We start from the raw sequence: 144,179 nt of genomic DNA, 5'->3' as shown, positions 1-144,179 counted from the left end.
ATGTTAAAATGGTAAGGATGGCTTTATTCAGGTGTTAAGACTGTTGCAGTAGGGGAGAGAAACGGAGTTCAGCTCCAGATACAGGGGGGATTTATAGACAAGCTGAGTGGGGTGGCGGCGGCGGGGGGGGGGGGGGCGGATTGGTAGATGGAAAATCACCAAGAGGAGACCTCAAGGGTAGTGAGAGTCTTCCTAAACCAAATTAACAGGATTCTTGCCCGTGCAGATACAGGACTTATGCATCAAAGGTGGGGGTGAAGAACTTGGTCAGATGTCAAGGCTGATCATCTGTCAAGGGTAGAGGATTCTTACTAAGCTAACTTGTCAGCAGGATTCTTTGCTACAATGGGCTGAGCTCACCGCAGAACGGGAACAGACCATGTCACGAAGAGGGCTCAGAGGAGCCCATACAGAGTTGGGTCAAGGAGAGAGTCTTTGTCACATCTGACAGAGGACAATCACTGGCCTAAAGAACAAGGAGGCAAACCTGATTTAAGTGGCCCGCCCAGCAGGGAGAGACCTGAAACTGGCTTGTTTCTCTTTACCGTAATTCAGGTCTGATTTTGCCGTGAATGGATTACAATATGATTTTATCCTGTGGGCTCCAAGAGCCTTACTGTCAGGACTAAATGTAGTTGGTGAATTTCAAACCGTCCCTCTGACCTTGAACAAGACATCTCTTGAGCTCAGTTTCTGTGTTTATAATATGAGGCAGTGGTTGTGTGTGTCTCTGAACAGAAATTCTGTTATACCATTTTGGTTTTGATTTGCTAATGATTTTAGGAAGCACTTGGGTAGTGCTTGCTATGTATCATAATTCTAAGCACCTTACATTTAGAAAATTCGTAAATTAGTTTAAGTAGTAACCTTAGGTAGGTACTATTACCAGACCTATCTTGTGAAGGGGCACATTGAGGCACAGAGAGGTTAAGTAGTTTGCCCAAAATCACACAGTAATTAGCAGAGCTGGGATATGAATCAAGCAGGTTGGCCCCAGAGTTCACATTCTTTTTTCTTTTTTTCTTTTTTCTTTTCTTTTTTTTTTTAATGTTTTTGATAGAGAGAGAGTGAGAGAGCACACAATCAGGGGAGGGGCAGAGAGAGAGGGAGACACAGAATCTGAGGCAGGCTCCAGGCTCCAAGCTGTCAGCACAGAGCCCGACGTGGAGCTTGAACTCATGAACAGTGAGATCATGACCTTAGCCAAAGTCAGACACTTAACTGACTGAACCACCAGGGGCCCCCAGAGTTCACTTCTTAACCACTATGTGCTACTGCCTCCCTGATGGGGAAAGAAAGATGCAATTATAACAGATTCCCCATTATGCATTTAATATCTTTGCTGGGTGTATCAGTTTTCTATTGCTGTGTAAAAAAGTACCACTCACTAAGTGGCTTAGAACAATACACATTTCTTATCTCACTGTTCCCAAGGCTCAGGAGTCCAGACATGGGTTGGCTGGGTCCTCTGATCAGGGTCTCACCAGGCTGCCATAGAGATGCGAGCCATGGTATGGTTCTCATCTGGAACTCAGGGTCCTCTTCCAAGTTCAGTGTTTGTTGGGAGAATTCAGTTCCTTGTGGTTGTACGACTGAGGGTGCCACTGTCTTTTTTTTTATTTATTAACTTTTTAAATGGTTTTTTTTTTTTGAGAGAGAGAGAGAGAGCATGACTAGGGGAGAGGCAGAGAGAGAGAGGGAGACACAGAATCCGAAGCAGGCTCCAGGCTCTGAGCTGTCAGCACAGAGCCTGATGTGGGGCTCAAACTCACAAACCATGAGATCATGACCTGAGCAGAAGTCAGATGCTTAACCGACTAAGAAACCCAGTCTTAGGTGCCCCTATGCTTTTATGTTTTTAATTAAAGTATACAGTATTATATTAGTTTTGGGTGCACAATATGATTCAACATTCCTGTACAGTACTCAGTGCTCAGCACAATTGTACTTTTTTTTTTTAAATGTTTACTTATTTGTTTTGTGAGAGAGAGAGAGCAGGGGGAGGAGCAAAGAGAGAGAGGGAGAGAGAGAGAATACCAAGCAGGCTTCATGCTGCCAGCACAGAACCTGACACAGGTTCAAACTCACAAACTGTGAGATCATAACCTGAGCTGAAATCAAGAGTTGGCCACTTAACCAACTGAGCCACCCAGATGCCCCTAACTATACTAATCCCCTTTGTCTATTTCACCCAGCCCCTGCCTCTCCCCCCCCCCCGCCACCCTTCACATGCCCTCTGGCAACCATGAGTTTGCTCTCTGTACTTATGAGTCTGTTTCTTGGTTTGTTTGCTTGTTTGTTTTGTTTTATAAGTTCTACATGTAAGTGAAATCATGTGGTATTTGTCGTTCTCTGTCCAACTTACTTCACTTAGCATAATACCCTGTAGATCCATCCATGTCGTTGCAAATGGCAAGATCTCATTCTTTCCTATGACTAGTATTCCATTGTGTATATAGACCACATCTTCTTTATCTAGTCATCCATCGATGGACACGGGTTGCTTCCATATCTTGACTATTATAAATGATGCTGCAAGATCCCAGCTTTCTTGCTGGCTGTTGGCCACGGCCACTCTCAGCAACTACAGGACACCCATCATTCCCTGCCAAGTGGTCCCCTGCACAACATGCCTGTTTCCTTCTTTGAAGCCCTCGAGAGGTAACCTCTCCCTGCAGCTTGCTAAGACAGAGTCTATTATAAGGTAATATAATCATGGGAGTGATACCTCATCGCATCCCCAAGCCCTGCCCACACCCGGGGCAGAGTAGAGTTCTACAGGGCGAGCACACAAGGGTATGAAAAACTTCAGGGCTTCCTTAGAATCCTGCTGCCACAGAGTGGGAGGGAGTGGGGGATTCCGATGTGAATTTGTGGTCAGAAGGATTTCTGCGGAGCAAGTCCACTGCCTTTGAGGGAAAAGGAATTAATCAGTTATCAGCCCAGCTGAAAGGCACAACATTCTGTGGGAGCATGGAGGGGCACCCACCCCAGGCTGAGCATCAGTTCCGGCTTCCTAAGGAGGTTACCTGTGAGCTTCACACTGAGAGGTGGGTAGGACCCTAGGCCTTCATGCAGAAGAACCAGGCTGTGGGAGAGACGGGATGGCCTGTGTCTCCCCACTGCAGAAGAACCAGAGGTGACACCAGCAAGGATGGACTGTAGGCCTTTAATAGAGAAGAATGTGACTCTCCTGTCTACCCCCTGTGCCCCAGAAGTGGTTTGGCCAAAAGCAAAGGAGGAGGGAGAATTTTCCAGAAGTTCTTTTAGAATGGCCTGGTCATAAGAGCTCTGTACTTGAGATCAGACCCGCATGAGCTCCTGTGTCTCCCAGACCGCTTCACAGCCAGGTGATGGTGAAGCCAGTTAGCATCTCTGCCCTGGGTTCACTCAGCTGTGAAGAAAACACTGAAAAATCCTGCCTGTCTCTTAAGATTTTTGTCAAGATTGAAGGCATCAGCGTGAGTGGATATGTTTTACCCTCAAAGCACTCCATCCATACAAAGTATTGTTTGCGAGAAAACTCTTCACGCATTTTTTTTTTCCTGTTCAGTATCTGTGCTTTTTTGAGTGGGAAAAGGGAGCCAAGAGGTTAGTTATCATGAATATCCCTGAAATAGAGATTCTTCTGGGGCATTTGTCTGAAGAGCTGGGAGGAGCTGCCATAGCCATGGTGGATGTTGGTGGCCACACAGTTTGAGTCTCTGCTCTAGAGGGCAAATAAATCATTTCAGGGATGAGAAGACAGAAGCAAAAACACAATGAATTCTCAAACCCGTGACAGAGAAGACACAGTCCTTTATTCAGGATTCATTTCCTTCACACTTCAACACACTGACAGGACGTTGGGTGTAGAAGCATGTCGCCGAAATTTTAGAATCAACAACAGGTTTGAGTGTTTGGGTTTGATTTTGGCTCAGGGTTTGTTGGTTTTGTTTGGTCTTGTATTGCATCTTAGCCTTGGTTCATTTTTTTCCTTTTTCACACTTTTTATAAAATAACCAACCTTTTCACACATTCTCCTTCAGAGAGCCACTTTTGAATCACAATTTGAATTTGGGACCCAGAAAAACGGTCCCAGTGCCTTTAGTCAACAGTAGCCCCTAAGGCCGTCTAATGAGTGAGCAGAGGTAAATTAGAGCCAAGAGCCTGAAACAGAACCGCAGAATCCCAATTCTCATCGCTCTCTGGCCGTTTAAACATTGCAAAACTTGTGAGAGAAGATAAATCCAAAGAAAAAGTCTGAGTATCAATTACAATGTCGTGTGGAGAAACCTCTTGTTGGCACAAGCAAGGAGTCACGTGACCCACCTCTATCCGGGCTCGACCACACACTCCTTGAGAGAGAGGGCTGCCACTGGGTCCCATGACTGGTACTTTGTCCCCATAGCGGCACTCAGTCCTTGCTCAGTGTAAATCACCCGATGCCACAGAGACCGTCCTGCTCGTACTCTGTTGATGCCAGGCTTGGGCAATGCCAGGCGTGGTACCAACATGCACCAGGCACTAGCCTTTCATTCTGAAAACACGGACATCCGAAGGGAGAAACCCCTCCATTCCATGACAGGTATCGTCACTCCCCGTTCGCTGCTTCATGATCGTTTTTCTCTCGTTCTCATGTGTGCATTCTCTTCCCAGGGTGGGACAGGATGTTCTTTTAATTAAATTAAATGCAGCATTCAGTGAGAATGTGTGTGTGCTGGCTTCAGCCCCACAGGCTCTGAAAGAGACAGACGAGGCTCACTGCTTAGTGCAGGAGATGAGCACACAAAAACCATCAGTCAAGTAGGAGAACACAGGTGAATCAGGAACAGCAGCGACCCCAAGGGGGGGGGGGGGGGGGCAGTTTCCTTCCTGGGATTGGCTGCATGGGAGCATTTTTATGATGTGACTGCAGAGCAAGACGTCATAGGAGTCGAGAGCTCAGGCTCAAAAAAGTCCTCGCTTCCCAGCTAGTTATTGCACATCTGTGTCTCCTGTCCTCACTTGTAAGGTGATGACACTAGGATCCCCATTTTCCAGGCCTAAGAGGTTTGCATGGGACAGCACCTGGGACGTAGTGAGTCTGCACATGTGCCCACACCTGCACACACACAGTTGATCCTTCTCCCTTTTTCTTCCCTGTGGTTTTCTCTGCCCCCTTCACAGAGGTTCCCTCTATGAATCCTCGAGATAAGGGAGAAAGGAAGGTCTTTCAGGCTGGACTCAGAGCCACAAGGCAGGAATGGGAGAGGGAAGGGAAGGGCTGGGCGGTAGGAGGCCTGGATGGTAGGGGACGGGATATACCTCCAATACCAGGAAGGAGGTCAAGAGACACAGAAGAGGAAAAACAGAGGGTCAACCCTGACTGCCTCTCGTGTTGTTCATGATGGTTTTTGCTAGTGTCCTATCATTTCATAGGGCTTCACGAAACAGTACTAAGAGGCAACACAAGCATTTTTATCCTGACTTTACAAAGGAGGAAGTGAAGTCTCCGAGGGGTGAACTATTGTGCCCCCAGGCATGCATGAGAAGTAGAGTCAGAGCTGGAACCCAGGCCTGTGTCCCTGGGAGCCCTCTTTTGACATGCTTGGCAAGAGAGCGGCTGGGCCCAAGCAGTTCATGAAAAACACCCTCTCAGAACCTGTCAGTCTGCAGGGGGCTTAGGGAGGGGAAAATAAAAGGCTCTGGTTGGCTGGAGGTTAGCAAATAAAGGAAGCAAAGGTTGAAAAGCTTACAATAAATCATCCACGGATTTTCTTCAAGGTTCCTGGTTGACTGAACAATAAAACCGGCACGCAGAAAACAGACAGCAAAGGAGGCTCTCAGATTACTGAAGGGAGCGGGGTGAGGGGGGGTCTATCACGTTAGGCAGACACCAGGTACTGGATTCTGTGCTAGATGCATGGTCTGTATTATCTCATCCAAGCCTCAAGCAACCTCTTGAGATGACTGTGTGATCCTGGTTTCTGTAGGGGGTGGGCAGGGCGGGGGTAGGGTCAAGGGGGTGAACCAGCTGGTCCCTGGCTCCCCAGGGCTATTGACTCTGGTCTGCCAGGCTCTGAAATCTGTGTCTTTCCACTAACACATACCCCAGGGAGGCAGAGGGATCTCCCATGGGATTCCTCAGAAGGGAATGAAAAAGAGTCTGAGGAAGATGCTTGAAAATGTAGGTTTTATTTGTATTCAGACATGATGAGGCCAACAGATCAGGGGATTTTTTTTTTTAATTTTATTTTTTTATTTTAAGCAATCTCTATGCCCAACATGGGCTCGAACTCATAACCAAGAGTTATGAGAGGAGAAAGGAAGGGGGAGAGGAGAGCACATCCCTCCGCCCCTCTGACTGAGCCCGCCAGGCACCTCAGGAGAGGACTGTTATTGAAAAGACAGTTTGTTACTCACAGTTGCCAAGAGAAGGGGCGGGGCACATCATGCAGGGCCACATGGGGAGATACCAGGGTCAGTCAGAGGCAGACGTGATGGAGAAAAACACTGGTAAGAGCCTTTATTACGGTTTCCAGGGAAGGGACTCGTGAGGCAGGGTAAGTGGGCTTAGGAGTGGCTAGTTTGAATAACTTCAGTGGGCTCTGGGGTTAGGGCCCAGAGTTGTCTAGTACCCAGCCCTCCGGTGACTGGAGCAGGGGAGTGGCCCACAGTGTAACAGCCAGATACAGAAGGTGGTGGGGGGTAAGACCTTTGCATTGGTTGATTTGCATACGGAAGGCCGGCCCTGGGAGGGACAAGCCTCTCCAGGGTCAGCAAGGTCCCAGATGTCAGAAACTCATGGTTCTTGCAGAAAAGCAACATTCAACCAGGCAAACAGACATCACAAACCTTTCAAAGTGGCTAATAATGATGCTCCTGGGTGCTTCTCTGTGTTCTGGAACCAGAGAGTGGGACTCCCTAACAACAGGAGAGACCTCTCAATTGAATTACCATCATTTGGAGAAGTCAGGATGGGCATTATTCTCAGTGCCCTGACAGCAAGTAATTGCAGATCAAATGACCCAAGTGGATAAACTAATTGGAATTAAATGAGATTAACCAGAATAAGCCCTGTTATTCCTGTATCGGGAATGTCAAGACATTGTTTGCTAAAATGAAGAGGTATATGTAAAGCGCGCGCGTGTGTGTGTGTGTGTGCGCGTGTGTGTGTGCGTGCAGTGCACACACAAATCAGGCTTGCAGAGAAACAGAAGGCATCTGACTGTCCAGGTGGCCAGGAAAGTATGATGTGGCAAGGGATGGAAGGAATATTTTTCCAAGTGTATTTTTCACTCTCTGGATGGTTCATGGATATAAATAGAAATTGAATCTGCCTCCCCTATTACTTATCTTTAACATTATTTGTCAGTGTGCTTAAAGGTAAGGAATGGAAATAGGAATCAGATAAACCTTTCAGTGTTTCTTAGGATGAGGATAAAATTTCTTATCGTGGCTTATAGGGAGCCACAGACTCTAACCTCCACCTCCATTTCTGTCTTCATCTCACACCGCACTCTGCCCGGCTGCCTGAAATGCCCTTTGCTCTCATCCAGCCACCTGTCAGTCATTCGTCCATCGCCAGCGCTAAGAAGCGTGCATTGATCTCTCCGTCCAAGTCAACCCTCAAACTGTGCTGTCATAGCACCGAGGACTTCTTCAAAACACCTGCCACTGCTGAATTTCACAGTTGTGTATGTAGTGATTTGTTCAGTGACTCTCTGATGAGGCTGAAGGCTCTAGAGAGAGGTAGGGAAGAACTGAAACGGTTTTATTCACCAGGGTAGCTCAAGACCCTACCCTGTAGTAGATGTTTGGTAAATGAATGAATGTGTAGTTGAACTTGGCTTCTATTCCCAGACCCATCTCTACACAGCTTCTTATTCTCACTTTCCCTCTCTGAGCCTTCTTGTCTCCATCTGTGAAATGGAAGAACTGATTGCAAGGATTTCTAAGGCGTCTCCTGTTTCTATGTTGTAATGGGCTGTTCAAAGGCTTTCTGTGTCCTGCGGGGGGGGGGGGGGGGGGGTGTTTCCTTGGGGGGTGTTTTTTCCCCTCTTTAAAATAAAAAAAAAACTTTTTTAAGATATGGGAGGGCGGGGGGGGGGGGGGGGGGGGGGGGGGGGGGGTGTTACTTCCTAGCGAGGTCTATTTCCTCCTCATTACAAGCAGAAAAGAACTTCTTTAAGATATGGGAAGGCTGTAGGGGAAGAGGGGCTTACAATGTCAATGGGTGGCCAGGGAAAGCCTCACTGATAAGATCAGAGACTTAGAAGAAGAGTGAGACATGTGGAAATCTGGGAAAGAGTAATCAGATAGAACAAAACAGCCAATGCAAACGCCCTGAGGCAGGAGAATCCTTGGCAGGCTAGATGATTAGTAAGAAGGCAAAGATGGCTGAAGCAGAGTGAGTTGGGGAAGAATGAGGAACAGTGAGGAATCCAGAAGGAAGGACAGGAAGCATAGAACACACAGGACAATGGTGGGCCATTGTAAGACTCTGGCTTTTACTCGGAGTGAGATGAGAAACCATTGGCGGGCTTTGAGCAGAAAAGTGACGTGAATTTAGGACCTGACTGGGTTCCTGGATGACAGTGAACAGATTGGCTATTACAAATGCACCTCAGATGCTCTAAAGGTATAAATTCCCTGGAGTTCTATTTCCATAAATCTGTGTCAGGTCATAAAGATACTTCTATTGCTGAAGAAAACAAACACAAATAAATGCCTTAGAAAAAGATAGCCTTAGAGTTCCAACCTCTCCTTCCCTACTCCCTTTCCTCTTTGTGTACAGTATATACAAACACACACTGGCTTTGGAGTAAACCTAGAACTTGAATTTTGTCTCTAAAAGTTACCAACTATGAGACTCTGAGTAAGTAATCGCTTCAATTCCCAGAACCTGGCAGGGAAGTCTGCAAAGTGAACACAAAAATGCATGTTAATATACGCCTCATTGGGCTGGTGGGAAAGTTAAATTAAAATGCACATGTAATTGGAGTGCATGGTAGCTCAGTCGGTTAATTGTCTGATTCTTGGTTTCAGCTCAGGTCATGATCTCACAGTTTGTGAGATCGAGCCCCGCATCAGGCTCTGCGGAGCTTGCTTGGGATTCTGTCTCGCTCTCTGACCCTTCCCCCACCCCTCTCTCTCAAAAATAAATAAACATTAAAAAAATGGGGCACTTGGGTGGCTCGGTGGATTAAGCTTCCAACTTCGGCCCAGGTCATGATCTCGTGGGTTCATGACCTCGAGCCCCACATCAGGCTCTGTGCTGACAGCTCAGAGCCTGGAGCCTGCTTCAGATTCTGTGTCTTCCTCTCTCTCTGGCCCTCCCCTGCTCTCTTTCTCTCTCTCTGTCTCAAAAATGAATACGTGTTTAAAAAAATAAAAGAAGAAAATAAAATGCACATGTAATTAATATGGGGATGGAAGCTGGGATTGAGAGCACGGTCAGATCATAACAATACCACACATTTAAACAGAACTAATCATGTTTCCAAACCCTGTACCAGACAATTTTGTGAGGTATCGAGAAGAGAGATAATTATCCCCATTTTATAGATGGAAAGAGTAAGCCCCGGTGAGTTCGAGTGGCTTGTACTGGATCACAGAGTGAATCAGTGGCAAAGCTGAGGGGCTTTGCATTTCATGCAGGAGTTCTGCTCTTGCCCATTTCCCCTGTGTGCTCTTTCCAGTTGCTTCTCTCCAGTGTTTGGCTTCAGTTTGTTTCAACAGCCAACCAGCATCAAAGAATGTGGGGCATCTGTGAATGGCTTAAATAACAAAGGCCTTCCTCAGAGGTGTTATCCAAGCTCTGCCTAAGAATCTCTTCTGTAGTCCTCTGCACTTGTAAAAACCACATTTGAAAGATTCAAGGAGCCTGCCATCCTTAGGTAGGTTAATTCCTCCAGAAGAATTACCGCTGATAAGCGGATAAATTCTTGCCTTGCCTCGCTGACAGCTCCCTGCCCAGCTGGTAGAGGAACCGGCAAGAACTGCCATCCTGGACTTGATTTAGATCAATAAGGAACAGCTGACTGTCTGGACATGACCAGGAAGAGAACCAGGTTGGCACAGGGTGAAGGGAGGGAGCCCCCCCTCCCCAGGCCCGAAACTTTGACAATGCAGATGTCAAATGTGAGGCAAAAAACGAACATGATGCCAGGAACTGACACTTCACCAAAGCAAACCGCTTTAGAAGGAGCCTAAAAATGAAATCTGACAGTATAATTTAAAGTATCCCTAGCCAGAGATGAAAGAAACACCTTAAGAAATTAATGCGTTTGCACAGGTAGGTCCTGTGTCTTAGGTAGGGTCCTTTTGGGTGCGAGGAAAAAATCACTTTGAATTAAGTTTAAGAAGTCAAAGAGGAATCTATTTAAAGGGTCCTAGGGTAAAGCACAAAATCCCAGGGTGGCTGTTAAACCTCTTTAATCTCAAACAATAAACTCAGATAACGTGAGGAATACTACATCAACTTCCACCTGGTTTGGATTCTCCCATCTTGCCTTGTTGGAGGGATATAAAATCTTGGTTATCTGGGGGACCTCCTTGCCCACTTTGTCCAAGCGGGCTCCAAAGAACAGAAGAGCCTCTCCAGGTTTTGGACAGCAGTCCTGGGCTTACTTACACCCATTCTCCTAATTGGTAGTTCAGGTCAGGAAGCCCCGTCACTTTCGTGTAGAAGCAGACAGGATTAGCTTTGGCTGCATACGAAAATGAAAAACAAAATAGCAAGGCTTGATTAAGATGGAAGTCTCTTTGCCTCTCACTCATAAAAAATCTAGCCACTTTGACCTGGGAGGCCAGCTAAAATTTAGCAGGGAGAAGGAAAGAATAGCATTTGGGAAGCAGCTAGCAGTGTGTCATCGACGCCAGCTTCTGGGTCCTGGGAGCAGGGTTCTGCTTTCTCAGACTCGCGAGGCAGCCCTCCTGTCTGAGGTCCAGCGCATCCTCCCCAGACACTGTGTCAGAATGTCCAGAATGTCGTAGGAACCACTGCTCTTCCAGGCCATTCTAATCTCTACCCCACCTGGCCGGCTTGCCCCCGACCACTCCGTGTCCTCAGAGGTGCTCCTCTCTCTGTTTTACCCTCTGGGACACAGAGCTCTGCCCTTCAACTAGTTTCGGGCTTTGGAGGGAAAAAAAACAAAAACAAAAACAAAACTAAGCTAATAAAAATACCTTGCACTTATTAGTTTCTTTGTGACATGATGGTAATTGTTCTAAGAATGTTACATGTTTAGTTAATTGTCATGATAACCCTACAAGGGATGCAGCATTACCCTTATTTTACAGATGGGACAGCAGGGTGATTAAGCCACTTGCCTAGGTTCTCACAGCCAGGAATTGACACAAGACTCTTCAAAACCAGATGGCCTGGCCCGAGACTCTTGCTCTCACCCCTGCAGCTCTACACTGCTTCTCTGTGTTGCCTTTAAGCAGTGTTTGCTTTCTGCCCTGTCATGTGGACAGTCAAGGAAATAGCAGTGGTCTAGTTCCTGCCTCATAATGGGAGCAGGAAGGAGCAAGAATACAAATTGAAATCTCCAGAGATTATCCTGCCATGATTTGCTAGGACCTGGGAAGTCGTCAGGAGCTCATCTCCTTGGCTCACTGCCTCCAGTTCATTCTACACACCTGTCCATTCTCCTCTTACCAATTCATTGTGTACAGTCTGCCTATGCTACATTTAATAACTTCTGAGGTCCTAATCTCTCCACTCAAGTGGCCAACCTAGACTCAAATAGCAATCCCGTCTCAGCTCTGAATTCCTGGGAGAGAGAGTCTGGTTTCCCAGATGTTCATTCTTTGCCTAATCAACTGTGGTCAAGGAAGATGATGGCTTTGCATGAAACTTAAGTCTGGCAGTGGGCTCTCAGAGAAAGACAGTGACCTCAAGAAGGGTCCTCTAGACTGTCTTTTAAATGAAAGCATGTGTACAAAATACAGAAGAAAAGGAGCACCTGTGTGGCTCAGTCAGTTAAGCATCCGACCCTTGGTTTTGGCTCAGGTCATAATCTCATGGTTCATGAGTCTAAGCCCCGCGTCGGGCTCTGAGCTGGCAGCACAGAGCCTGCTTGGGATTCTCTCCTCTCTCTCTCTCTCTCTCTCTCTCTCTCTCTCTCTCTCTCTCTGCCTCTCCCCTACTCATGCTGTCTCTCTTAAACACACTCAATTTTTTTAATTTAAAAAAAATACAGAAGAAGGGAACCATAGCCAAACAACAACAAATTATGGAACCCATAAGAATATTGCCAGAAAAGCAGAGGCTGGCAAAGTTGTAAATAATACTACAAAGGAGACAAGGGTATAGACTCAGTTCTTAGGGCCGATATTAGAATGTTAACGCATGAGAGAGAGAAAAGCAAATGGCTCAGTTCCTACTTGCCTTTACCACCAAGGGGAATAATTAATAAACGCTAGAAACGCTATCTCCAACCAGATACTTCCCAGAAGATAAAAGATAATAAAGAGAGGATTTAATATGCTTTAAATGAATTCAAATTCTCACAACCAGAATAATTCTACCTCAGGGCACAGGATGTATTAATAAAACGTGTCTCTGTTGATGGATCGACATTTCTGCTCTTTAAGAAATGATCCAGAAAGAGAGCTAGGCTGGAAGGCCAGGGGAAGGTAAATACTGTTCTGTGTTACCACGAGGTAAAAAGGAGACCCCCTCCTTTTATATATGCAGTTTGAAATTAGAACAAGAAAGCACTGAAAGAATGATCATTAAAAAGATGGTCTGTGAACACTCACAAGTTAAAAAGATAATTATTAGGAGTCAGCAATAGTTTATGGAACTGATTAATTTATTCATTTGTCAAAACATTTATTGAGTATGTAGTACGTGTGAGACACAGAGGTTATAAAAATATAGAAGGCTTTGCTTTACCACCAAGCTAGTAGCATTTACTAACAAAAATTCAGAACTAGCTTCACTTTCTTTCCTGAAACTACCTGCCAGTCTGGGGGAACAGGAAGATGCATTCAGATTTCAGCAAGCTCTCTGAAATGGACTCCAATAGCTTACAGACAAGATGGGGAGATTTGGACTGGCTGGTACTGGCTAAATATTTCCATCACTGGTTAAATCACCAGAGACTGTTGACTACCTGTCGGTCTTAACCATAGTTTGAGCTTCTCTGAGACCCAGGCATGCTGTTTCCCAGCAGGTGGGGAGGAGAAGTGAGCTGAAACACTGTGCACCTTCTTTCTGTCCCCAAGGCAGGACAGCAGTGGAGAAAATTGATCCAGCAATAGAGGCTGGTATTAGAATTTGAACAAAGCTAAGTAATAGCACCTCCTTTTCTAACCCTTTGAGTTGGGGGAGACATGTGAAAATAATAGGCAAAGAGAGCCGAAGTGCCACTTGTACTACCAAGAGAAGAAGCTGATATTTGTAAATGTCACACATCTGCAGGCCAGCTGCTGATACTGATACTGAACCCTAGAATAGACAGATTCATCCACCCTGTCACAGGTTTTATATCCTGTCATCATCCATCATTGGCCAGACTGCCAAGTGACAGCAACCCCTGTTCCATGTTTGGCACAGTCCCAAGGGGAAACAGGAGGAAGGCGCTGGGTTACCAAAGCTATTTCTCCTTCAAAACTCATAAATCTGATAAGCGAGGATAGTTAAGGCCAGGGGCATTTCACTAGCTGAGACACTGCCACATGGAGGGATTCATCAGGAGTAAAAGAGAAAAGAAGCGTGTCTTTTTTAATGAGCTACAGAGGGAGCACACAGGTGAATTCTATTCAAAGGAACACAGTAGTCTATCTTACTACCAAAGCTCGAGCAATTGGCTCTAGGATATTCAACATGGTAGGGCACATAGGGAATCAAGGGTCCAGGTAGTGAGCAAAAGATACAGTCAGATAGAGTCATGGGTCAACAATAAATGACGAGGTTCCAATCTTGGGAAAAAAGAAATGGCAAAAATGAGGACTGATGTTAGCTTAGTCAACACTCTGCGATTCAGGGTAATTCCCTGCTCTGGGGGTAGGTGCTTTCTGAACCTGGTCAGAATTTCTGGCACAGTCTTTCAATGCCTGAGCATTTGCGGACCACTTCACGTGTTGCAAGCTGACCACCAATTTTAGTTTAGATCCAGCTTGACAATGAGTAGCTCAAGACACGTCCAGGTGCTACAATCTTCATTCCTTCTAAATTGAAAGATACCAATTTACAATTATAAAGATAGTTAGATAATCCTGGATATTCAAATAAAGCATTGCCTCAGAAAGAATAGATTTATCACTGAAGATTGCTTTCCATGTTTCATTAGACATAAATACATCATAGGCAAAGTTTTAACTTTCAGAGAACCCTTCAACTTGAAAGATGAAAATACCAATTCATTCTTTGGATGAATGTGTCTTTGGAATATATTTCTAAATGCTTTGTGGCAGTATTGGGTGTGATTTTTCAGACATTATCAATAATAAATCATCAGTTTCTCTCTCTGACACTGGAAGAAAATTATTAGCCATAATGATTGAAGGATTTCTTCACAGTTTGCTCTTCTTAAGAAATCCTAATATTGTGTCCGGAACACTAGAAATTATAATCGTTTAGCTCTGAAATGACAGATTCCCTTTATTCAAGATACTGACTCCAACTTTGAAATATATATTAGTACATTCTAAGTAATTGAAGTGATCAAGTCACAAAGAAATGTTTTCTTTTTATTCCTAACTTTAAAACATCCATTTTTGTTTTTTATCAACCACTATGTGTCAGTCTATTTCTCAACACGTCGCAGTGAAAAGATGCACATATACTGGCTATGATTCAGTCACAGTAAAAATTTCCACAGGTTTTTCAACCTTGGATCAAAATCGAGAGGCATATTGTTGGCTACTAATGAGTCTCTGTGAATAAAATATTCAAGAAAATATGTGTGCACTATTGGTATGGGTCCCAGTGTATTTGTACTGTCCTCCTCTTGGCTCACAAAATCGTTTTAACTTAAATGAAAAAGTCTGCTGATGGCACAGGCTTTCAGTGATAATGAGCTGTTGAACATATCTCTGTCATATATGCCCTACACACATTCAAGGGGTTGATTTACACTCTGCATATGAGTGGTTTGATCTACATGTAAAGCAAAATATGTGCTAGAAATTCTCATCTAGCAATTTCTCTTCACATTTTTTTTTAGGATTAATACTATGTAATACCCAAAAGCATTAATTGGATTAAAGAATTTTGCAAAGTTTTCACTAACTTTTCGGCTAGTTTATCAGGTTTTCCAGCAATGGACGCCTCTGGAGTGTTGGACTCTCTTCTACATCTGGCTATACAATTCACTTAAATCATACTAGCAAATACTATTTGGTGCAAGGACTGGGGGAAAAAGTGACTGGATTACCAAAGAAGTTCCTACTTTATTTGAAAATGCATAGCATTTCTTTGGCTACCTGTCAGTATTTGCAAAGATTTAAAACTGACAGTTCCTGGGGCAGCAGAAGCAAATGGATTACAAGCCCAATAAAATACATTTTTAGATACTTATTATTAAATTTTATATTTATATTTTTTTTGGCTGGAGATTTATTCCTTACTCTATGTTATATGAAGACCTTTCCATAATTTGTAATATTACTTTACATTTCTCTTTCACCCTGCATTGTATGGAGATCTGTCCACAGTTTACATTTATAATATTATTACTATTTTTATCACTTTTATGTTTCAAAAAAAACTCCTTGGAGGCAATGACACATTTTTTAAAGAACATTTTGGAACATAAGGTAACACCGTAGAGTAACATTGAAAAGTGAAAATTTTATAAATGAAAACAAGCACATTGATAATGTAAATGATGTACAGTATTATACCACGGCCATGTGTGGCATGCATAAAACTTTTAGTGAATGCAATGATTTTAAGAAACTGAGATTTCTATAAAAAGCAGAAGTAATTATAATTCATATAAAATATATGAACAAAATTATTTCCTTGCTTTTATCTACCACCACCAAACCACTTGCAAAGCACTGACTATTTGGGGTGGGGGGTGTACTCTTAGCACACAGATAGGGATGTGATAGGGTAAGGGAATAGTCCAGTCAGGATATGGAATGTGATGTGCCACGAAAGGGGCATGTCCACATGTCATCTTAAGGACACCTTCATAAACAGGGGAAGAAAGAAGGACGCAAAAGGCATGACTAGGCCGTGAAATCCCAGAACGTGAGAGCAAGATCTAGTAACCAACCCCACCAATGAGACGTGATGGGAGAAGCCTCGTGAATCTTGCTCCAGCCTCTATCTTCTTAGGAGCTTGAGACAGGTTAAAGCTGGCATTGGCTCAGTTTTCTCCACCTGGAGCCAGCAGAATCAAAGGAAACAAAGTAAGGGTATTACCTTGGTCGCTGAATCTCAGATCTCAGAAGAGATGCTTATCAAATCTAATGAAAAAGAGCTAACGCGAATGACAAAAGCAGAACTCAAGGTTATCTTGACAGACTAGAATGAAGCATCCAAATCAGTTAAGTAAAAAATGTGTAGGGTAACACGAAATGTGTCCATTTAATTTCCAAAATTCAGCTGTGTAAGTGCAGACTGGAAGGAGACCTAAATGGACAGAATTCTTATAAGAACAAAAGAGAAAATATTTGTAGGACCACATATGCAAGTAAACCAATTCAGCATCAGAATATTAATGAAACTGCAGGCTATGCTAATCATTGTGTCCAGACATAAATATGTAAGAAAGTAATGGTAATAATGATGGCTTATCATTTCACAATATACTATTAGCAAAAGCATTTCATTCTCTTTGTGTTTTCCCACTGCACTCTGCATAATTTCATCCAAAATGGAATAGTTCTTGTCACTTTTTAAAAAAGATGGCAGCACTCTGAGTTGTCTTCATGAGGTTGTCCTAAATAAATTAGATAGGATATGGGAAGCTAGCACAGAGCCTGGCATACAGTAGCTCCATAAATGATAATAGAGTCTAAAAGATTTGAATCCATAGGGGTAAATGAGAGCACAAGGATAAAATTTTTCTAAATTATTTTATCCAGTTTAATCTTCCTGATAACCCCTAAGGTTCTAGGTGCTACTCACCTGGCAAACTGTTATATATTCTTAAGGGCTTACATGAAATGTTACTTCTCAGGGGAAGTCTACCCCAGTCCCCAAACAAGTTTTGATGATTCCGTTCCATGCTCACATTTAATTCTGTAATTTCCACCTCCTGGCACCTGTCTCAATTTCTTGTTAACACTTGCTTAATTATCTTTACTCCTCACTGGATTACCTGCTTTATGAATATAGTGACTATGTCTTTGTTGTTCAACGTTATATTCCTAGTATCTTGGACAGTGCTTGGTTAAAAAAAAAAAACAGAGCTTAATAAAGACTGGTTAAATGAATGAATGAATGAATAAAATTGAGGTTCAGAGTGTTTGAGATGCTAAAAATCTCATAGTTTACAGGTGGTGGGCACCCAAATTATCTTCCTCCAAATGGTTTGAGCACTATGTCCTATGTATTTACTTTAGGGAAGATCTAAATTTTTTCAAATCCTTGAAAGTGTGTTTTATACAAGGAGTCAAGTTATTCTGTTACATCAGTGGACAAATCTGTATCTAGTAACCTATAGGGCAGGTAATTTCAGCTCCAAATAGGAAAACTTTTTTTAATCAAGTAGAATCATCCAATAATGGCATTTAGTAACTCTGGCATTTCTTGTTGCTGGATATTTTAGAGTATAAGAGAATAATCACCTATCAGAGACACTGGAAAAGAATTGATGTTGGTGGGAGTAGGGATCCAATCACTTAAAAACATTTTTTTAAATTGTGGTAAAATACACATAACATAAAGTTTAGCATCTTAACCATTTTAACTGTATAGTGCAGTAGTGTTATGTATACTCACATAGCAATGCAACAGATCTCCAGAACTTTCTCATCTTACACAACTTAAACTCTATATTCATTAAACAACTCCCCATTTCCCCCCACCCAGCCACTGGCAACCACCACTCTACTTCTCGTTTCTAGGAGTCTGGCTACTCTAGGGGCCTCATATAAATGGAATCACACAGTATTTGCCTTTTTTGTGGCTGGTTTATTTCATGTAGCATACTGTCCTCAAGGTTCATCAATGTTGTAGTGTGTGTGTCAGAATTCCCCTCCTTTTTAAGGCTGAATGATATTCCAAGGTATGTGTGTACCACATTCTGTACATCCACTCACCCACAAATGGAGAGTTGGGTTGCTTCTACCTTTTGGCTATTGTAAACAATGTTGCTGTGAGTATAGGTGGATAAATATCTCTTTGAGGCCCTGTTTTCAATTCTTTTGAGTATATCCCCAGAAGTGGAATTACTGGATCATATGGTAATTCTATTTTGAGTTATTTCCATGGCAGCTTTACCATTTTACCTTCCCACCAGCAGTGCACAAGTGTTCCAATTTCCCTACAACCATATCAACACTTGTTATTTTTTTCTTTGATAATAGCCATCATAATGGCTACCCATAATGGGTATGGGATGATACTTCATTATAGTTTTGATTTGCGCTTCTCTACCAAGGTTGAGGGGGATCCAGTTACTTTTATTGTCCTTTCCAACTCTAAGTCTATGATAGCAGATTCTTTGATACCCATGTTATATGTTAGGGGTACCCAAACTTTCTCTAATTGAATTTCAAGTGCATAAATATAATAGGAAGTGAGGGTTGAATTTGTAAGTCACTATCAAGAATAGGGAGTTTTCATTTATTTGTTCATTCGTTTCTTCACTTACGCATGGAGAAAATGTACCGACCCTAGTACGGCAGATCATAGGAAAGCCCTAGGAAAACAAAGACAAATAAAACATAGTTCCAGACTAGTTGATGTCAGTCAAGAGTTTTCTTGAGATGAACCAACAGATCAGAGAGTTTACCATAGGCTAGGTACTGTGCCTTAAATATAACTTATTTAATCCTTAGAACCTAGTTAAGAGGCAAGATATTTGTGATAGGCAGAATGGCCCCCTAGAGACATCCACAACCCAATCCCTGGGACCTGTGATTATGTTATGTTACACGGCAAAGGGAGATTGAGACTGCAGAAGGAATGAAGATTGCTAATCAGCTGAGTTTGAGATGAGGGATTACCCTGGAATATCTGAGTGGACCCAATACAAACACAAGCAACCTTATAAGTGAAACAGGGAGGCAGAAGAGAGAGTTTCAGAGTGATAGGATGTGAGAAAGGCTAGCTGGGCCATTACTGGCTTTGAAGATGGAAAGGCTGCAAGTCAAGAAATGCAGGCAGCCTCTAAACACTGGGCAAGGCAAGAAAATGGTGTAACTTCTAGAACTTCCAGAAAGGAAGGCCCTTTGCTGATTTTAGTCCAGTGAGATCCATTTTGGACTTCTGACCTCCAAAACTGAAAATTAATTGTTGGTTTGAAAATTGGCCCCCATACAGAGGGCAAGGGGTGACCAAATAGAGGAAGACCACTCTAGATTGACAGGTGGCTATTCTAATAAGCAAGGAAATTTACACACAAGGCTTGTCCTGGGCAGCTGCAAGAGGGGTCATATATGTAACCACCTGCCAGAATCTTAAAAGTTTATATACAGGCCTTAATTAGGCTCAGTAATGTATTCAGTCCAGATGATCTCAATAACACCTTACTCTCTCCAGACTATGTCTTTGAAAATGGCTCCTATTGTGGGGAGGTGGGCAGAATGTACAGTCCAAGGACAGGGGAAGGACTGAGAAGACTCTGTTGGGGTTGCAGGTCAACCAAGGGTCACATCCTCTTGATGACCTCCTTCAACAGTAATAAATCTGTGTTGTTTTAAGCCACAAAATTGGTAGCAATAGGAAACTAATACAGCATAATTATATATTTTAGATACAGGTAAACTAAAGCTTTGGGAGGTTAAGGAAAGTCACGAGAGACCACAGCTCTGAGAGATGGAGTTCTGGTCAACGTCAGTGGCCTCCCTCTTTCTTCAGTCTCTCCCTGCCCTCTGAATGCAGGGACCAGTTTCAGATTACACCAGGGAAGCCCCTGGGAGGGCTACAAACCAACATAAAAGGAACAAACTGCTGATGAACACAGATATTACAAATGTTAAAACAGATGAATCTCACAGATAGTATGCTGGGAGAAAAAAAGCCGACACTAAAGACTACACGCTATTACGGGGCTCCTGGGTGGCTCAGTGGTTAAGTGTCCAACTTTGGCTCAGGTTTGATCTCACGGCTCATGAGTTCAAGCCCCATGTCAGGCTCTGTGCTAACAGCTCAGAGCCTGGACCCTGCTTCGGTTTCTGCCTCTCTCTCTCTCACTCTCTCTCCCTCTCTCTCTCTGCCCCTCCTCCCCTCCTTTCTCTCTTTCTCTCTCAAAAATAAACATTAAAAAATTGTTTAAAGGGGCGCCTGGGTGGCGCAGTCGGTTAAGCGTCCGACTTCAGCCAGGTCACGATCTCGCGGTCCGTGAGTTCGAGCCCTGCGTCAGGCTCTGGGCTAATGGCTCGGAGCCTGGAGCCTGTTTCCGATTCTGTGTCTCCCTCTCTCTCTGCCCCTCCTCCGTTCATGCTCTGTCTCTCTCTGTCCCAAAAATAAATAAAAAACGTTGAAAAAAAAATTAAAAAAAAATTGTTTAAAGACTACACACTATTAATATTCCATTTATATGAAGTTCTAGAATAGGCAAAACTAATCATTGGTGACAGAAATGAAATCAGTTGTTGCCAGAGCAGTAGTTGGGGTGGGGGATATTGACTAAAAAGAGGACCAAGAGAAATTTCTGGGGTGATGTAATTGTCTTATATCTTCTTGATAGTGGTAGTAGTTACATAGATTTATACATTTATCAAAACTCACTGAACTGTATACTTAAATGTATATTATACCTAAGTGAAGTCTATTTAAGGTTATATTTTGATATAAAGCCTTTCTGAGGTTTTCAATGGCTAGGGTTAATTGTCTTGTTGAGGTGAATTGTATGTCCCACCCCCCACTCCCAAATTCATATCTTGAAGCCCTAACTTCTGATACCTAGGAATGTGGTGATTTGGAAGTAGGGTCATTGCAGGTTTAATTAGGTAAGTTTAGATGAGGTCATACTGGAATAGGCCAGTCCCCTCATCCAATACCACTGGTGTCTTATAAAAAGGGGTAATCTGGACACAGAGGTAGGCACAGGAGAACGCTGTGTGAAGGTGGAGGCAGAGAGATCAGCGTGATGCTTGTATAAGCCAAGGAACGCCAAAGATTGCCCGCAAACCACCATAGGCTAAAACAAAGGCATGAAACAGATTCTTCCTCACAGCCCTCAGAACTAACCAACTCTGCCAATATCTCAGACTTCTAGCCTCCAGAAATGGGAAACAATATATTTTTGTTGATATGCTGCCCAGTTTCTGGTACTTTGTTAGGACAGCCCTAGCAAACTAATACATGTCCCTAGAGTTTAGTTTTCAGCCTTGCTAATTGTTAAATCCAACTTATGTTTATTGAATGCCATCAAGGTGTTTCTACACTATGTTAGGTAGGCCCTGTGGGGAAAACACAAGTAAGAACAGCCCTCCATGGGGAACGTATATATGGGGGGGGGGGGGGGAAAGGAAAGAAAAACAGTTCTTTCAGTTCCCAGCAGGAGTTCTAAGATTGTATCCATGTCAACCAAAATAACATAAGATTGCTTTAAAAAACAGAAAAACAAAAACTCATTTACAATGTGCACTCTACCAATAGGCTAAGAATGTATCCACCAGCAAATACATTTCCGCCCTAGTTTATGAAATCTACTTGGAAAGTGCATTAAGATTAGAAGACTGATCGGTGCATAAAAATTGAATATGGATAAGGGATATTTTTAACAAGTGCTGGGAGCAGAATGAGTCATCTGTCTCTACCACAGGTACATAACTGCCATGATGTCTTTAGTGAGTCAGGGTTCCCATCCCCTAGGAATATATAATGGATATACTGACAGCGTCTACTTATTATTAATTCTTCCATTTATTCATACATTTAACACATATTGATGGAGAGCTATGTGCCAGGCAATGTGGTAAATGTTGGAGGGGCGCCTGGATGGCTCAGTGAGTTAAGTGTCCAACTTCGGCTCAAGTCATGATCTCAGGGTTTGTGAGTTCAAACCCAGCAGCGGGCTCTCTGCTGTCAGCACGGAGGCTGCTTCAGATCCTCTGTCTCCCTCTCTCTCTGCCTCTCCCCAACTCACACTCCCTATGTCTCTCAAATAAATATTTAAAAAAATTAAAAAAAATAGATGTTGGAAATTCAACAGTGAGAAAGACCCAGTCCCTGCCTTCAAAGGGCACAGCGTAATAGGGCTGTTATGATGAATTGCAGGCTGTTGTTATGAGAGCTCAGAGAAGGGCATCTAAACCAGCCTTGAAGAATCAGGGAAGGTTTCTAAGCTAACAGGATGGGGATGGGTGTGTCTGGGGAGGGAAACATGCTTCAGGAGATAGTAATAGGATATGCAAAGGTCCAGATGAGAGAGAGAGTGTGTGTGTTCAAGGAACTCCTAGTGGCTTATTATGGCTGAAGGAAGAGCACAAGATAGTAATTTAAGTGATAAGGCTAGAGAGGTATGAAAGAGCTTGACCATGTGAGAGGGCTTGTATGCCACGTTAAGCTATTCAGAGACTTGGTGTCCATTCTCAGGAGTACAAGGCATCCCATGGAAGCTGGAAATGAGAATGCCTTGAGCACATAATCTGAGCAGCACTCACCCAGGAAGAAGGAGACAAGCCATGAACTTGGATAAGTTATGGGTTGGTAATTAGAGGAGAATAAAGGCATCAAAGGAAGAGATAGTACTAATACAAACTGAGTTTAACTGGAGGTTCAAACACAGAAGAAGGAAATAAGTAGTGTCACCTAGACCTAGGGCTAGCAATGGACAAGACAGAGTTCATCAAAGTAGATGGCTTTATGACCAATATATAAGAATGTCCATTCTCCTCAAATTGATTCATAAGTTCAATGCAATACCAATCAATACCCCATTGACAAAGCTCATTCTAAAATTTATTTGGAAATACGAGGAATTTTGAAAACAATGTTGAAATCTAAGGAAAAAGTTGGAGGGCTTACATGACCTGATTTCAAGACTTACATGATTGAGACAGAGTGTTATTGACAGGAGAGACAAGCAGATCATTGGAAGAAAATAGTCCAGAGATATACTCACTCATATAAGGTCAACTGACTACTGGCCAAGGCAAAGTCAATCAAATAAGGATGGGAGGTCTTTTTAACAAATGGTACAAACTGAATATTCTTTTGGAAAGAAAAAATGGCAAAGGATTCATAGCCAAAATATAAGCATGTAAAGAAGTCCTTCAAATCAATAATAAAAAGGCAAACACCCAATAAAAATGGGCAAAGACTTGAAGTGATATTTAAAAAGTGATTTATGAGGGGGGCTTAGATGGATCAGTTGTGTAAGCATCTGACTTCGGCTCAGGTCATGACCTTGCGGTTCGTGGGTTCCAGTCCCTCATCAAGCTCTGTGCTGACAGCTCAGAGCCTGGAGCCTGCTTTGGATTCTGTCTCCCTTTCTCTCTCTCTGCCCCTCCCCCCCCCTTAAAAATAAATAAACATAAAATTTTTTTTAATGATTTATGAATGGCAGTATGCAAATAACTAGTCTTCAGGAAAATTTAAATTAAAACCACAAGAGATATTTCACGCTCTCTATAATGACTAAAGTAAAAATGACAGACAAAAATCAGGGGCGCCTGGGTGGCTCAGTCTGTTGGGTATCTGACTCTTGGTTTCAGCTTAGGTCATGACCTTGTGGTTCGTTGGATCCAGCCCCAGCTCAAGCCCCACATCAAGCCCCATGTTGGGCTCCATGCTGTCAGCATGGAGACTGCTTGGGATTCTCTCTTCCTCTCTCTGCCCCTCCCCCACTCACTCTCTCACACGTGCATGCTCTCTCTCTCAAAATAAGTAAACTTGAAAAAAGAAAGGACAGACAGAATCAAATGTTGATGAGAATGTGGAGCAATAGGAACTCTCATACATTGCTGGCGGAGTGTAAAATGGTACTACCATTTTGGAGAATGGTTTGGCAGTTTCTCATAATGTTGAATGCATTTCTGAATTGTGATACAGCCTTTTCACTCCCGGGCATCTATTTTTTAGAAATGAAAACATATGTTCACAAAATGGCTTGCAAATATATTTTCTCCCATATCAGGAAAAATTTGCTTTGCATTTAATTGCCATAAGATTGGTGTCTAGAGTTTACAATGAGCTCCGACAAATCTAAAAGAGAAATGTAAACAATATTCTAGTAAAATGTGCAAAAGATATGAAAGGGCAATTCACAGAAAAGAATATATGGAAATATTGCCAACTTACTAATAGCCAGGAAAATGCAAATTGAAACCATTGATAGACCATCTCATGCTTATCCAGCTGCAAAAAAAACCCCAAAACAATAAATAACAACCTGTTGATACTACATGTTGGCAAGCCTATAAATAAGTGAGTACTACAACCCCCTTTTGGAAAGCCAGGTGGCAATATGTATTTAAGTAGAAGGTATATACATTCTTCAACCCAGAAATTTTACTAGGTATATACCCCTTCCCCCAAATTCTGATATGAATAAACTACCAAGAATGTTCAGTACAGCATGGTGTTCTCTTATAGTTTAAAATATATGCAGATCTGTCCACTGTTTTTCATTTCTATTAGAATTAATTTTTGTCTTGTTAATTTTTTGTTAATCTTTTGTTAATTTTTGTCTTGTCTTTTTTTATCAATCTTTTGTATAATTTATTAGTCTTTTGGAGATAATTTTGATTTGGTTCGTCTTATTGTTTCCCATTTCATTCACTTGTACTCTCATTCTTACTATTTATTCCATCCTTTTTCCTTTTGTGATTATTCTGTTGTTTCTATCTTTATTGTAACAGCTTGCTAAATATTTTCAAATTCCTTGTTTTTCAATATACAAATTTAGTTATAAATTTCCCACAAAGTACTATATTAGCAATGTCACAAAGTCTTCTGGATATGCTGATTTTGTTACACAGTTCTAAATATTTTCTTTTTTTATATTAAATATAATTTATTGTCAAATTGGTTTCCATACAAAGTTCTAAATATTTTCTAATTCCCATTATAATTTTGTCTTTGAACCATTAATTATGAAGATATGTATTTTCAGTTACCAAGTGTGGCTTTAGCAGACTGTATTTTTGTTATTGATTTCTAATTTTACGGCACTGCAAAATGTTTATTCTTTGGTATTTTCCAAGATTTTACTTAAGGGCTATTTTGTGGTCAGATTTTGCACTGGTTTTACATGAGCCAGAAAACAAATGTATTCTCTGTGGTGGTGGATTTCTCTATTTGTCCATTAGCTCAAGGTTGCTTATTAAATTTTTCAAATGTTCTAAATACTACTCATATTTGGTCTTTCAATATATCAGTTTCTAAGAGAGATGTCTTAAAACATTTTTTTGTGACTATGGATTTGTCATATTTTCTTTGTAATTATGTCAATTTTTGCCTTATGTTTTGAAGTTCTTTGGTTAGCCACTAATAGGTTGAAGATATATTTTGGACCCTCTCATTCTATCTTCAATGTCTAACTCTTATTTCACATTTTTTCTCCATATCCTTTTGTTGCATTCTAGATAATTTTCCCAGTTTACTTGTTCTGTCTTTAGCTGTATCTAATTTAATTTTAAGCTAACCACTGGGTTTTTCATTTCAATAGTTCGGTTTTAACTTCTTGAAGGTTTACCTGTTATTTTTAAAAACACTAAATAGCTTTTTTTCAGTCCCCCATCTTTCAGTATTTTTATTTATTTATTCATTTTAAATATACTTATTCATTTCAAATATACTTACAGCTTTTAGAATATTTTTTTTAACATTTATTCGTTTTTGAGAGACAGAGCGTGAGCAGGAGAGGGGCAGAGAGAGACCCACACACAGAATCCAAAGCAGGTTCCAGGCTCCGAGCTGTCGGTACAGAGCCAGATGTGGGGCTTGACCCCCTGTACCATGATATCATGACCTGAGCCAAAGTTGGATGCTTAACCAACTGAGCCACCCAGGCTCACTTACACCTTTTTTAGATTTGCTATATTAGTTCCAGTTTAATGGAGTAGGGGGCAGATAATTTTCCTATTATCACATGTTTTCATGAAGATTCATTTGCTCATGTATTTTGTAATCTTTTTCCCTAGTAAACTCAACCTTTGGCAGAATGTTTTTTACATTTCCTTTTTGTTTGGGAATGGGAAGAGCAAATTATTACCTTGTATTGTGAAAATGTTCCCTCGGGGTAGTTTTACATTTAATCCTGCTTGAAACCTGTCCTATGGTTTCAATCATCTTGGGCTAATTTTATTTTTGGATTCTCAACTTGGGCCTCTCGTCACGCAGGTTTAATTCTTACATCCATGCATAGTAATGGAACTTTGCTATCTCACAGGTGACTTTCTCCCCACCTCCTCTGCCTACCACCAATTTATCTGGACAGAGAGCAAACTTCCTCACCACTGAGGGCTGGGCCTGTAACATGTTTATATGGTAGTGAGTTTCCTGTTAGTGGAGGCATATGGTAGAAGGATTTGACACTAAGCATCCGTAATAATCTCTGCTTTTATTTGTTACATCTTTCAAAGCGTGTCCATATCCACTGTCTCAGTTCCCAATGAGATGCCAGTGATTCCATGGTCTTTAAGCTTCAAGCCTTAAATCTCAAATTCCTAGGTAACGGCTGAAGAACAGCTTCCTGAGGCATGTTCAGAAGGCACAGGAGACTTGCAGAAGCCTCTTCAGTGCTTGGGACACACTCCATCTTTTCAGACCCATGAGTAGCTGTCAATATGCCCAGGTCCTGTGGTCTTCTAGCTTTGGGCTGGGTTGGCCTTGGTGCTTTGTGTGGAGAAGTGGCAGCAGCATCCACCAACCCCTTGGTGATTAACTATGGTTCCTTGATCTCAGCCACAGCAAGAGCTCAGAAATTGTCAAAGCTGTAGCTCAATCTTTACATCCTGCTGAGAAAAAGTTTGAAATTCAGTCCGGCAAAAATAACAGTGACACTCACGGGTTGAGGTGTAAGCTGTAGCCCTAACCCAGGGAAAAGAATGTTGTTGGTTTGTTCACACCCCAACACTTTCCCAAGAAGATACTGGAAGATACTGGGAGCCCTACAGCAAGACACACACACACACACACACACACACACACATACTCACAAAAACATAGAACATACAAATTATTAAAGGAAGAAGAAACCAACCTGATAGCTCCTGAGACTATTACCCTGTTTGGGGTATGAACACTAGTAGCAGGTGGTATTTTTCCCAGGATGGCCCTGATAATATCCGCCATCATTGTTTTTCTCTTCTGCAATGTGACCGTCACATTCTTCAGAAGGAGGAGTTATTTCTCTGCCTGTTTCTTAGTTTTCTAAGGCTGCTGTAACAAATTACCACAAATTGAAAGTCTTAAAACAACAGAAGTTTATTTTCTCACAGTTCTGGAGGTCAGAATTCCTAAATCAGGGTGTCTGTAGGGTGGGTTCCTTCAGAGAACTCAGGATGTTCCCTGCCTCTCCCAGCTTCTGGAGGCTGCTGGCAATCCTTGCTGTTCCTTGGCTCCCAGTGCATTGCTTCCATCTCTGCATCTCTGTCTCTGTGTCTCTCCTCTAATATGGATGCCAGTCACTGGATTTAGGGCTCATCCCACAGTCACTGGATTTAGGACCCACCCAATCTGGTATGACCTCATTTGAACTTACCTAAGCACATCAGCAAAGACCCTACAAGATATGGTTACATTCCTGAGATTCTGCACGGACCTGAATTTGGGGGAACACTGTTTAACCCAGTTTAACCCTCTTGAGTTGGGCCAGGCCTTGTCATTTCTTTGACTATTAGAATACTGTGGATGTGATTCTGTGCTAACTCCAAGCTAGTTTCTGTTTTCTGCCTCTTGGAATGTTTAGTCTGGGACATTCCCTTTTGAAACCCCACTGTCATGCTGTGAGAAGTTCATGCTACTCGGAGAGGCCATGTGTGATATGGAGAGGGCATAGGTGAAGCCCCAGTTCAGCTGCCAGCCATATATATTGAGTGAACCATCTTGCACATCCAGTCCAGTGGATCCTTCATTGGACTGTAGCCTCAGCTGACATCTGACTGTAACTACATAAGAGGTCCTTTCATTTCCAAGCTTATCTTGACCTTGAGGCCTTGGAACTAACTGTTCTTTTTGGGCCAAATGCCTTTTCCTTCAAACATTCACATTGGTGGCTCCTTCTTGTCATTTGTGTCTGAGCTCAAATATCACCTCCTTAAAGTAGCCCCTTTATCATATAACTCTCCATTTTCTTTTCATCATAGTATTATTATTACTCGATATCTTCTTGTTTACATAGTTGTTTCCTTGCTTTTTATTCTGGGTCTTCTTCCCTTATCCTAATTTAAGCTCCATGCAGGAGAGACCTTGCTGTATTCTCAACTTCATTATAGTGCCTAACACATAGTTGGCTCTCAGTAGGTAACTGTAAAATGAATGAATAAATGACAGCATGTGTTTTAAAACTGGAAAGTGTTGGAGCCAGGCAGACAAGGGTTCAAATCTTAGCTGTAGTATTTGGTAATGTCCTCACGCAAGTTACTTACCGTAGCTCAGTGTCCTTGTCTATAAAACAGGAATAAAATATCATCTTAAAGTGTTTTATATAATTATTTGATGAAATAATTTAAGTGTTGTATATATAAATATCATTTGAGGAACTCAGGTATTTTTTAAATACAATTACTTAATGTTATTAGAACTTGATTTTTTTATTATAAGTCCCCCATGTCAGAAGCATCATCTCAGAGGGTGCTTGGGTGTCTCAGGGTCAGTTAAGTGTGCTACTTCAGCTCAAGTCATGATCTCATGGTTTGTGGGTTTGAGCCCCATGTTGGGCTCTGTGCTGACATCTCAGAGCCTGGAGCCTGCTTCAGATTCTGTGTCTGCCTCTCCCTCTCTGCCCCTCCCCTGCTTGTGTTTTCTCTCTCTCTCTCTTTCTCTCTCTCAAAAATAAACATTAAAAAATAGGAAAAAAAAGGGAGCATCATCTCAGAACATGTAGGATTCTCAGCTTCCATGTGTTGTCACTAAGTGCTGGCCATGTGGGTTGGTCACCAGTGCTCTGTGCCAAACATTTCTACTTTCTTTCTTTTAGACACATGTAGGATTGGCCCCTTTGAAGATAGGCATGACCCCGTGATTCACATTGTCCACTGAAATGTATGTGGACATGACATATGTCACTTCCTGGTAGGAGAATTAAGAGTCAGCATTTGATATGCCACAGTCTGGTTCTCCCTTGGTATCTGTGTAAGCACACCTTAGGGTGGAGGCTTAATCAGCTGGGCCCCTGAGTGACTATGATGAGCAGAGACTCTTTGCTGACACATGCTGGACACGTAGCATGAGCAAGACTTTTTAGATGAAACCACTGGCTGTGGGGGCTGTGGCTACAGCTGATCCTGAATGATGTAATGTTTCCAAAGTATTGGTGGGGACATTCTGGCCCACAAGAGGCAATATGATACAGGGGTATAAGGCAGGACTAATGTTCAAGATATTTAAAAACCACTATGTGGTTTGTATATACAATGGAGTACTACTTGGCAATGAGAAAGAATGAAATCATGCCATTTGCAGCAATGTGGATGGAACTGGAAGGCATTATGCTGAGTGAAATAAGTCAGAGAAGGACAGATATCATATGTTTTCACTCATATGTGGATCTTGAGAAACTTAATATAAGACCATGGGGGAAGGGAAGGGAAAAAAATAGTTACAGAGAGGGAGGGAGGCAAACCACAAGAGACTCTTAAATACAGAGAACAAACTGAAGATGGATGGGGGAGGTGGGAGAGCGGGGAAAATGCGTGTTGGGCATTGAGGAGGGGAACTTGTTGGGATGAGCACTGGGTGTTGTATGTAAGCGATGAACCATGGGAATCTACCCCCAAAACCAAGAGCACACTTTACATACTGTATGTTAGCCAATTTCACAATAAATTATATTAAAAAAAAGAAGCACCACTATGGCACTGGGTCTCATCAGTCTGAATGGGACATGCAGAGCTGGAACAGGAGTCTGGCAGACCCTGGAATTAATTGTTAATGTAGGGATTCTGTTCTTGGGGTCCCAGGGGAGGGGTCTTGGTGGACAGGGCAGCAAGAAAGCATTAAGGAGTATTGGACTACCAGTTGTACGCCAACATATATAGAAGCATTTGATATTTTTATAATCAGTGTGGATATATTGCTGGGTAGTGATTAATCTTTGTTCTGGTCAAGAGCTTGGCCTATGGCTTGAATTCTGGTTCTTCACTTCCTTGTCTGTAACCTAGGGCAAGTTCTCTCTATGACTCAATTTTCTCATCTGTAAAGTGTGAGTAATAATAATAGCTATTTTGTAGGATTGATGATAGAATGAAATGATCTGATTCAAATGAAGCTATAACCTATAACAGAACCTGGCATATAGTAAGTGTTACACAAATGGCAAGATTGGCTATCAACATCTATACATGCTGATATTCTCTGAGATGTCCTTGTTCGTATCTTAGGTAGAATGCTATTGTTTCATTTTCCCTTTTTTCTGATGACAGAGTTTTTTAGAGCCTCCACCTATCTGTGCTTTGTCTGACCTGCTCTTCGGGACAAAGGGCTTGGCCACTCTGGATTTGACAAACTTTGTGAGGTGAGCTCATGCTTTCCTGCATAAATACAACACACAGACATTTTTACTATTGGGTCTTATTGCTTTGCTATACTATTTGGGAAGAGAATCTAGCGAATCCTCCATACTTTCCCCTCTTTCCCCAAACTACCTATGGTTTTGTTGTGCTCCTTGTCCCTGAGACCATTGTTATGGGCTGAATGATTGCCCCCCAAAGTTCGTACGTAAAAGCACTAACCCCCAGTATATTAGAATGTGACTGTATTTGGAGATAGAGTTTTTAAAGAGGAACTCAAGTTCAAATGAGGTCATTAGGGTAGACACTAATCCAAAATGGCTGGTATCCTTACTAGAAGAGGAAATTAGGACACAGACACACACAAGAGGAAGAAGACACAGGAAGAAGACAGCCATCTATAAGCCAAGAAGAAACTAACCTCTCTTCTGGGAGGCCTCAGAAGAAACCAACCCTACCAACACCTTATCTTGGACTTCTAGCCTCTAGAGTCATGAGAAAATAAATTTCTGTTGCTTAAGTCCCCCACTGGTATTTCATTATGACTGCCAAAAACTTAGTGAAAAAACTAAGATAGCCAGCTCTCAGGGTGTCCAGCTAGAAGACTCTTTTCTTAGAGACCCTCATCAATACCAAAGCTTTGTGTCCCTTCTGAAACTCTCCCTCCACTCTAGTCTGAGAACTCTGTTTTCATCTGCAACCATACCTCTATCTCAGAAAACCTGATCATGTATTCTCCATGGTCTGACCCTCCCACAAACCAGACTTTTCAATCCTGAAGCCTAAAATAAAAAACAGGTAGGGGACTGAAAACAAAGTATGTAAGATGCCAGAGGCAGGAGAAAACATATGACACCTGTTGACATATCACACCTGTTGCCTATGAAGGCTCTTGGCATGGACTTGGCATAGAGTAAATGCTCTGCAAGTAGGAGGGGCTATTACTGTCATCGTTGTCATTGTCATCACCATCATCACCACCACCACCATGTAGGCTTCTAACAGCCTGCCGTAGGCAACTCCCTTTACCTGGAAGTTTACCACTCCTACACCCTCATTATGCTCTCTCTCCCTAGAGCCTCTCAGAATTCCTCCTTGTCCCCTTTGTCTGCTAAGATGCTGGACCTACCTTAGAAAAGCAGCTCCCGATAAGATTTAGCAACCCTGTGGAAAATGAGAATTTGAATGAGTTGTAATAACTCAGAATTCAAAGCACATCCTACCTTTGAGGCTCTGCAGAGGTTTCCGAGGCCTGTGAATTCCCCAGCCCAGATGATGGATCGTGCACAGAAATGCCACATGAGGCATGAGCATGGGCTCCTGCTTCCTGCTCTCAGAAAGGTGGGTTATATTTGGTGTGCAGTCACTTGCTCATTTTTCTCCATCATTTTGAAGCACAATTGCCAAGTTCTAAAAGACTTATGAGTCCATAAGTCCCGCACCTTGCAAAATGGCTACCATCACTCTCCCGTTTTTCACACTGCCTTGTGAATAGGCCCCATTTATCTGTGGCTTCCAAGCTGCACACACAGCTTTCTTCTCCCCTTTACTGCTCTGAGTTCTTGTCAAATAGACGTCAGTGAGGCTCTCATCTCGGGATGCACTTTATCAAAATAATTACGCCAAGAGCTGGAACAGAAGAGCCAAAGTAAGAAAGCTGAAGTTTCAAGGCTTTCCAAATACCAAGAGGAAGACAGGACTTATCTAATCTAAAACTAATCTTCAGGCCATCCTCTGCCAGATTTCCAGCCCCATGGTGGTTTTATCTTGGTTGTTTTTTTTGCTCCCCTTTTCCCGGCAGATGAGCCTGACAGAGCTCATCCTTGCCCTTGGTCCCCAGATGACGTCCACAGACTTGTCATTTGCAGGAAACATTGCAAGTCAGGGGGTGCGCTCCACTTTGATGCTGTTAGAGTTCTTGGAACAGAGGCATCTGCTGGGTGTAGAAAAAGCCATCAGCCTGTGCTTTTTTCTAAATCATTAAAACTCCACTGGCATTTTGACAAATTGGCACCAATCATCAGGCTCAGCAACTGGGAGCAATCTGTTTTGCAGGCTGAGAGAAACAGCTGTAAAACTGGTAAAAATCTGTTCTATTGTGCTCCAGTACATTTTAGGTAGAGAGGCAGGTTGGCAAAGTGGAAAAGGTATGGCCTTGAGAGCTAGCAGGATCTAGGTGTGAATCCTGACCCTTCTGCCCACTGGCTGTGAATGTTGAACAAGCTATTTAGCAATTTCCTCATCTGTAAAATGGGGAGAGAAATATAATTCTTGCAGAGTTGTTATAATGACTAGAGACAATCCTTTTTTTTTTTTTTTTTTTTTGAGAAAATACTTTCTTAGAGTGTTTGGCACAAGGCTGGTGCATCATAAATGATTTCTAGTGGGGAGGAAGCAATGATAACACAACAGTGGCATTAGTTATGGTTGTGATAATAGCAATGGTTGTCAGGTAAGTACTATCAGTGAAATTGTTGTAAAAATAATAATGAAATGATGAAAGTGCTGATTATAAGCCAGGAGACCTGTATTATACCAGTGATAGAGTTGATAGAATGAATGGTAGATTGAGGACCTGGTATCTAGTCTCAGTAGTTACTCTATATTTTGAGAATTGGTGTAGAATTATAGGAAATTGGAAGATTGCATGGTCCTCTCCAAATCTTCATTTAGATGCCCTTCTCTTACCTGCAATAATATATAAATCAAATAGCAGATGTTTCTTCCTTGTTCTGCATTTAAGCATTAATAAAAATAATGGCAATGCATGCTAACTTATATTAAGTATGTGCCAGTTATCAGGCACATTTTAATTTTACATATATTGCTTCATTAAATTCTTGCAAGTACTTTATGAGTAACGCCTTAATTTTATTCCTATGGTTTGCTATCAAGACACAAAGAAATTAAATATCTTACCCAAGGTCACAGAGCTAATAGTAGAATGAGAATTAGATCTCAGGAAATCGGTCTCCAAAGCTGGCATCTAAACTTCTGTACTATACTACATGCTTTAACGAAAAGTTGTTGCAACCTGGAGGTTAGGTCACATGCTTTATAACAGAGATTTCTCTTTCTATGTACAACCTGATTTATAATCTGTCCACAGCGGTTTAGCACAACTGAAATGTCAAGACATAAGGCGATCTGAATTGCTTTTGTTACTCAACCAGTCAACTAATCAACCAACAAACAGCCCATATTTATTTAACATGGGACTTTAATTAAAATGGGACTTGTTTTCAAGGGTTAGTGAAGAGTCCAATCATTTGGAGGGGAGTGTTAGCTTGGGGAGTAGTGAAAGATTATTTTGGAGAAGTTATGACAGGACATTATGGTGAAAGACATAGACTGTCAAGCTAAGTCTGAACTACAGACAATGAGGAGTCGGCGTCTTCTCTCTGAGTGGCCATGGCACCCCACTTCCCACCTTTAGAGCACACCCACTTTTTATAACAATTATAAACTTATCTACTTCATTCAGTATCCAATAAGCTCTTGGAAACTGTGACAATTTCAGAGTTTTCCTGACCAATGCAGACAACTATGTGTGTTTTCCATCAGGAATTCTCAGGCCAGTTCAATCACCTGCCTGTAATATGAACCCAGCTTGTCTTGGGAGATTTGTGTTCAGAGGCTGGAGTAGGTTAAGAACCTAAAATCAGTCCTAATGGATTTCCCTTCTTTTTCTAGAAAGAAAAAGATGATTCTGTTTTCTTTTGGGAAATTCTAAGTCCACGAATATTGGTTTACAGGGATTCCCAGCATCCTTTTAATCTGCTGCTCCATGGGACCAAGGCTTGGACTTAATCATTCTAGAATGCTCACCAATGTAGTGTTTCACCACTGCTCTTGAATATGAGAGCTGGCACTGAATTTCAGGATGGCAGTTATTTTACTAAGAACTTTGAAGACATAATTTTACAGTTCTTTGGTCTCTTTTGCTGTTTATAGGAACTCTGCAGTCAATCTAATTCTAATTCTTTTGTAGGGTCATAGGGTCTTTTTTTTCTCTCCCATTGCTTTTAAGGTTCAGAAGTTTTACCATGGCATGTAAAGGTATAGGATGGTTTTTATTTTCTCTTCTCAGGACTCAGTGTGCCTTTCAAATCGTCTTTGAAAAATTCTCAGCCATTATCTCTTTATATATTGCTTTCTTCTCATCCTTTCTATTCTTTCCTTCTGAAATCTTTATATTCACTCTTTCTGAAATTTCTATTACATGTACACTTAAACTTTCTTCTTATGTCCTCATTTAAAAATGGCTTATAATTTTATTTCTCTATGACATAATCTACTTTATTTCCTGAGGTTTCTCTTCTGGTTTATTGATTCTCTTTGCAGCTGTATCTAATCTTCTATTTAAATTCAGCTTGCTGTTTTCAATTTTAATGTTATCTTTTATTCTTCAAAGTTTTATTTGCTTTTTTTCAAATATGCATATTATTTTGTTCATACTCCTTATTTTTAATATGATTTCTGATTCATCATTTTGTCTCTATTTTACATATTATCTTTTTTTAAGCTTGTTTTCTTTTTTTTTCCATGTTGTGTATTAATTCTTCTTTTTATTACCTGCTGGATTTCCCTGTGATAACTTTGTTTTTTAATTTATAATTTAATTGGGAACTTATGTTCAGATATATATATATATATATATATATATTTTTTTTTCCCCCCTGTGGGAGACCCATGTGTCCTGGAAGTATCCTTGCAGAGTGGTTTTGAATTTTTAGCTGCTAAGATCCTTGTGGTCACACTAATTCCAAAACAAATTTTGCCTCTATTTACTATTTGGGGTTTTTCTGAATTACGATAATAACGTGAATTCTGGTCATCTACTACACGTGCTTCAAGCTTAACATTTTTCTATTTCTTATGGTGACTTTGTTTTCTCACTCACGGTTATATAGAAACTTACATGAGATGGAGAATGAAGTTTTATCTCCTTTTTGTGGATTCTTTTTATGTTCCTTTTTATAGAATAGCATCCAAAGATCCCAGCCTTATGCATGGGGCTTAGTTACAGCTCAATCTCTCTCTCTCTCTCTCTCTCTCTCTCTCTTTTTCTCTCTCTCTCCAAAGCCAAGTCTCTTGCCCTTGTGTGGTTGTAAAAATCTCAATCACTAGCTCATGTGACCTATATATAAGACCAGTAACCCTGCGGATGAGTACAGCATTATCTCTTAATGCTTTTGCCTCAATTTCTTATTTTTTTTCTAGCACCGAGGTATTTCTTTTTATACCGTTAGCACTCAACATAAAGCCAAGCACATGGCTGATGTGAGAAAGTGTATATATTTAAAAGACTATGTATTAGTTTTTTTCTAGTTTTAATTTAGCTAGGATTTGTCACACTAAGGAAGTCCTGCAACATGAGCTCGTCTGACATATTGTCAGAAGTTGCCCTCTCCCAACATCATGGACTCTAAATTTTCACCTAGAGCCAAGATTGAAAAAATATGCAGATAACTTCAGCATTGCTTCCACAGGATCCCTCTGATTTTGAGGCACTGGTCAAGAGACAGAAAACCGTGCTGGGTAAAGTTTTACTCCCACATAACATTTGCTTAACCAAGTAGCAGTCATAGTTAAGGATGCATGTTCATCTCAGTTATGGTTTAACTTGAGTTGCGGTCACACTACATTTATTTTTTATTTGTGTCACCAGTACCTACTGTTATGGTTGGCAAATTCTAACTGTAACAACTAACATTTATTGAGCTCCTACCTATATGCCAGGCACTGCTATTAACACTTTACATATGTAATTCCGTTTTATCTTTACAACAAAGAATTGAGGCACAAAGAGGTTAAATAGCTTGCCGATGGTCACATAGCTAAGACATGGTGGGCTCAGTATTCAAATCCAGACATCCTGATAGATGAGCACTTCCAATGAGCACCTAAATAAATATCCACTGGATGAACAGGGCTGTTGAAGGTATTATTATTACTATTGTCATCACCATATTTGGAGGAGATGAATGCCTTTGAGAGAGATCCTCACTGGCTGTGAGTGAATGGGAGGTTGATGGGCAAGAGAACCTGGAGGCAGAAAGCATGTTAAGGAAGGTGTGTAGGAATGTGCCTGGCCCAAAGACTTACACTCTAACTAGAACTATGGCAAGTTTCTTTTTTCCTTCACACAGAACTCAAACACATTACTTATGCAGTTGATCATTGCGTAAGCTTTTCTTTGAAATCTAGTTTTTCTCCTTCTGAACTCTTCAAGTCTTAGCATTGTACGTAAAAGATTTAAAATGAGGCAGGTTAAAAAAAATACTATCTTTAGTAGCATCATATAGACACAGTGCTCTGTATGGTGGAGAGAACATATTTTTTTATTTTTATTTTTTATTTAATTTTTAAATTAAAAAAATTTTTAATGTGTATTCATCTTTGAGAGAGAAAGAGCGTAAGTAGGGGAGGGGCAGAGAGAGAGGGAGACACAGAATCTGAAGCAGGCTCCAGGCTCTGAACTGTCAGCACAGAGCCCGATGTGGGGCTTGAACCCTCAAAGCGTGAGATCATGACCTGAGCAGAAGTCAGAGGCTTAACTGACTGAGCCAGCCAGGTTCCCCTTTAAATTTTTTTTAATGTTTATTTATTTTTGAGAGAGAGAGACAGACAGAATGTGAGTGGGAGGGGGGCAGAGAGAGAGGGAAACACAAAATCCAAAGCAGGCTCCAGGGTCTGAGCTGTCAGCACAGAGTCCAACGTGGGGCATGAACTCACCAACCGCAAGATCATGACCTGAGCCGAAGTCAGATGCTTAACCAACTGAGCCACTCAGGCACCCTGAGAACATACTTTTTTTAAAGTCAGCCAGGTTTGGGGTCAAATCCAAGCTCTACTGCCTACTGTGCCTCAGTTTTCCCAATTGTAAAATCAAGAGAACATACAACGAATAGGGTTGTTATGTAAACCAATTTGGATAATGTAACTGGGGGAGGGGCTTTAAGACAACAATATTTCTGAACCCTTGATGGTGGGAAGAGGGGACACACCGGACAGCAATTCTTTTCTTATGCCCCACTGTATAAGCTTGGGCTTGTCTTTGGGACTAGGTCTCCCTCAGTGTGGATGGGGACCACTGCAGAGAAGTATGGTCAAGTAGTTAAGAACCAACTACAGAGCCAACTGACCTGGTTAAATCCTGCTCTGCTCCTTGCTGGCTGTGTGATGTCAGACAAGTTATTCAGTCTCTCTGTGCCTCAGAGCCCTCATCTGTCAAATAGAAGTGAAAGTAGACACTATCTTGTATGACTGTTATACAGATTAAAGGAGCTAATCTTTGCACAGTACAGTGCCTGGCACTCAGCAGGTGTGATGCAGGTCTACTAAATAAATGAATACATACATAAATACAGAAATAATTTAGTCATTCAGAGGTAAAGGCAAATGGCAAGATTCAAATGCATATACTTTAGACAGGATGGTCAAACTTCCTGTTTAATAATTACAGGGCTGTCTTCATCACAGGTGATCTGTCTCTAGAGAGTTGTTTTTACCTTTTAAAAATTTTTTCTACTTCCTCTTGTGGGGTCCTGAGGATGGGGAAAAACAGAAGGGGGCTGGAATTATAAATATAGGAATTTTGAAGGAGGATTTTTGTCTGGGTAGATAAGTGAGCCCCTATGTCATGCCCTGAGGTCAGCAGCTATGGGTGACAGTGACAGGAATGAGTACCTGGGAAGGGGCAGGGCTGATGTGTCCTAGAAGCAGTGACAACAGATGTCCAGCTACAGTGTAGTGTCCTCATGTCATTCTTACACTCTGATCAAACACATCTGGCATGGCAACCTTGTGTTTGCTGTGCTTTGGGGCTTCAAGGAGGACCCTGCATCTACTCTGGTGGTGAGGTGTGTGTGTGGCAATGTGCAAAGTGATCTGAGAGACTGGACTGTGGAGACATGATTTCGACACAGCCAACATGAATGAACTTAAATTCAGAAGGCACCCCAGAGGAAAGCAAATGGGTTTTGGGAACATAAAGCTGTCTTTGGGAACTCTCAGAAATGCCTGGGAAATTCCCTGGCCTTCCAGTAAGTTCAGGATGAGTGCTTTATTATTTGGTTATTTACAAATAAAGGCTTGCTCTAACATTTTGTAAAAGATGGATATACAATGTCTATCCTTACAGCAGCCAGCACAATGCCTAGCACATTTTCTTCCCCTTATTTTTCTGATATTTTTGGTGGACTAAGGTATGTCCAAGGCACCCCACAGTTAGAACCAAGAGGGCGGCTTCTCCTCTAGCCCTGTTCCTGGGCCCAGAGTGGCCTCCATAGCTTTGCTAGGCAAGTCAGCCTCACCTGCCTCTCCTGACTGGTGTTTATCACACCCAGGGCAGTACCACCCAGAGACACCTGTTCCCTGACAAGCAAGCAGATGTAGGAACGCAGTGTCTTCTGTCAGGATGCTGAGCAGAAGCTTTCTCACTGAGCCATCGGACAGCCCTGACAACTGATGCCAAGGGGACTTCATCGGGAAGTGCAGAGTCTGGAATTATCTGGGTTTCCAGACAGTGACTTGGCAGGTGCTAGCCTGCCCAGCAGGGTTCGTGCTTACCTAAGCATTTCCTGCAAACTAAGAAAAAAGTCTCTTCCCCCTTCCAGACAAATGACTCTGAATAATTGTTCTGATTCATTTCCTCTGGCTGGAAGGCATGGCTCTGGGTTTTTTGTTTGGTTTTGTTTTGTTTTGTTTTGTTTTTGACAGGGTTGACAGCTTGCAAGCCTGTGAGCCTATGGCCAACCTCTCCTGGTGCTACCAGCTCTCCCTATCCTATTGCTAACAAGTGTCACAATGTGTACTGCCTTTGACAAGGCCTGCAGGTTGCATTATTCAGCTGGCATCTGGGAGTTTGTTGGATCTTGATTCAGCTCCTGGTGGACCCCAGGACCTAGGGCAATGCTTCCTGAGTTGTGATATTTGCACAATAGTCACTACATAACATGTTTTTCAGTGGTGTGAGGTTTGAACATTTTACCATAGCACAAAGATACCGAGATACTGTTTTTCACTCGATGAGGATTTTTACTCAAAAGATTTAAGGGAAAAAGTGAGCCAATTTAAAGAACACTAACAATATAATAGTTCTGGGAAAAGGCACAAAGGCGATATACGAATGAATACATTCTAGACAAACATGACTCAGAGAGGATGCTGTACTATGTATACAAATGAGGAATTTATCCATTCATTTATTCATTCACCAGCTTTTTGAGTACCCACTATGCTAGGCTGTTGTGGAGATGGGGAAGACTGAGTGGTGATTGCACAGGAATCCTGGCCCGTGGCTGGCCTGCATAAGCATTAGTGAATTGTTTGGGGATTGGGTGACTGGTATTTAACAATAACAAGCTGTAGGGTCAGGTGCTTCTAAAAAAGATCTGGTATCCAAGACCTAAAATAAGATAATGTTAGAGGCTGGTTCGTACAGAACTCAGATATCTTCAGATAGCTATAAAAGCATGGTTCCTTGAGCCCAAACTGAGTCACAGACAGGGCAAGACCAATCCAGTAAGGAGCTTTGAGGGCCCTATTTACTCGAGGGCTTCTTGCACTGAGTGAGGAAAGAAGGAACTTGGTGTATGGGTGTCCCCATTTTCCCAATACGGTGTAGGACACCAGCATTTACTGGTGCTGCCTGCAGGACAGGTAGCGCACCGCACAACTCTGGAGGGCACCAGTCTCATCTTAGACATCCATCTGCACCCAAAATGTGGCAATTTCCAGAAGAATGATAGTAAACTGTCTCGTTCTATGCAAATCAGCATCTTATGACCATTTTCTGGTAGATGGAAGTACAGTGTCTTAAGGAAGACGCACCTTTGGCAAATGCCCAAGCAGTTTCACACCAGGCATTGTGTTCCTTTTCCAGGTAGACCTGGATTTGGTCTACCATCAAAATTCTTGGCCCATTTTCTGCTCATGGCTCTGCCTTGCCCTTTTAGCAATGATTGTTTCGAAGTTTTAAGAAGTGATTAAGCAACAGTCTGCTTTCTCCCCCTGAAAGATGGGCAAAAAAGTCAGGTAGATAGAGATAAAACTATCACCTTTATTACCGATGAAGCTGGAGTAAAACGGACCAGGCCTGGTGTAACGTGGTCTTGCTAATTAACCCTGAGTCAGATGTGCTTATTTATCCTGACACTGGCACAAATTGGTCATAGTCACATGCGTCCCCTGATAGGGGCAGCAGAGAGCAGATGAGAAGACACAGGTGGACAGATCCCAAGTAGCAGAGATAGGGGGGGTTTGAAACCTCCATCACAAGTCATTTTGCCTTCTGTGGGGAAAAAGGCCGGGAATGTTGTTCCAATGTCCCTACTATACACACTGATGTGCAGATTCAATGTCATCCCTACCAAAATTCCAATTGCATTTTTCACAGAAATAGAGAAGACAGTCCTACAATGTGTATGAAACCACAGAAAACCCTAAACACCCAAAGCATCTTGAGAAAGAAGAACAAAGCTGAAGTCAACACACTGCCGGATTTCAAACTATACAAGAAAGCTATGGTAATCAAAACAGTATCTTATTGGCATAAAAAGAGACACATAGATCCATGGAACAGAATAGAGAGCACAGAAACAAACCCATGCATATACATATGGTGAATTAATTTATGACAAAGGCACCAAGAACATACAATGGAGAAAAGATAGTCTCTTCAATAAATGGTGTTGGGGAAACCAGATGTCCGTGTGGAAAAGAATGAAACAGGACTCCAATGTTACACCATACATAAAAATCAGCTCAAAATGGATTAAAGTTCTGAATGTAAGACCTGAAACCATAAAACTCCTAGAAGAACACAGAGGGGGTCAGCTCCTTGATGTTGCTGTGGGCAATGATTTTTTGAATTTGACATCAAAAGTAAGGGCAACAAAAGCAAAAATAAACAAGCAGGACTACCTCGAATGATACTCCTCTTTTATAATTAACATCTTTTTTCATACAAAGAAGAAGCAACATTTTTACCTCAAAATTATGTCCTGACCTTCACTCGGCAGGTAGCTCCTTGCAGGAAAGTATCAAGACTGGCAGGGGAGAAAAAGAGAGAACATAAGAGAAGAAGAGAGGGCACAGTCATTTCCCCTGGACATTCATAATTGACCCTCCTAACGATGTGAACAACATAATATTCGCAACCAGAATCGTATGTTGAAATAACCTTTTCACTTAATTCCTTCTTGCTCTCCCCTCTCTCTTTTCAACAAGGGCAAAGCACTGAGCAGAAGAGAATACGTTGTAATACGTTTCCTAACAGTGGGAGGATGTCCCATACTTCTACTTCTAGGGGTTTGTGGTGGGGAGCAGAAACCCAGAGGTCCCATGGGACAACGTCCTCCCTGACCTTCCAATTTTTCAGTGTCTCACCCTCATATGGGAGAGAGAGAAAGGAGAATGGGGCAGATCAGAGTCCAGAATCCTTGTTCTTCCCTCACAAGCCCGGGTACCTCTACCCCTAAATAGCAAAGGGATTACATGCAGCGGTGTTTCCTTTTTTTCCTTTTTAATGTTTATTTATTTTTGAGAGAGGGAGAAAGCACTAGCGGGGGAGGTGCAGAGAGAGGCAGGGTACAGAGGATCCAAAGCAGGCTCTGTGCTGACAGCAGAGAGCCCAATGCTGGGCTCGAGGGCTCAAACTCGCAAACCGTGAGATCATGACCTGAGCCGAAGTCGGACACTTAACCGACTGAACCACCCAGGAGCCCCATGAGGCTGTATTTCTGAGAGAGCGAGCATGAAGGATTCAGCTGAAAGCTTTTCCAGGAGATGGTGAGACACAGAGGAGGGCAGCCGGCATGGGCCGGACAAAGGCATAAGTCCAGACATTTATTCTTCTGTGGCTGCACCCTCTGCTAGACAGCATTAGACTTACAGTAGTCTCTGGGGGGTCTCAGTGTTGTGCTCAGGCAACTTACAACTTTCTGAGAGTATCCCTCAATACCTGTTTCAGGCTTAGACGAAAGAAAAAACAGCGTCACTGACAATTTGGGGCGGGGTCAGGACAGTGCGAAGCTTACACACCGTACTCTCTTCAAAGGAAAAAGGAGGGAGGCAGGACCTAAAGTCTCTTCCCCGTTCACTCTACCACATTCTCTCATCTGTGAATATACTGTGCTCACTTGCTCTTTGCTGACTCTCTACTCCCCTCCTTTTCTTTCTTTAGTCTTTTATATTTGGTGCAATTTTTCATCTCCCTTGATTTCCCCACATTTTCAACAACCATTAAACCAAAACGAAAAATAAAGCTGACAAAAGAGCAGATAAATATTGTTTTATAACCTAACCTCTGAGCTTCTAACAATATTAGCATAATATCTCTCCCTTGAGAGACAGTCATTTTGAGAAAACAGCTTGAGCTGGCAGCAAACTCCGTAAATTCCATGCTGCCTGAGCTGTGCCTGACCTCACAAATCCAGAACTGGCCTTTCTTTGTCCCTTTCCATTAAGAGAGGTTAGAAGTTACCCCCCAAGAGCCCATGGTAGTAGAATTCAGGATTGAATTCAATCCACCATCAGCTGGATGATCCCAGGGGTTATCAGTCCTTGCAGAACGCTCCACAGAAATCAAGCTTAGCACAGACTTTTATTAGAAAGTAATCATAAAGTTGTCTCTCTTCTCAGGACAAAGGCTATTTGAGTAGGAGGATTTCACTCTTTTATGAAAGATGTTCTTGAGAACAACTGTCCCTGGTGACAGTGGGGAGTTTGACCTTAACTGCCTCTCGAAGCTTCAGGCCAACCACCTGCTCCCTGGACAGGCTGGGCAATGAGTCCAGCCGGTGTAGCGTCTGAGTTCTGGCAGCTTGCAGAAAAGCCTCCAGAACTGAGAACAGCAGAGGCCCATTTTCAACAACGGCTTAATGCCTTCCTAACTTAAGGAATCCCAAATGGTGCTCTCCAAGGGGGTTTAGGGAAACAGCACTGGATTTGGAATCTAGAAGATATGGAAGATGTGGGGTCCCTTTCCAAATAAATGCCTTATTGGCTCATACTTTTGTTCACCGACGTAGTCAATGCTTTTGGATCCCCATTCTGTGCAAAGCACTATTCTATTTGGACAGCATAACTTTAAAAAAAGCTCTCAATATTTACCATATACCAAATTCTCCTGAGGAGACTTGCTTTTAATTTTTTTTTAAAAATGTTTATTGATCTTTGAGAGAGACAGAGCATGAGCTGGGAGGGGGGTGGGGAGGACAGAAAGAGATGGAGACACAGAATCCGAAGCGAGCTCCAGGCTCTAAGCTGTCAGCACAGAGCCTAACGTGGGGCTCCAACCCACAGGCTGTAAGATCGTGACCTGAGTCAAAGTCGAACGCTTAACCAACTGAGCCACCTAGGCACCCCAAGCCTTTTTTAATGTTTATTTTTGAGAGAGAGGGAGAGGTGGGGGGAGTGGCAGAGAGAGAGGGAGAGAGACTCCCAAGCAGGCTCCACGCTGTCAGTATAGAGCCCAACATGGGGCTTGAACCCACGAACCATAAATCAAGAGTTGGACACTTAATCGACTGAACCACCCAGGTGCCCCTCCTGGGTGGGAGGGAGATTATTAATGATGCAGGTTCCTTGTCACAAATACTAGAGACTTTAATTCAGAGAAACTTGGGTGAGGTCCTGAGCTTACATCTGTTACAGACACCTCAGACGTTATCCCTTTCACAACTCTTACCATTTTGAGTTTTTAAGAAACTATTAAAATGTTAACAATAATTTCCCATTGTGTTAAAGCCATTTTTACTTATGCCTCTTATAAAAGCCCTGTATTATCTATATCAAGTACCAGGCCTCATTCAGTTTTATACTTCTATATCCTCTTGTATATACTAAGTACTTAGGGTTGGCTATGTGGAACTGATCTGACACAACACAAGGAAGCCAAATCAATGTCCAGCAACTTCTCATTGTGCCTAAGCTTGGTGAAACCAGAGAAATTCATATGAAAGATGGGCACCACTAGACTCTAGAAAGAAAATCTTACATGCAAACACTTCAGTAGGGAGCACTATCTGAAGTAAGTAGGAAGGAAACGGGGTTGTGTGACAAAGAAGAACAGAATGCATCACTGAGCTGGCCACAGCTTTTTAAGGGGCCAAAAGGTTACTTGGTCTCCAAGGTCAAGCTCAGAGAGGCTGCCTAGAATTACTGTGTCTCCAAATAGTCAACAGGGAAAAAGGGAGAAGAATTTATCTACTGGATTCCATCTCGCATATTAGCTAAACATGCTGGTCACTGGCTGAATTGTGTCCCCGCCTCCTTAAATTCATCTGGTGTAGCCCTGACCCCAAGTACCTCAAAATGACTGTATTTGGAGATGAGGCCTTTAAAAGGTGATCAAGTTAAGATGAGGTCATTAGGGTGGGCCTTCATCCAATATGACTGGTGTCCTTATAAGAAGAGATGGGGACACAGACACACACAGAGTGAAGACCATATAAGGACACGGGAAGAAGTCAACCATCTATAAGCCAAGAAGACTCAAAAGAATCAACTGGACAACACTATTATCAAGACTTCCAGCCTCCAGAACTGTGAGAAAGTAAATTTATGTTGTTTCAGCCACATAGTCTGTGGTCCCTTGCTATGGCGGCCCTAGTAATCCAATATAATGCCCACAGGCATCAACTCCCCTACATTTGCTGGGAGCAGCAGAGGTATCGATGGAGGGAGGCACAGAGCATGAGGAGGGCCTTTGAGCACTTGAAAATCAGAGACCACCCCCACCCACACCCCCTGTCTGCCTGCCACCTGAGGGGCCTGGCCAGGTGAGCCATGTGCACACAAGCACTTAGTGGCAATGGGAGTGAAACAGGGAAAGCTTGGCATGCTTGCCAGGCTTGAGGCAAGGGGCTGTCAGGCTGTGCCTGTGAGTGATAAAAGGGCCATGAACAGTAGACCTCTTGGCAGGGGGGGCAAAGCACCCTGAAAGTGAAGACTGAGTTCAGCAGAGACCAAAACCTCTCCTCTGGTTTCCAAAAATGCAGTTCAGCCTGGTGATCTTCCCAGAATGTCATAAGTTACATGGGACAGAAAAGCACGGGTTAGCCAATGCAAGGATGCACACAGATCAGGTTCCACTGGTGACTTTCTCTTGTAATTTTCCAGGAAATGGGACAATTGACAAATTTATTTTCACCACTAGATGTCACCCTTGTGCCACCCAGGCTTCCATCTTCACTATGGCTGTGTTAAACAGAGGGGCAAAGATCAGGGTCCCAGAGGCCTACGGAGGCTTGGGGTGGGGTGGGGTGGGGGCAGGGTCAAGGACCAAGGATGAGAAGGAGTTAATGGGAAAAAGACAGACTCCTGGATTTGGAGCACACAGTTCTAGATTACTTTACAGCAGTATTTCTCAACTTTGGCTGCATACCAGAAACTTCTGGAAAGCCTTAAAACAAAACAAAACAAAACCTGAGGTCTGAGTCCCACTCTCAAGATCCTCTGTGTAAATGGGTTGGGTGTGTGGGCGTGGGGAGCTTTGAAAGCTCCCTAGGCATTTTTTAAAAAATATTTTTAACTGTTTATTTTTGAAGAAAAGAGAGACAGAGCATGAGTGGGGGAGGGACAGAGAGAGATGGAGACACGGAATCTGAAGCAGGTTCCAGGCTCTGAGTTGTCAGCCTAGAGCCCAATGCGGGGTGAACTCACCAGCTGTGAGATCATGACCTGAGCTGAAGTCGGTCACTTAACCGACTGAGCCACCCAGGCACCTCACCCTAGGCATTTTTAATGTACAACCAAGGTTAAGGTGGGGAATCACAGCTGCAGACTATTATTGTGAATCCAGATATTGTATGTAAAGCAAATATCCATCAGTTGAATCATCGCTGAAATGCACTCTAGGAACTTGCTTTCATGAGCAAAAGAGAATAGAGGAAAGTCAGTAGAACTGACCTTCACACTATCACATCTTCCTATGTTTGAATTCCACTGGAAAGATATCTAGTAAGTGCTTGTTTTAGGTCACATTGTGTATGGGTTACACAACACACTATGGCTCTGAAGAGTACCAGTGGAGGAGGCAAATTACTATAGATTTCCATCTGCTACCTATGTGGTCGTCAGTTCTGGAAAGCTGGGGTTGTGGACAAGAACCATAGAAAGGCACTTCAAACTGGGAACTGTAAAGAAAAGAGGTGACTAGATACACAGTGGTCTTTTTTGGGCATATGTTCTCTTGCCATTATTTTTCCAGAAGGACACTCGTAGGCTTCCAATGGCCATCACACTAGGAAAGTTTGGAATGCAGTGACTACAAAGAGTAAAGGTTACAAAGAACTACTACAAAGAATAACGAGGAAGAATAATGATGTAGTCACCATGTACTCCTCCTGTTACCTGCTAACTAAGGAGCCCACACAGCTTCAAAATGCTGGATTGCTTGATACTTAAGACACACACGCAGGGAGAAGGGACAGACACATCCTTATTTTCCTGGAGCTAAATATCAAGAGACATCTTCCAGCCTGTTCTACATGGTTTGCAAAATTTCCTTAGATCTCATTTTCTTGGTCTTCCATTTCTAAGATCCTCACATTTAATTTCTTTTTTTCTAGACCATCTGCATCTATACAGGTATAACAGAAACCACAAACTGATGCCCTGAAACTGAGTGGAATCAGCCCTGAGCATCCTGCATTGTGAGCACTACACTCCTCTTCAGGCTTATTATGACGAGGCCCCTCCAGTACTATGATCAACACCCATCCATGCTCTCTCCTGTCTATAGAGAGAAAAGACTAAAAATTTGACAATGATTGCCTCAACTAAATGGAATTTGTTAGAATATGGAGTCATTGCTTTCAGGGGGAGAAAAGCTGTTTTTTTTTTCCTCCTCCCCTCTACTCTTTATGGTATTCACTCCCACCCAAGTCAAACTGGGGTGGGGGGGTGCTCTGAAAGGACCACTTGTAAAGCCTGTGTGTACCTGAAAGATGAAAGCCCAGCATCCCTTTGCCCTGTGGACATCTGTTGGAGTAGTAGCTTTGCCATCTTCCCTCCACATCTGTTTTTCCTCCCATCTTTATTGAGCTTTAATTGACAAGTAGGAATTATATACATTTAAGGTATATAACTTGATATTTTGATATAGGTATACATTGTGAAATGATGACCACAACCAAGGTAATTAACACATCCATCACTGTACATAGTTATCATTTCCTGCCTTCCTTCCTTCCTTCCTTCCTTCCTTCCTTTTGTTTGTGTGTGTGTGGTGAGAACGCTTAAGATCTACCCTCTTAGCAAATGAGTGCATAACACAGAATTGTTAACTATTGTCACCATGCTATGCATTAGATCTCCAGAAGTTATTCACCCTACAGAAATGAAACTCTGTCCTCTTGACCAGCATCTCCCTGTTTCCCTCCTCTGTGTATATTTGAGTAAGGGAAAAAGGAAGAAATGGACTGGTGGCAGGGGGAAGAGAGGAGCTGGTAGCAGAGCAGCCTGCATCCTCACTACCTGGTGTGGGTCTCTTGGAAATCAAGAGTTGGCCACAGGTGAGACTGTCTTGCCAGCAACCCTCCTTCGCATCTGCATGGATCCTGGCCAACAGGTGAGGCTACCATAGTAATAAGGTACGCTGGAGTATGTATCCCCTGGGGCAGGAAGGAAGTGGTTGTTTGGAGAAGGTCAAGTCACAAGGTTCTCCCACATCAAGAAACCATGCAGTGAGGAGCCCCATGGACTTCCAGAAGCTCTGAAATTGGCACCTCATATGGAAGTCCACCATAGCCAGGGAAGAACCATCAACCAGACCTGTGAAGAAAAAATGATTTTACCACTTTCCTCGAATTCCTGCTTTCAGATCCTGATCTTGGAGAAGTCTGAAGCATCAGAAGGAAGAGAGAAGAGGCATGAAGGAGAAGCAAAAACAAAAGGGTCCAGTCCCCAATGAGCAAGGCAGGTCTTGGCTGATGGAGAGAAGAGATACTTTGAGTTGGATATAAGAATAAGATTTTAGACTGGCCTAGCTGGGCTGGACATTTTAACATGGGCAAGTGTCTGGAAAGCTGTGACATCTGCCCAGTATGCCACAAAGGAGAAGGAAAGGAAGAGCCAACAGCACTTGTTTGAAGACTGATGGGCAAAATAAAAAATTTTTCTCTTGTACCCCACCAAGCACAGGCATATCTCATTGTATTGTGCTTCACAGATATTGCATTTTTTTTTTTTTGTAAATTGAAGGTTTGTGACAACCCTGCATCAAGCAAGTCTACTGGTACCATTTTTCCAATAACATTTGCTTACTTTTGTGTCTCTCAGTCACATTTTGATAATTCTCCCAAAATTTCAAACTTTTACTTTAAACTTTTTTCATCATCATTATTATATTTGTTATGGTGATCTGTGATCAATAATCTTTGATTTTATTATTGTAATTGTTTAGGGGCACCACCATGAAGTGTGCAAATATACAACAGTGAACTTAATCAATAAATGTTATGTTCTGACTACTCCAAGTGTCTGTTCCCCCTTCTGTCTGCCTCCCCTTGGGCCTCCTTGTTCTCCCTGACATAACAGCATTGAAATTAATAACTTACTTTATTTATGTTTATGTCAATATAATTTATGCCAATAAATAACCCCACAAAGGCTTCTAAGTGTTCGAGGGAAAGGAGGAGTTGCATGTCTCTGGCTTTAAATCAAAAGCTTGAAATGGTTATGCTTAGTGAGGAAGACATGTTGAAAGCTGAGACAGACTGAAAGCTAGGCCTCTTGAGCCAAACAGTTAGCCAAGATGTGAATGCAAAGGAAAAGATTTTGAAGGAAATTAAAAATTTTATCCCAGTGAACTCACAAATGATAAGAAAATGGAAGAGTGTATTGCTGATATGGAGAAAGTTTGAGTGGTCTGGGTTTAAGATCAAACCAGCCACAATATTCCCTTAAGCCAAAGCCTAACCCAGAGAAAGGCCCTAATTTTCTTCAATCCTGTGAAGATGGAAAGAGGTAAGGAAGCTGCAGAAGAAAATTCTGAAGCTAGAAGGGTTGGTTTATGAAGTTTAAGGAAAGAAGCTGTCTCCATGATATAAAAGTGCAGGGTGAAGAGCAAGTCTGATATAGAAGTTGCAGCAAGTTATCTAGAAGGTCTAGCTAAGATCATTAAGGTGGCCACACTAAACAATAGATTTTAGTGTAGATAAAACAGCCTTATATTGGAAGAATATCCCATCTAGGACTTTCATAGTTAGAGAGGAGAAGTCAATGCCCGGCTTTGATGTTTCAAAGGACAGGCTGACTCTCATTCAGAGCTACAGCAACTGGTGACTTCAGGTTGAAGCCAATGCTCATTACCATTCTGAACATTCTAGAGCCTTCAGAATGACACTAAATCTGCACTGCCTGTGCTCTAGAAATGGAACAACAAAGCCTGGATGGCAGCACATATGTTTACAACATGGTTTCCTAAGTATTTTAAACTCACTGTTGAGACTTACTGTTCAGAAAGAAAGATTCCTTTCAAATTAGTACCACTTGTTGACATTGGACCTAGTCATTCAACAGCCCTAATGGAGATATACAATGGGATTAATGTTGTTTTCATGACTGCTAACACAACACCCATCCTACAACTCATGGTTCATGGAGTAATTTTGACTTTTAAGTCTTAGTATTTAAGAAATACATTTCGCAAGGCTGTAGCTGCCATAGATAGTGATTCTTCTGATGGATCTAAGCAAAGAAAACTGAAAACCTTCTGGAAAGTTTTCACCATTCTAGATGTCATTAAAAACACTTGTGATACATGTGACCGACGTAAACAGGAGTTTGAAAGAAGTTGATTCCAGGCCTCATGGATGATTTCGAGGAGTTCAAGACTTCAGTGGAGGAAGTAACTGCAGATGCGGTGGGAACAGCAAGAGAACTAAGATTAGAAGTGGAGCCTGAAGATATGACTTCATTGCTGCCATTTCTTGATAAAACTTTAATGGATGGAAAGTTGTTTCTTACGAATGAGCAAAGAAAGTGGTTTCTTGAGACAGATTCTATTCCTGGTGAAGATGCTATGAAGATTGTTGAAATGACAACAAAGAATTTAAAATATGACATAGGGGCACCTGGGTGGCTCAGTCAGTTGAGTGTCCAACTCTTGATTTCAGCTCAGGTCATGATTTCACAGTCGTGAGATTAAGCCCTGTGTCGGGCTCTGCACTGAGTGTAGAGCCTGCTTGGGATTCTCTCTCTCCCTCCCTCTCTCTCTGCCCCTCCCCGGCTTGTACTCCCTCTTTCTCCAAAAACATATAAAGAACATTTAAAAATATAAAATACTGGGGCACCTGGGTGGCTCAGTTGGTTAAGTGTTCGACTTCAGCTCAGGTCATGATCTCGCAGTCTGTGAGTTCGAGCCCCGCGTCGGGCTCTGTGCTGACAGCTCAGAGCCTGGAGCCTGTTTCAGATTCTGTGCCTCCCTCTCTCTCTTCCCCTCCCCTGCTCATGCTCTGTCTCTCTCTGTCTCAAAACTAAAAATAAAAAACATTAAAAAAAATTTTTTAAATAAAAAAATATATAAAATATTATGTAGACTGAGTTGATAAAACAGTAGCAGGGTTTGAGAGGATTGACTCCAACTTTGAAAGAAGTTCTACAATCCTATCAAACATCATCACATGCTACAGAGAAATCATTCATGAAAGGGAGAGTCAGTTGATGCAATGAACTTCACTGTTGTCTTATTTTAAGGAACTTCCACAGCCACCTTAGCCTTTAGCAACCACCACTCTGATTGGTCAGCAGCCATCAACATCAAGGCAAGGTCTCCCACCAGCAAAAAGATGACAACTCATTGAAAGCTCAGATGATGGTTAGCATTTTTTTTAAGCAATAAAGCATGTTTCAGTTAAGGTATGTATATTGTATTTTGAAACATAATGCTATCTTGCACTTAAAAGACTATAGTATAGTGTAAACATAACTTTTGTATGTACTCGGACACCAAAAAATTCATCAACATGTTTCATTGCGACATTCACTTATTGCAACATCCATTTTATTGCAATTGTCTGGAACAGAACCTGCAATATCTCCAAGGGAGGCCTGTATAAGTGTTCTGAGTTTTCAGTTAGTTGATAACTTTTGCTAATTATCCAAGATGTAACAATCTTGAAGTGGGTCTTATCATACCCTCCCCCTTATGATCACCCTAGTCCCCTCTACATTCGTGGCAGGAAAGTGGTTGTTCTTTAAGTCTACTGAGGGACAGGAGTGCTGTGGAAATTTAAGAGTTGGGTACGAAAAAACCCTGAAGATTAAATACTTGGAGATAGATTTTAGAATTAAAATTGTTCTCTGTGGTCCACTGCGCTTGAATGAGTTTTTCCCTCCCTTCTGATGACTGAGCAGGACATGTTGCCTGGACAGTCAGAGGAGGGAATTCAGGCACATACTTAGTCCTAGATCTGAGTCACTGGCATGTCTGGAATTCACTAGAGATTCATTGATGGCCCCACTGGAACACTGTCAACTGACTACCTGTACTCAAGAATAGAAGTGAATCTTTTTGTGCATCCTGCGTGGCTCCCTATCTTCAGATACACCTGGGGATTTGGACATATAAGAGAAGGCAATCAGAAAAGCGCATTACTAGGGAAGGGTGGGTTAAGAAAAGCTGGATTCTCCCTTGCGTGTTCCCTCCCTCCACATCTCACTTGCTCCTGGCACATTCACTTTGCCCCGGCAGCTGCATAATGAGGAAAATCTATCTTCTTTCAAGAAGAGACAAATCCCTCTTCTGTCTCTAGAGGGTGCTCAGAATCCACTGATCTAGACTCAAGCAGCTTCAGAACATGACGTAAAGAACACTGAAGAGCCAGAGCAGGAATAACACAAAGAAGAAGCTGAGGGAGCCCCTCCCCCCCGCCCAAAAAAACCTCACACCACCACCAACAAAAAAACCCTCAAAAAAACAAAAAAAGACCAAAAACCAGAATATAGAGCAAAATCCTCCTCCTTCTGAGGAAAGAATCCATGACCATTGGTTCTCTGGTTTGTTGGTCCACAGTATTTCAGTGAGCACTTGGCCTACACCCAGCAAGGAGCTTTGTAGACAGAAAGGATCTCTACATTCTTCAGTGCCAGACGCCAGCGGGACAGCAGTATGTAAGAATGGAATAAATATAACTACCATTAAATGTATATCCATTTTGTGTGTTACTCTCTTCAAGATGCTTTACCCACACACTATTTCTTATCCTCACAGCAACAAGGCGGGATGAGTTTTATTACATTCATTTTTAGAGACATGGAAATTCAGTTGCAGAGAAGGTGAACAGCCTGCCCCAAAGGAACACAGTGTTTTGGTACCGGAACAAACTTCAAATCTACAGCCTCTCCAATACACCACTCAGCCCTTTTCTCAAGGTCTCAGGAAGTCCATAATTGAGTGAAGTAGGTAATGATTTACAGACATGATGCAAAATAGCAATACATGATACAAATATTTAAATGCAGCATATGGAAGATCTAAAAGTAAGAGAATTTCAGGGCTACCTGACCTCAGAGGCCATTCAGTCCACAACACAAATCAAGGAGTCGATTTTCATCGCGTATTGTGAGGGGCCTCCCCAGCTTCTGTTTGAATGACTCTAATGAGAGAAGGAATCCACTACTTCACAAATATTATCCTTCCAGTGATGAACTACTCTGTCAGAAAAATCTGCCTCCTGTGAACCCAAATCTGCTGCTCTGAAACACCCAGCAATATCCTAAAGCCATCCTTTGTAGCCATACAGTACGAGACTATTCTTCATTTTAAAAACATGTTTGTTTGTTTGTTTGTTTGTTTGTTTATTTAGAGACAGCGTGCTCATGAGCATGAGTGGAGAAGGGGCAGAGAGAGAGAGAGAGAGAGAGAGAACTCCAAGTAGGCTCTGCACTGTCTGCTCAGAGCCTGATGCAGGGCTTGATCTAGCAAACCGTGAGATCATGGCCTGAGCCAAAATAAAGAGTTAGATGCTTAACTGAGTCACCCAGGCACCCCCAATCTTCATTTTCTATAGCAACATTTCACAGGCTGCATGCCTATGAAGCTGGCCCTATTCCTAGAATTTCTCATCTCTAGGTTAAAAAACAAAATCCAAGTTCCTTTTCTATTGCTCTTTATGGTTCAGGTTTGAGGTTTTCCCACTATTCTAGTTGTCTTACTCAAAACACATTCATAAAGGTGGCACCAAGAATGGGCAAATATCTATTAAATACACACATAAAACAACTCTTCTGTGTCCCACCCATTGCAACCCCTTCCCAGACACCCCTCTATGAGTTCCTTGTGCCTTTCTCAGAACAACTCCTCTTTCTAGAGCTAAAATGGCATTGTAGCACGTCTGGGTTGTAATTATAATTTCACATCTGTTTCCTTAACAAGAATTTGAAGGCAGGAACTCTATTCATCTTTACAGCCTTAACACTGTATCTGGAACATATTGGGTGCTCAGTGAATGTTTCAGCTGTCTTATGGCAGAGATTTTGTCTATTTTGTTCACTGCTGTGTTCTCAGCACCTAACCAGAGCCTGGCTCTGGTTCTCAAAAAATATTTGCTGAATGACTGTGTACATAACTCAACATAGTGTTCCAGAAAGAAAAAAAAAAACATTAAATCATAAATTATTTAAGTGATATCTGCTGAGCATATACTATATGTGTAGCATTATTCAATTCAAAATAATTCTATAAATGCAACCGAACATGGCATTCCATTATTTTCACTGTTCAATATGTTCAACAGTCTATGTTGTTTACAATAAAGACAAGGTGTTAGTCTTTTTTTTTTTTCCCAAGAGTCCTCGGTTAAGCCATCCCTCTCACTTACCTTCACAACAGTGTGTGGAGGTGTAGAGGCAATGTTTTAAATTTATTTCCAGCACAATTCAACTTGCTCTTTTCTTCCCTTCATGCCAGGCTATTGGTAGTTTTGTCAATCCCAATTCTATTATACAATCCATTTGTTTTTCCCTCAGCCTTGGTGCATCCTCAGATTTGATTAGAGGGCCATCAATGCTGTCATATGAGACACTGATAAAAATCTTGAATGGGACAAGATCAGACAAACCTGGAGCTCCTTTACAGAGATCATTTTTCTACATTGACATTGATCCATTAGTGAGCATTGTCAGGACACAGCCATTCAGCTTTCATTCCACTCAACGATGATGCCATCGATATTTGGTCATTTGTTCACAGAGGCATAATGAGATTTTAGTAAATGCCACACTAAAACCCACATGCCCTGTGACTCTAGTAATCCCCCTCAGTAATTCATTTAGGAGCAAACAAACAAGGCAAGTTTGCTATGATTTGTTCTTAGTAAACCTCTGATGTTTCTTTGTAATCACGGTTTTATTTTCTGAGTCTTTGTGTACTATCTTCTTGGTATTCTTACCTAGAAACTCTCCTAAAATTTCCATCAAGCTCATCAATGGTAGTTCATGACATCCATTTTCTTCCTGTATTTGAAAATGGAGACATTTTCCTGTATCTCCGGGAATCCAGTCTCAATACCCCCATGATTCCTAAGGCTGTTCAAACAAATTAAGCTTCCTTTGAACCTTTACATGTCAGTAAAAAAGGAGGGGAGGGGTATAACCTGAGAAAAGTATTTATAATATCCATGACTGAGGGCACTGTTTGTATCATTTGTCCAACATCCTCTCCTTTGATAATCTGCATCAGACTATCTGCTGGCAACTCAGTGCCATCACCTGCCATTTCCCTTCTGTGCTCTGTGTCACAGGGGCCAGAAAATGTGAAGGCAGACCACATATCCCAGAGTCCCTGACAACTAGTTTGCCAATGTGAGGAATTTTCACAAAATTTGGAAGACTGGAATGAATAGAAAGATAGATGATAGATAGATAGATAGATAGATAGATCATAGATAGTCACTGCTCCTTTGGAAACAGAAGATCTGTGGGCTGCAGCAGATGTGAGATTTTGAGTAGCCTCCAGGCATTTTCTTGCCACTCACCCACCACTGCACTGAAGATGTTTGTAGTCACCGCCAGCAGCTTCCTGCTGAGGTCCTGCGCCTTCCTGATTGCTTGAAAACTAGCAGCTTAACTGAAAACTAGCTGCCATCTTCCTTGGCTTTCTTCCCCTCTGGCTCTTACTGTAGTTTTATAAGCATCTAATTTTCTATATAAAATCCCTTACTGCTGGAGCGCCTGGGTGGCTCAGTAGGTTAAGCGTCAGACTTAGGCTCAGGTCATAATCTCACATTTCTTGAGTTTGAGCCCCACGTTGGGCTCTATGCTGTTAATGCAGAGCCCACTTCGGATCCTCTGTCTACTCTCCCTCTGCCCGCCCCCAAAAGTTAATAAACATTTAAAACCCCTTACTGCCCACAAAATAGGGAGTGTTTCCTGTTCTTCTCACCAAATTCTGATATAGGAAGCAATCCACCCCCACTCTATGTGACACTCATGGAATTGACAAGCAAGGAATCTTTTTTTTTTCCTACCCCAAGAACAGGTATGTGCCTCAGACTTGCCAATGTACCCCATCGTCTAGTACAATGATTGATCTAGAGAGAAGTATCTAAACCAAGCAGAGAAAATCAAGAGTATTTTAAGTTTTGCTGTTAGGTCATTGGAAAACAGATTTCCCCTCATCTGCATAATGGACTGTATGGATGTAGGGCTGGGAGTGCCCGTGGGTATCTGACCTGCTTCACAGAAAGATCCTACCAGAAGATGAAGCCAACACAAGAGGAAGGTGGATCTAAAATATAGAAAGAAAAGTGTCCTGACATCATGGAAGCCCCTAAATCCAGATGATTCTGAAGCCAGATGTATCCTGGGACTTCCAGTTTATATTGTCAATGCCCTCCAGCCAAAGGTCCCCAGTGACATACATGTAATTGAACACGTTGGGGTTACTGATGATTGTGGTAGAAAATGAGGGACAGGGGGAACAGTGGACCTTTTCAGTAAAAGGACTTAGGAAGGACCTAAAAGATTTGGCTTTGGTTGGGTGATTTGGGAGGGTTATAAGGAAGTAGGTTTTGCTCTGAATTAGAGAATGTCAAGAAGCAGGGGTTATTTTCTGCTTGGATATCTTAATAAATCTTATCTATAGGAAGAGAAGACAGGAGCAAGATTTAAGGGGTAATTGGAAAAGAAGCAGAAGTTACTCACATTACTCAGGATGTTTGGTTATTTTTGTAGTGATCCTTTTACCTTGTTCCATGATAGTTACAGAGTGACTTCACCTACTATTGGCATTTCTATGAAATTGAATGAGTCCAACAGGCCTAGCTGTGAGTTTCAAGTTGGCTCCTAGAACATCAAGACCTCTCTGCCAGCACCTGGCCAACTCATAGACATCAGGATTGCTTTTCTTTTTCTCAACATGCACTCCAGTAACACATGATGTTTACTGAACACCAACTATATTACAGATACTCCTGGATATTGACATTCTCTGAGAGAGACATATAATATGTACACAAATAAAATGTAATTGGTAATTACAGATTTGGTTAGGTTCTATACAGGAAGGAACTAAATAGCAGGACCTTCAATTAGCAAGTAACTTCCAGTGGCCACTTTAAGTAAGATGGTTAGGGAAAGACTCATTGGGAAGGTGACGTATGGACTGAGACATGAAGCATGAGAATGAGGGAGATGTTTCAGGCAAAGGGAATAGTAAATGAAAAGTCCCTGGAGTGGGCAAAGCACTGGGAAGAACTCAGGAGGGACAGAAAGGAGATTCACGTGCCTGGAGGGAGTATGGGGAGCAAGAAGGAGGGGAGGCCAAATAAGAGGAAGAGTCAAGAGGCCAATTATGTCAGGCCTTGTAGGTTCTCAGTAGGAACATTCCATCTTCCACCCCTGTGTCTCCACAGGATGCACCTGGAGTAATAGTTCTGGGCTCTTCGTCCTTCCCCCACTCTTCCTTAGCAGGAGGAGTGATTTATCCAATGTGTGACTTTTAGAAAATGAACCCCAGCCTTTCCTCTCTCCTCTTTAGCATCTAAAGTATCTCCAGGGGAGAGCTATTCTTGGTTCCTTCTTGCCATAGATCTTATACAGTTAAACCCTTAGGGAGGAAGCCTGAGGTTGTCTACATCTGCCCATGAGCCTATAATCAGACTATTTCTTGGGTGCTGTCTTAGTAAGCCTCCTGTATTAGTGCCACCATAACAAAATATCACATATTGGGTGGCTTAAACAACAAAAATGTATTTTCTCACAGTTCTGGAAGCTGGAAATTCTAGATCAGTATGGTCACATTCTGGTAAACCCTTGGTTTGCAGATAGCCATCTGTTTGAGTGTGTTTACAGTCTTTCCTCTGTGTATGTTCATGTCCCGGTCTCTTTTTATTCTTTATAAGGAAGGGTCCTGCCCTTATGAATTCACTTAACCTGATTTAGCCTTTAACAATCCTGTCTCCAAATACAGTCACACTGAGAGTCAGGGCTTCAACATATGAATTTGGGGAACACAACTCAGTCTATAATTCCCTCAGATTTCAACTTATTTTTCCACACACTAATGCCATATACTCCAAACAAATGTACGAAAAATATTTACTTATAGCTTCATCAGTTCTGAATTCAAGTGGAGAATGAAAATAACATTTTCCAGACCACCAAAAACCCTCACATAGACCAAGGTAAGGCATAAGAACAGGAACATTTCATGCAGTGGAACACTTCAGAGTTTCAGCAGGAAAACAACACAATCTGATTTATAAGGATTACTCTGGATATTGTGTGGAATATCTATTTTAAACCACTAAGTCTTTTTTAAACCTATGTGACAAAGCTCAGTTTTAAGTCTCTTAAATTATTGTATTTTGTCCTTACTACTACTCTATGAGATGGATGTTATTAGCTTCATTTTTGCAGATGAAGAAACTAAGATGGAGGCAAATAGCCTACCTAACGTCATGTAGTCTATATACTACAACCAGAAATCACACCCACTACATTTACCCATAGTTAAAAGTGAAAATCACACAGAAACAAGTTTATATGCTTGTTTCAAAAATACAGAATGGGGCGGGGCGCCTGGGTGGCTCGTCGGTTAAGCGTCCGACTTCAGCTCAGGTCATGATCTCACGGTCCGTGAGTTCGAGCCCCGCATCGGGCTCTGTGCTGACAGCTCAGAGCCTGGAGCCTGTTTCAGATTCTGTGTCTCCCTCTCTCTGTGCTCCTCCCCTGTTCATGCTCTGTCTCTCTCTGTCTCAAAAATAAATAAACGTTAAAAAAAAATTAAAAAAAAAAATACAGAATGGGGCACATGGGTGGCTCAGTTGGCTGAGCGCCCAACTTTGGCTCAGGTCTTAATCTCATGGTCCATGAGTTACAGCCCCATGTCTGGTTTTGCGCTGATAGCATGGAGACTGCTTTGGATTCTCACTCTTCTCTCTCTGTGGCCTCCCCCCGCTCATGCACTCTCTCTCTCTCTCTCTCTCAAAAATAAATAAACATAAAATAATAAAAAAAAAAAGTACAGAAGAACGCAAGAGAAGCTGTTAACAATTTCTACCTCTGTGTTAGCCACCATAATGTAGTGTGAAGAAGCTATAAACAGCAGTTAAAAGCACATGTTCTGGGGCACCTGGGTGGCTCAGTTAAGTGTCCAGCTTCGGCTCATGTCATGGTCTCACTGTTCCTGGGTTCGAACCCTGCACTGGGCTCCGTGCTGAATGCTTGCTCAGAACCTGGAGCCTGTTTCAGATTCTACATCTCCTTCTCTTTCTGCCCCCCACCCTGCTCGTGCTCTGTCTCTCAAAAACAAATAAATGTAAAAAAAAATATTGTTGTCGGGGCGCCTGGGTGGCGCAGTCGGTTGAGCGTCCGACTTCAGCCAGGTCACGATCTCGCGGTCCGTGAGTTCGAGCCCCGCGTCAGGCTCTGGGCTGATGGCTCGGAGCCTGGAGCCTGTTTCCGATTCTGTGTCTCCCTCTCTCTCTGCCCCTCCCCCGTTCATGCTCTGTCTCTCTCTGTCCCAAAAATAAATAAAAAACGTTGAAAAAAAAATGTTAAAAAAAAAATATTGTTGTAAAAGAGAGCATATGCTCTGGAATTTATAGACAATAAATAATGGACATCAGCACTTAACTATTTTTCACAGCTGAGTGTTTTACAGGTGTTAGCCCTTTCATTCTTCAAAATAGATCTGCCTGCCCTTAAAATCCCATTCTTTTCCCTCTAATGAACCTTGCCTGGATAACTGACAGTCTCCTAGTAAAATAACCTAGGAACACTGCTACAACCAATAATATTAATATCAGTTAACAGTCACTATGTACCAGGTACTGTTCTAAGCCCTTAATGTGTATTAGCTAATTGGATCCTCATGGCAACTGTGAGTACTAAAATGGTATTACCATTTTACAGAGAAGTCAGTAGGACATATGGTTACGGGACTGTCTCAAAGATGTAATGTTATTGGAGAATCAGGTTTCAAACCAGAGCATGGTCCCATTGTTTGAATGCACAGATTGGTTGTTACCCTTCCTCAACAAGTGGAAACAACCAAGGCTTAGGGAGGAGGTGAAATAACTTTCCTCAACTAGCAAGTCATGGACATAGCTAAGTGCCTGTGGGCAAATTGCTTATCCTCTCTTGGCCTCAGCTTCATTAGCTGTAAAATGGGTAAACACTACCTGTATGATAAGTTTGGGGTGATAATGAAATGACACAAATACATATAAAGCTCTATGCCAACTTCCTGCCACAAAATTAGTGCTCAAAATAGTCCCTATGGATATTTTGAGAGTTTTATAATGAACACACATTCCTTCAGAATTAGCAGAAACAATACAAACAATCCCATGTTGAAATGAATGTCTAAACAATAAAACTTGTATGCATTTAACAGAACAAGACCCTCTCTCAACATTTTCTATTTCCTCCAACCAATTTTAGCTCCCACTCACCTGACTCAATGATTAATTTTCCTGACGGGGAGGACAGGGGCAAAGAGGGCTCTGGTAACAGTTATGCTTCTTCTGTGGACTTTTTTTTTTCTTAATTTATTTATTTTGAGAGAGACAGACACAGCAAGAGTAGGGGAGGGGCAGAGAGAGGGAGAGAGAGAATCCCAAGCAGGCTCCACTCTGTTGGCACAAAGCCTGATGCAGGGCTTGAACTCATGAAACTGTGAGATCATGACCTGAGCTAAAACCAAGAGTCAGATGGTTAACCAACTGAGCCATCCAGGCGCCTCTCTTCTGTGGACTTCTTGTGCCAAACTAAGAATAGCCTTCCTACCAACCTGGGTGTTTCTTTTTCCAGACCCTCTTCAAAGGGGCTCGAGCCTGCCCACCCCACTTGCCACCTTTTGGACACCTCCTATCTGTGTCCTACTTCTCAGGAAGGCTCACCACCCAGGTACGTTGACCTCTTTAGACAACAGCTCTCTCCACCTCTCGACTTCCTTCACACCAGAACCATTTGTACCTTTTAACCAGGATTTCATTTTCTAAAGGGCTTCTTCTTGTACTCATTCATTGGTTTCATCAGTTACATTCTCTGAGTGCATCCTGTGACCAGAGCTGCCACTGCTAACGATGACAATTACCCCTTCCACTCGCTATGTGGCAGACACTGTGTTGTGTCCTCTGCATGCATGATCTCATTTAATCCCCTAATAGCTCTGGGACAAGGCTACTTTTACTATCCTCCATAATGGTTGAAAATCAAAGCATAAGAAAAATGAGGGCTTAGAGAGGTTCGGTAGCCTGCCCAAAGTCACAGATCGAGCAAGCAGCACCGAGTTGTCCACTTTTCTCTAGACCCACCTGCACCTCCCCAGTCAAGCCTACCACTCCATCAGTTGACTGGTTCCTCAGCCTCCTAACTGGGCTGTCTGTCTCCAGCCTTGACACTCTACAATCTATTCTCTACCTCAGCAAGGTGAAGCTGTACAAACATACATAAGCCATGTTGCTCCCTAGTTTCAAATCCTTCAGTGGCTCTGCATTTTTATGATAATGTGCTAAATCCTTATATGGCTTTGAACTATCTGGATTCCCTTGAGCTCTCCAGACTTAATTTACCTGCCCTCATTCTTAGTCTATGATCCAGCTCTATCAGACTTTGTTTGTTCCTAGGCTTTGCACGGTCTGTGCCCTCAGCTCAAAAAGTGTCCCTTGCCTTCTGCCTTCATCTCTGGGAGAAGATAAAGGCATCTCATTTGCTTCTCTGCTTCAAACTTCCTCCAAAAGCACATGAATTCCCAGGTAACTTAATGCATTTGCCAGATTTCTATTGCATCATTTAATTCATCCTCAACCCTCTACAGATGAGGAAACTGACCTCAAGTGACCTGCTCAAAATCAGAGTGGGAGCAAGCAGTAGGGTAAGTGTGCCAGCTCATGTCCGTCTGTCTCCAGACACTGATCTTTCCTCTGAGCTTTGTTGCCATGACGTTTGTGGAGGTTAGAAACAAGGGCAGGTAAACACAACTGGAGGGAGGGATTGTCTGTGAGGCTGGAACTAATCTAATAAATGGAGAGAAAAGGCATCTTAACCAATGCCCTTAGGGGTGGGAAGGTCAGGAATTGAGCCACAGCTGGAGAGTGGGGTCCTGCTTTTTGACTGAGAGTAATTTCCTTGTCTACCTTTGTGTGGCTACAATGACAGGAGCTGATTTATTAATGCCGTTGGCAAAGCCCAGCAAGATTATCCGTCCTTAGCAACAAAGGGGTAGCTGAGGTTGGTTCTAGGGAGTCAGAGGCTCAGCAGGGCATTTGCGAGAGAGCAGAAAGGAAATTTGCCAGGAGGCAGGGATCCCGAGAAGCCAGGGTTCCAGAAATCGGCTCCAAAGAGTTCTTATCACCTCTCCTTCACCACTCTTTCACCCTGCACTCACTTACTCACTTGAAAACCCTCTAGGAAGGGTGGGTCCTCAGTATGCCACAAAACTCTTCTGAGTTCTTGCTATGCTATGGGACTTTCGCATGCCCCATCCCGCCAGCTTCAGTTTCCTCATCTGTAAAATATTAATAAAAGTGCTGCTACTGTAGAGGGTTCTTGTGATTTCCTTGAAATCATTATATTAAAAGGGACTATCACAGTGCTGGAACATGGACAGGCTTTTGTTTTTTTCTTTAACTTATCTATATGTTGCCACTGTCCTACACCTACAGAAATGGAATTAAGAAAATGCATGAGATTCCTGTGTAGGATGGGATGCCCAGAGCTTTGGGCCTAAACCTCCATCTAACGTGCCTGAAAGACCAGTGCTGATCTGAGCTCCCTCTTCCCCTATGCAAGTGTCAGTTTGCTCACAACCACTGAGTGTCCACTATTTGCCATGCACCGAGAAAGACAGAGATGCATGTAACTGCTCATTGCCTACCAGCCCAGCAGATGGACAACTGTCCTTCTCATCTGCTAGGGCTCTTGAATCTATTAGGTTCCATGGGAACAGGAGCTGGGGGGGGTGGGGACGAGCTTCCCAAGTGTCTAGGGAAATCCTTGAGATCTCAAATACAAAATTATTGGCTCTAGGGGCACCAATAACCTCAGTCAGTTACGTGTCCCACTCGGTTTCAGATCAGGTCATGATTTCACGGTCCTGAGATTGAGCCCTGTGTCAGGCTCTGTGCTGACAGCGCAGAGACTGTTTAGGACTCTCTCCCTCTCCCTCTGCCCCTCTTACTCACGTGTGCTCTCTCTCTGTCTCAAAAAAATTTTTGTAATATATATGTATATATATATACATACATATATATATACACACACACACATATATATGTGTGTGTGTGTATATATATATGTAGGGCGCCTGGGTGGCTCAGTCAGTTAAATGTCTGACTTCCACTCAGGTCATGATATTGCAGTCTGTGAGTTCGAGCCCCACATTGCACTCTGTGCTGACAACTCAGAGCCTGGAGCCTGCTTCAGATTCTGTGTCTCCCTCTCTCTCTGCCCCTCCCTTGCTCGCATGGTCTCTCTCTCTCTTTCAAAAATAAATAAACATTAAAAATATTTTAAAAAGAGCAGAATGGACTCTCTAGAGCCAAGCATAGACAAGAGGCCCACAGAAGAGGGTAGGAAGGGTGGAGAGGTGGTGGGTGCTACATGGACTGGTGGGAGGGAGCCGGGCAGTGGAGGGGCAGCCTGCCCCGCAAGGCAGAGCCCCCAAAGTCTGGCTTGCAAAAGTGGAGAGTTCTGACAGCCAGCGGGACTTAACATCTGGAATGTTAAAAGTCAACAGCTCTGCTCTCGGAGAGCAGGGAGGGCGAGAGGAAGCCAGGAGGGAGAGTTGTTAAGTCCCAGAAGGACAGAGCTCGGCGGGGGAACAAAAGCGCTGGCCAGCGCCATCTCCCTCTCCCATCCCCCAGTCAAAATTCCAAAGGGAACCAGTTCCCGTCACCGAACTTGCTTGCACCATGCAAACGCCCAATGCTGTGCTTCTGTGGATCTAACCCTCTGACAGGCCTGCCTCCCACCCGGTGCTGCAGGGCCTCTCCCGCAGGGGACCACCGAAGGCAAATCTAGCTAAGCTTGCCCCTCCCGCCCCTGTGCACCTTGCGGATCCACCCCTTCTAATACGCCCTTGGCCAGACAGATCCCATTGAAGCCGCACCACAAGCCTGGCAGTGTGCAAGCAGCCCAGACAGGGGCCACACCACTCCACAGTGAGTCCTGCCCCTGGGAGAGGGGAAGGTACACACCAGTCTGACTGTGGCACCAGTGGTGGGCTGGAGGCAGACATCGAGTCTGACTGCAGCCCCACCCACCAACACAAGTTTCTCCCGACAACACCAGGGAAGTGCCCTGTAGTTTGGTGCATGGTAGCACCACAGGGGCTACCTAAAATGATGAAACGGAAGCATTCTCCTCAAAAGAAACCAGGAAGTAGCAACAGCTAACAAATTGATCAAAACCAACTTAAGCAATATAACAGAACAAGAATTTAGAATAATAGTCATAAAATTAATCGCTGGTCTTGAAAAAAGCATAAAGGACAGCAGAGAATCTATTGCTATAGAGATCAAGGGACTAAAAAATAGTCATGAGGAATTAAAAAATGCTATAAATGAGGTGCAAAATAAAATGGAGGCAGCCATAGCACGGATTGAAGAGGCAGAGAAGAGAATAGGTGAATTAGAAGATAAAATAATGGAAAAAGAGGAAGCTGAGAAAAAGAGAGATAAAAATCCAGGAGTATGAGGGGAGAATTAGACAACTAAGTGATGCAATCAAACAGAACAATATTCACATCATAGGAATTCCAGAAGAAGAAGAAGAGAGAGAAAGGGGCTGAAGGTGTACTTGAACTAATCATAGCTGAGAACTTCCCTGGTCTGGGGAAGGAAACAGGCATTGAAATCCAAGAGGCACAGAGAACTCCCTCCAGACGTAACTTGAATCCATCTTCTGCACGACATATCATAATGAAACCGGCAAAATACAAGGATAAAGAGAATTCTGAAAGCAGCTAGGGATAAACGGGCCCTAACATACGAAGGTAGACACATAAGGGTAGTAACAGACCTGTCTACTGAAACTTGGCAGGCCAGAAAGGAATGACAGGAAATATTCAATGTGATAAACGAAAAAATATTCAGTCAAGCATCCTTTACCCAGCAAGTCTGTCATTCACAATAGAAGGAGACAAAAAGGTTTTCCCAAACACATAAAAACTGAAGGAATTCATCACCACTAAACCAGCCCTACAAGAGATCCTAAGGGGCACTCTGTAAGTGAAATGTTGCAAGGACCACAAAGTACCAGAGACATCACTACAAGCATGAAACCTAGAATCACAGTGACTCTAAACTCGTATCTTTCAATGATAACACTGAATGTAAATGGACTAAATGCTCCAACCAAAAGACATAGGGTATCAGAATGGATAAAAAAACAAGACCCATCTATTTGCTGTCTACAAGAGAGACTCATTTTAGACCTGAGGACACTTTCAGATTGAAAGTGAGGGGATGGAGAACTATCTATCATGCTACTGGAAGTCAAAAGAAAGCTGGAGTAGCCATACTTATATCAGACAAACTAGACTTTAAATTAAAGTATGTAACAAGAGATGAAGAAGGGCATTATATAATAATTACAGGGTCTATCCATCAAGAAGAACTAACAATTATAAATGTCTATACAGTGAATACAGGAGCCCCCAAATATATAAAACAATCACAAACATAAGCAACCTTATTGATAAGAATGTGGTAATTGCAGGGGACTTTAATACTCCACTTATAACAATGGATAGATTATCTAGACACAGAATCAATAAAGAAACAAGGGCCCTGAATGATACATTGGATCAGATAGACTTGACAGATATATTTAGAACTCTGCATTCCAAAGCAACAGAATATACTTTCTTCTCGAGTGCACATGGAACATTCTCCAAGATAGATCACATACTGGGTCACAAAACAGCCCTTCATAAGTATCAAAGAATTGAGATCGTACCATGCACACTTTCAGACCACAATGCTGTGAAACTTGAAATCAACCACAGGAAAAAGTCTGGAAAACCTCCAAAAGCATGGAGGTTAAAGAACACCTTACTAAAGAATGAATGGGTCAACCAGACAATTAGAGAAGAAATTTAAAAATATACGGAAACAAATGAAAATGAAAATACAACAATATAAATGCTTTGGGATGCAGCGAAAGCAGTCCTGAGAGGAAAATACATTGCAATCCAGGCCTATCTCAAGAAACAAGAAAAATCCCAAATACAAAATCTAACAGCACACTTAAGGGAAATAGAAGCAAAACAGCAAAGACCCCCCAAACCCAGCAGAAGAAGAGAAATAATAAAGATCAGAGCAGAAATAATATAGAATCTAAAAAGACTGTAGAGCAGATCAATGGAACCAAGAGTTGGTTTTTCGAAAAAATAGACCAAATTGATAAACCTCTAGCCAGGCTTCTCATAAAAAAAAAAAAAAAAAAGAAAGGCAGAGGACCCAAATAGATAATATCATGAATGAAAATGGAATTATTACAACCAATCCCTCAGAAATACAAGCAATTATCAGGGAATACTATGAAACATTATATACCAACAAACTGGACAACCTGGAAGAAATGGAAAAATTGCTAAGCACCCACACACTTCCAAAACTTGAACAGCAAGAAATAGAAAATTTGAACAGACCCATAACCAGAGAAGAAATTGAATCAGTCATCAAAAATCTCTCAACAAGTAAGAGTCCAGGACCAGATGGCTTCCCTGGGGAATTCTACCAGACATTTAAAGCAGAGATAATACCTATCCTTCTCAAGCTGTTCCAAAAAATAGAAAGGAAAGGAAAACTTCCAGACTCATTCTATGAAGCCAGCATTACTTTGATTCCCAAACCAGACAGAGACCCAGCAAAAAAAGAGAACTACAGGCCAATATCCCTGATGAATATGGATGCAAAAATTCTCAACAAGATACTAGCAAGTGGAATTCAACAGCATATAAAAAGAATTATTCACCATGATCAAGTAGAATTCATTCCTGGGCTGTAGGGCTGGTTCAATGTTTGCAAATCAACCAGTGTGATACATCACATTAATAAAAGAGAAGATAAGACCCATATGATCCTGTCAATCGATGTAGAAAAAGCATTTGACAAAATTCAGCATCCTTTCTTAATAAAAACCCTCGAGAAAGTCGGGATAGAAGGAACATACTTAAACATCATAAAAGCCATTTATGAAAAGCCCACAGCTAATATTCATCCTCAATGGGGGAAAACAGAGCTTTCCCCCTGAGATCAGGAACACGACAGGGATGTCCACTCTCACCGCTGTTGTTTAACGTAGTGTTGGAAGTTCTAGCATCACAGACAACAAAAGGGAATCAAAGGCATCAAAATTGGCAAAGATGAAGTCAAGCTTTCACTTTTTGCAGATGACATGATACTATACATGGAAAACCCAAGAGACTCCACCAAAAGTCTGCTGGAACTGATACATGAATTCAGCAAAGTCACAGGATACAAAATCAATGTACAGAAATCAGTTGCATTCTTATACACTAATAACGAAGCAACAGAAAGACAAATAAAGAAACTGATCCCATTCACAATTGCACCAAGAATCATAAAACACCTAGGAATACACCTAACCAAAGATGTAAAAGATCTGTATGCTGAAAACTATAGAAAGTTTACGAAGGAATTTGAAGAAGATGCAAAGAAATGGAAAAACATTCCGTGCTCATGGATTGGAAGAATAAACATTGTTAAAATGTCGATCCTACCCAAAACAATCTACATATTCAATGCAATCCCAATCAAAATTGCACCAGCATTCTTCTCAAAGCTAGAACAAGCAATCCTAACACTTGTATGGAACCACACAAGACCCCAAGGAGCCAAAGTAATATTGAAGAAGACCAAAGCTGGAGGCATCACAATCCCAGACTTTTGCCTCTACTACAAAGCTGTAATCATCAAGACAGCATGGTATTGGCACAAAAACAGACACATAGACCAATGGAATAGAATAGAGACTCCAGAATTGGACCCACAAAAGTATGGCCAACTAATCTTTGACAAAGCAGGAAAGAGTATCCGATGGAAAAAAGGCAGTCTCTTTAACAAATGGTGCTGGGAGAGCTGGAAAGCAACATGCAGAAGAATGAAACTAGACCACTTTCTCACACCATTCACAAAAATAAACTCAAAATGGATAAAGGACCTGAATGTGAGACAGGAAACCAACAAAGCCCTAGAGGAGAAAGCAGGAAAAAACCTCTCTGACCTCAGCCGCAGCAATTCCTTACTTGACACATCTCCAAAGGCAAGGGAAGTAAAAGCAAAAGTGAATATTGGGACCTCATGAAGATAAAAAGCTTCTGCACTGCAAAGGAAACAATCACAAAACTAAAAGGCAACCGACAGAATGGGAAAAGATATTTGCAAATGACATTATCAGACAAAGGGCTAGTATCCAAAATCTATAAAGAACTCACCAAACTCCACACCTGAAAAACAAATAATCCAGTGAAGAAATGGGCAGAAGACATGAATAGACACTTCTCTAAAGAAGACATCCAGATGGCCAACAGGCACATGAAAAGATGCTCAACGTCACTCCTCATCAGGGAAATACAAATCAAAACCACACTGAGATATCACCTCATGCTGATCAGGGTGGCCAAAATGAACAAATCAGGAGACTATAGATGCTGGAGAGGATGTGGAGAAACGGGAACCCTCTTGCACTGTTGGTGGGAATGCAAACTGGTGCAGCCGTTCTGGAAATCAGTGTGGGGTTCCTCAAAAAATTAAAACTAGATCTACCCTATGACCCAGCAATAGCACTGCTAGGAATTTACCCAAGGGATACAGGAGTGCTGATGCATAGGGGCCCTTGTACCCCAATGTTTATAGCAGCACTTTCAACAATAGCCAAATGATGGAAAGAGCCTAAGTGTCCATCAACTGATGAATGGATAAAGAAGTTGTGGTTTATATACACAATGGAATACTACTTGGCAATGAGAAAGAATGAAATATGGCCTTTGGTAGCAACGTGGATGGAACTGGAGAGTGTTATGCTAAGTGAAATAAGTCATACAGAGAAAGACAGATACCATATGTTTTCACTCTTATGTGCATCCTGAGAAACTTAACAGAAGACTATGGGGGAGGGGAAGAGGGAAAAAAGTTACAGAGAGGGAAGAAGGCAAACCATAAGAGACTCATGGGAACTGAGAATAGACTGAGGGTTGATGGGGGGTGGGAGGGAGGGGAAAGTGGGTGATGGGCATTGAGGAGGGCACCTGTTGGGATGAGCACTGGGTGTTGTATGGAAACTAATTTGACAATAAATTTCATATTAAAAAATGTTTTAAAAACTAGAAAGAAAAGTTAATGGCTCTGAAATATGAAAGCGGTATAATTTAAATTAATACATGTTTTGATTAGTGTGTCTGAAATGCATTATATCAATTTTTATAGTTTTATAATTTATCATATATAAATTCAATCTAATGTGGGGTGTGGGGACAATTTAATATGTTTGAGGTAAGGAACCAAAGTCAGAAGGCCTAAAGTTAAAGAAGGCCTTAGAACAGTTGCATTAGGATCCCACAGTGGACAAACAACTCCATTTCCTGATAAGCCTTCACTCATTCGGTTTTCTTTCCAGAAATGACTGCTCCCCACTTTGCAGTTAGTGCTGATTGACACTGGGCAAGGCCAGTGCCCTCCTCCCCTCCTCGAAGGCTGTCCTCTCTTGGCTTCAACACCCCTCCATCACTCTGCCAATATGGTACAACCTCACAAACACTGAGCCTACCCCTGGGTGTTAGGGGCTCTCTTTCCTCATGCAGAGCTTCTCTATCCCTGAAGATCTCACTGATGGGTGAGGGAAGTGGACAAAACCACACAAAAACACAGTATTAAACCAAACTTCTAATGGATGGCATGTATCCTCTCAGGCTTTCTCGGTCTGAAAATTACATGAACTTTTAGGACTTCTCATTAAAGTTCTTAAATTGAAGTGCCTGGGTGGCTCAGTCAGCTAAGCCTCTGACTGGCTCAGGTCATGATCTCACCATTCGTGAGTGCAAGCCCCACTCCACTCTCTGTTCTTAGCATGGAGCCTGCTTCGGATCCTCTGTCCCCCTATCTCTCTGCCCCTCCCCAGCTTGCGCATGCTCTCTCTCTCTCAAAAATAAATAAACATTTAAAAAAAAGTAGGTCTAGAATCTCTCTTAGTTGGACCCATTGTCTTCAGAAGCTGTCTTGATTAGGACATTTCTCTGTAAGGTCCTCTATTGACAGGGGGAAATCAGGGAAGTTTGATAATAGCTACAACAAGCTCCTCCTAATTAATAATCAGGTCTCCAAGGGAACCTATCACACACTAGTGCGTGATAAAAGGCTCAGCGCCTTGCTCTGTCTTTGGCCCAATTCAGTTTAGCATTTTTTAAAACATGCCAGACGCACATCATACAGCTTTATCTTTATATAAGCCTTCTTTTTTAGCCGAGCTTTTTTATCTCTGCCTCACATGGAATTTTCCCCTTTGTTGTTTTTTATTATCTAAGCAATGCATATTTATTATGGGAGAATTAGACCAACAGATAAACAATGACTCAAACCACCATTACTTTGGCATTGTGACTGATGATCAAATCTGCCACTACAGCAGAATGCCAAAAGCCTTCTGCCAGATGGTAAACAACTTGGGTAGAAGAGCCATGCCTGCAGCCAAGCACTGTAGGAAGGCATGGATCAGGGAGTCGCCCTGGTTTGGACTTGCACTTGGAGCCCAGCTCTCTGTTTTGCTGGCTGTGCAGAAATTCTTAGTTGGACTGGTTGGAACAATAAGGACATCCATTGGCCCACATAGATGGTAGTTTCAGGGTTAGCTTCATTTGGTGGTCTCTGTGATTCTCTTGGCCATGCCCACCCCCTGCCATGGTCATCCTCAGGCTGATGGTGAGAAGGCTACACGACCCCCAGACCTCAGACCCACACACAACGTCAGAGGACGAGATTGTCTCCTGCTGAGGATTTCTCGAAAGAGTGGAGACAACATTTGCAGAAGCTGCAGAAAATTTTCCCTCACTCCTTTTTGATCCAAATTACACTCATTTCTAAGCTAATCCTGTGGCCAAGAGAATGCTCTGCACTAATTGGCTTAGGACCGGGTTCTCCCTCTGGAAACTGGGATATGATTTCCATGATTAGCAGAGATGAATCAAGTGCTGCCCCTGCAGATGGTGTGGATTGGATGTTGGGAAGTCAACAGCAATTCTGTGGTCTTGGACAAGCTACTCAACTCCTCTGAACATGGACACTGTCACTTACAGAACTGGGAGAGTCATACACATTGTATGGTAGAAAGCACCTGAGATAATTCACCATGCTTGGCCCTTACTAGGGGCTTAATAAGTGAATAAATGTTTGATCAATCCATTAATTAATTAACCAGGGTCTTGAAGATGACAATGGCAAAGTAGATTCACATTCCCATTTGAAGCTAAAATTTGCAACTTATTCATAGTGTGACCTTGGAAACGTGACTCTCTCACCTGAAGCCTCAGTTTCCTTCTAGGTGAAATGGGTCAATAGTGGGTCAACACCCATTAAACATCATGGTTTGGACAGGCATTGTTCTAAACAATGTACACGTAGAATCTCATTTAATCCTTTCTACAACCCCATCATCCTGGCACTTTTATTACCCCATTATAAAAGGAAGAAAACTGCATTATGGAAAGTTACCTGCCTAAAAGTACACACTTAATTAAGTGTGGAGTCAAGATTTTAACCCAGATGGTTTAGCTTCAAAGCATGGCTTCATGATAATGAAATTCTATGGCTTCTCAGTAATAATAGTATGTATCTTAGCAGACTTTTGTGGTGGTTAAATGATACAATGCACATACAGCGCTCAGAAGGCTTTAAAAATATCATGAACTATTATTATTTGTCACATGCAGTGATGAAATATATCTCTATGTAAGCCCCAAACTTCCACTCCACTGTCACAATCATCCCTCTAAATTTGATGAGCTTATAGGACTCTGATGATTCTCCTGTCCCTCAAGGAAAATGTCCCGCTCCTTCTTGGATTCTGCCCTCACCACAGTGCACCACAAGCCTGCTCACCAGGGCCTCCACACTCCACTCCTGGTGTTCCCTGTGGTGGAACGATCAGCTCCCCTCCCTCATGCTGACTGATGAACTCTGTCTGCTTCTTCAGATGAATCACTCCTTCCCTTAGGTCCTAGAACCAGGGCAAAGAGCTGTCCATTAGCAGAGACTGTAATTTATTTGTTTCATCTATTTTCATGTCTGTCTCCCTCTTAGTCCTGGAAAGGGACACCATGCGCCAGCCAGCTTCCTTCTTCAGTGCTTGATACAGAGCTGGCACGTGACACAAACTTGTGGATGTTTGTTGAATGAATCGCTAATCACAATTAGGATGAATACCTACTGAGCTCTGACTGTGTATGAGGTACCGCCCTAGGTGCTTCACGAGCTGCATTACAGGTGTGGTTACAGACAAAAAACATGTGATTCAGAGAAGCTCAGGAAAAGGAGGGGAATCTATAGGATGATATAACCTGACTCGTGGTTTTATATGTATACATACACATATACACATATATGGTTATATATATACACACACACACATATATATGGTTATATATATTATATATGGATACATACATGTTTTATTCAATCTTCTGTATGCCTGATATTTTATTCATTGTCCATAAGTATATATCAAATTTTTCTTAATTAATTTTTAAAGCATCAAAACATGGGGCGCCTGGGTGGCTCAGTCGGTTAAGCATCCGACTTCGGCTTAGGTCATGATCTCACGGTCCGTGAGTTTGAGCCCCGCGTCGGGCTCTGGGCTGACAGCTCAGAGCCTGGAGCCTGTTTCAGATTCTGTGTCTCCCTCTCTCTCTGACCCTCCCCTGTTCATGCTTTGTCTCTCCCTGTCTCAAAAATAAACATTAAAAAATTTTTTTTTAAATTAAAAAAAAAATAAAGCATCAAAACAAAAACTTGAAAGCAAAAAAAAAATCTCATTAATGAGAAAACCACAAAATTAAAAGAAGCCTCGCAATATTTGGAATATTAAAATATGTAATTAAATTTTACTACATGTTTTAAACGTGGTTTAAGATGCAATGTCTTAAATAAATGTTTTAAGATGACTGAAAGGCATATTGGAAGTCCTGGTTGTGGTAAGTGTATTGGATGATGAGCACAGGACTAGAATCTTAACTCCTAGGCATTATGAAGTCTCCTACTCTTGGGCTTAAAAGTTTTCTCAGCTGAGGGGCCCCCATCACTGCATGTGAATGATTTTTCTCTCAATTTTGGAGAATTATCTCTTTGGGAATGGAAACCATCCTGAACTATTTTTCCTGTCTGGAGAACACTATATGGATATTAAAATGTTAGATAATCTGAAGAAAATGAATTTTGACCTCTCTGGTCATTTCGTACTGAGCTGTCTCTCATTAAACCCTTTGGTTGAGGTGGGGAAAATCTAGTAACAGATTAAAGCCCCCTTCCACTTGGACTACCATGGACTGTTCCTCATTCTGAGCACTTTGTATATATCATACAATCAGGGCTTAGCAAAGCTGTGTGCTGCTGACAACCTTCTTGTCCATATCTCTGTGCACACCCTTATCTGCCGGATGGGTAGCTCATCAGGGAGACTTTCTCTTTCACCTCTCATCCCCAGCCGTCTCCCAGATGCCTGGCACAGTGGAGGTGCCCAATCAGTGCATGCTGATTGAGCCTGCTTCACATGAACAACGTCAGCCATTGGCCATGTGGGCGTTCCTTTCTCCACATTTAACATCTCACGCCCGTCCAGGAGACCTGACACTTGGGAAGCTGCTCAGATAACCTGAAAGAATTTGAGTCAGAGGGAAACTTGAAAATCATCTGGACTTACATTTTTATCTTGCATCTGAATAAAAGGAGACCCGGAGGGGTGAAGGGTATATTACCTGATTTGACATAGCTCCTCAGCAGTGAAGCTGGGACTAATCCTCATGTCACCTGGCTTCCAGCCCAGGCTCCTCCTCCCTTGTCACCAGGCTTCCCCAGCTCAGATGGATGCCCGCCCCTCCTTTATACTAGCATAGAAAGTTTCCATGCTATGAAGCACCCTGCTATCTCCAGGAAGGGGAGCTTGCTGCCACCCTGTCTTAGGAGAGCTCATTTCTCAGACTTACAGCTCTTGGCATAAACAACCCTGGGCCCACGGGGGACGTTTCTTACAAGGAGCTGCAATGCAGTGATTGTGCCACTCTGAAAGCTCTGACTCACCCCTTCCTCAGCCCCTGGGCTTATTTTAGCCCCACTTTCTGGAGGAGGAAATGAGAACATGATCAAGGATCCTGTGGGAAGAGCCCGGGGCCCTCCAGTTCTTATTGGGAGCCTCCAGCAGCAACTTGGCAGCTCCAGCTTCATTAGAAATCCAACAGCCAGAGGCTCCTATAGAATTAGGGCTGCCAGCCTGGCCAGGTCACAGTGTCCCTGCTTTAAGAAAATCTGCCATCTGGAAATGAGAATTAGGCAAAAGGGATGAATGTGAGGTTGATGGTTGACCTAGCAAAGAGTTTCTTTTCTTTCTTCACTGAACATGGAACAGTAGAACGAGCAAGGCTGCTGGAGTTTCTGCTTCCGGGCTGGGGATTAGCCTTTCTGAGACTGGGAAGGTGGGGGTGCGCAGGGAGGAGCCTTGGGCTGGTCTTGAAAGACAAGTATAGTGAAGGAGGAGAGGGAGGCACAGCAGGCGGAAGGGCACATGGAAAATTCCCAGAGGTATGAAAGTACTTGACCTGTGCAGGGAATCATCCGGACCATCTGCAGCAAAGGGGGGAAAGTAGGCAGCATCCAGAGCACCCTTCTCCTTCTCCCCAACATGCTCTTACATGTTTCCTTCAGTCAACCCCTTCACTTGGACGCTTTCTCTGATCTCTCCAACCGCCACATCCTACCATCCATGGCACGGTTGGGTCTCTTCTTAGGGTCTCACATGGCCAAAATCAAGGGGTCAGCCAGGCTGTGTTCCTTTTTGGATGCTCTGGGGCAAGAATTCACTTCCAAACTCATTGGAGTTGTTGGTCCTTGTGGTTGTAAGCCTGAGGTTTTCCTCATCAAGGGCTTCTCTGAGCTCCTAGAGGTCACCCACATTCCTCGCCATTTGGCCTCCAACATTGTTTGGTTTACAAGATGGCTGTTGTTTCTTCCTTAGGGCCAGAAGGAGCACATCTCTCTCACTTCTTTCTTAGTGACCAAGCAGAGAAAACTCTCTGCTTTTGTTTGCTTTGCCATATAGTTTATTATTTTTTTTAGTAAAGCACATTATAATTATACACATTGTATAATTGTACACAAATACACATTGTACACTATATAGATTATAATTTGAAAATTTAAAATTATATATATATACACATATATATTAATTTTAATCTTTATTCAGTGATTTGTGTCTAAGAAGGTTATACCAATCCCTATTACCATTTGCAATGCTTTTTTAAAAATTTTTTAAATATTTATTTATTTTTGAATGGGAGAGATAGAGTGCAAGCAGGGGAGGAGCAGAGAGAGAGAGAGGGAAACACAGAATCTGAAGCAGGCTCCAGGCTCTGAGCTGTCAGCACAGAGCCCTATGCAGGGCTCGAACTCATGAAATGCGAGATCATGACCTGAGCCTAAGTCAACCATTCAAGTGATTGAGCCACCCAGGCGTCCCTGCAGTGTTTGAGAACATGTGTCTCCCCACATCCACACTAACTACTGAAGACAAGGGTTTTAAATGTTTTGTTTGGAGAAAAGTGACTATTATTATTTTATTACATATTTTCATTTTACTGTGAAATTTATCATTTTCACATGTTTCTTGGTTATTTGCACTTATTTAAATTGCCCATTCATCTTTTTTACTCATTTTTCTTTCGGGTTATTTATCTTTTCTTGTCCACTTGCTAGAGCTCATTTTTTAACTGTAGATATTAATCACTGAAGTCTCATTATGTGATCATTTTTTTCAACTTATCTTTGGTTTTGTTGGCATCAAACATATCTACATGTTTTTAACAACTTCTGGGTTCCCAATCTTGGTTAATATCTCCCCTGCATGAGATTATACACATAGTCTCTTAGATTATACTGTGAAACAATTTTATTATTACTACATTTATGTATGTGATATATCTAGAAGGTTTCTTTTAATGGTTTGAGGGCAGGATCCAATTTTATTTTCTTCCGTTTGGATAGCTAGTTGTTAGGACCATGTATTAAATTACCCACACTTTTTGATTTTGTAAAATCACAACTTTAGTCAAATATTAAATGATCATATATGTGAGGATCTGCTTCAGGATTCTAAATTCTGTTCTATGGACTGATAAGTTAGTCCATCAATGTCATATATGTGAAAACCCTCTGCTTTTATTTTTATTTTTAATTTTTAAAAGTTTATTTGAGAGAGAGAGAGAGAGAGCAAGCTAAATGGGCCAAGGGAGAGAGAGAGAGAAAGAGAGGGAATCCCAAGCAGGTTCCACACCCAGTGTAGAGCCTGATGTGGAGTTCAATCCCATGACTCTGGGATCATGACCTGAACCAAAATCAAGAGTCAGACACTCAACCGACTGAGCCACCCAGGCACCCTGAAAACCCTCTGCTTTTAAAGCACTCACTTGATTATATCAAGTTACCCCTGAGTGATCTCCCTTTCTTGAAATCAGTAAGCATGTAACACTCACCACAAGAGTTTGAATCTAACATATTATAGTCCTGGACATAATGGAGGGTGTGTACCCCAGGAGGTGAGGATCTTTGGGAACACCTCAGAATTCTGTCCCCATACATTCCATGCTCTCTTTTCTATGGAGGAAGGAGTTTTGCCTTCAGGGTCAGTTTATAAGCTCTCCTCTGTAACCCGAGAACTGGAGAGATGTCCACCCAGAAACAGTGAGAGCTACAGCCACACTTCCTCTCCCAGCAAGATGTGGAGATGGCCAGGAGTGCAGGCTTTCTGGAAGGAAGTGGGCCTGTGGACATCAAGACAGGAGGAGGAGGAAGTCATAGGAAACCACTGATGAGTGAGGGATGGGCAGGTGAGAGAGGCAAGGTTTGGGTCTACTATGTGAGGGGGGAACAGCGAGAAGGAGGCAGGAAAGAATCATGGACTTGATTTCAGGTAAAGATTTGGTGGGAGATGAGAATGAGAAAGGGCATTGGGAGGAACAGGGAAAAAAAGATCCTAAGAAGCACTGTTATAAATTACATCCTCTGAGACATTCTTTAAGAGGAGCCAATAAAAACATGCATTTGTTTTTAATATTGTTAGTACTGGACTGTCTTTCCTTGACTATGACTCTGTGCAGAGACTGGGCCTGGTGACATATCTTCCAATTGCATATGTAGGTACCTTATCTTACTGGTTAAGCTACAAGCAAGGTTGCCCTACAATATCAATGAAAATACCAAGCAGCGGAATAAAAGAGAAGCATAGATCTTCACAGAAATGTGCCATCAAACATCATGAGACATCTTTTTCTTATTAAACAAAGGACATAATATCTCATTCCCAAAGACCTATACAAATGCCAGACATCTGCAGTTTTACCTGGGAATCCTTCAAGATAAGGATCACTACTGTATCTCCTAGTCCCTAGCATAGAGTAAATACATGGGGAAATATGCCTTGCAGCAAAACCTATTTGATTTATAAATATAATCACTAACACTTATAAGACACTTCCAGAGTTTCAGACATTGTAAGATATTATTCTATTTTGATGATAGACAGAAACTGAGGCACAGAGAGGTTAAGTAACTTGCTTAGGTTCACACAGCTAGTAGATTCTAAAGCCAGGAATTTAACATAGGAATTCTGATTCTTTAACCCATGCACTTGTCCGTAAGACATGAATTTCTAGTAAGGGACAGTGGGACTAATATGCCTCTACATCTTTTACGTTGGAGGGAGAAATAAGACCCAGGATGGGTGTGTGAGGAGTTACTGTAGAAGCTCCCTGGGCACCTCTCTTTCTTATGAGTACTGGAGAACATTCCCTGACTTCTAAGTCCCTGCTACTAAAGGTGGCTGGTGAACCAACAGCCTCAGCATCACTAGGGAGCTTAATAGAAAGAAATGCACATTCTTAGGTGCCACCGCCAGACCTAATAAATCAAAATCTGCTTTTTAATAAGATCCCTAGGCAATTTATATGCACATTCAAGTTTGAGTAGCATTTGAGCCACATTACCTAGGCCAGTGCAGTCAGAGCAAACTTTCTGCAATGATGGGAAAGTCCTATATCTCACTCTCCAATGTAATAAGAACTGGCTACATGTGGCTAGTATGAACAAAGAAGTGAATTTTTTTACTGCTTTAAAAAAATGTTTATTTATTTTTAGAGAGAGAGAGAGAGAGAGCAGGGGAGGAGCAGAGAGAGAATCCCAAGCAGGTTCCACACTGTCAAGTGCAGAGCCAGATGTGGAGCTCGATCTCAGGAACCAAGAGATCATGACCTGAGCTAAAATCAAGAGTGGGATGCTTAAAGGACTGAGCCACCCAGGCACCCCTGAATTTTTATTTTTACGTAATTTTGATACATTTAGATTTAAATAGCCACACATTGCTAGTGGTTACCTTTTTGAGCAGCACAGATTCTAGACTTGTTGTTCCCCTAGGTTTATTTCCCTGTGATCTCATAACCCTTTGTGAAGTCTCTTTAAAAGAGCCTTGTGTTGGGGCGCCTGAGTGGCTCATTTGGTTAAGCATCTGACTCTTGGTTTCAGCTCCAGTCATGATCTCATGGTTAGTGAGTTCAAGCCCCACATCAGGCTCCATGCTAACAGCACCAAGCCTGCTTGGGATTCTCTGATTCTCTCTCTCTCTCTCTCTCTCTCTCTCTCTCTCTCTCAATATGTCCCTTCCCTGCTCATACTCTCTCGCTCTCAAAAACAAATAAATGAACTTAAAAAAATAATCCTTATGCCAAAGTGGCATATTCGGGGGCGGCATATTTTGATCCCCTACAGATGCTTTATATTTTAGTTGCTAATTTGTATGGTCTCACTTCAAAAAAGTTTCATGAAGGCAAATACTAAGTGCTAGGGATAGAAAAACAAAACATACATTCCATGGATTTCTTGTACCTAGTTATCTATTAATAGCTATCATATAATTAAGTTTGCCACTATATCCCATGACCATTTGAAGTACTTGACAAACATTATGTCATGTGATAATTTTATAGTAACTCTGAGAGAGCAGTGGTATTATTTTAGATGAAGAAACTGACAATCAGAATAAGTGCACCCACCTTCCTCTTCTTTGACCTAACCTCTTTAATTCTTTTTTTAAAATTTTTTTTAATGTTTATTTATTTCTGAGAGAGAGACAGAGCATGAGTGGGGGAGGGGCAGAGAGACAGGGAGACACAGAATCCGAAGCAGGCTCCAGGCTCTGAGCTGTCAGCACAGAGCCCGACGTGGGGCTTGAACTCACGAGCCATGAGATCATGACCTGAGCCAAAGTTGGACGCTTAACCGACTGAGCCACCCAGGCGCCCCCCCTCTTTAATTCTTGAGTTGGCTATGCAAAAGATACCAAAAGATCTTCCTGTAGGAGGCACTGAAGCTCCTTATGCTAAGATTCAAAGAAAATGAGTTAATTCTCTTGGATAGAGGTGTCTTTAGAGGTCATTAAGATACAGTACTCTGTCCTGACTTATGCTTTTTTTGGGAAAAGGAATCAAGTTAAATTTGATTATCTCTTTTGCTGCCCCCTTCCTCTATGTTAGTAGTTTAATCTGCATGATAAGTGTTGGATGTGCACCAGGGGGCTGTTTACAGCAACTGGTGAAGTACTTAACATTCTAAAGAAATTAACTGTCTGGTGAAGAGGACTCCAGAGACAGAAGAGCAAGAGACAGAAAGACAGGATGTCTGATAATGCTGGTGTCCTTCTGTTAGGAGGATAAATGAAGTAGCTTTCGCCTGGTTCTCCTCCAAACTCACTGACCTCTTTCATTTTCTTTCACTATTATTTCTTTCTTTGTTGACCTCTTAAATGTGGATGTTCCCAAGGTTTATGTCCAGACACCCCTTCTTCCAGTGCTGCGTTCTCTCCATGGGCCTTCTCACCTACCCAGTGTCTCAGGAGGCAAGGTTAGGAGGCTCAGGTAAAGAGCATAGAGAACCCGAGACACCTGGGGTGGCGTTTAAAGACACACTTCCCTCCCCTTCTCTCCCCTTCCTTTCCTTTCCTTTCCTTTCCTTTCCTTTCCTTTCCTTTCCTTTCCTTCCCTTCCCTTCCCTTCCCTTCCCTTCCCTTTCTCTTCTGTTCGTTTCCCCTTCCTTCCCCTCCCCTCCCCTCCCTTTCCCTTCTCCTCCCCTCCACCCTTTCCTTTCCTTTCCTTTCCTTCCCTTTCCTTTCCTCTCCTTCCCCTCCCTTCCCTTCCCTTCCCTTTCTCTTCCATTCATTTCCTCTTCCTTCCCCTCCCCTTCCCTCCCTTTCCCTCCTCCCCTGCTCCACCCTTTCCTTCCCTTCCCTTCCCTTCCCTTCCCTTCCCTTCCCTTCCTCCCCTCCCATCCCCTCCCCCTCCCCTCCCCTCCCTTCCCCTCCTCTCCCCTCCCCTCCCCTTATCTTTCATGTAGGAAATCCAGGAATTCCAAAATTATTAACCTTAAGAGAGTTCTTTGGGGGTGCCCCAGCCTTGCCCAAAACAGAACTAGAATCACTTGACTCCAGAAAAAGAACTGTGATCTGAATAGGGCCAGTCATCCCACTGAATGGACTCAGATACTTTCAAAACCCTACAGAACTTCCAGAAGGCTACAAACCAAATGAGTCTAAAATCCGGACAGTTCTTGGGGATGCCCTGGCCTTGCCCAGCATAGGTTCTAAAACTTTGTCCTCCGAGTCTGGATGAACTGATAAAATATCACGAATAAGTGATGGATGGACAGCATGCTGCCACCATCTAGAAAGAAAAAAACGTGCTTGGAATACAGCCAACATATAGAAGGAAGCAGAGCAAGGAGAGTCGCAATATCAGCATCACTGGGACCCTTGATCTAGCCATGCTTGAAAAAGACTTTCCTAGGACTTTCTAGTGATATTGTTAGTAAAATTCAAAACTCCATCTTTTTGTTTTTACTGTTTTGTTTTAAGGTGCTTTGGATTGAACTCTCTATCCATTACCATCAAATGAATTGTAACAAATTTTTCATCTGTATGTAGATGATCTCCAAATGGACATCTACCTATGTCTGTTTCTGGAGCTTCTGACCTGGGTATTCAGTGACCTACTTATCTGGATACTTCTCTGGACATCCTTACAGGTCTCTCAGCTGTACATGGACCAGTTGAATCTGCCATCACTTCTCCCCTGTCTTTTTGTCTTTCAGTCCCTCACTCCCCATCACCTGCTTCTGTGTCATTTATTGCCCCAGCTGCTGCTCATTTCGTTGCCAATTTTCATCTCCCACACACAACCATTCATTGGTTTTAGAATTCATCCTGTCCTCTTCAATCCTACTCATAGTTCCGTGAGTCAGTCTATCATCACCTCTTACTTGGCAAAAGCTTCTGAGTTGGTCTGCACTCTCCGGTTTTTCCTTCCTTTTTTTTTTTTTTAAATTTTTTTTTTTAATGTTTTATTTATTTTTGAGACAGGGAGAGACAGAGCATGAACAGGGGAGGGTCGGAGAGAGGGAGACACAGAATCTGAAACAGGCTCTAGGCTCTGAGCTGTCAGCACAGAGCCCGATGCGGGGCTTGAACTCACGGACCACGAGATCATGACCTGAGCCAAAGTTGGCCGCTTAACCGACTGAGCCACCCAGGCGCCCCATGGTTTTTCCTTCCTAAGTGTAGCCTGCAATTATCTTACTCTGCAGATATTAAACTGTGTTTCTCTGACCTCACCCCACAACTTTAGAAGTGTTCCATGTCACCCTGTAACTCTCAGGATGAATTTAAAACCCTTTAGCCTGGCATTCAAAGTCACTTATAACCTTTCCAGTCTCCATCTCTGGCTACTGCACCCACCCATCCCCTCCATGCTTTGTGGTCTCGCTGTTCCCAGAATATTCCATGCAAGTTGGCACCTCTGTGCCTTTGCACAAGTAAAATTGCACCTGTCACCAGTACCTTCTCTCTGCAGGCATCTCTGACTACATCTCTAAATCTCTGAGACAGAATTAATTGTTCCTTTTGTGCTCCCCAAAGAACTATATGTGAAACTTCTTTAATGGAACTTTCCCCACTGGATTATAATTAATTTCTGTCCTATGTTTATCTCTTTCACTAGACTTCTGGGAGTTCCTTGAGCAACTGGACCAGGACTTAACCACTTTTGTATTCATGAACTTAACACAGTGTCAGACATAATAGATGCTCGAAAAATACTGACTTAAATTGAAATTGAGGGTGCCACTGACATCTGCTCTCAGCTTCTCCTGTTCCCTGTTCACAACCAGCCCTCATTTATTTGCCTGTCTTTGTATTAGAACATATACCTATTTGAAAAATTGTAATGTGCTATACATTTAGGGCAGAATCATAATTATAAATTATTAAGCAAAACAAAAAAAGAACATTGATCAGCTGAGTGTTTGATCACACTCTCAGGCCCTGCCAGAGCAGAAGGAATACTAAATAATATTTAGTTCCTGTACCATATCTACCATTTACTAGCTGTAGTAGATTATAAAGATAAACACAAATCTTCCTATCACTATATTCTTGCCCCATTGTAAAGTGACCTTAAAGCTCCTCCCATCAAAAGGTGGATCTAATTTCCCAACTCCTTGAATCTAACTTCGACCTTATGATTTGCATTGACCAATGAAATAGTAGTAAATACAATCAATGCAAGCACAGGTTGTAAAACACTTGAACATTAGTTCTTCCCTTGTGGCCCTTGGAAATTCTGTGAGAGCTGCTATATGAATAAGCCTGGGTTGATCTACTGGAGACATGGCCCAATCATTATCACTCCAGCCAACAACCAGCACCAACCCCAGTTAACAACCAGGCATCTGAATGAGACTACCCTAAAACAACCAGTTCTCAACTCCATGAATGAGCCCAAGCAAGACCAGCAGAAGAACTGCCCAAAGGATCTTAAGTTAGACTGTCAACCTGCAGGAACATCAGCTAATAAATGAGTGTTGTCCTAAACCACTAACTGTTGCAAGGGCTGTTATACAGCAAACACTAACTGATAAACTAGCCATGTGACTTGAGGAAGTCATGTTACTCTCCAAACCCAAAATTCTTTATAAATAAAAGGGCACAGCATCACCATCCTGGCTCACAGGACTGCTGTGAGGGTCAGCTGACATATGACTTTAAAATCCCTTTCCAAGTTAGGATCAATTTATAAGGCTAGCAGTTATTTTGATATATTTTATTTATTTATTTGTTTGTTTAATAGTTTATTTTTGAGAGAGAGACAGAGCACGAGTGGCGGAGGGGCAGAGAGAGAGGGAGACACAATCTGAAGCAAGCTCCAGGCTCTGAGCTGTCAGCACAAAGCACAATGAGGGGCTCGAACCCATGAACCATGAGATCATGACCTGAGCCAAAGTTGGACACTTAATCAACTGAGCCACCCAGATGCCCCTATTTTGATATATTTAATTAATATACATATTCAGCACTGCTTCAGGCTCTCTCTACAGACTCTGCAAAGTGTCTTAGAGAGTTCCCAGAAGCCAAGGCCAGTGTTTTATTTGCTCAGTAGCATACATAGTCTGAAGAAAGAGACTCATTAATAAGTGAGTATGGTACTAATGATGAGGTTTAGGATATCTGAAGTTACTGGACTCCAGTATGTCTAAACTCTGGGGCCTGTCTAGAAGGAAAGTGGGGTGTGCCATTCTTTCAGAGTCCTAAGGGAATATTTTAAAGCCTACTCTTGGTAGAACCACAAGAACAAGCACCAATATTCAAATGCTTTTCAACCAAGTACTGGCATCATATTTGCTACTGCCTTATTGATCAATGTGAATCACATGGTCAAGGTGATGTTTAAGGAGCAAATGGTCTCTGCCTCTTGATGGGATCACCGTGCGAAGAAGTGAGGACACAGGGATAGGAAGAATATGTGTCAAAATACATTTTGAAAACTAAATAACTAAAAAATTACTTCCACGTCCACTATCTCAGCTACCTCAAGATTGGGTATTATCTCCACTTCACAAGTGAAGAAATAAAACTCGGAGCAAAATAGGGGTGAGAATTGGGGACTTGCTTCAAAAGAGTCTACAGGTTTATTCTCTGTATAGATGCAGGGAGTAAAACCCTCACTGCTGCTGAATGGGAGCAGGACCCAGTGATCCTCGGGTAATGGGGGTCCCAGCTGGATGCCCACACCCCTGAACTTACTGCCAGGAAGGTCCTCAATTAGTCATGAGCACTCTGGCATCAGAAACACTGGTAGATCTATTTAAAGTCCTTACTTGGGGTGAGCTGAGGACTGTAAAAGACATGGCCGGGGAGCTCAGGCACTTTACGGGGAGGAAGTGATGGCAGGGGCCACATCTTACTCTCCTCTGTAACCTCAGCACTTAGCATAGGACCTCGCCTGGATGAAGGCACACAGGGAATGAGTGTGTATTGAGATGGCTTATTTTTCCTTTATCATTTATGCCCTCATCATTTAATGAACATTTTTATGTATCTCTTACATGCCAGGCAGTGACAATACACAAATACATAAAACCTAGCATTGTAGGTTGAATTGTATCCCTCAAACAAGATATTTTTAAGTCCTAACCGTCCTCAACCTGCAAATGTGACCTTATTTGGAAATAGGGTCTTTGCAGATGTAGTGAAGTTAAAATGAGGCCATATTGCATACAGTGGGCCCTAATCCTGTGACTGCCATCTTTATAAGAGAAAGGAGAGGGAGATTTGGACAGAGGCACAGGGAAGAAGGTTATATGACAACAGAGGCAGAGACTGGAGAGATGCACCTGTAAACCAAGGAATGGCTAAGGATTGCCAGCAATTGCCAGGAGCTAGGAAGAGACAAGAAAGGATCCTTCTCCAGAGCCTTCAGAGGGAGTACAGCCCTGCAGACACCTTGATTTCAGACTTGGAGCCTCCAGAACTGTGACAGAATTAATATCTGTTGTTTTAAGCCAGTATGTGGTACTGTGTTACGGTAGCCCTAGGAAAGTAATCTCAGTCTTTCTTTTTTTTTTTAATTTTTTTAAACGTTTTTTATTCATTTTTGAGACAGAAAGAGACACAGCATGAACGGGGGAGGGGCAGAGAGAGGGGGAGACACAGAATCTGAAGCAGGCTCCAGGCTCTGAGCTGTCAGCACAGAGCCCGACACGGGGCTGGAACTCACAAACTGCGAGATCATGACCTGAGCTGAAGTCAGACGTTCAACCGACTGAGCCACCCAGGCGCCCCATAATCTCTGTCTTTCTATTCACACTCTAGTGGAGGAGAAGGTGAACACATCATTGTAATACAATACACCAATTATAACGCAATGCAGCTATGTGAAAAGTGTTTTAAGAGCATGGGGGAGGGAGTAATAAACTCTTCCTGAAGGAACCAGGAAGTCCTCCTAAATAAAGTGATATTTGAGTAGGATCTCGAAAGATGGATGAGAATTCAGTAAGAAAAAAAAAAGTGGAGAAGTTTATTTCAGACAGAATAGCACATACAGAGGGTTGGCTGGGACTTAAACAGTATTTTTAGGGAATGGCAAATAATTTTGAAAGACCACAGCTAAGAGTGGGCTGGATATGAGGTTGGGAAGTTCCCCTGAAACCACACAGTTAAGTGCACAGGAGCCTCCTGATCACCAGGGGAGCTGTTGAGAGTGACGTCATAATCAGATCACAGAGACAAGTGAAGTGGAGAATGGAGGCAGGGCCCTGGTTAGGAGATTGCTAAGTACAATAGTCCAAGCAAGTGATGAGGAGCCTCTCAACCAGGATGGCAGAGAGAAAGGCTCAGTTTGGCTAAATACCAGTCCTCATGTTGGCCCAGACATGCTGCAGCCTTTTCCCCAATGCCCCACCTCCCACACCAGAATGGCTACAACCCTTCAGGGGCAGTGTCTGTCCTTATCCCTCAGCCTCAGATGGGCAGTGAAAGTCATATTCATTGCAGAGCTGTGTTCGTGGTGATGAGAGAGAGAGAGTTCTAGTTACATTCTTTATATCATATTACAAAGAAAGAGCCTACTCTCCTGGATTTCGAATAAAAGCACATTTTATTTGTTACAAGGTTAGGCAGCCAGAATGTAGGTGATCACTCCATCTACTCTTTCTTATAGTACTTGCCCATGACCCCCTTGAATAACTCCCCAAACCACCTCTACAGCCTCTGAGGAGCTGGGCTTTGGGCCAATGAAACTGTTGTATTTATTAATTTTGGAAGGAAAGAAGGGGAAAAAACCTTAAAGACTCTACATATCTCTTATTAAAGAACTAGAAAAAGAGCATCAAGAGTATTTCTACTAGGGACTTAGGAGGCCGTATTGTATAAGATCTGGCTCTGGGAATAAAATGTTACAACGGATGTGGAGAGAAAAACGTTGTCAAAGGCACAGAAGAGATTTTCAAAAAAATCAACTTCACACCCTTACAAGGTGCCAGGCAACCATAAACTCATCAAACTACTAATTCTTGCAACACATCTCCAAGGTTGGAATTACTATCTTCACCTTACATATATGAAAACAAAGTTCAGAGAGACGAAACCCTCTCCAGAGCCACACAACAATGAAGGGGCAGTGCTGGGATCTGAACCCCTGTCTATTGATTTCAAAGTCTTTCTCCTTCATTACATGACTGCCAGGATGCAAGGCCAAGGCCTAAGCCAAGGATGGGATGGCTCTGGACTGTTATTCTCCAGCCAGGCACATCTGGGCTCCCTTCTGGCCATTGAATAAATAGAGCCAGAGCAGAATCAGAGGAGAAAGAGCAGGAATTGCATACATTTGTCATATGAGAAATGACAGGAGGAACTGGGTATTGGCTTGGGGAAGAGAAAACTCTAAGGATGTGGCAGCTGTCTTCAAATATTTGAAGGGCTGTCATGAGGAAGAAAAATTAGACTTATATTCTGAAAGGCCTACAGGGGGTAGAAATAAAGGTTATGGATGGCAGTGACAGTCAGATGTCAGCTCGATCAAAGAGAAAATCTTCCACCAGGTAAAACTAGAAAGATGGATTGCCTTGGGAAGATGGGAGCTCTCTGTCACCAGGGTCCCCATGAAAAGGCAAGATGACTCTATGGTGACAATACTGTGGAGGGAATTCATAGATTGATGAGCAAGAAAACTCAATTCCCTTAAAGGTCTCTAATAGCTCAAAGAATATGCAGTCTATTTATACTCTCAGTGCCCAAACTGACTTGAAATCACTATGCAATTAGCAAGGCCAGGCCACACTCTTCACAGTGTCCTACAAGGCCATGTGTTATGGTCCCACCTCTGTCAGTCCATTCCAGACACATTGGCCTCCTTAGTGTGCTTTGAACAGGCCAAGTGCACTCCTTAGGTCCGTTCTAGTGGCTGCTCCATTTCCTAGCATTCTCTTCCCCCAAATAACTCTGTGCTTCTTTCCCTGACCTCCGTCAAGTTATTTGCCCCCAAACTCTATTCTCAATGAGGTTCAACCTGAGAATTCTTCTTAAAGTTATTTTTCACCTCTATATCCTACAGTTCCAATCCTCCCTAGACTGTTCAATTTTTTTTCATGGTGTTCATAATTTTCCAACATACTGAATATTTTGCTTATTTATTATGTTAGTATTTATTGCCAGTCTCCTTTCACTAGGATGCAAGCTCCAGGGGGGCAGGATTTTTTAAAAAATCATTTTGTTTACAGTTGACTCCCAAGCACATTTAAATGTCTGTACACAAAGTAAGTACTCAATAAATATTTTTGGAATGAATGAATGAATGAGATTTTCCTTTCATTCTTATTTTGTCCTTCTTTGGAAGAGATTTTTTGGTAAGCCTTAGTAAAGAGGTAGAAACTGCCTAATGAGATAACACAGCTAAATTCAGCTATAAAATATAGTCAACATCAGCAGGAAGACTTAACAGATATTTCATTCTGCAGAAAATGGAAGACTTATTGTCTCCTCTAATGATGAGCTGGATCTTAAGGACTTGTGATTTTTTTAAAATCTTTTATTTAACGTTTATTTATTTTTGAGAGAGAGAGAGAGAGAGAGAGAGAGAGAGAGTATGAATGAGGGAGGGGCAGAGAGGGAGACATAGAATCTGAAGCAGGCACCAGGCTCTGAGCTGTCAGCACAGAGCCCGACACGGGGCTCAAAGTCACAGACGGTGAGATCATAACCTGAACCAAAGTCTGATGGATGCTTAACTGAGCCACTCAGGCACACCCTCTTTTTTTTTTTTTTAATGTTTACTTTATTTTTAAGGAGGAGGTGGGTAGGGACAGAGAGAGAATCCCAAGCAGGCTCCATGCTGTCAGCACAGACCCCGATGAGGGGCTCAAACCCACGAACTGTGAGATCATTTCACCTGAACTGAAATCAAGAGTAGGACGCTCAGCCAACTGAGCCACCCAGGTGTCCCAGGACTTGCAATTTCTTAAGTTAGAACCAGGACACTGTGTGAAGGACAGAGAGATTAGGGAGGAGGTAGAGAGAGAGAAATCAGAAAAAGAAGGAAATTCCTGGAAAAGACAGTCTCTTCAATATTGGGAAAGCTGGTCAGCTACATGGAAAAGAATGAAACTGGCCCACTTTCTTACACCATATGCAAAAATAAACTCAAAATGGATTAAAGACTTAAATGTGAGTCCAGAAACCATAAAACTTCTAGAAGAAAACAAAGGCAGTAATCTCTTTGACACTGGCCTTAGCAACAATTTTCTAGATATGTCTCCCAGGAAAAGGGAAACAAAAGCAAAATTAAACTACGGGTACTACACCAAAAGAAAAAAAAAAAAAAGCTTTTGCACAGCAAAGGAAACCATCAACAAAACCTACCAAATGGAAGAAGGTATTTGCAAATGACATATCCAATAAGGGGTTAATATCTAAAATATATAAAGAAGTTATATAACTCAACACCAAAAAGACCAAATTATCTGATTAAAAATGGGCAGAGGACCTGAACATTTTTCTAAAGCAGACATTCAGATGGCCAACAGACACATGAAAAGGTGCTCGCATCACTAATCAGGGAAATGCAAATCAAAACCACAATGAGATATCACGTCTCACCTGTCACAATGGCTAGAATCAAAAGGACAAGAAATATCAAGTGTTGGTGAGGATGTGGAGAAAAAGGAAACTTGTGCACTGTTGGTGCGAATGTAAAATTGGTGAAACCAGTGTGGAAAACAGTATGGAGGTTCCTCAACAAAATAAAAATAGAAATACCCTATGATTCAGTAATCCCACTACTGGGTATTTACACAAAAGAAAAAATACTAATTTGAAAAGATATATGCACCCCTGTGTTTAGAGCAGCATTATTTATAATAGGTAAGTTTGGAAGCAGCCCAAGAGTCCATCAATAGATGAATGAATAAAGAAGATGTGGTATGTGCACAGTGGATTATTACTCAGCCATAAAAAACAATGAGATATTGTCATTGGCAACAACATGGATAGATCTAGAGGGCATTAATTAGGCGAAGTGAAATAAGCTAGAGAAAGACAAACACCCTATGTTTTCACTTATATATGGAACCTAAAAAACAAAACAAATGAATAAACAAACCAACCAAAAAATGGACTCTTGAACACAGAGAAAAAACTAGTGGTCACCAGAGGGAAGGTTACGGGGGAGATGGGTGAAATAGATAAAGGAGATTAAAAGGTACAAACTTCCAGCTATCAAATAAAGAAGTCATGGACACGAAAAGTACAGCATAGGGTATACATCATTAATATTGTAATAATGTTCTACAGTTGCACATGGTGACTACAATTACCCTGGGAGCACTGAGTATTATATGGAATTGTTGAATCAATATGTTGTACACCTGAAACTAATATTACTTCAATAAAAAAGAATAAGAAAATTCCTACGTGTTCATCCACAGTACACTCGGCATGCATGATAACTATCATTAACTATTTACTGAGAACTTAATATACGTCAGTCATTCTTTAAAACAATTTATATGGGTTATCTCATGCTGTAATCAACTCTAGGAGATAGGCCCTAATATAACCCCCATTTTATAGATGACAAAACTGAGGCATGGCAAGTTAATTTATGTGCCCAAAGTCATACAGCTGCCAAATCCTAAATCCTAAATCTTTAAATCCCCTAGCAGCCGGGTAGTCTGCTAGGAGCTAGCAGGAGCCTGGACTCTTAACTATTTTCCACTGCTTGGAAAAAAAAAAAATTAACAATTTAAGCATTAGTCTCTGAATTGTATGTGTCCCTGTGCTTGGCTAATAGTAAGACACCTCTGTGGTATCCACTGTGCCTACACATATTCTGCCAGCAGAATGGGTTTCCCTAGCTGCTTAACAGAGCTTTCTATTGACACAGATATTTTCTGATTGGTGTGGCATTCAGCCTGAGACAGATTTCCCACTGGCACAGACAAGACAAAAACACTAACATTTGGACAGTGTTTTAACATTTATAAATAGAAATATTTTTATTTGATCCTCACAGCAAATATGTGAAGTATTGAAAGCAGTCTCTTTTAAAGAGGAGTAATCTAGGGGTGCCTGGGTGGCTCAGTCAGTTAAGCAACCAATTCTTGATCTCAGGGTCATGAGTTCAAGCCCCGCATTGGGCAGGGCAGGAAGGAAGAAATCTAACACACCCAACTAAAGAGCTAGGGAGTGGAAACTACAATCCCAGTCATTTGGCCTTAAGTCTGATGATTTTCTCCATTGCACCATGTTGCCTTCAACTACACATGGTTGTCTATACTACTCCAACCTCTAGAATCTCCACTGGTCTGTTAAAACTTAAACAGTGTCTCCGTGCCATTGATCTTAGATTAGAGAGGAGTTGAGTATGATGCGACTCTGTGTAGGTCTTAACTGCCAAGGTTCCAATGTAAAGTTGGGGAAAGTTATATACCTGGGTCCATTAATTCAAAAGATAGTTGTTGACTGGATACAATGTGTTAGGTCTGTGCTGTCCAGGGCAGTAGCTCTTGGCCACATGTGATTTTTGAGCAGTTGATACGGGACTAATGTCAGTACTGAGGTACTGAATTTTTAATATTGTTTAATTTGTATTACTTAAAATTTTAATTTTAAAATGGAAATAATGTAAAATACTTTCTATTAAACACAGCTTTGTTTCAGTAAAAGAACGCTTCACTTTAGCTTTTGTATTGCATAAGACAGTACTGTTGTATAGTAATGTATTTATTGGGTACATGGATTGTTTCCACTAATATATATAAACATATCACTGGTCTAGTTAAAGTTGATGGGTTGATTCAGCTTGAATGATTCTTTTTCTATACATGCAATATGGTAATGTGTTTCTTAGAATATTTTATGCTGACAGCTCCAGCCACTGTAAATTTCATTGATAATTAAATTGAAATCTTGCTATTATTTTAATTGTAATACAATTAGATTTTTCAACATAAAAAAACAGGTATGGAAAAATTTAAAATTTTTAAAACAAAAGCAGACTACTGATGCAGAATTAAGTGGAAATGCAAAAGCTAACACTATGATCAGAATAGAAAAGAAAAGAAAAGATTGGAAGAAAAGTTTACAATGAATGGCAATTGCAGTTTATTGCAGTAGAATAAAAAAAGATCTCTATTTAATTAATAAAAATAATAGACAATATTAGGAAAATTTACAGCAATATGATGAATTTGATGTTTCTTCTCAACAGTCAAAAAATAACTGACTAAATTAGTCACCTAATATCAGAATTAAGCATTAATCAAAAATTTTTAAAGATTTTTAACAGAATCTGAGCTTGTAATTCTGGCCATAAGACAAATTCTTACACATACATACACAGAACTGTTTTTTGATAGATAGTAAAATGAACTATTATACTTATGCAAATTTTTTTTAGAAAATTATGAGGAAAATACTAAAAATGATACTTCACAAAAAATGGAAGATCTTCAATTAAGCCAGCAAACAATTGCCTAAGGACTGTAAGATCATTCTAACGGTATCAAAATCATGTAATCCAAAATTTGTAAAATTTAAAGTATTGTTTTCATCTTTCAATGAGTTGGTAAATGTGAGATACCGCCTAATTAATACTTTGGGTACATGTTGTCTCAGATTTACAATAAATGTTGTTAATACAGAACTGAAAATACGGAACTTATGGCATAGATCATTTTAAATCTTTTGTATCTGTCAAAGAAGAATTTTACTTAGATGTAATAAAAGTTCCTATTATGATGGATGATGCTCTAGCTTTAAAGTGTTTTTTAATTTAAAACACTTTATTTTTTTAACTTTTAAGTTTTTAGAGAGAGAGCATGAGTGGGGTAGAGGGACAGGGAGGGAGAGAGAGAGAACCTTAAGCAGGCTCCATCCCATGATCCTGGGATTGTGACCTGAGCCAAAACCAAGAGTCAGACGCTCAACAGACTGAGCCATCCAGGTGTCCTGATACTTTATTTTTTTTCACTGTATGATATACATTAAAAACATACATAAAAAACATACAAAAAATGATATACATTTTTCACTGTATGATATACATTAAAAACATACATTAAAAAAATTAAGCTTCTAAAGCATACTCTATGAAAAGTGTTATTGTTTACAGTTGTTAAAATTCTTTAGTGCATGTATGTAAATGTTGTGAATCATTGCCAGTTTATACATCTGTTGAACAAAACAGAAGACAATGAAGTCAATTATCTGGTGGGGGGGTTTGCCAATACTTATCAGTTGAGTTGTTTTGTAAAAATCGACTCTATTGTTAACTCTAATTCAAGATTTTTTTGAAACAAAATTCAGTAAGTCAAAGACAAAAATGTCAGTCTGACTTAACTTTCCTAGCCAATATGACACTACAAAAGATCAGGCTAAATTTGAAGTTTAGTGAAAAGGAAAAGCTTATTTCTGACCCGGCATGACTAGTATGAGAATTTGCTGGAATTAAAAATTCCAATACACAGATCAATAATAATTTTATGTATTTTTCTAATGGGAGTCAATATGCAGAAGATTGTCATTGCAATTAACAAAATTATGTACATTGGCTATAAAAATGGCAAGAAAAATTTGAAGAATTTTTCTGTTACTGGTAAATTTAGAACTGCTTTTCAATTTATGCAATACCCTTTGAACCCACTGCTAACATTGAATTGACAGAAGAGTTGGTGAGTCTATTGTGGACATAGTTTTGAAATGGATATGCTTCAGCTTGAAAGTCTAATTGTTCTAAAAGTGATAAGCCAGTTTTGTCAATGTGGACTTGAATATTAAAGGAAGATGATATTTATGTATTTATTTCAGTTTTTAGAAAACTTTTAAGTATGTTTGGAACAGTTTGAGCATGTGGTTATACTTTGAGAATAAATTTTGTAAAATCTAAACATAGACCAAGTATTTCTGATGGAAATTTAGTTTCTGCGTTGACATGGCTGTAAGCACAAAATACTCGCCAGATTTTGAAGACTTAATGTGATAAAAAGATGCTGAAACATCTCGTTGATTATTTTCTACATCAATTATGTGTTGAAATGGTAATGTTTTGAATATATTGGGTAAAGTAAAACACATTATGAAAATGAATCTCATCTGTTTCTTTTTACTTTTTAATGCGGCTACTAGTAAATTTTAAATTACATATATGGCTTGCATTATATTTCTATTGGACAGTGCTGAATTAGGCAAAGAGGATATAGAGGTGAATACGATCTAGTTCCTTGCCTCAAAAAGAAAATGAAGCACAAAGATATCTCATGGTAAAACAGTATGGAAGTCAAGTGATAGGATCCAAAAGATGTGGAAGAAGTAACAGGGATTACTTAGGAATCTAACAGAAACCTAACTTAGATTGAGGAAAACAAGGAAGACTTCTTAGAGGTGGTGATAGCTGGATATGACCACACCAGGTCTAGCTGGTCCCTAACCAGAGGATTAGGGATTATATAAGTGAGAAAAAATTAAAATTGTTTCCCAATGTAGTAGTTATTATTAGCAAAAGCCTGAAGGGGTAAAACAGTATACTCATGTGGGGAATGAAAAGCAATATGGCTTATAAGGGTGTAAAATGTGAAAAGGGTGTGGCCAGAGATCGGGCTAGAGAGGTCAGCTGGATCATAACGGGCCTAATAGAGCATGCTTGGATTGGGACTTATTTTGTAGGTGATGGTACACTCAGCCAGTAAACTATGTAGACTCTAGTCCCAGGAGGTTTTTCTTTCCTAATCTGTTTCAATGGGGACATGGGAACGCTGATCATTTTTACTGGTTTGCCGAACAGAGTTAGTTGCAGGGACATTTCCTGAGAGATAAACTCTTACAGGGCAGCTGGTTTCATGTCACTAGAATATAACATATTTCAAACTCAAACAGCTGATGTATTTCAGAGCCTGAAGCCTCAAATTTCAGCATTTACTTATTCCACTGATCACTGTCTGATATATTATATATTTGCTTGTGGCTCAGATTTCCCCAATGGAATGGAAATGTCATGAAGCAGAGACTCTGTCTTGTTCATGACTATATCCCTAGCACCTATAACAGAGCCTTTCATATACTAGGTATTCAGTAAATATTTTTGAATATGTAGTGCATTAGATAAGATAGTGGCACCTACTGGCAACATGTAGTATTGCAACCTAGCTCTATTGCCGTATGTAGATACTTGTGTAAGACACTAAAGAAGCCAAATTCCACCAATATGGTGTCATTATTTCTGAACGATGATGACTTTACTGGCTCAAAAAATTAATTTCAGCAAGTAGAAAGTCAAAGGAGGAAAATGCATATCTAGAAAAATGAGGCAGCCTAGTGTTGTGGAAGAAAAAAAACTTTAGACTCTGACAGATTTCAACTCTCAGCTCAGGCTTTTACTTGCTGTGTGACACTGTGAAAAGAAACTCACATCTCTGCGCTCAGTTTCTTCATCCTGAAAACTGGGTGATAAAACCAATAGCGTTTTGACATTGGAAATAACATAGAGTGTGTTCTTTAAAGGATAGCTAATATTAGCTTTAATAGAAGGCTGTAAGAGGTAAGAAAATGGAATGAATGGTTTGCTTATCCTCCTTCACGTTAGTCTAGGAGGATCCTTCCACTCATTCTCATGCATGTGGTTTTTCAGAGAAGGTAGTTTCTTTGCTCATCACATTATAGGTCATTTCCTGGCCTCATATGGTAAGTGAATAAGGAGACAAACAGATTGCTCAGGCTGCTGAGACCAGAAACCTCTCTCAGGAGGTTTTTCAGGCACTAGAAATCAATATCTATTGTCAAGCAGCTTCAAAGCTGATTATCTTGAAATGAATGGTCATGCTTCCTTTTCAGGTCACCATCCTCCTCTTGTTTAAAGGATTGGCTGTAATACATTAGGTTCCTAATTAAGAAAGATGATGCTTGACAAATGAGCTTTTTGAGCAGAATACTAAACCACTGGAAAACTCTTGGAGCAGGTCTTCTGGCATTCACACAGAGAGAACATATGTGGATAGAGTTGGTGCTGCCTTAATTGGTAGTGGTGTAGGGATTATATTTCACTGCTCTGCTGGGAGTAATAAAGACTGACGTTATAATCAGTGTGGCTGTAAAGAAATAGAAACAGAATCTGAGCTGCTCTGCTATTCAACTAGAGCGAGCTGAAAAGGAAATGGATACTGCCTCCGCTGGTTGAAAATACAGACCCTTCACCTAATAATAAAAATACCCTTGGCAGAATGAAACTGGACCCTACATCTAATAATAGTATCTCTGTTGTGAAGCCAACCTCAATTCAAATTCTTTGTCTGTCCTTTACTACCTGGCTAGCCTAAAGCCTATTGCTTAGCCTACCTGATACCTGGCTTCATCATTTATCAAATAAGATTTTGAAAAATATGATAAATAATTTATCACAACTGGCAAAGCTTCTGGCACAGAGAAAGCTTGCAAACAATGTCAGTTTCTTTCTCCCTTCTCTTTCCCTATGTGCTATTCAAAACATCTTTACATCTTCCACAAGTTTCCAAACTGTGGTCTAGATGGACAGGAGAGTTGGGGACTGTGAAACTCCTGATACTATATGTAAAATGTTCTGAGTGTTGTCTTTTCTGGTGAGCATGTCTGTGGTTTTCAGCAGATTACCAAAGGGGTTTTTAACCCAAAAACAAGGTTTAAAACTCACTGGTCCATATATTTCTTTTATGGTCTCATTCCTGCCTCCCTCTGCACCTTCATTACCTGCCATTTTCCTCCTCATTCATTATACTCAAACTACTCTAACGCGCTCTCTGTTCTTTACACATGCCATACTCATTCCTGCCTCAGAGCCTTTTGCTTATTATTCTCTCTGCTCCCTAGATGTGCACATGATAAACTCAGCTCAAATATTACTTCTTGAGATGGTCCTTCCTGATCTCCCACTCTAAAGAGAACCTCTCCCACCCTGTGCCTTTCTATCATATATATAATCAGTCTATGCAGGATATAGACTGCTGCATAGACTGGGTGGCTTAAACAACAGCCATTTATTTCTCACAGTTCTGGAGCTGGGTAAGTCCAAGATCAAGGTGCTGGCTGATTCAGTTTCTGGTGAGAACCCATGGTTTGCTGATGGCTGCCTTCTCACTGTGTCCTCACATGATGAAGAAAGAGTGATCCCTCTTTTCCTCTTGTTATAAAGCTACTAATTCCATCATGAAGGATTCATCCTCATGACCTCATCAAACCTAATTATTTCCCAAAGGCCCCATCTGCAAATATTATCACATTGTGGGTTAAGGCTTCAATATATGAGTTTTAGGGGGACAAAATCCAGACCATACAATATCATTGTGTTTTATTTATCTCAGAGCATTTTTCCTTGCCTTGTTCATTGATCCATTCCCTTACTTATTTTATTTTTACCCAATGTTTCATACGGTATAGAGGAATGTACCCTCCACAAGCATAGGAACTTAGTCTTATTCACTACTGATTCACATCAATTAGAGCAATAATTGGCATGTCAATTGGCATGACAATAGGCATGTCAATTACTGCAAGAATGGATGGATGGATGCTTGGATAGATGCCTGGATGGATGACTTCTGAGTGTACCCTTGTGAGATACGGAAGAAAGCATTTTTCTCCCCATTTTTGCAGATGAAGAAACAAATTTAGACAGATTCAGGGCCTTGGAAAAGGTCTATGCACAGTTATTAAGAGCAGTCTCTGGAGCTGACCACTAGAGTTGAAATCCCAGCTTTACCACTTAAAAACTAGGTAATTTGAGGCAACTTACTTAAGCTCTCTGTTTTTCAGTTTTCTCATTTATGAAATGCTGATAAAAATACTATATTATGGTAACCCTAGAACTGTTCATCAACATTCTGGTTCTCTTCTTTCAGACACATGGTAAGATATCTCTTCCATACCCAGTTGAAGTTAGGTATGGCCATGAATTGTGAATTGAGTAACTGTGTCGTTTCCATATGAGAGTTTTTTTAAAAAAAAATTTTTTTTTAACGTTTATCTATTTTTGAGACAGAGAGAGACAGAGCATGAACGGGGGAGAGGCAGAGAGAGAGGGAGACACAGAAACGGAAGCAGGCTCCAGGCTCTGAGCCATCAGCCCAGAGCCCAACGCAGGGCTCGAACTCATTGACTGCAAGATCGTGACCTGAGCTGAAGTCGGACGCTTAACCGACTGAGCCACCCAGGCGCCCCAATATGAGAGTTTTTAAGAGCCAATGCGTAATCTGTCCTTTTCTTCTCCCTGACATGAAATGTGAAACATTCCAGATGGAGATTTCTCTATTAGCATGAATCCTGGGGTAAACATAGTGTGGAACAAAATTCCCATGGACCTACAACGAACATACATGAGTTAGAAACAAACCACTGAGATTTGTTTGTTATCACAGCATAACTAGTTTACCCTGACCAATATATATACCAAATCACTAAGCTCTTCTGAGGATTAAATGAGTTGATGATGGGCACCTGGGTGGCTCAGTCTGTTGAGCATCTAGACTTTGGTTCAGGTCATGATCTCACAGTTTGTGAGTTCAAGCTCCACATCGGGCTCCATGCTGACAGCTTAGAACCTGGAGCCTGCTTTGGATTGTGCTTCCCTCTCTCTGCCCCTCTCAGCTCATTCTCTCTCTCTCTCTCTCTCTCTCTCTCTCTCTCTCTCTGAAACATAAACTTAAAAAAAAGATGTCTTTGGGGTGCCTGGGTGGCTCACTCAGTTGAGCGTCCGACTTCAGCCCAGGTCATGATCCTGTGCTTTGTGGGTTCAAGCCCTGCGTCGGGCTCTGTGCTAAAGGATCAGAGCCTGAAGCCTGCTTCAGATTCTGTATCTCCCTCTCTTTCTGACCCTCCCTTACTCTGTCTCTCTGTCTCCCAAAAATAAATAAACATTAAAAAAATTTTTTTTACATAAAAAAAACCTTCAAAAAATGAGTTGATGAAAGTATCCTGTGTAGAACGCTGTCTGGCACATGGTAAGCACGACATAAGTGCTTATAATTATTATTACTTAGTTAAGATTAAACCTAGGACTGGAACTCAGGTTTTCTGAGTAGGATTATGACAGGATTTTCACCTACGAAAATGTTACTCTACGATCTACAAAAGAACATTTGAGAAGGAGAAGGGATAAGCAGAAGTCTTATCCCTACCTGCCAGCTGCCTCTGGTCCTAAGAAACCTAGTACTAGGAGAATGGCTTCTCCTGAAGACAAGTTCCTGAGCATTGGCCAGAGCGGGTCACTCTGGCCAATGATTTCAGTTTGGGGAGAAGGGCAGTGACTCGTTTTAATGGATTTTTCCTCCAGCAGAGCATCCATCCTTTCCTCTCCTTCTTTCCTTGTGGCCCAGAGTGAAACTGTGCCTTGAATGGAAATTTCCAAGAAGCACTAATTGCCTGGGATATCCTCAGCAGAACAGACAGTTCAAGGTTTGAAAGGAGAGGAAGGCCACTTCTTGCCAATTTGTTTTGTGAGGAAACTTGGTTTGGTAACAGTTGATGCCTCTGGAAAGCTGGGACAGGCTTGAAAGGAGATGACAGTGTGTGGTCCAGTCTAGTTGGTATGATCTTTCATATAACAAGGAGGAACAGGCACCAAAAATAATAAAGGTTGTGGGTAATAAGAGTGATAACTAACTACTATGGTGTGCTTTTTAAATAAATATGCCAGGCCCTTCTCTGAGTGATTTGTGGACCTTAACCCATTTAATCCCACTGCACTATCAGGGAGTTACAAGTTTTGCCATCCTTCTTGTATAGATGAGAAACTGAGGCACAGAAAAGCTAAGGAGTTTGCCACCAGTCACGAGGTAGAGCCAGGATTCAAATCCAAGCAGTTGGGCTCCAGGGTCCGTGCTTCCAATCACTATGAGTTACTCTCACCTGTCTCATACTTCCATGCCTTTGCATGTGCTGTTTCCTGTGAATTTTTAAAACTTGCATCCAGGACCATCTCACTGTGGAGCTGGCTCTGAGTTCTAATCCCATCCTCCCATTTGAGGGAGGTTTTCTTTCTTTACTTTCTCTTCTGTGAACTCTATGCCTTGATTACAATAAATTTCACATTAAGCCATGAGTGCCTTAGAGACTACATCTTAATAATCTTAGCATCTTTGGTATCTGGCACATTACCTGGCACAAAATAAAAGCTAATTTATTGTTAATGAGTTGACGTGCAAGGATTTGAAAACCATGAGCACATAGAAAACAGTAGAACATAGCAATGGAGAGTATAGACTCTGGAGTCAGACCACTTAGCCTCAAATACCAGCCATCAATTTTCATAACTCACAGGTATGACCATGGGAATGTTTGTGGGTTTTTTTGTGTGTGTGCCTCAGTTTGTGTGTCTATACAATGGGAACAATAACCGTATGAACCTTAATGGGTCACTGCATGGATTAAATGAAATGATGTAGCAAAGAACTTAACCTGGATCCTGGAACGTAATAAGTTAATGAGTGTATGCTTAATAAATGTTAGCTCCTTCTGCCTGAGCATCCTGGTACATGTCACAGTGAAGGTGCATTATAGCCATGCCTATCACTGACTAAAAAGAAAATAGCTCAGATGAACAAGGCTAAATGATGACAACTTGGCAGACTAAGGGGTATAAACCAATCTATCTGTAAAGCCGCTATACTCTAGTAATTTAGTACATGCCCAACAGCAATCAGCACGTGCTTAACATTTTCCATTCAGATGGATGGAGGTTGAGCAGTCAAAAATGGGGAAAAAAGAAATAACCCTGAGAAAATTGATTACACCATTACCAGTTATCTTCCGGGACCATAATAATGTAGCTTTCATTATTTCTTTTATATGCCAGTCTCCTACTGCAAATTGAAAATAGTACATGCAATTCAGATATCTCTGAAAAAGAACCTCGTTTCGAAAAGAAATGGAAACAAAACAATGGTGTAAAAGCACATCCATCCTCATTGGACATGAACTACAATTTATTATACTCAGCATGCAAGCAGAATTTCAGGTGAAGAATATTCAGTATTCAAGTTTACAATATTGACCCAATAAACTAAAAATGGGTCATTGAAATTATTTTAATAGCTGGACTAGAGGTGAAGACAGTCAGTCAAAAAGCACAACATGTGCTAATCTCTGTGTCAAGATTAGTGATAAGATATACACAGCATATGTTTAGGATCGACATGCTAATTGTGTTCATTGGAAAAGGAATGGAAAAAATACCCCTTCCCTTCCTATCTCCTCAAGGAAAAAAGACAGAAATGTTGGAAATTCATCATGTTTTCTGTGAGGTTAGTAGTATGGCTCAATACTGAAGGAAGATTTTTAGCTTAAAAAAATCTTTGAGCCTGCGAACTCTCTTTGAGCCATTACCTTCTCATCTACAGAAAATGCTGCTTCCAGACACAGACTGCCCTCCATATGACCAACTTGGGATATCAAAAATATTGAGAAGCAGTAAAGTGTTGTGTTTAAGGGTTCAGATTTTGGGTCTAGATAGCCTAGGTTCAAATCTTAGTTTTAAAATTGCTATGGGGCCATGGGAAAGTTACTTAGGTTCCTCACTTTATAATGGAGATAATAATAGCGCTTAGATCATGGTACTGTCGTAAGGAATTAGTCAATTAAAATGTTTCTTGCATAATAATCTCACAATAAATTTTAATTATTATGTGTCTAGAATATATTATTCATAAATATCCTCGACAAAAGGAATGAAAAGAAGTATAATAACAATAATAACGCATAGCACTTTCAAATAAACAAACATTTTTAAAAAATTTACGAAAAATAAAGGAGAGCCTGGGTGGCTCAGTCGGTTAAGCATCCGACTTCAGCTCAGGTCATGATCTCATGGTTCCTGAGTTCGAGCCCCACGTTGGGCTCTGTGCTGACAGCTCAGAGCCTGGAGTCTGTTTCAGATTCTGTATCTCCCTCTCTCTGCCCCTCCCCTGCTTGTACTCTGTCTCTCTGTCTCTGTCTCTCTCTCTCTCAAACATAAATAAACATTAAAAAATTAAAAAAATAATAATGCAGAGCACTTTCAATGTTACAGGTTCAGTTTTGAACAGCTTTTGTGTATTAACTCTTTTTTTTTTTTAATTTGAGAAAGACAGAGAAAGCATGCAAGCAGAGAAGAAGGGCAGAGGGAGAGAGAGAAAATTTTAAGCAGGCTCCATGCTAAACATGGAGCCTGACACAGGGCTTGATCCCACTACTCTGGGATCATGACCTTAGCCGAAATCAAGAGTTGGATGCTCAACCGGCTGAGCAACCCAGGCACCCCTGTATATTAACTCTTTTGTCCTCCTAATAGCCTTTGAGATAGTATTACCAGGTAGTGATGAAGCAACTTGTCCAGGGTCACACAGCTAGTGAGTAGCATACCAGGATGTGAACTCTGAGAGTCTGAATTTAGAGCTCCCATTACTTTCCTCACTTCTATCAAGGATTTTTATTTTTTTATTTTTACTTTTTAATATGAAATTTATTGTCAAATTGGTTTCCATACAACACCCAGTCCTCATCCCAACAGGTGCCCTCCTCAATGCCCATCACCCACTTTCCCCTCCCTTCCACCCCCCACCAACCCTCAGTCTATTCTCAGTTCCCATGAGTCTCTTATAGTTTGCCTTCTTCCCTCTCTGTAACTTTTTTCCCTCTTCCCCTCCCCCATAGTCTTCTGTTAAGTTTCTCAGGATGCACATAAGAGTGAAAACATATGGTATCTGTCTTTCTCTGTATGACTTATTTCACTTAGCATAACACTCTCCAGTTCCATCCACGTTGCTACCAAAGGCCATATTTCATTCTTTCTCATTGCCAAGTAGTATTCCATTGTGTATATAAACCACAACTTCTTTATCCATTCATCAGTTGATGGACACTTAGGCTCTTTCCATCATTTGGCTATTGTTGAAAGTGCTGCTATAAACATTGGGGTACAAGGGCCCCTATGCATCAGCACTCCTGTATCCCTTGGGTAAATTCCTAGCAGTGCTATTGCTGGGTCATAGGGTAGACCTAGTTTTAATTTTTTGAGGAACCTCCACACTGATTTCCAGAGCGGCTGCACCAGTTTGCATTCCCACCAACAGTGCAAGAGGGTTCCCGTTTCTCCACATCCTCTCCAGCATCTATAGTCTCCTGATTTGTTCATTTTGGCCACGCTGACCAGCATGAGGTGATATCTCAGTGTGGTTTTGATTTGTAGTTCTCTGATGAGGAGTGACGTTGAGCATCTTTTCATGTGCCTGTTGGCCATCTGGATGTCTTCTTTAGAGAAGTGTCTATTCATGTCTTCTGCCCATTTCTTCACTGGATTATTTCTTTTTCGGGTGTGGAGTTTGGTGAGTTCTTTATAGATTTTGGATACTAGCCCTTTGTCTGATATGTCACTTGCAAATATCTTTTCCCATTCTGTTGGCTGCCTTTTAGTTTTGTGATTGTTTCCTTTGCAGTGCAGAAGCTTTTTATCTTCATGAGGTCCCAATAGTTCATTTTTGCTTTTACTTCCCTTGTCTTTGGAGATGTCTCAATTAAGGAATTGCTGTAGCTGAGGACAGAGAGGTTTTTTCCTGCTTTCTCCTCTAGGGCTTTGATGGTTTCCTGTCTCACATTCAGGTCCTTCATCCATTTTGAGTTTACTTTTGTGAATGGTGTAAGAAAGTGGTCTAGTTTCATTCTTCTGCATGTTGCTGTCCAGCTCTCCCAGCACCATTTGTAGAGACTACCTTTTTTCCATTGAATATTCTTTCCTGCTTTGTCAAAGATTAGTTGGCCATACTTTTGTGGGTCCAATTCTGGAGTCTCTATTCTATTCCATTGGTCTATGTGTCTGTTTTTGTGCCAATACCATGCTGTCTTGATGATTACAGCTTTGTAGTAGAGGCTTAAGTCTGGGATTGTGATGCCTCCAGCTTTGGTCTTCTTCAATATTACTTTGGCTCTTTGGGGTCTTGTGTGGTTCCATACAAATTTTAGAATTGCTTGTTCTAGTTTCGAGAAGAATGCTGGTGCAATTTTGATTGGGATTGCATTGAATGTGTAGATTGCTTTGGGTAGGATCGACATTTTAACAATATTTATTCTTCCAATCCATGAGCACGGAATGTTTTTCCATTTCTTTGCATCTTCTTCAAATTCCTTCATAAGCTTTCTATAGTTTTCAGCATACAGATATTTTACTTCTTTTGTTAGGTGTATTCCTAGGTGTTTTATGATTCTTGGTGCAATTGTGAATGGGATCAGTTTCTTTATTTGTCTTTCTGTTGCTTCGTTATTAGTGTATAAGAATGCAACTGATTTCTGTACATTGATTTTGTATCCTGTGACTTTGCTGAATTCATGTATCAGTTCCAGCAGACTTTTGGTGGAGTCTCTTGGGTTTTCCATGTATAGTATCATGTCATCTGCAAAAAGTGAAAGCTTGACTTCATCTTTGCCAATTTTGATGCCTTTGATTCCCTTTTGTTGTCTGTGATGCTAGAACTTCCAACACTACGTTAAACAACAGCGGTGAGAGTGGACATCCCTGTCGTGTTCCTGATCTCAGGGGGAAAGCTCTCAGTTTTTCCCCATTGAGGATGATATTAGCTGTGGACTTTTCATAAATGGCTTTTATGATGTTTAAGTATGTTCCTTCTATCCTGACTTTCTCGAGGGTTTTTATCAAGAAAGGATGCTGAATTTTGTCAAATGCTTTTTCTGCATTGATTGACAGGATCATATGGGTCTTATCTTCTCTTTTATTAATGTGATGTATCACACTGGTTGATTTGCGAACATTGAACCAGCCCTACAGCCCAGGAATGAACCCCACTTGATCATGGTGAATAATTCTTTTTATATGCTGTTGAATTCCATTTGCGAGTATATTGTTGAGAATTTTTGCATCCATATTCATCAGGGATATTGGCCTGTAGTTCTCTTTTTTTGCTGGGTCTCTGTCTGGTTTGGGAATCAAAGTAATGCTGGCTTCAGAGAATGAGTCTGGAAGTTTTCCTTCCCTTTCTATTTTTTGGAACAGCTTGAGAAGGATAGGTATTATCTCTGCTTTAAATGTCTGGTAGAATTCCCCAGGGAAGCCATCTGGTCCTGGACTCTTACTTGTTGGGAGATTTTTGATAACTGATTCAATTTCTTCGCTGGTTATGGGTCTGTTCAAATTTTCTATTTCTTCCTGTTTGAGTTTTGGAAGTGTGTGGGTGCTTAGCAATTTATCCATTTCTTCCAGGTTGTCCAGTTTGTTGGCATATAATGTTTCATAGTATTCCCTGATAATTGCTTGTATTTCTGAGGGATTGGTTGTAATAATTCCATTTTAATTCATGATTTTATCTATTTGGGTCCTCTTTCCTTTTTTTTTTTTTTTTTTTTTTGGAGAAGCCTGGCTAGAGGTTTATCAATTTTGTCTATTTTTTCAAAAAACCAACTCTTGGTTTCATTGATCTGCTCTACAGTGTTTTTTAGATTCTATATTGTTTATTTCTGCTCTGATCTTTATTATTTCTCTTCTTCTGCTGGGTTTATGGTATCTTTGCTGTTCTGCTTCTATTTCCTTTAGGAGTGCTATTAGATTATGTATTTGGGATTTTTCTTGTTTCTTGAGATAGGCCTGGATTGCAATGTATTTTCCTCTCAGGACTGCCTTCGCTGCATCCCAAAGCATTTAGATTGTTGTATTTTCATTTTCATTTGTTCCATATATTTTTATTTTATTTATTTTTTATTTTTTTAACTTTTATTTATTTTTTTTACAGAGAGAGACAGAGCATGAATGGGGGAGGGTCAGAGAGAGGGAGACACAGAATCCGAAACAGGCTCCAGGCTCTGAGCTGTCAGCACAGAGCCCGACGTGGGGCTCGAACTCACGGACCGCGAGATCATGACCTGAGCTGAAGTCGGATGCTCAACCAACTGAGCCACCCAGGCGCCCCTGTTTCCATATATTTTTAAATTTCTTCTCTAATTGCCTGGTTGACCCATTCATTCTTTGGTAAGGTGTTCTTTAACCTCCATGCTTTTGGAGGTTTTCCAGACTTTTTCCTGTGGTTGATTTCAAGTTTCATAGCACTGTGGTCTGAAAGTGTGCATGGTACGATCTCAATTCTTTGATACTTATGAAGGGCTGTTTTGTGACCCAGTATGTAATCTATCTTGGAGAATGTTCCATGTGCACTTGAGAAGAAAGTATATTCTGTTGCTTTGGGATGCAGAGTTCTAAATATATCTGTCAAGTCCATCTGATCCAATGTGTCATTCAGGGCCCTTGTTTCTTTATTGATCCTGTGTCTAGACGATCAATCCATTGCTGTCAGTGGGGTATTAATGTCCCCTAAAATTACCACATTCTTATCAATAAGGTTGCTTAAGTTTGTGATTAATTGTTTTATATATTTGGGAGTAGAGCTCCCATTTTTGAGCATTAACTCTATCTTCACTTCTTTTGAGCACTATGCCTGAATTTATTCACTATTCACTCAAAATATATTCACTGAGAATCTACTCTGGGCTAAGTACCAACCCACTCTGAGATATATTACTAAAAAATAGAGACACAGAGTCTTTCCCTCACAAATATTTAATATACTTAATATATATTTGTTTCTTTTAGGTTTGTACATGTTCATTTTGTTCATATGGATAATACTATTTCCAGGTCTATAAGTCTTTATGAAGTCTAAACATTTGGTTTTATTTCTTTTACCTTTCCCCTACCAGCTGAAAATATACACATTTGGAACCCTAATGTCTTGAACAATTCAGCACCAGGGACAGCAGACAAAACCTATTAGAATTAGGAACATCCTTCCTCTCAGAATTCATAAAGATTTGATATTTCAGAACACACACACACACACACACACACACACACACACACAAATTAAATATCCAGAAAGATCTTAGGAAGAATCCTAGAAATTACCAAATACAAGTCCCTGGAACAGAGAGGGAAATTTGCATCCACGAGGCCACACATCTGAAGCCAAGAACTAAGTTCCTAGAACTAATCTAGTTATAATTCATCTCAAGTGTATTGGTATCACCAAGCAGAAAAATTGTGTATATATTCAGTGACACGCGTATGGCATGCAGTGACAATTCCTTAAACAGGAATCAAGAAAGAAGTCAGGTACTCTGGTTTTAGCTCCAGAAGAATCCTTATTTAATCAGTTAGGAAGATTCATTTCCTAATATTGTTATTTACTATCTCCTATCCCCTATATCCTTCCTAATATATTTGAATTTGAAAGCATGGGTGGAAACAAGTTTCAAGGTTCATTAGAGGAGAAACAGATCCAAGTTACTACCGACCCTGATTCAGACACTGCATTTCTTTGACATCATTGAGTACATTAGAATTCTTTCCGGCCTATCAGTGTTTATTAGATTTGATGCTACCTAATTCTGACATCCCAGAGGAAGGTGACTCACTCCCAGTAAGCATGTTATCAGTCTCTAAGGACATGTCTAATCTGGATGACATCATCTTGTCTGGAAGATACATTTTAGGTAGATAGTTCTCAGAGCTCATGAAAGGAAAACTTTCCATTTGCGTGCTTCACTAATCCCATTCCATTAAAGCAGCTATGAGAGGCTGAAAGGGAAAAGAATGTGCCTCTGTGAAGGAATACAGAGTTATAGATTTAATCACTGAAGACTACATTTATTATAATAGTCAGTGCAAAGGTCTTCAAGGAGTCTCTATTGATATAAATAAGGATCACCCTAAATCTTTCTCCTCCAAGATGCTTCCAACAATTATTCAAGTACTAGCTATGTAATCATGGAAAGTTACTCAAGTCCTCTGAGTCTCGGTCACCTCTTTTGTATAATGAGGACTGTCTGACTTGTGATTCCTCACTGGGGCACTGTGAGGAATAATGAGATAATTTGCCACCACATGGTATAAAACAGTGGCAGGCAGAAGCAGAGGAAATGGGGCACAGGTGACTTACTCCCCTAAGGGGGCTGAAATACATTTTTTTTATAGAAAAAGCATGAAGGAAATCTCCATAAACACTGGCATAAAGATTTACCTTGTCACTGCCAATGAATTTCTTCAACCGCCCAAATGTTAAAAAGCCATGAGATCTGAAGTCAGAATTGGCCTCAAACCTTGTATCTAGCATAGATTAGCTACTATTCCTCCCCTCTTTCCCATCTTTTGCTTCCTCAGGCTACAAAAACATAATTATTGTGCTGGAATATAGCTAGCTGAGCCAGCTATGCCGATAGAGCATAAAACTCTTGATCTCGGGGTTGTGAGTTCAAGCCTCATGTTGGGTGTAGAGATTATTTAAAAATAAAATCTTTTAAAAAAATTAAAGCAAAAAGAATCAATCTAGTTACCTGGATTAAAAGATGGATAATAATTCAGGGTCTAGCAGTGGTTTGGCTTAAATTCTGACTCTACCAGTCACAAGCTGAGCGACTTTGGGCAAGTATCTAAATCTCTCTGATCCTGTATTTACACATCAGTAAAATGTGGATAGTATCAACAACCATCTTATGAGGATGTTATGACATTGAAAATTTTAATAGGTATAAAGCATTGAGAACAATATCTGACACATAATAGGGGCTCAATAAATGTCACAAGATAGAGAACATGCCAACCAGACATAAAGTAGCTAGGCCCTTTGAGTAGGTACCCCCTTTACTAACTTCCCAGACAGAAGACTAAAGACAGGATTTTTTTTTCTCTTCTGTAGATCTGCTTATTATGAAACCATATCTTATTTTTCATTTACATATTTTTCTTAAGGCCATTTTGTGCAGTTGATAACTGTGATCATCAGTATGGGGGGAGATCTCATCAGAGATATTTTATTCTACATCACAAGGATGTGTGAAGGAGTGAATTCTATGGAAGGAAAGGAAAGGTGGGAGGCGGTGGGAGTGAAGGAGCAAGAGACCCAGGCATTAAAGAAAAGTGAGGAAGAAGGCTTGAAACAAAGCTTTGTCCTCTCCTCCTAACATTTACAAATGCTAACCTCAACCTTGGTTGATTCAGCCAGCTCACCATGCCTTCCTGTTGACATGAGTTCACAGCATAGAAACATAATAGGAATAGCTTGAATGAGCTTGTTTATGATGAGAAGGGGAGAGAGACACAGTAAGGAAGCGTCTAGTTAGGAGAGACAGGAGGTCCAAACGTCCTCAAGCTCTGTGGGACAATTATAGGAATACCATAGGAATATCATTACAGTGGCTGTCTATGGGACTATGATCTGTATGTAGTACAGATGATACCCCCAAACACACACGTGAAAGACACAAGATTTATCAGCATGTCTAGGTTCCCAGCCTCCATATGCTCTACATCACCCCCATTCAAACCCTTTTGTTTTTTTTTTTTACTCTTCAGCAATTAGTTGAGTTTTGGCCTACTATTCCTGTTATTAGGGTTTTATGACACAAGTTCAGAAGAATTGAAAGAATGTGAATGGAGAGACAGGTCTAGAGATCCAAAAGGAAGGAAAAGAGAAAAAAACTATAAAAGCCATAGGGGCTGGGTGTTAGGGTCTGAGGCATTTCATGAGGATGGATTCTGGAGCACCCATGGGGGTGAGACAGAATGGAGAGGAGGATTGAAGGGGATCTTAGAGAGTTGCTCTAGGTTGTAAAATGGACTCCTTTTATTGGTCCTCAAGAGGGCCAAGTATCATTTAAAATTCCTTTAAAATTACTTCTGATTGCTAGATTGGACTTTCAAAAATATGACTTTATTTAGAGATTAACCCACGGTCCAGTAATCAGGGTTATTTACAGGCAAACTTCAGTCTAGAACTTCACTCCCACTCACTAAAGACGTGGGTTGGGACACGCAAGCCCCTTTATTCCATTAAAGGCAAACCACTTTGCTCTTCTAAAGAAAGACTTGTTGGTGGGGGCACCAGGGTGGCTCAGTCAGTTGAGTGTCCAACTTCAGCTCAGGTCATGATCTCACGGTTCATGGGTTCGAGCCCATGTCAGGCTCTGTGCTGACAGCTCAGAGCCTGAAGCCTGCTTCAGATTCTATGTCTCCCTCTCTCTCTGCCCCTCCCCTGCTTGCACTCTGTCTCTCTCCCTCTCAAAAATAAATATACATTCAAAATTTTGAAAAAAAAATTGTTGGTGAAGGCAAGTGAGAAAATATCAGCAAGTTTTATTTAAACTTTGGGAATAACGTTTAAAGGGAATAAAACAAATCCTCAGTCTTTTCTTGAGCAGAAGGAGGAGGCATTTCGCTACCACCTTTAACTCCTAAGGGGAAGAAAAGGCAGTCAATAGATGACCTGTTTAAATTGGATGAGAGTTGACATGATGCTTACATCATCAGGGAAATTAACAACTCGAAGAACAGGAAACGCATATCCCTTGAGACAGATGCAAGAAAAATTGCTCAGAAATGTCTGTGCTGGGGACTCATGGGGAGTGCAGCTAGAACAGAAGCCAGACCTGGGGTTTCCTAGACCAGTGTGTGACAGCCAGGATGGTGAACAGCCTTCCCTGGCACAAGCAGGGCCCAAAAGAATGAAAAAGGATCTGGGGTTACAAATTGTGGTCTGGGATGGTGGACTTAGAGCTGGGCAGAGAGAATCAGAGCTGACTTCCTGAGAGGAGAAGGCTGTGCCTGGCTAGGAAGCAGTCCATCACCCAGCAAACCTTAGCCCCGCACCTGCTAGTCAGATTACATATCAGAATCTCTAGGGACTATCTTTAGAAATGCACATTCCTGCACCTTACCTGTGGAGACCCTGATTAAGAAGATCTCAGATGAGGCCTGGGCATGATTTTTCATTTTCACATAATTCTGGTGAAACTTACTCATATGCCAAAATTTCAGAACTGCCAGTTAAGGCAATCACAACTATTCCCTTTCTAACCAGACCATTAAAGCAATGATTCCACCTGTCACAAACTAGTCAATCAGGGACTTTTTTTTTTTTTGTTTTCATTTCCATTGTAAACTCTTTTCAGGACAAAATGAAGAAAAGTCTCATAATCTCTCCTAAAAGACCATGCAATCTTCTCTTCCTCCTCCCTTCTTCTTCCTCCTCCTCCTTCTGCTGTCTCCCATCCTCCTCCTCCTTCTTTTTAATTTCACACCAAAAACAAAATAGAGCTATAATGTGTACACAACATACATCAAAACATAAATAGGTTTTGCCACATAGCTGTCTTCAAGCAGCTTTTGAGAGACAATCATGTAGACTCAGGAATGCATGAGGGAGTCATGAGTGTTTCAGAAAGAGTACTGAGAGGCGGAAACAAGAAGCAAACATCTCACTCAGTGTTTAGAGATGGTTCCCATTAGGATTTGGGCTATAAAGGACCCATAGCACTCCAAGCTCAATTCAGAGGATTCTAGCAGGATCAGGAAAGGCATGGTGGTGGCTCAGGGGCAATGAGACCAGGGGCTTTGAGGACCCAAGTGGCAAGAGTCAGGAACAGCCAGTGTCCGAAGGTTGGGGCCTTGATGTCAGCTGGCTAATCAAAGACACATCATCTGTGATTGACAGCATAGTGCTTCCCAAATACCAGCCCCTGGACATCAGAAGTAGCCAAGGAACTAGCTTAAAATACAGATTCCCAGGCCTCACCCCATTATGATCCTTGCCACTTCCTGTCTTATTTATGGTAATCATCTGCTCAGTCCATAAACATGTATAAAGTGCCTACTACATGCTCACTAGTCTGCTAACTGCATGACAACAGGAAATGCATCTGATTTGCTCAGCCTCCGTGGCTAGTACAGTGCCTAACTAAAAACAACATCCGTTTATTCAAAAAAATGCATGGAAGTGCTTACTATCTGCCAAGCTGAGCTAGGCACTGGGCCACAATGATTAATAAGTATGCTCGCTATACCAGGTCCAGTGGGGGAGACAGCCCAGCGGTCAATAAGTCACATCAACTTGACAAGTGCTTTAACAATACACATAGATATTTCTTACCTTCTGAATCTACCCCACACAGGAGCCAAGGAGATTATCCTAAAACACAAATCCAGCCATGATACTGCTTGAAGAAAGTCAATAGTTCGCCTACGATTCCTCTTCCCAAAGAAGGTCTGTAGACTCCATGTAGACAGATGTCTAGAAAGGAAGTTTTCATGGTCAAATAACTGTGGAAGACTCTGGGATAAATTAAGTTAAATGAATCAAGTTTATTTTTTTAAGTTTATTTATTTATTTTGAGAGAGAGAGAGAGAGCACACATAAGTGGGGAGGGGCAGAGAGAGAGGGAATCCCAAGCAGGCTCCACACTGACAGCACGGAGCCCAATGCAGGGCTTGAACCCACGAACCATGAGATCATGACCTGAGCCTAAACCAAGAGTCTGACGCTCAGCTGACTAAGCCACCCTGGCGTCCCTGAATCAGATTTTTTAAATAAAGGATTATGATACTAATGAGTCTTCTAAATCTCTAAAAGAGGGGATAAGTAAAAAAAAAGGGGGGGAAGTAATATTCAGCACATTATCATTCTTAGTTGACTGTGGCCCTTTTTGGGCACATCTTAAATAACTGGTGCTTAGAGAACAGACTTTGGGAAATTCTGGCTGGCCACATCATGCCCAACATTCGCATTATGTGTCATAGGGTTCCCCATGACCTCCTACACAAGCCTCTGCTTCCTGCTCTGGTTCTTCCATTTTACTAAAACCAAACTCCCTCTTACTTCTAAGACTTTATGCATGTTGCCTGCCCCCCAACACACACACACACACACACACACACACACACACACACATTCTTCAAGCCCTGGAACATCCTTCAGGGCACACAGAATTTGCCTGAAGACAATACATGTCCTTGAAGAGTCAGCTCAGACATCAGTTCCACCAGAAGTTTCTGCTGTTCAGCTGCTTCTTCTGTATGTCCTCAGAGTCCTCTCTCATGATTCCCACACAGCACTCAGTGTGCTATGTGATCATGGTCCTGCTAGACCATGAGTTTCTGAAGGGAAGGAGTCTTTATAAGGTTTTGTTTCTCTCCTACACCAGAATTTCTCAACCTTGGCACACTGGACATTGGAGCTGGGTAATTCTTTGTTGTGAGAGGCTGTCCTGGACACTGTAGGATGTTTAGCGGCATCCTTTGCCTCTATCCATTAGATGCCAGTAGCCTCGCTGTCACCTTACCCTCTTCCCCCAAGTCACAGGAATCAAAGATGTCTCCAGACATTGTCCGATATTTCCTGGAAGAACAAAACCATCCCTGGCTGAGAACAACTGTTCTATATCTAGTGCAGTGCCTGGCACTCATGAAACAAATATTTACTGAACATGTACCCCTTGTCAGGCCTTTTCCAGACACAGGTAATAATACAACTGTGAATAAAACACTTGCCCCACCTTTAAGCTGCAGGAGTCGAGAAGTAAACGGACATGATTACAAGTGTAATAATAAACATAGTTCTATGATGGCTGAGAAAGACTTGTCTATTTTGTTCATTTTTATACCTCCCAGCTCCTAGGACAGTACCTAGTACATCCTGAGAGCTCAAATAAATATTTGTTGATGAATCCTATTAGCTAAAATTTACAGAGCACTTATTATGTGCCAGAAACTGTTCTAAACATTTTATGTATATTAAATTATTTTAGCTCCATAATGAGCCTATGAGGGTCTATTACTATACTCATTTATAGATAAGCAAACTAAAGCATAGACATTTTAAATCACTTGGCAATGATCATGTAATGAGTGCAAGGGAGGGTCAAGGCTTGAACTCTGGCAAGGTGCCTGGTTCCAGAGTCCAAGCTCAAGTGCCCCACATGTTTTTACCAAGGATGACCAATACTGATGGAAACTTCCTTTGGACAGGCTTAACAACAACACAATCAAGTTATTTCTTTTATCTCATCCTTAGCACCATTTTATTTGAGAAAACTTGAAGCACAGAAAGGTTAAGTAACCTGAATTCTCCCATAAATGGTAAGTGCTTGAGCTGGCTTTTATGCTCTGACTGTGGGACCTGTGCCCTTAACCACTATGCTATACTGCCCTAAATATGGAAGCATAATAAGCATAACTGTTAGATGACTGAGGAATGGTCTACATGCCTTCTGCATCCCCCACACCACTACACAGAGAGCCTAATATATAGATGGTGCCCCATTAATGATTTTTAAATGAGGACAGTAAAGTATAAGGGATGGAATACTTTGTTAGGGATCAGATCTGACTTGTCCTGATTCTGCCTTGGAGTTGCTGTGCGACATTGAAGACTTGACTCCTACACAACCAGGCCCCCACTTAGCTACCTAAAATGGGAGGTTTCAAATTTCCGGAGTTCCCTTCAGCTCTGATGCTGATTCCAGCAGCCATAGTCCTGAGTGAACCCAGAGAGCCCTCTTTCCATCACCGAGGCCAACCAGGTAAAACTCCTCCCCTGACCGTCCTGATTGGTTTGCTCACCTCCTGATGCAGGTGCTGTTTTGGTTGCCTGGTAACATGATGATGGAGATTGCCAGTTCCCAGAGGAGAAATGAATGAATGATCAGAGATATTCACACCAGGAGCAGTGGCCACAGCCAGAGAAGCACATTGTAGATTTCATAACTCCACCTGTCTAGAATGTGCTTTTCATATAATGCTGATACAGCAGCCTCATGGGGAATCTGGAGGTGGCAAAAATCCTTATGCATGGTCCTATCTGCCCATAAGGACGTGACCCTATCACATAAATCATAAGCACAGAAGTGTATTTTAGTATCACTAATAAAAGATCTCCCTCTGCTCTCTTCCATGTAAAAAACTACTGTTTCCTGTGCTCCACCTGCCTTTAAATGTACATCTAGGTTCTGGATTACTGGACAGGTTGTATACAGTAGAACTGATCCCCATGATCACTCTGAAAAACAGGCAGAACTGAAGTTCAGCAGATAGGGAATCCTTCAAAAAACTTAAGAGCAATGCTTCTGAAATAATGTAGATCTGGGTTTAATTCCTGGTTTTGCCACTATAAACTGTGCAACTTTGAGTGAGTTTCTTAGCTCCTCTGAGCCTTAGTTTCTCCATCTGTAAATTGGGGATATTAATCCTATCTCAAAGTGTCATTGAAAGAACTAAGTAAGATATTAGAGGTTGAAGCACCAGACCAGATGCTGGTACATGTGCACACAATTTTTACCATTATTATTGTTACTGTTTAGGGTCACACACCACTTAAATGATAAAGCTGGGGTTTGAATACAGGTCTCTGGTAATGCCAAGGCCAACTTTTGTTATTATTACTTCATTCCTTCCCTGAAAGGAAAAGCCATAAGCATGCATTCTTTCAGCAAATACTTATGAGCCCCTATGTGATGGTGCTGAAAATGATACCTAACTCTTACACAGCAGTTTTTAGATCAAGCTGTGTTTTTGCATGGATCCTCTCACTTAATATGATGGTCATTTCCCTGATGTCTGGATGGAGATCGTTTTGGAGAAGGCAATGGTCTGTCAATGGTAGAAGTTAAACTCTACTCTTTTCTCAGGAGCTCGAAAGCCAGGAGGGGGAGCCCCATCCCCCAGGGCAGTGGAGCCAGCCCAAGGGCATGCTGGTAAAGGGCAATGAATTACCAGCTTAGGTCCCTGATCCTGTATGTATGAGATATGGGATCTTAGCAGGTTCATGTACCACTGTAGGTCTCAGTTTTAATAATCTGTAAAATGGGAATGTGTTTATTATGCTTACTTCTCAGAGTTGTTGGGATAATTCAGTAAGCGGATGACTGCAGAATGCTCAGCCCAGTGCTCCCCATGGCAGCTGCCACAATGATGATGGCGATCACTATGCCATCCAGAGGCCTGCCTGTACTATGGGTACCTGCCAGGGAAGATGGGCCTAGGTGGAATGCCACAGCCAGCTCATAATCTCTAAGGGTCAGAGGAAAGAGAAGAAAGTGAAAGAGGGAGGAGAAAAGGACCACACTTTACTGTCTTTATAGCTGACTTTGAGAAGATAGGGACAGAGGTGGATGCCACACATGGTTGTAAAACCCATGGTCCAATAAAGCAGTTGTAGTCTGGGACAAATAAGATAGAGACCAGTAGTGCTTAAGGCTGGGCTCCACACCTCCGGGGCACACTCCCTCATAACCCAGGGATCAAGGGGTCTGCTCATTGTCTGAGCTCTAAGTGGTAAGATTTATGTGTTTCTTTTTTGGGAAATCTAAGAGTTGATCATTTCAATGCAAATAAAATGGGGAACACTTGAAGAACACTTATTATATACCAGGTACTGCCCTAATTTATATGTTTGAATAGATTTCATCCTCATGCAACTCCCAAAAGTAATTATTATTATTACCCTCCTTGGGTAGATAAGGAACCTAGGCAAACAGCTTGCCCAAAGTCAAAAACTAAGAAGTAGCAGAACAAGGATTCAAACACGGTATAGTTACAGCTTTCATGTTCTCAACAGCTACAGTTATTGCCTTCCCATGTAGTTAAAGGGGAAAAAAAATCCATTCTCAGTGTGGCCTGGCTATTCCTCTGGTGATTGAGCTCGGCTGAAATGACCAGGGTCTGTTTAGAGGCCAACTGATGCAGCGTCATTATTATGTGGGATTTAAGATGGAAGGAAAATGACCTGGAAGGGGTAGGTTCTTTGTTGTGTTCCTGTGCAGACAGAATCCAGACCCACAAAGTGGTAGAAATGGAGCGCAAGGGCGATTTTAATCTAAAAATTAAAAAATAAGAAAAAATAAAAAGTGGGTTTCCGAATTCCATGCTGGTTCTAAGTCAAATGCAACTAATATTGAAGTTATGGTGATGGTCAGGCACTTTCATGTTTAAGCCTCACAACTGTCCTGCAAAGCTAGTTCTATTACCTTATTTTATAGCGGAAGCACCCGAAGCTTGGAGAAGTAAAGAGGCCAGTCCAAGACCTCACAGCCAGACAGGAAGCTGGGGATGTAGGACTCAAAATCAGCTCAGCAGTGCTCGACATTGACTACACAATGATGTCACCTGGGATGCTGACAAAATATATACCTACTAGTGAGAATATATGCCAAAATATATACCAGCAGTGAGAACCACTGCCTCGGTGTTTTCATTGCCCACTCCAGTGGACCTAGTACTCTCTCTGCCCTACTACAGCTGCTTCCCAGGGAGTTGTGGTGAGGGCAAATGTATTAGAACACTACCTTGAAAGTGACTTGATCAGCTAAAACCTTCAAGCACCCTTAATTGCAAAGGAACACCCACTGACATCTGCCTCCCCTTAAGGGGTACTCCAAGGATTTGGAAACTTATTTTTCTGGTTACCATGACAATTTTTTGCAACGTCAGCAAAAATGTTCTGTGCTCCAAACAAGCAACCATAAAACCACTCAAAATCTTTAGCTCAGAATCCACCTCAGCTCCAGACCATGCCATGCCCCTTCTGAGCATTTACCTAGGGATTCTAGAAAAGAACTGTAGATGTTACAGCATTCTAAGCACTCCCCTCATTTTACTAGGTAGGGCTCAGAGATGAACTGAATTGCCTCATGTCAGGAAGTAGATTAATATTTTCAGCTTTTCTTTTATTCTATACCCCACCTCCTCATCTTTCTAAGATGTTTTTTAATCCAAAGATGAAATTTATGAAACAAAAAAGTTCTCTCACTTTTACTTTTTTTTAAATTTCTTATAAGTCAAATTTATTTTTTTAATGCTTTTTAATTAATTTATTTAAAAATAAAAATTGTATCTATTTAAGGCATAGAACACGATTATTTGCATATACATAGTGAAATGATTACTACATCAACCCTTTTTGGATAGATTCCAGAGCCCTTTTATTCTTGCACATGTGTCTTAACCCTCGCAGGCTAATTTGCCCTTGTACCCCCTAATCAATCTTTAATTATAGCAATTCATCTTTGTGCAGATTTTAGGCTCCCTGATAGGTAGAGAGGAGGAAATATTGCAAGATCTTTCTTGTGAGCTTAAAACTCTTGCCATGGATGGATAACAAAATTAACTTTGCCCTTGTTGGCAACTGTGAAACTTTCCTGACTCAGGACCTAGGTTCCCACAGCAGCTCTGTCATTCACCAGCTGTGTTATGTGACACGAAGCTGTGCGTGTTAAAAGCAAATATGGCGTTCGTTGTCAGACAGAATTTTGAGTTCCCACCTCAACTATGTATCATCTAAGTGACTTTGTACAAGTCTGTTTCTTTCCCTATGAAATGGGAATAACATCTCTTTTTAAAAAAAATTTTTTTTTAATATTTATTTATTTTTGAGAGAGACAGAGAGACAGCACGAGAGGCAGAGGGGCAGAGAGAGGAGGAGACACAGAATCTGAAGCAGGCTCCAGGCTCTGAGCTGTCAGCACAGAGCCCGATGTGGGGCTTGAACTCAGAGAGTGCAAGATCATGACCTGAGCTGAAGTCAGCGGCTTAACCAACTGAGCCACCCAGGCGCCCCGGGAATAACATCTCTTTAACAATGTAGGCCCGTGGGTATGAAAAGCATTTAGCACAGTGCCTGGTCACAAAAAGTATTCAATAAATGATAGCTACTATTACTCTAATCCATGAATACTATCTAATCTGCCTACCTCACAGGAGGGTATATGAAATGAGGGACTTTGCAAACTATAGAATTTACATAAAAAGGACTTATTGCTACAGTTGTTTTGTTATTATAAGAACTTGCTCATCTTTTTTTAGATAAGAATAGCAGATCTGAGTTCTTCTTATCACAAATAAATATATTTTTTAGCCTCCACCACCACCACTCTGTGGGTTTGGATTTCTTACTGAGTTGTAAGACAACGTGTACACCTGTCACTGTGGGTGCATCCATATGCATGCAAATTCCTGAGCTGAATTGTTCCCCAGGGAAAAGATCCTATGACAATATATTTCTTTCCTTCCTGGACCCATTGGGAGGATTCTTGGTTAAAAGCAAGAGAAACAATGTAGGCTATTTAACACAAGAAGGGAATTTAGCAGAGATGGACGATTCACAAAATAAAATTAGATGGGGGACAGGGATGGCATGAAGGAGCAAGTTTGCGAAATGGGCAGAAATCAAAGGAATCTAGAGGTGTGCCAACAAGATTCAGGACTAAACAGCAATCACTGGTCCAGCCTCCTTAGGCGGTGGCTGCTGCTGCTGCTGCTGCTGCTGCTGCTGCTGCCATCATTAGTCTGATCAATCTCGTGGTCAATCTCTCTCCATCCTTATCACCTTCTGGAGAGACAAAGTCCCAGGAGTGAAGATCTAACTGGCCCAACTCAGGTGACATCCCTCCCTCAAGTATTTTTGGGGACTAGGAGTTAGCAAGTTGTTGAAGGATCTGGCCCTGGGAATTTCCAGGTCTCCCCACCGTGAAAAACTCCCCCCAAAGAAATGTGGAGGCATAAATACAAATATCTTCTAGGAAGCCATCTTTGGTCCAGCTCTCATTTCATTGATGAAGAAGGTTCAGAGAGGTTATCCCATGACCAGGTGTCAAGTCTTCTGACTTCCAACCCACATTCACTCTCACATAAAAGTCAGAAATTTATAAAGTCGTGAGCTGTTTCTCCAGCTTGAAACACTATCTCAGGGTGGAGACAAAAGGGACTGACTATGGAGAGTCATTATCTGTTTCCAGCCTCTTTTCATTGCATAAGCTCAGCACATAAGAATAAATAATTCTGGAATGCAGCTGACCTCCAATACATGACGGGAGAATCTCATTACTGCTAAACCCTTGATGATAAATATAGAGAACTGGCTATGATACATTGAATTTTCAATAGAAACCACTAAGCACTTCTGCATCTAACTGCCTTTTATCCCCCTTATTCACAGTGCAATAAAAAATAATTTTCCATGCCATAATTTGCCTGGTTTCTCATCTACACTTTTATCCCACTAACCATTTCCTCTTTTCTTTCTTTGTTTAAAACTGATACTAGTGAAGGTTTTTGAATTTATAGGCCTAGACAAGAACATCCTTTCCATTTTTCTCCAAGCAACTCTCCTGTGCACATTTGAAGGCCAATATTCTTTAAAAAACAACAACAAAAAAAACTACATATAAGTCCAAATCTTAGAGTTGAGAGAAGTCAGAGGTGTTCTCTGACCTCATTTCACAGGTAGGGGAGACGGAAGCTTAGAAAGGATATTCCAGGGTGGGTAGAGGCAGAGATGGGGCAAAAATCCATGCAGGGTTTATGAGCTGAGATTTCCTTGATCTTCTTCATCTTCTTATGTCCACTACTGTCATTATCCATGTCTGAATAGAAACTCAGGAAGGATCTGAGGTACTGCCTGATCCAGAGGTGGAAAGTAGTAGCCAAAGGGGCAAGTCCTTTGGGTTTGATTTTGCTCAACAATCTTGGTTCACACAGTCCTTTACATTTTTTTTAAATTAATCGCCAACATTTAAACACTTGCAGATGTAACATAATCTGAATTTTTCTTAATGAAAATTTAATGAAAATCAGATCATCTGGCAACTCAGGGTCCCTACTGCTATACGGCAAACATGAGTTGTTAAGTAACAGCCTGCCCCCTTAGGCAGATCTACGCACACCTCAGTGCATCACAGTCTCTACCCCGCCCTGTTCTATCACACCCTGCCAACTTCACTTATTACATTATTGCCCGTCCCCAACAGTATTAAAGTTTGTGACTCCTGAGCCAGTTTTCCTCCCTTGGTTACTGAAGTCGGGTTACTCCCTCTTATTGACTGAAGTCACTTACTAAGGGCCATGCAGTAAGCAGAGATGTTGGAAGACAAACTTCCAAGGGCTCTCAGTTCTTGGCTCCTCTTTCTTCTCACATTAGGTGGTCTCATAAGGTCCCAGGTCAGAACACTCCCCAGTGCATATCTCCAGCCCCAGGCTCACATCTGTGCTTTCTACTTGGGTAACCAGCCCTCACTTTGGGCAAGTTGCTCAATCTTTTAGTGCCTTCGTTTCCTCCACTGTGATACGGGGACAATGAGAGTCCTTTTCCACCACACAGTTACTATAAGAATTATGTATACAATTGGTTAATATATGTAAAACAATTTGAAGAGAGCCTGGCACAGTTGTTGTAGCTTGCCTAATGGGTTTCTCAAATGTCCATGGTGGAGCCTTTATTTCCATTCTGCTTCCAACCTGTCCCTTCCTAGTCTTTCCCCATGTTGGTAAGGGCACCATTATCTCAAGGATGGCTCAAGGTGAGCACCTGGGAGTCATTCTTTATTCATCTGTTTTCCACATTTCTTAAAACCAACTCATCACTAAGGCTTTCCATGATATTCTAAAAATGTATTTCAGTCAGTCCACTCTCCCTATCTCCACTGTCACCACCTTGGTCTAAGTCACCATCATCTCTTGCCTGGACTCCTGCAGTAGACTCAAGTTACACACTGAACTATGCATCCCCCCCCCCCTCATATGTTGAAGCCCTAACCCACGACAAGATGGTATTTGGAGACAGAGCCTTTGGTGATTTAGGTGAAGTCCTGCAGGTGGGGACCTCATGATGGGGCTCGTGTCCTTCTGAGAAGAGACAGGAGAGAACTTGCTCTCTTTCTCCCTGCCTTATGAGGACACGGGGAGAAGGCAGTCATCTACAAGCCAGGAAGAGAGCTCCCACCAGAAGCAGGCCACGCTGGCACCTTGACCTTCACGTCCAGAACTATGAGAAAATAAATGTCTATTGTTTAAGCCAACCAGTCTATGGTATTTGGTTATGGCAGCGTGAGCCGACTAAGACACCTCCTAACTGGTCTCGCTGCTATTTCATTCTCTCTTCCAAAATCTATTCTCCACACAAGCAACAGTGGTCTTTTAAACATGTCGTAGCCTCCCTTCGATGGCTTATTTTTGTTTTGTCCTTATAACGAACCGACGCTATTCAGGCTGCCCCCCCCCCCCTCCGGGTTCTGGGGAAATCGGCCCCACGCACTCTCTCCAGCCTAGCGCACCTCTTCCTTGCTCAGCACTCTGGGCTATCCTAGTTTCCACTTGTGGCCTCAGAATCACGGTGCATCTACTGCCCCCTGCCGGCGATGCTCTCCTTCCAGTCCTGGAATCCCTTTTCTCTTTCAACTCTGTTCAACTATCACCTGCCCAAGTGGCCGCAAGAAACCCTCCTATTTACAACGTCCCAAGGCCCCTTTCTTATTTAAAATCACCTCTCCCTCCCATAACAATCTGACATATCTTCTTCGTGTACCTTCATTTAACCTGCCCCCATCCCGACTCCACGCAAACTACAGGAGGGCGACAGACTTTGTCTGGTTCCTGTTGCACCCCCCGCGCTGAGTGACCGGTACAGTACCTGAGACGCGAGCAGACAGTGAGGCAGGGTTTCTCTGAGGCGCCTCCTGAAGTCCTGGAAGGTCAGGTGCCTTGCTCAAAGCTGGCTTCCAAGGACGCTGCACTCTTCGCACTCCCCAAGGGGCGTAGAGACGCTTTGGGGATCGGGAATGATCACTGCACTCGGCTGCCCGAGCCGGGGGAGAGCTCAGAGTCAGGAAGCAACTTTCCCGCGTGGAGACGTGAGGGGCGCCGTGGTGGGAGGCGCGGGGCGGGGCCCCAGGGGGCGGGGCCTGGCCGTCCGAGCCAATGGGGCGGTGCGGCGCGGCGCGGCAGGGAGGCCGGGCGGCGGAGGGGAGACGCTGGAGCGCGGCCGGGTGCGGAGGCTGAGCTCGCGGACCCGGAGCGTATCCGCAGGCGGGCGCCGCGGCCGAGGCACTCCCCTGGCGCGGGTTTCCTGGCGGCTCGCACGGTAAGGGGAGCGCCGCCGCGAAGTAGACTTTGTGGGGTTTCCGGAAGCTGGGAGCCCCCCTGTCCCCGACCGCGGCCCCTCAGACGGGGCTGCCGGTGGCGTCCTCGTCCCCGGCGCGCCGGCCCTGTGCCCGTGGGGTGCGGGCGCGCGGAGGGCCCGGGAGGGAGGCGACGAGCCGCCGCGCCACTCTCCCTCCACAGGCTACCGCAGCCCGGCCCCGGCCCGACCCTGCGACGGACAGGTCGGCGCGCGGGAAATGCCGGGGGCCCGGGAGCCCCCGGCCGGACATGCGCTCGACCCAGGTCTTCGGACCCCTCAGGACCTGTTGGCCTGGGGCTAGGAGTCAGATTTGTCACGCCATTGCCTTTTTCCAGTCTTTCTGAGGCGCAGGAAGAAACCTCCGAGCGGCTCCCTGGCCGAGCTCGCAGCGGGGACTAGCCTTGATGCCGCGCCCCGTGTTTATTCAGCATTTATCGGCTCCTCCGCTGTGTGCCAGGCACTGTGCTGAGCCCTGGGGGCAGGAAGACGGGCCTTGGAGGGGCTCCTGGGGCCAAGAAGGACAGTAGGAGGAACAGTTTCAGAGCACCGTAGTACAGGGGACACGAGGTGTAGAGGAGGCGTGAGGCAGCCAGGACGGCTTTGGAGCGGAGGCGACCTTTGAGTGGGGACTGGAGGAGGCGGAGGGTTTGCCCCGCTGAGAGCTGGGGGGAGGGGGCCAAGGGGGAGGGCTGCTGGGATAGCGGGAATTCCAGAGAGAGGTAAGGAAGCTGAAAAAGTCTATTATCCCATTAAATAATCACGAAGGACCGGGGCTTACTGTGGGTAGGAAATGAGCTGTTGGCATGGCGGGGGGCTAAACCATGCGCAGACCTTAAAATGCAACCTTTGACCGTCTTGAATTTTGTCCTGGGGTGGAGTGCAGTGGAGGAATTCTGATCAGTGACCAGGTAACTCTGGCAGCTCTCTGGAAAATGGATGGAGACGGGAGCATCAGAGAGCCGGTAAGTTGTAGTTGCTATTCGGACTTGGCTGCAAATGTTCTGGGCCCGGAAAGCAGCCCCAACTGCCCAGGAGCCCTGCTCCCTGGCCTCTGGACAAAGATTTGGGCCAGGAAATGTTGCCTCTGTGATAGTTGCTTCTGCAGCCTGCAGGTCATTTTTGTATTGTTTCAGGAGGCTTTGACCTCAACCTTGTCATCAGGCATGGACCCTGGAGGATTGGGAATGGTACCTCTCTCCTCTTTCTGCCTTGCAGAGGCACAGTCTTGGCTGTTAGAGGCTGTAATAAAAAGCAAGGTGTCACTGGGGAGTCAGGCCAGAAAGTCACTTTAGCTGTGTGCTTTGGGGACATTAATCAATGTTTCTGAATGTCACTTTTCTGATTTAAAAGGAAATATCATAACTACCTTTAGAAGATCAAATTCCCTGGTAAAAGACTCAAGAGATTCTGAGGTTTGTGTGTAGGGGGACTTGGGGGGAGTCGTCTCACTGTCCAAGGGGGTGACAGGTGAGGAAAACAGGATTGGGCAGAGGGAAGGTAGATCTGTGATGCGATGCAAAAGAGGCCTTAGTTGATCCCCTGAGGCCTGGGGGCCAGGCCTTGGAAGCCCCATGTTGGCCAGCCAGTAGATGCAGGGAAGGGCATAACTTTGGTTGTCCCTTCAGCAAGACAGTTCCTGAAGAGGGACTCAGCCAACGGAACTGGCAGTAGGGCCCAGGGGAGGAAGGGGTGCCTCTGTCTTGGAGAGGGATTGAGAGCTGTCCCACAGCAGCCACCTCTGCAGGATGGGTTTGGGAAGTAAATGTGATAACTTGACAGAAACCGGTTTGCACTGAATCTGGTGCAGAGCAGGTATTTAAAAAGTGTTCATTTCTTTTGCCTTTAACCTTCTTGACTGCATCTGAAAGTAGATTTGGGAGTTAGAGTTGGGTAAATAGGCTTTAGAGGAAAGGATCTTTAATAATAATAGCTACAATGACTGCCACTTCCTGTTATTGAGTGCCTATTGTCTATATGCATTCTCTCCTAGTTGTCTAGTGGTATTCTGAGTCAAGTACTTTAACTCTTGTTTTACAGTCAACCCAGTCTTTTTTCTAAAACCCAACAGAGTATGTGTCCTTTTGCCATAAAATAATAGCAATAACAACAAAAGCAGCAATCAAAATGATATGATTTTTTATAGTCTATGAGGTGATTTCTTTGGTGGTCTGATTAATTAATTTATTTACCAATTATTAATTCAACAATGTGCATTGAGTGCTTCCTAAATGATAGGGCACTGTCCTAGGTGCTGGGGATACAGTGCAGTCTGTTAGGGGAGAGAGAGAGACAGACATTAAATGCTTTCATTCTTCAAGAGCAAACATTGAATGATAGCACATCCCATTGCCGAACCCTCTTGCACTGTTGGTGGGAATGCACATTGGTGCAGCCACTCTGGAAAGCAGTGTGGAGGTTCCTCAGAAAATTAAAAATAGACCTACCCTATGACCCAGCAATAGCACTGCTAGGAATTTACCCAAGGGATACAGGAGTACTGATGCATAGGGGCACTTGTACCCCAATGTTTATAGCAGCACTCTGAACAATAGCCAAATTGTGGAAAGAGCCTAAATGTCCATCAACTGATGAATGGATAAAGAAATTGTGGTTTATATACACAATGGAGTACTACGTGGCAATGAGAAAGAACGAAATATGGCCCTTTGTAGCAACATGGATGGAACTGGAGAGTGTGATGCTAAGTGAAATAAGCCATACAGAGAAAGACAGATACCATATGTTTTCACTCTTATGTGGATCCTGAGAAACTTAACAGAAACCCATGGGGGAGGGGAAGGAAAAAAAAAAAAAAAAGAGGTTAGAGTGGGAGAGAGCCAAAGCATAAGAGACTGTTAAAAACTGAGAACAAACTGAGGGTTGATGGGGGGTGGGAGGGAGGGGAGGGTGGGTGATGGGTATTGAGGAGGGCACCTTTTGGGATGAGCACTGGGTGTTGTATGGAAACCAATGTGACAACAAATTTCATATATTGAAAAAAAAAAAAAAAGAACATCCCATTGCCTAGCCAGGAAGTGATAGAGAGTAATAGGCCCTTTTCCCAACTGAATCTTTTAGTATAATCTCCACAGCAAGGCCTTTTGGACCATCTTGTGTAAGGCAGGTCCCCTCCCTTTTACTCTCCCTTTATAGCACTTGTTCATTCATTTTATTTCCTTGTTGTTTGCCACCCCCCCCCCCATTAGACTGATGGCTCCAGGAGGTCACATATTGCTTTATCCCAAGAGCCCAGCACAGTGATTAGCACATACTTCTTGAATGAGTGAAATGAATGAGGTGTGGATCTGCTTAACAAGAGTGGCCAGGGAAGGTCATGTTGAGGAGTGATATTTATCCTGAGATCTGAGGGATGAGAAGGATCCAGCAATGCTAAACAATGCCAGGATCAAGAGGCAGAAAGAACAGCTTGTTCAAGGACCAGGAGGTGGAGGAATGGAGCCCAGTATGATTGGGGAACAGCCTGAGATGAGTTTGGAGAAGTAGACGGGTCCTTGGAAGGCCATGCTGAGCTTGGATTTTATTTGAAGTGCATTGAAAGGTCATTGAGGGATTTTAAGCCTAGTAATGACTTGATGTTATACTATATATTTGTTTGTTGTCTGTCATGCCTCTAGGATGCAAGCTCCATGATGCAAAGTGTTCAGTAAATATTGCTAGAGTTGATGAATGATCTGGTTTATGTAGCTACCTGGTGAAAAATGGAGGAGGGAGAGGAATGGGATTTTGTCACCAATTAAGAGTTAGGTGAGAGGGATGTTGGTGTCTTGGCTGCAGAATAGCAATGGTATTGGAGGAAAGTAGAAGGATTAGAGTTATATTTGGTTACAAAATGGACAAGGACTTGCTGACAGATTAGATGTTGGGAATACAGTAAACGGAAGAACCAAAGATGACCCATGGGTTTATGGTTTAAGATTAGGTGGAGCCAAATGTCCATCAACAGGTGAATGGATAAACAAAATGTGGTATATACTTACAATAGAATATTACTCAGCCATAAAAAGAAATGAAGTACTGATACATGCTGCAATGTTAATAAACCTTAAAAACATGCTAAGTGAAAGAAGACAGACACAAAAGTTCACATGGTGTCTGATTTCATTTACATAAGATGTCCAGAGTAGATCAATCCATAGAGACATAAAGCATGCCGGTGTTTGCCAGTGGCTTGGGGAAGAAGAGTAAATGAAGCATAACTGCTTGAAGGGTAAATAGTTTCCTTTTTGGGTTGATGAAAATGTTTTGGAACTAGATCGAGGTGGTGGTTGCACAACATTATGAATGTAGTAAATGCCACTTAGTTGGACACTTCAAAATGGTTCATTTTATGTGATATGAGTTTCATTTCAATTACAAAAACAAAAATAGATAAAAGCTTGGCTGGATGGGAGCACCAATAACAGAGTGGAGGAGACTAGGTGGGGAGCAGGTTGTGGTTCTGAGAGGAAATTCACGTGCTGTGTTAGAGATGCCTGTGAGATATCCACGTGGAGCCTGGGGTGGGGAGGAAGTCTGGGCTAGAGCTATAAATATGGGAGTTGTCAGCACTTAGATGTCAGCCAACAAAATGGATGAGATCTAGGGAGAGACAGTGTAAAGGAGCACATCACAGCCTGGATCATTCTTTAATTTGATCCTCATATCTACCTATGAGGGAGGTGCTGTTGTCTTCATTTTCAGATGAGGAAACTCAGCCCTCCCCACCCCCCCAACCCCCAGGACATGAACTTGCCCAAGGTCAGACACTTTGTTCATGTGTATCCCTTGGCCTCCAGTGCTTTGCCATTCCCATCTCAGCATGATGCCATTTAGACCTTCAGCAAGGGCCTTCCCTCCCCATCCCTCCTCGTCCTGATGGAGTACTCACATGTGGCAAGCACTGTGCTGGGCGTATGTTGGTGGAGAAAGTGGAAATGGCTCTAATTTTATGGAGTTTACCCACTAAGCAAGCAGCTGCAGTCCACTGATACAGGGGACCTTAGGAGCCTGGAGCAGGAGAATCTGCCCCAGATTTGGGAGTGGGAGGAGGCTTCCTAGAGAAAGTGACAGTGAAGCTGAGATTTGCAGCAGAAGCAGAAGAATGGAGCCTGAGAAAAAGAGGATTCTCTGGAGGGTTCATGGTCCCCGAACACCTACTATGGGAATTCACCATTCTGTTCATTCCACCATTCTTCATAGGTTACTGGCATTTTCCAACTCATTGAGAGGGTTTTCTACATTTTCTATAACCCTGGAGTCAATAAGCAGGCAAATGGCTTAGTTTGATTTCAAGTGGGAGCTTCAGAGGGGGAATGAGGTAGGGTGCAAACAGCCGAGCTCTTAATTTTTTTTTTTAATATTTGATTTATTTTTGAGAGAGTGCAAGTGGGGGAAAGGCACTGAGAGGGGGACAGAGGATCTGAAGCGGGCTCCATGCTGATAGCAGCGAGCCTGATGTGGGGCTTGAACTCAAGAACTGCAAGATCATGACCTGAGCGAAAGTTGGATGCTCGACTGACTGAGCCACCCAGGTGCCCCAAACCGCCTGGTTTTTAAAGCCAGGTCCCATCTCTGAGCAAGTGACTTATTCTCTCTGAACCTTACTTTTTATACCTATGAAATGGATCCAGTAGTGTTCATTGCTTAGTATAGTAAATAAATAAAATGATGCAGTAAATATTAGGTACATAATAAATGCTCAGACAACCGATTATCTCTTTTATCTTTTGGAGAGGAAGAGTTTCTGAATAGACCAGTAGTCCTCACATTCTGTACACTATTTAAAATACAGATATTCGTCTTCCCTCTGAAGGCTTTCATGGTTCTGGATGAAGCACAGAGATCTGTATGTTTAGAAAGCAGCCCACATGATCCTGATAAAAGGAAGTCTAGGAACCATTGGTTTGACCAAATACTTGAGTCATTGCTATGGTGAACATGAAAGGGTTAAGCACCTAGAAGCAGAATTTTGCCTTCTAGGAATTATTAGCCAATGACAGTGCTGACCGATGATGTAATGTCTTTGGCTGGCACTCCATTGGTTAAGTGTATTGTTTCTCTCGCTGCTTCAGCTGTGTGAGGAGCAAAGCTGGAGCCCAAGGGTTAATAATTCTGTGGCAACAGATCTCTTTTTTTTCCCCATTCCTCTTCTGCTAGGTGTGAGTATATAGCCCAGCTCAGCAGATTGCTGCCCTTCTCCTTCCAATAAACAGCTGCATCTTCCTCCTTACCTCCTCCCAAGCAGAGCACATGTCTCCGTAGTACTACAGAGGAGGAGGAAGGGGGAGAGGGAGTGGGGGAGGAGGAGGAGGTGGAGGAGGAGGAGGAGGAGGATCAGGATCGTTTAGGGAAGAGAGAGCCCTTTCAAAGTTCCAGGCTGCAGTCTCTCCTTGCCACTGGGGACGGACACAGCCCCCCGCTGCTCTGGCCTACAAATGTCCCACTGGATGCATTGCTAAATTACCACCTGCTTCTGAGCATTGTTCAACCTGGCAGGATCCTCAGAACCAGGAGGTGAGCCCAGGGTTTTGGAAGAGGGAGTGGGCCTAGCAGAGAGGAGCTCTAGACTGGAGGTCTAAAGGGAGGGAACAGCTCTAGACTGAAGGTCAAGCATAGGCTCCATCCCATAGCCCTGGCACGTGGTATGAGCTCCGTCAGGACGGTTTCCCTCTTTGGGTCTATTTGCTCAAGTGCACAATGTGAGGCTTAGATTAGGGCCCTCTGAATTCTGGGAGACACTGACTGGGGAATGTGCTGACCTGAAGCTGTAAACAAGCATACTGTTGGTGTAGCTTTCTGTCAAATGATCTGTGTAGATACATGCTTTGCTCTGGGAATCTTGGGCAGCAGGGGAGTGTCAGGTGAGAGCGGTCTCCTTGGAGCTAGCTGTAACCCAGGCTCCTCCTTATATTGTCTGGACTCCCTCTTCAGTGCTCCCACGTGGCCAAGAAGCCCTTGGTAGACTCTGGGCTGAGGTTTCTCCAGAAACACCTGAACGGTCTCAGGGATTTTGATCATGCCCTTTGGGAGGACCTTAGGGCCCCCGACCCTTGAGTTATCAGTGTGCCTTAATGAATTTGACTAATTGATTAATCGAATTGATTAATTCCTAGTTGTCCCATGCTGGAGCTCCTAAGCAGAGGAGAATTATTTTTGCTTTATCGAGTAACTTAGCTGTGACAGTTTTCTTGTGTGTGTTTAGTGGGGCATGCATTATTGCCCCAGCCTGAAACATCTCACCTTGTCCAAAGAGGGTCTTAATGCAAGCGTATTAGCCTCCGGGTGTAAACTGAAAAAAGGACAAATGGGGTGGGGTGAGGGAGATTGGAGCCGAATAACTGGGAAAGGCTGATAGCAAGGAAGTCTCACCTTCAATTCATAGGTAATTCAGTTTGAAAGCCTGCGTTTCACAGACAAGCTATGATGCTCCTTCTCTCTTGCAACACTCCAAAAAATATATAACTAAAAAGTTCTTTTATTTTTCAGAATTTAGTGATGTATGGGGAGTTACCAATTTCTTTAGGAAGAGTGGAGCCTGCAGTGTTCTCTCTGTGTCTTGTATGACCCTTGGTGCCTGCTGCCCTGTGTTCTGGGTCAGGCTTTGCTGCTGAAGAATATATGTATAGGTCCTTGGGCAAGTTACTGAGTCTCTCTGAGCTTGTTTTCTTCATTTGTCAATCACAGGGCTGGAGGGAGTTGGACTTAGCTGACTTTTAGAGCTCTCCTAGCTCTGTCTGTCTGTACTTTGGATTGCAAAAAGTCTTTGGAATCTGAGGTTGTTGATTAAGTGGGCTGGATAAAGAATCTTTGAATAAAGGAATATGCTGCATGTGCCCACTAGGTGTGAGGCTGTAAACATTTTAACATTTTGCCCCCTCAATAGCTCTGGAAGTAGGTGGTGTTTACCCCACTCTACAGATAGGAAATTACCCCAAATCATCATATAGTAAATGTTGATACTGGTATTTGTGCAGGTGATCATACTGGGATAGTGGTATGTGTCAGGAGAATGGAAGGGCTGGAGCTGGGGTCCTTACCTACCTTTGCTTCCATGCATGCTCTTCTTTCTACTATAAATCAAGCACTGATTTTAAAATTGACTAGTATAGCCAGATTGATGTGAACTCTCCACATTAATATCTGAGACAGCAGAAGATTGGGGGACCCTGGATCTAAAAGGGACTTTACAGTCCTGTGGACCAGGCCCCTCAATTTATAGCTGAGAAAATGGAGGTCCAGAGAAGTTAGGTGACTTGTTTTCTGTCACTCAGTGAGTCAATAGATGGCAGGGGATGGAGCCCAAGACTCTGATTTAGGTGTTTGAAGGTGTATTATTATTAATGAGTTTTTTTTTTTTTTAAAAAAACCTTCATCTGAGAAATTTGGGATCATTTGAATTTAACTGTTCTGAACAGAACCTTTGTCTGTTCTCACCAGGCCCCTTTGAAATGCCAAAGGGTTGAAGTAAGAACCATTGGACACTTAACCCATGCTTGGTGTTGTGGCAGGTGTCTGAAACATGAAAGGAGGGTGGTAGGCAAGCTGAGTATGAGATGTGAGACATGGTCAGTCTCCTTCAGGAGACTCAGGATGAAAATTGTATTTCCTGAGAATCTAACTCACAGGTCAGCAGTCTTTCTTAGTGGATGAGCTGGGACTCTGACCCTTTTTCTCTGTGTGTGACTGGCACCTAATTTATACCACTATAGCAATACTTGCTACATGGCATGTGGTCTCTGTTCTTTTTCTTTCCTACTAAGCTGCATGTTTCCCAAAATGTGGAACTTAATCGGTGGAGCTGCTTAATGAGGAGGTGGGTGTCAGTATCTTGGATGTGCAGAGATGTACACTCAGAAATAAACTCCATCAAATAATGATTAAAAAGCACAATGTAGATACTTGACTCCCTCCTTGATCACTGTAACTTTAAAAAGGAATCATCTTAATACCAGGCTTCAAACATCCTAATGGTTATAGGAAAGAGGAGTTATCATTATTTTGCAGGACTGAAGAGCAAAGCTAGCAGCAATGGGTGGAAATTGGAGGGGAGCAGATAGATAAATAGAGGTAGAGTGTACTGATGGTGGGGGCTTTGCAATGGATAAGTCCACCTTCCACACTCTTGTCTTCAGAAGAGGGTGGTAACCCTTGGGGATTACTGCCCTGGCCAAGAGTAGCACTTGGTAGCCTCTAATGCCCCTTTTAGACATAAGATTTGTTGATAATCTATCTACCAAGCAGGAGTAAATGAGAGGAGGCCTAGAGTGTAACAGAGCTGCCTCTTAGTCTTAGTATGGCGTCGAAATCATTCACAGTCCAAACAACCGTTTAAAATATTTTAATTGCCAAAAAATTACATTACATATGTTTTTTGTGTATGCAATCCTGAACAGTAATTCGTATGCTAATTAGTGTGTAAAACACTGATTTAGGCTAAGAGAAGTAGCAACATAAAGCCTATATGCTGTTATTTGGGTCTTTCTACTGTTCTATTTTTAAGGTAACTAAAATTTCTCACTTGCATGGGGTAGGGGATGGAGAATTCTCAAGTGTCCTTGCTTCCTTGTATTATGCTATTCTGTTTGGTAAACAATCTCTAATACCATTAAATATGGTATTGTTTATAATAATACCATTAACAGGTTTTTTAAGTGATATTAAAAATTAAATGAGATAATGTATGTGGAAACCCCAAACCCAGGAACTGTTACAGACAGGGTAGATGCTTAGTACATTTGTACCGGAAGGAAATCAGCATCTTGCTTTAGCATACTTGTCTCTGCTGGTCTTTGAAAAGTTTTGGAGAAGAACCTGGCCACCTGTGTCCAGGCTGGCATTTCCTATTTGAGATTGGCATGTCCTGTTTGGCTCCTCTGCACAGTGCTCGCCCTCTTGTCCCTGACTAATGAGATCGTAAACTTCACAGACCTGAATTCAAGACACCAGCCCTTACCTATCATTCTGTGACATTGGCCATGTTACTTAACATCTCTGTGTTTGTTTTTTTCACTTTTGAAAATTGGATCGGTAGGCCCACCCTGAAGGGTGGATGGGGGCTTAATTTAGAACCTTTAGAAAGGGACTGGAACATACATAGGGTAGGTGTTCTATAAATGGCTACTTTCTTTGTTCTCCACCGAAAGGTGTTACAGAAAGGTGCTTTTTTTTCCCCCTTTCACTCTCACCTCAAACTTATTTGCCCACATTAGTAGTATTTCTAGATAGTTTTTTCTAAATGTTTATTTATTTTTGAGAGAGAGAGAGAGCCCAAGCAGGGGAGAAGCAGAGAGTGAGGGAGACACAGAATCCAAAGCAGGCTCTAGGCTCTGAGCTGTCAGCGCAGGGCTCGAACCCACAAACCACGAGATCATGACCAGTACCAAATTTGAACATTTAACCAACTGAGCCACCCAGGCACCTCTGTTTCTAGAGAATTTTGTACAAACCTTCAGGAAACCTCTTGACATTGCTCTAAGAATGCATTGTCTTGCAGCCTTGTCCCCTTCTAGCTCATGTTCACGGCAGTCACCTAACCAAACACCAGAAAGCTGCACTCAGAAAGGAGATGTTGTGCTTAATCCATTTTTTTTTAATTTTTTTTTTAACATTTACTTATTTTTGAGACAGAGAGAGACAGAGCATGAACGGGGGAGGGTCAGAGAGAGGGAGACACAGAATCTGAAACAGGCTCCAGGCTCTGAGCTGTCAGCACAGAGCCCGACGCGGGGCTTGAACTCACGGACCGTGAGATCATGACCTGAGCCGAAGTCGGCTGCTTAACCGACTGAGCCACCCAGGCGCCCCCTTAATCCATTTTTTAAGTTTATTTATTTATTTTGAGAAAGAGAGAGGGAGAGTGCATGAGTGGTGGAGGGGCAGAGAGAGAGGGAGAGAGAGAATCCCAAGCAGACTCTACACTATCAGCACAGAGTCCAATGCAGGGCTCAAGCCCACGGAACCAGGAGATCACGACCTGAGCCGAGATCAGGAGTCAGACACTTAACCGACTGAGCCACCCAGGTGCCCCCATTTTTAAAACCCCAGTAGCTGATTTAAATATGCTTTACTCAGGGGTCAAGTGGACAGGTAATTTGAAGTGTGCTTCAGAAGCCAAAGTATGGCTCTGCATTCAAAGCATTAGAAATTTCACCATTGAATTTTCATCCCTTGGGTTTATTTATTCATCCATTTAATAAATATTTACGGAGTGCTTATGCTGTGATAGGCAGCATCCTAGGTGCTGGGGATATATCAATGAACAGTGTGGACAAGATCCCTACCCTCGTGGATCTTGTATTCTGGGGAAATAGAAAATAACCACAAAACAATTACATTGTGAGATGTCAGTGGTGAGGGCCATAAGAAAAAACAGTATAAGGGCATAAGAAGATGCCATTATAGAAAAGTCCATCAAAGGGCTCTAAGGAGTTGCTATTTCAGCAGCAGCATTTGAATGGAATTCATTTTAGCAGAGTGGGGAGGAGGAGGGGAGTTTGAGAAGGTAGAAGTAGAGAGGTACCCAAAACCAGGTCTGGTTGGGATTCATGGACTGTGGAGTGAGGTTTGGACTCTACTCTTAGCTGGAGGTTTTGGGCAAAGAGTTTACATGGTTTGGCTTATTCTGTTAATTGGTTTTATTTTTTAAACTGCCATGTGGTAAAGTTGACTTTGTTTTGGTGTTCAGTTCTATGACTCAGCACACGTATAGACTCATGGAAGTACCAACATAACAATGGGGGCACAGAACAGTTTCATCACCCAGAAACCTCCTTCCTAATGTCCCTGTGTAGTCACAGACTCCCCACTTGTAACGTTTGGCAACCACAACTCTACTTTCCATTGCTATCATTTTATCTTTCTGAGGACATGATACCAGTAGAATCATACAGTATGTAGCTTTCTGAGGCTAGCTTCTCTCCCTGAGCAGGATGCCTTTGAGAATTGTCCATGTTGTATCAATAGTTAGTTCATTGTTATTGCTGGCTAGTATCCCACTGTGTGAACATACCACCGTGTGTCCATTCCCTCACCCTTGAAAGACACTTGGGTTGTTTCCAGGTTTGGGCAGTTATGAAAAGAGCTATTTGTGTTCAGGTTTTTGTATGAACACACATGTTTGGACCTCTAGGGTAAATACCCAACTGTTGGATTGCTGGGACATACAACATATTTATTCTCAACTTTATAAGAAACTGCCAAATGAGTTCCCAAGTGACTGTACCATTTTGCATTCCCACCAGCAGGGTATGAAAGTTCCAGTTACTCTGCATTCTTGTCAGCACTTGTCATTTTCAGTACTTTTTATTTTAGCCACTCTAATCGTTTAATTATATCTTGCCATGGTTTTTTTTTTTTTTTTTTTTTTTAATTTATTTTTGGGACAGAGAGAGACAGAGCATGAACCGGGGAGGGGCAGAGAGAGAGGGAGACACAGAATCGGAAACAGGCTCCAGGCTCCGAGCCATCAGCCCAGAGCCTGACGCGGGGCTCGAACTCACGGACCGCGAGATCGTGACCTGGCTGAAGTCGGACGCTTAACCGACTGCACCACCCAGGCGCCCCTTGCCATGGTTTTAATTTGCATTTACCTAGTGGCCAGTGATACTGAATATCTTTCACATGTTTCTTTGCCATCCTTATATCCTCTTTAGAGAGGTGTCTGTTCAAGTCTATTACCCATTTTTAAAATTGCTTCTGTGTTTCTAACTGTTAAGTTTTGAGTATTCTTTGTATCTTCTGGATATCGGTGTTTTCTTGAACATGTGATCTATAAATATTGAACTTGTTTTTAAGGCATCATTCTGAATGCTGTGTGGGAGGGAAGCTCTAGTGTGGAGGGGTGGAAGCAGAAGGGTCAGTGAGTAGACCATTGCAGTAGTCCATGGGGAGAGATGATGGCAGTTTGAATGGAATTCATTTGGGTGAAAGCGGTGAGAAGTGGTCAAAATCAATGAAAAATTTAAAAGTAGAGCCATTTGAACTTGGTGATGGGTGGAATTGGAATATGGGGGAAAAGAAGAGTCACAGATAAGATAGCCATAGTGCTGTAGTGCTGGAGGGGCTGAGAATTTAAATGTAATTTAGGCATGGCATCTGCCCTCAAGAAGCTCACCATCTAGTGAGAGGAGATTTACTATAAGCAGTTCACCTGGAATACATCCAGGTGTGCTCTCAGAGGTCTTATAGAAAGAACTGGGGGAGCTCAGCTGATGGAAAAATGACTAAGTGTAAGGTTTGCAAGGCCTGTGCTCTTGACAGCCACTCTCAAACTTTCATGTGTGTAAGAATCAGGTGAGTAGGTTATTAAAAATGTAGCTGGCTAGGCTCCTGCCCCAAGAGTAAGAGGCCTATAGTTAGCAACACCACAGATCATTGTGTGCAGGTGATTGGTTGACCAATGTGAGAAACCCTTGGAGGAACTGAGAGGACTTCAGAGAAGAGGTGATGTCTGCGGTCGACTTTCAGCGTTTAGTGGGAATTCTGACTTGGAGAAGGCTGTGGGAAGGGCAGCCAGGCACGGTACAGTTTTGTGAGGGAAGAGCTAAAGCAAAGGGTTGGAAGAATGATGGAGACTGGCTGGATCCTAGAGTAGCATAGGTGATGAGTGGGAGTCATGTGACTTCCTGTGCTCAATGAGTCTAATGTGATTACCACAACCTAGCAGCTCCCCGGTACTAACAAGGAGTCTGCCATGGTGAAATGGACCAGGCAGTCCAATGCTGGGTGTGCAGAGTGGCTGGCTTTCGAAGTCGCATGTGACCACGTGCGTTTGAGGAGAGCCACTGCCTGGGGAACAAGCCGGTTGGGGGTGCTGTGTGCAGAGGTTTGCAGAAGGATGCCCTGTCCCCAGGACCACTTTGGGCCTTCCTTGAAGTTCACAGACTCTGCGTCTCCTTTTCATACCTCATCATGCCTACTTCCCAAGGATGCTGAGCCACATCTTCCTGTGGCATAATTACTACTCACTGTGTGCCACGTGTAGTTCAAAGCACTTTACATGGATTAACCCATTTAATTCTCCCAACAGCCTATGGATAAGATAGAACAGTTATTTCTGTGTTACGATGAGCAGCCAAGTCACAGACTGGCTCAAGGGCTCAGTGCTACAAAATAGAAGAGCTGGCATATTAACCCAGGTGGTTTTGACTTGAGCCCACGCTTTGAATTGTTACGCTGCATCCGCCCTCTAGGGGCATCTTTAGAGGATGAGTGGCTGCAATAACACAAGCACTGAACTTACTGCAGCCCCGTCACTGTTTTGCGGCCTTCCTGGGGTGATTCCCTGTAGAGACTATTTCTTTTTTTTTTTTTTCTTATATATTTTTTAATGTTTATTTATTTTTGAGAGAGGGAGAGAGAGACAGACAGACAGACAGGGTGCAACCAGGAGAGAGAGGGAGACACAGAATCCGAGGCAGGCTCTAGGCTCTGTGCTGTCAGTACAGAGCCCTACATGGGGCCAAACTCACAAGCCGCAAGATCATGACCTGAGCCGAAGTTGGATGCTTAACTGACTGAGCTGCCCAGGTGCCCCTGGGGACTATGTCAATAATACACTTTTATGTTGAAAGATTTTTCTTTTTTGATTTTAGCTTTTGGGTTAAAACTTACTATTTTTATTCTTTCTTGCCAGGTTCATAACAATACGGTATATCTTTTGTGAGGTATGAAATAACAACATAAGGTGTTGTGGTATCATGATGCCCCTAAAAGTTGTTGTTATGTGTGGAACTTTTCGACCTTATGCTGAAATGGCCCTAGGGTATTATGTTTTTAGAGCTCTTCTAATTCTGTCTTTCTCCTGCTTCAAGCAGGTAGTGTACTTTCGTCTAGCAGAATTCTTTCTGATTTACCACATCTATTTGGCTGAAGTCAAAGAAAGCAGATGACCAAATATATGTGGATTGCTTCCTAAGGAAGAGTCAATAGGCTCGGACTAAAGGGCTTTTCTCCTTTTCTGTAAAGTTCAGAGAGAGGTGCTGCAGACTGATGGGTCTGGAGGCCTCTCCCCCTTATTTCAAGGTTCTCAACTGTGCTGGCATTTGTAACTTCAGGCTGCTGTAACCAATTACTGTAGACTGGGTGCTTAAACAACAGGCATTTACTTCTCACAGTTCCGGAGGCGGGAAAGTCTGTGATCAGGGTGTCAGTGTACTGGGTTGTGGTGAGGGCCTTCTTCCTGGTACGCAGATGGCCATCTTTTTGCTGTGTCCCAGCATCTGGAGAACAGGGAGAGAGGAAGTAAGCTCTCTGAATGTCTCTTCTTAGAAGGGCACTAATCCCATCCCCATGAGGAGGGCTCCTCCCTCATGACCGGATTATCTCCCAAAGGCCTCATCTCCAAAGGCTGGGGATTAGGGCTTCAATATAGGAATTGGTGGGGTGGGGGTGGGGGGATGCACAAACCCTCAGCCCATAGCATCTGGGTAGCTGAGTGTGCTATGCAAGAGACCTCCAGACAGCGCAGAACAAATACAATGTGATCTAGAAGAGTTTTGAAGTTTCTTTTGGCAGAGGTAGAGAGGGAGCTCTAAGGAGGTTTTCAGAGCCTAGAGCTCAGTTTTGAAAGATGGAGTTCACTAATCCGGCAGGGGTGGGGAGGTGCTTAGAGAAGGATAAAACAGGATGCCATTCCAAGAAGCAGGAAGAGCATGTGCAAAGGCATATGACCACATGGCAGGGAAGCAGATACGTGTCAGTGAGTGTAATGGTGCCGGATGAGGCTGCAGCCCAAGCTGGCACTGATCAGAAAGGGCCCCCGTGCTGCATGGAAGGGCTTGGGCTTACATTAAGGAGCAGCTGCCTCGTTTAAGTAAGGTAGTGACATGGTCAGATTTTTGTTTTTTAAAAAATGTCTCTGACAGCCTATGCTGTGGAAGTGGATTTGGAGGACACCTAGCTGGATGCAGGGAGGCCAGGAGGGAAGGTTCTGCAGTGGTCCATGCAAGACATTATGCTTTTCTGAGCTACAGGCTGAGAGAGGTGAAGCGAGCGTCAAAGCTTCCCTTTATTGAGTCCCACACCCAGAATAACCCCCTTTTCCCTGTGAAGGTGAATTTGATATGACCCTGTCCTCAAAAACTTTATGATATAGAGACATCTCAGAAACCATTGGCAGTACAAGAGATGGGTTCATCAAGTTTCTTTGATTCACAAATATCTTTTGAATGCTTGCTGTGTGCCAGCCCTTTCTGGGTGGTGCTCCAGATACGAGAGTGAAAAAAATCAACAAAATTCTTGTCCTCGTGGGGTTCCCATTCAAGTTGGAGGGAGCACAGAGGGGAGACACTGCAAAGGTAAGATAGATAATGTGTTAGATGGTAGTGGGCATTACAGACAAAGGAGGGAAGGAGGAGAGGGGTGTTGGAGGAGGGGCTGCCAGTTTTTAAAAGGCAGCTTTTGAATAAAGAGCTAAAGGGGGGGAAAGGAACATCATCCTAAGTATACAAATATAGAGGCAAAACTACCTACATGGAGGCATCACAGTATAGCAACTTTGAACATGACCTTTGGGGAAAGGCAGACTTAAATCTGAATCCTGGTTCCATGCCATACTGGCTGGGTGATCTTAGACACATCATTTTACCTCACCTCCTTGAACATGGCTTTTCTGATCTCTAAAATGGGATACAGGCCTGGCATGCTGAAAATGCTCACTATATGGTACATATTCATAATGGTGGGGATGATTCTGGCAGGGCATCACCAGGGCTTTACAGGAAAGGGGCCCTGGGAGGTACAGCAGGGGGGTTTGAAACAGATTTCCTGACCAGGAATCTCTGCTGTGCCTTTGCAGGCCCTGCAGAACCAAGTCAGGGGGCCTTAGGGGCAGAGAGGCAAAAGTCCCCAAACAGCCTCTTTGATAAAGAGGACAGGAGAGCCATGGGACCCAGTGTCATGCCTCGTGCTGTGGTCCTTGAAAGTCTCCATGCATCTTGGGAAGAATTCTGTCCCTAGGCAGGTCTCAACCCCCTGGGAAAGGATGTGAGAAAAAGCTTTTTGTGATTTAAAGAAATAATGGAGGTGAAAATTGGTGGGTGTGAAGGTGAGTCTGGCTTCTCACCTTCTCTGAAGGTGAGCAGTTTTACCTGTGAGCCCAACAGAAATGGCTCTTTTCTGCAGGGGCCGGAGGAGGCAGCTGCCAAGGCCGCCATTCCAGTCCTGGCTGTGAAAAAGCCCTTCCATGCCTGCAAGTGACAGAGGAGAGGGCTGCTGTCTGGAAGGAGTCAGCAGCAGCTGCTGGGGCTCCCTGGGTGGAACACAGCTCTGCTGCCCGTGGTGCTTCTCTTTCCTGTCATGTGTCATCAATCATTGGTGTCATGGTGCCTGCCTGAGGGGGCATTACTGCCGCCTGGCTAAGGCCAACCACTTCCCAAGGCTGCTTTTGGGGGAGAGTCTGGGGGCAGCAAGCCGCTGCCCAGCAAGGGAGTGAGTGAGAGCACAGCATTGATCGGGATTCCTGTAAGACGTTCCTTTTCCCTTTTTTCCTTGTCTGAGTCTTCTGTTTTCGTGTGTGTGTGTGTGTGTGTGTGTGTGTGTGTATTCAGTTTCATTATTTAATTCATCCACCCCCATTCTTTTTTTTCTTCTTCCATCTATCCTCATTTTTTTCTTAGATCTTTCTTTTTCTTCTCCCTTCTTTCCTTCTTTTCATCTACTCACTCATTTGTTAATTCATCATCCATCCATCAAGCATGTTCTCTGTGCAGCACTTAGCCCAGGGCACAGATAACACCTTCCCGCACTCAGAAGCTTAGTTGCTGCCAGAAGAGGAGAAATACACAGGCAAAGCCTGTAGTAAGTGGTCTAATCTCTGGAGTCAGACAAACCTGGTTAGAGTTTGGCCACATCCTCAATGTGTTACCTTGGGCAAGTTACTGAACCTTTCAAGTGAGCCTCAGATGCTTCAGCTTTCAATCAGAGTACTAGAACCTTCTTCCTAGGATTGCTAGTGATGAAGTTTTGGGGTGATGTGGGGTTCGTGGTGTCCAGAGATGATGGCCAAAAAAGAATTCTGGTAGATGTCTTTGGTGCAAAAAGGTGATTTTATTAAAGCATAAGGACAGGATCCGTGGGCAGGAAGAGCTGTGCTGGAGTCCTGATGGGTAGCTAATTATATACCCTCAGGTTGGGAGGGGGACAGGGATAGAGTATGTTTCTAAGGAATTTTGTAAGCAAGTGTTCCAGGACCTTGAGGGGCTAGCTGTTGCTAGGGAAACACCATTTATCACCATTTAATAAAACCTCAGTCATGAGACCCCCCTCAGATGCATATGGGGGGGCATAAGCTTGGAGCATGATTGCCAGCATATATCCTGGGGCAGTTGACATAAAGGAAGTAGACTTCTAGGATCCTTGAGGTTGGAACAATGTTAAACCAATGTTCTCTTTTGCCCCCAGCAAAGTGTCATCATCAAGGGAGCTGAGCTCCTAGAGGGAGGTCACTCTGCTGGTTTCAAGGACTTGTCAATGGGCTGTAGGCAGTAAAGGAATTTAATTTTTCATTTGTCTTAGTTTCCCACGTCACCACGGCAAGCACTTAAACCCCCTTTCTTTGTTCTTGGGTAGCTGGGAGAGTCCAAGGAATATCACACAGATCCCACCCGGGGTGGGGGTTGGGTGCTAGCTTGTGCTTTGCCCCTCTGCCTGCCTCATGCTCCCTCATCACTAGGAGTATAGGAGGCAGTATAGGTAACATACTTAGCCTGGCATGTAGCAAGAATTCAGGCAATGTTGTTATGGTTATGAATACAGTCTAAGGGGCGCCTGGGTGGCCCAGTCAGTTAAGCGTCCGACTCTTGATTTTGGCTCAGGTTGTGATCTCACAGTTCATTTTGTGGGACCGAGCCCCACATCAGGCTCTGCACTGGCAGTGAGGAGCCTGCTTGGGATTCTGTCTCCCTTTCTCTCTGCCCCTCCCCTGCTCGTGCGCTCTGTCTCTCTCAAAATAAATAAATAAACTTAAAAAAATATATAGTCTGACAAATATTATTAGACATCTGGTAAAATTAAATTTCCTTATAACCTGCAGCCCATTGACAAATACTTGAGGCAGGCAGAGTATGACATTCCTCCAGGAACTTCCTACTGTCTTAACGTTAATGCTTTGTTAGAAGGAAAAACAACATTACCTTGACAATAGCTAGGCCTTCAGTATCTTGTGAGTCTTCTTTAGCATACGAAAATTGATACGGAAACTTCCCTTTGACTTTATCTCTCCCAGCTCGCAAGTATATAAATAGTCTCTCTTCACAATCCCCAGGGTGCTCTTCCTGCCCTTGGGTTCTGTCCCCGTGCTTTAATAAAATCACCTTTTTTGCACTGGAAAAAAGAAAAACAGAAAAAAAAAAACCACATCAGTACAAAGGAAGGAAGAGAAAGAAACCACTTTTCTGTGTTTGGTTCTTAGTCTTGGAAGTGAGAATCGGAAATGTGCAATGGAGTCCCTCCCATCTGAGCCCCTCGTCTTATAGGTAAGTGAAGAAGCCCGTGGTTAGAGAGGTGACTCAGCCTAGGGGGCGCTGATAGTGTGGAGTCCAAACCATCTGGGTTGAGTCCTCATCCCACACAGAATCACGGTGGCAACTGTTCAAGTTCCTCTCCCTTTCCAGGCCTCAGTTTCCTCTGTGTGTCAAGTGGAAAATAACAAACGATTACTGTTAGCACTAATTGGTTTAATATATGAACAGAGCTTAAAACGTGCCTAGATCATAGGAAACATTGTATAAGTACTAGGTGCTGTTAACACCGTAATTAGTATTGCTGTCACTGTCACAACCACTGGTGTTAGGGTCACACAGTGGGCCAGTGGTGGTAGCCACCGACCGCCTTTAGTGGAAATGCATGCTAGTCTTGCCCACATCTGCCCCTTTACGCAAGTGGTGAGGCTGACAGCTTTCCTAGCCGACGAGAGGGAACCGTGTCCCTATAATCGCAGCTGAGACTGCATAATTGAGCAGTTCCCAGAACCTTCGGAGCCAGTGCCTTCGGAGCCAGTGCCTGGGCTCAGGCTCTCCGTGGCGAAGGGCACTGCAGAGTCCATCACAGTGCTGCCCAGTAGGTGCCGGGTTACAAGCAGTATCCCACTGACGTTGAGCACCAGGAGAGCTGAGGGGAGGGTGGGCCAACAAGCCAGGGCATCACAGTGGTTGAAGGGCTGCATCTGGGGATGGACTAGACTGATAGAGAGGCAGGTTTTAATTCTGCCACTTACCTGGTACATGATGCTCCGCAGGTTGCTTCACCCCTTTCAGCCTCGGTTTTCTCATCTGTAAAGTGGAGTTAATGGTAGTACTTGCTTCGTAGGATTCTGTAAGGATTAATGAGACAATGCTTGTAATGAGCTCAGTGCTAGTAAGCAGTGGGCTGCATGAGGGCTATTACTTTCTGCTATTTAGGAGAAAAGTGCTCCCCATTTGGACAGGGTGAAGTGAGCAACTGGCAAGTATGCGCTGATTTCCAGAGAATCCTGTATTTTAATTGTGGTAATTTTGGAGTCAGAAAACAAAACAAGACAAAACAAACACACACTACCTGCAGACTCAGGAGACCTGCGTTCTGGGCCTGGCCTAGCTCTACTTCACGGAGTGACCTTGGACAAGCCACTTCCTGGGCTGTGCCTGGTCTCCCCATCAGGCAACAAAGTCGTGGGAGCAGAGCGGCCACAGTGCACAGTTCCGTGTGTTTCCAGGGGTCCCCTCCAGGTCCAGCCCCACCAGGTGACTGTCTCTGCCAGGACACAGCCCACACCCCCCAGAATCCCAGAGTTCTTCACTGGATCATTAGTGAGTGCCCAGCATGCCAGTCTTGCATCCACGTCCTGTACACGGTGCCAGGATGAGGCCTGGGTGGGCAGGGTCACCGGGGAGTCTGGCAGGAAGTGAACCCATTCTCAATATAAAGAAACTACTGCAGGATAATGGAAGAAGATGCGCACTGGGCCCCCCTTCCCGCGGTTTTACTTTCCGCAGTTTCAGTAACCTGTGGTCAACCTCCATCTGGAAGCAGATGGTCCTTCTTCTGAGGAATCGTCAGAAGGCCACCGCAGCCTTTACGCTGCGTCACAATACCCGTGTCATCCCCTCCCTTCATCTCATCACATAGCCGTTTTATCCTCTCCCATCATCACAAGAAGGGTGAGTACAGGACAATAAGATATTTTGAGAGAGAGAAGGAGGGACCATGTCACAAACTTTTATTACAGTGTACTGTAATAATTGTTCTATTTTATTATTAGCTGTTGTTGTTAATCTCTTATAGCACCTAATTTATAAATCAAACTTTATCATAGGAAAAAACTTGGTGTAGAGAGGGTTTGGTACCGTCCGCGGTTTCAGGCACCCACGGGATGTCTGGGAACAGACCCCTCATGGATAAGGGGGGAACTGCTGTAGTTGGTGGGGGCCACTAGGGTCAACATTAAATGGAGTGGCCAGGAAGATCTCTGAGGAAGTAGCATCGGAGATGGGGCCTGAATGACAAGGAGGTGGCAAGGGGAAGAGAGAAGGCAGAACATTCTGGGCAGTGGGAACAGCAGGGGCTGAGGCCCATGGTGGGTGGGGCAGGGATACTGGAGAGTGAGGTCAGCTTGTGTGAGAAACAGAAGGGCCAGTTTGGGTGTAGAAAACGAGTGAG

General features: G+C 42.5%; 1 long non-coding RNA gene across 2 annotated transcripts; it reads right to left on the bottom strand.

Moving 5' to 3' along the window:
- Nucleotides 1-26,336: 26,336 nt before the first annotated feature.
- On the bottom strand, nucleotides 26,337-122,295 carry LOC125920343 (uncharacterized). 2 transcript variants are annotated; one of them, XR_007457028.1, is made up of 5 exons: nucleotides 122,058-122,295; nucleotides 111,753-111,893; nucleotides 41,719-41,777; nucleotides 31,947-32,352; nucleotides 26,337-27,009 (listed from the first exon to the last, which is right to left on the bottom strand). It is a non-coding gene; the product is annotated as an uncharacterized LOC125920343 (long non-coding RNA). The 2 variants fall into 2 exon arrangements; XR_007457027.1 differs by having other exon boundaries at nucleotides 26,337-27,006.
- Nucleotides 122,296-144,179: the final 21,884 nt, after the last annotated feature.

Source organism: Panthera uncia, chromosome B4, assembly GCF_023721935.1.
Source record: "Panthera uncia isolate 11264 chromosome B4, Puncia_PCG_1.0, whole genome shotgun sequence".
NCBI lineage: Eukaryota > Metazoa > Chordata > Mammalia > Carnivora > Felidae > Panthera > Panthera uncia.
This window is presented reverse-complemented; position numbering and strand designations above follow the sequence as displayed.